We start from the raw sequence: 125,399 nt of genomic DNA, 5'->3' as shown, positions 1-125,399 counted from the left end.
CAAGCCGACACCGATCCCCGAGCAGGCATCGCTCCCGAAGCAGACGTCGATCCCGCAGTAGACACGACACACGCTGCCACCAGCGCCCCAAGAAAGAAGAGCCCCCCGAACAACCGCAGGCCCGCGAACAGCCGTCCACCATTATCGGAAAAATCAATATCATCACGGGCGGGCGGGCGGCAAGAGGGCCGACAACAGCTGGTCGGCGGGCGTATGCAGAGCGGGTGTTTTCCATGGAAATGCCTTCCAAAAAGGCCCGGACGGATCCGCCCCATGAAGATCAGGTCATTACTTTCTCCCACGAAGACCTCGACGGACTACAAGTCCCGCATGACGATGCACTGGTCGTCAGGCTAGTCGTCGCCAACTTCGACATAGGAAAGATTCTGGTTGACACGGGAAGCTCCGTCAACGTGTTACACCTCGGAACTTTTGAAGAAATGAAACTGGGCAAAGAGAGGCTGGGACCCGCAGAGTATTCCATCTACGGGTTCTCCGGGGCGTCGGTACGGGTCAATGGCAAAATCGACTTACCCGTGACCTTTGGGACGTACCCCCTCCAAAAGACCATCTTGACCACCTTCATGGTTGTAGACATACCTTTCACCTACAGCGTCATCATAGGGCGCCCCGCTCTGAGAGACTTGGGAGTGGTAGTCTCCACCCCCCACCTCAAGATGAAATTCCCCACTCAAACCGGAGTAGGGGAAGTTAGGGGGCAGCAGATGATAGCCCGCCAATGCTACGCGGTAAGCCTAAGAGGAACCAATGCCCCGGCAGAAAAGTTCACGATTGATAGTGAAGACCCCCGGCAGCGGGCCCGAACGATCAGAGGAGAGCCCGCCGAGGAGCTAAACTCCATCCCCATAGCCCAAGACCAGCCGGAGAGACAAGTCCAGATCAGTTCCCTGCTGAAAGGCACCTTGCGAGACCAAATGATCGACTTCCTCAAAGCCAATAAAGACGTGTTTGCATGGTTCGCTAAGGACATGCCCGGGATACCCAAGGAGTCGGCCGTTCACAGGTTAAACGTGAATCTAACCCTCAAACCTGTCCGACAGAAAAAGAGGAATTTCACGGTAGAACGCCAAACTCACATAAAAGCCGAAGTGGAGAAACTGCTACAAGCCGGATTTATCAGAGAGATCCGGTACCCCAGGTGGCTGTCAAATGTGGTCATGGTCAAAAAAGCCAGTGGGGGCTGGCGGGCTTGTATAGACTTCACAGACCTAAACCGGGCTTGCCTGAAGGACCCCTACCCCCTCCCGCGCATAGACCAGCTCATCGACCCCACATCCGGGCACAAGCTCCTCACCTTCTTAGATGCCTTCTCGGGTTACAATCAGGTGAAAATGCACGAACCATACATCCCGAAAACAGCGTTCATTACCGACCAGGGCGTCTATTGTTACACCGTTATGCCCTTCGGGTTAAAAAATGCGGGCGCCACCTACCAGCAGCTCGTAAACGAGCTATTCCGGGCACAGATCGGAAGGAACGTGGAAGTGTATGTTGACGACATGCTGATAAAAAGCTTGGAAGCCTCCAAACACATCTCCGACCTTCAGGAAACCTTTGACACCCTGCGACGGGCCCGGATGAAGCTGAACCTCGCAAAATGCGCCTTCGGGCTGACTTCCGAGAAGTTCTTACGGTTCATGGTTAGCCAGAGAGGCATCGAGGCCATCACCGCCCTCGGCCGTTTCATGCCCAAGTCGGCGGAGAAATGTCAGCCCTTCTTCAAACAGCTGAAAAACATACGAGAATTCGAATGGACCCCGGCCTGCCAAGAAGCCTTCGACGCCTTGAAACAGTACCTCCAGACACTGCCTGTACTCGCCAAACCTGAGCCGGGAGAAGAACTATTTCTGTATCTGGCCATCAGCCCTACAGCGGTAAGTGCGGTATTGGCCAAACAAAGCAACAAGAAGGAATACTCGGTGTACTATGTGAGCAAGACTCTCCACGGTGCGTAGGTCCTGTACTTAAACATAGAGAAATTCGCCCTCGTAGTCGTCAGCGCTGCCCCTACTTCCAGGCCCACCCCATAGTGCTTCTGACTGACCAGCCCCTGAGGAGAATTCTCCAAAAAAAGGAGACCTCGGGCAGGATGGTGAGCTGGGCCATCGAGTTGGGAGAGTTCGACATATAGGTCCGACCGAGGCCGGCCATTAAATCCCAGGCCCTCGTTGACTTTATAGTGGAGTCTACAGCCCCTGCCACGGAACCAGCAATAATGGAAAATGACAGGGGCCCCACTGAACAGACGGCTCGCAAAGACATGAGGCCAGGCTCGGCGGAATAGAGCGGAGAGATTCATTGGACCCTGCACGTTGATGGCTCAGCAGGTAAAACGGGACACGGGGCGGGAGTGGTCCTCCATGGCCCCGAAGGATTCACACTAGAATACGCTCTCCGGCTAGATTTCAAAGCCTCCAACAACGAGGCTGAATACGAGGCCTTACTAGCGGGGCTAAGCCTAGCCACAGAGCTCGGCGCAGGAAAGTTAAAAGTCTACAGCAATTCCCAGCTCGTCGTCAGTCAAGTAATCCGGACATACGAGGCCAAAAGCCTCAGAATGAAGAGATACCTCCAGAAGGTAAAAGAAAAGCTGCAGAGAATTGGGGAAGTTGAGATCCGCCAGGTACCGCGAGACATGAACAACCGAGCAGATGCATTGTCAAAAATGGCCTCCGAAGAAACCCATGACTTCGGCACCGTACTCACGGAGATACTGTCCCACCCCAGCATCGATGAGGTACAAGTCTTGGAAATTCTGCCGGGACCAAACTGGATGGATCCCATCATGCGATACATGAAAGACGGGATACTACCCGAAGACAAGCTGGAAGCCCGACGCCTAACCGCAAGAGCTACCCACTACGTGGTCCACGGACCCAGGCTGTACAAACGGTCATACACCTGGCCGTACCTCCGATGCCTGGTACCCTCCGAATCGGAGTACGCACTACGGGAAGTACACGAAGGAATCTGGAGAGACCACGGAGGCAGCAGGATCCTAGCTCAGAAAATCGTAAGGCACGGTTACTTTTGGCCTACGATCCTCAGGGACGCCAAGGAATTCGTCAAAAAGTGCAGCCCGTGCCAGAGGTACGCAACCACCCCCCATCAACCGGCCACCCCATACACTGCGATGGCAGGCCCCTGCCCTTTGCCATGTGGGGTATGGACCTGCTCGGGCCATTCCCAAAAGCCCCCGGGGGGCACACGATGTTGTACGTCGCCATCGACTACTTCACCAAGTGGGTCGAAGTTAAAGCCGTAGCAAAGCCCAATTCAAAAGCGACGGAGTAGTTTTTTTATCATGACGTGGTCTGCCGCTTCGGCATTCCAAGAACACTCGTAACAGACAACGGGCCCCAGTTCGCAAGCGCTGAATTCGGCAAATTCTGCGATAACCTAAGCATAGAACACCGTTTCGCCTCCGTAGCACACCCGCAGGCCAACGGGCAGGTGGAGGTAACTAACAGGATCTTGCTCCAGAGCCTCAAGAAACGACTAGGAGAAGCTGGAAAGAACTGGGTGGAGGCACTCCCTAGCGTCCTCTGGGCCTACCGAACGACGCCGCGGACCTCAACCGGGGAGTCCCCTTTTAGTTTGACTTTCAGGGCTGAAGCAGTCATTCCGTTGCAAATCGGCCTCTCCAGCTTCCGCACGGAGAACTATGACAAGCAAGGAAATTTCGAGCTCCTCCGGAACACTCTCGATCTCGTGCTCGAGAAAAGAGAGCAAGCCCTCCTCCGAACCGCCTCCTACCAGCAAAGGGTGGCACGATACTACAATGCCCGAGTAAAAAAATGCACAGTAAAGCCTGGAGACTTGGTATTACGACGGGCGGAGGTATCCGACCCCCGCAACACCGGGAAGCTCGCACCTAAATAGGAAGGACCCTACAGGATCGTTCGTGCTCTCCGCCCCGGGGCCTACCAGCTAGAGCGCCTCGACGGGACCCCAGTCCCTCGAAGTTGGAACATGGACAACCTCCGAGAATTTTACCAGTAAAAAGATAGGGTAAGGTCCGTGTTTTTGTTTTTAAAATATGACGAGTTTTTGTTTTTGTGGTTTCTAGAAGCAAAGCTGTGTTTTCCCCTCTACAAATCAATGGAATAGCGTTTCTACCTGAGCCATGTGCATCTCCACTTTCCGGCCCATGATAAATAAGGGGTCCGAAAAAAGACAGGGAGTGAGACAGAGGTAGCATCGGGGCCGACCCCCCCGAAAATACCCTAAAACGCTCCCCATGGAAAAAAAGACAGGGAGTGAGACAGAGGTAGCATCGGGGCCGATCCCCCCGAAAATACCCTAAAACACTCCCCATGAAAAAAAGACCTCCCCTTTAAGGGCAGGCAGGACCCATTAACCCCGAACTGATCACTCGAGGGGAAGATAGTCATTCCACAAACAAGACGCCCCACGGGGTGCACTAGAAATATTCTCGCCGATCAAATTGAAATTCAATACCAAAAGGCTCGAATAGCCCGAAGCACATTGTATATAAAAAAAATAAAAAAATAAAAAAAATAAAAAAATAAAAAAAATAAAAAAAAAAGAGAAGAAGAAAAGAAAGAGAGTTCGAGAAGTTATTACAGACCAAGCGTGGAACCATAAAGAAAACATAAAATCCAAAGGACATCCGGGCATCACTGAGCCCCCTCAGAAGTCTCAGTGACTACAGGAACTTCCAAGGCAGCCACCTGATCCTCGACCGCCTCCGGTGTTTCCACTGGTGCCGGCAAAATATCCTCCGGAACGCCTTCCTCGGCCTCGTGCACCAACTTCTGAAGAGGGAATGAAGCATCGACCTCGCGAACACGCCGCCGGCATTCAACGAAAGCGTCTATCTCAATATCCACACGGAACGCGGCCGCGGCCTTAAGAAACTCCTCGGAATCACGCCATTCCTTCCGCGCCTTCGCCAGCTCCTCGGCGTGCGTTCGTCGAGCCACCACCAATCTATCCTCCGCACGGCTCCTCCCATCACGGTTGTTCGAAGGTCCACCCGAAGTTCAGCAACAGTATCATCAAGCGCCAATTTTTCCGCTTGGGCCTTCTCTAAGTCCTCGCTCAGCTTTCGGACTCGCTCCTCGAAAGCACCTATCTCAGACTCATCCTCAACCAGGTATTGCACCATCTTCCTAGCGTAACTTTGAGCCTACAAGAAGCAAACCGTTAGGAAATTTCCACTTGCGGTCTCAAAGGCAACAAAAATGGAAAAGCACAAGCAGGGAAGCCGGCCACCCGGTACTTACGCAGGACATCGACTAAAAATACCGAGCCCCTAGGGCCCTACGGTCGAAGCCTTCTAACTCAGCCTCATCGCCAGGAAGGGCGGTTGTGACCCCTAGCTCCACCCCGACCCAGGGATTCGCAAGGACGCCATCCTCGACGCCAATCTTCCAGTCAGGTTTAAACAGCTCTCCCCGCGTCCGAAAGCACTGCGAAGAAAGCTCCATCCGCTCCAGAAGCAGGTTGGTCATAACCGACCCTTCCAGCCGACTCGGCACATCCTCCGTAAAGGTAGGAGGACGCGCCGCAAGGCCAACTTTCCCCTGATTAGTGCCAGAAGGGGCGACCCTCTTGGGGGAAGGCTCCAGCTCCCGAGGAGGAGACCCGGCCGTACCCTTTTCTCCGACCGATCGACCAGAGGAGCTAGATGGCGCGGATACGGTAAGCCTAGCTTGCGACCGGTCCAACCTGGCCGCGGCCATAAAACCTGAGGGAATCTTCTTACGGCTCACCAAACCCTTCGTCGCCGCCGCTGTCCCCTTTCCCCTGCCAGCATCACCGGAAGAAGACATATCTGCTGCCAAAAACAGAAGAACAACAACCACTCAAAGCAAAGAAAAACAACAACTCAAAAAAAAAAAAAACAATATATATATATATATATATATATATATATATATATATATATATATATAAGCTCAAGGCGCATATGGACAAACCCAGGGAAAAAGGCTCACCGCGGTGACTGACGGAACTCTCCCCCGTTTCCTCGCCCGTACAGCCTTCGTCGCCGCCGCTGTCCCCTTTCCCCTGCCAGCATCACCGGAAGAAGACATACCTGCTGCCAAAAACAGAAGAACAACAACCACTCAGAGCAAAGAAAAACAACAACTCAAAAAAAAAAAAAAAAAAAAAAAAAAAAAATATATATATATATATATATATATATATATATATATATATATATATATATATATATATATATATATATATAAGCTCAAGGCGCATATGGACAAACCCAGGGAAAAAGGCTCACCAAGGTGACTGGCGGAACTCTCCCCCGTTTCCTCGCCCGTACAGCGAGCCCTCCTCTCCATAGCTCCCAGCAAACCGAGCCTCTTCAAACCCCTCTCCCATCTAAACTCGGAAACATCGATAGCCTCCCCAGAGGCGAGCTTCCCCAAGTCAAACCTACTACAATCAGACTCGTCGGGGAGGGACTTCATTCGCCACTCAATGGAGCGCCTCCAAGAACGAGGAAAGCCCCAACCAGCGTCCGACGGAGGAATAATGAACACATACTCCTCCTTCCACTTCTTAATGGAAGAAGGCAAGTTCGCCGCAATTTTCACTTGAGGACGCTGGGTCAGATACAACCAGCTGTCCTCCCCCTTCACCAACGGGCTAAGGGCAACACAACCCCGGAGCAGATGGAGGGTAGGCAGAATCTTATGAAGACCCACCTTGGCCACAAAGGCCAAGAGAGTACGCCAACTAGGAGGCGACAGCTGGGAGGGGGCCACCGGGTAAAACTCGAGGGCCTCTACTATAATGCCCAAGAGCGGAAACCTAATCCCCGCCCGAAAAGCCTCCACGTAGAAAGTTACCTCTTCCTCCGTGATGCCCTCACACACCCCCTCCGCAGAGGAAGGAACCCTTATCCCATAATCATCGGGAATGTGAAACTCCCTCCTAATCTTCTCCGCCGCCCCCTCTTCCAAAGTACTCCTATAACACGCCACCCGACCAGGACGGATAACGGCACCAGACCGAATGTCCCTAATCTCCGCCTCACGAGCGGAAGAGACTCGAGCAAGAGATTCCAAGGGAGCGGCACCCAACGACGATCCAGAAGCCCCGGAGCTATCCTCCGACTCCCTGAGCAGCTGTACATCTCGAGAGTCGCCGCCCCCGCCCTTTACCAACCGCCTCATTTTCCTTGGCGGAGCCCTCTCCACTACTTCTACTTACTCGGAAGACAGACTCTGAGAACCGGTTGCGACAAACATCGTAAAATAATGAAATGTCGGACGAAACAAAAAGCACAGAACTCACCAGGGCAGACAAACGAGGAAAAACCAGACGGAAGTTGGTGAAGAGCAACACGTAGAAAAATCGCTGCAGAAGAAAGCCCGCTTCACCCGAGGAAGACGAAGAAATAAGACAAAGAATAAAATCCCCAAAAAGGCTTTAAAAAGAGCTAGGGTTTCAACACGCGTCGCTTGATCTCACTTTCCCTCTAATCCGATGGGACGCGCACACGTGGCGCCGATTGGGAAAATTCGAGGGAACCGCCAAAAATCGAAGCGCCATGCCCCTGACTGGAAAGATGCTGCTACCCCTACCGCTAAGTAACTTCCCTAGCAAGCCATCCCTATATCCTCCCCACCTAACGAGAAGGAAGGGTCTGGGCAGCGAAAACCAAGCAAAGGGCCCGGCATGCAATTCCACACGATGGAAAATACCACGTACAGCAGGAAAAGGCTCGGGACCCAAGCAAAGGGCCCGGCATGCAATTCCACAAGATGGAAAATACTGCATACAGCGGGCAAAGGCTCGGGACCCATCACAAGGGCCCGGCATTCAGTTCCACAAGATGGAAAACACCACGTACAGTAGGAAAAGGCTCGGGACCCATCACAAGGGCCCGGCATACAATACCACCAGAAGAAAAAATACCAAGCACAGCAAAGAGGGCTCGGGTCGCATAGCAAAGGCCCGGTCTTACTTCTACCGCTCCGCTCAAAATATTTCGGCTACTATGCAAAGGGAAAGGAAGCATAAAGTACAAGTCGTAAATACTAAAAAAGGAGAGCCATTCATAACTATTTCCTTCTGGCCCACGGGCCTACAAAAAAAGGGGGGAGGAGGGTGAAGACAAAAAAAATAAGGGCACGCTAGCCCGGGTCCTCAGGGCCTCCAATAAAGAAAAATAATAATAAAAAAGAAGAAAAAAGGGAAAGAGCCCCTCCAAAGTCCCCCTCAACCCACTCGCTCCAGCTTACAGCGGCTAGCCACTGAAAGAATTTTCCGCGTCAGAGAGCTCCTTATCACTATGCTCCTCCTCCGAAGAGCTCCCCCAACGTGGATCCTCAGCAAATCGGGTCTGGTCATTTAACCACCTCGCCCGATTCCTCAACAAATCATTATCCGCAGCTATCTCTCGATCCATGTCGATCATCCGGCTACAGACCTCCATTTACCTACGATGGACATGAGAGAAGAACGAGCGGTGGCGATGAACAAAAGCTTCATGGGACTCCCTCTCGTAAAGGCGAGGAGGATGAGAGCGCGAGGGAAGCCCTTGAGGCGGGTTCCTCTCAGGAATCGTTTGCTGAAGGCCCCAACCCGTCAGGGTTTGTCTCGGGACTACTGGGAGGACTCCCCTCGATAGCAACTCCCCCCTCGCCACTTATAGAGAGACCCTGGAAAGACGACGACATCTCTGACGAGCCCAAATAAAGGCCAAAAGAAAGCGAAGAAGGAAAGAGGAACAAGAAGGCAATCTGCATAAAAAGCGGAAGAACTCACCCCTTATAAACCCTATGGGAGACCCTTGGGTAGGAAAACGAAGCAACCTGCCCAACGCATGCCCGTTTCCTATTGAATGACTAGCCGGCACCACGTTATGGCACCACAATTCCTCGGGAAGGAACCGCCGGACGAACCAGCACGTCCTCTCGTACCCCAAAGCTCCCATAAAGGCCTTCGTTACGATATTCCTTAACCAGGTAAAACAAGCCTGCTCCCTTGGACCATTCAATGGACCAAAGGTAGTGTTGTGATGAGACATAAAAATGACGCTGGTCTCAGATCTCGCCACGTGTCGCCCATGCACCCATACAGCCTAACCTTCTTAAAGAAAGGCGATGGGAAACGGTAAGACCGTACGAATTCGACACGTGTCACTTCCTCGCCGCCCAAACCTCATCATCACAAATCACTCCCAACTCCTCCCCACTGAATGAAAGGGAAGGGTCCGGAGGTAGGAAACCAAGCAGAGAGGTCCGACCTCAATCCCACTAGAGGAAAAACACGCGCCCCGGCCCGGAGCCCCGACACGAGACCACGACGCACAAACACAACAAGCGAAGGAAACTAAACGCGCTAGGAAAAGGCTCGGAATCCCGCACAGGTTCGAACAAAACGTCACAATTCCTCACAACAAAGATAATTTATGCCAAACAGATGGAAAAAGCAACACAAAGAGACATGGCACAAACTCATAAAGATCGTCCATTCACATCCTCCTGGCCCACAGGCCTACAAAAAGGAAGGAAAATAAGAAACAAACCACAAGGCACCCAGGCCCCAAAATCCCCGATAGGAAAGGGGAAGAAAAAAACACACGGAAAAACAGCAAGGGCCAGAAACTAATCGGAAGAAGACCCCTCCCCCGAAGGGTTCCCCTCCTCCTCCCAGGAGCTCTCCAACAGGGGGTCCACCTCATATTCATGCAGCTGCTCATTAAGGGAGTAAACCTTTTTCTGCAAAACCTCGTTCTCCTGCTTCAAGTCCTCGATCTCCTTAACCATCTTTGAAACACGGCCACGCAGTTCCGTCCCCTGGTGATAGGCTCGGGAGAAAAAAGACCACTCCCTGGCGACACGGGACCAAGACGACTTGTCCTCCCTAGGCAAGGAGGAAAGGCGAAGAGGGGGAAAGCCCGAAGAAGGGCGCGAATCCCTCCTAGCCCTCTTCCGACGAGCTGCAAGGTCCTCCTCCGAATTGGAAGACAAGTCAGGGTCACTCGACGATTCCTGGGAAAGACAGGCCTTGCCCCTGACTCGCGAAGGGGAATCAGACATGTTGTTGAAAAAGGCACGGAGAAACACCTACCTCAGAAGAAAAAGAGGGGGAGAGAGGCCACAACAGAGCGCCGGGGTGATCTTCCTTTTTCAAACTCAAGGAAGAAAACCTCGCATCTCAAAACAAGGTGACCCACATAATGACGCTACCACTTTCCGAGGATGGCCACCGAATAAAGTGGCACGCCTCCTCGTACTCCGGAGCTCCCATAAATGCACTCACCATGACGTCGCTCGACCAAAACGTTACTCCCTTGGCCCATTCAATGGACCAAAGGAGTAACGGGGTGTTATGATGGGACATAAATACGGCGCTACTCTCAGATCTTGCCACGTGTCATCCATGCACCAATAAAGCCTAACCATCATGAAGAAAGGCGTGGGAAACGGCAAGACCATACGATCATGACATGTGTCGCTCTCTCGCCGTCCAGGCCTCATCATCACAAGTTATGGAAGGAATTATCTGGCAAAGCCACACGCCCCAGCGGACCAGGAGAACGGCCCAATCCTGGAAAAGAAGGTTTTCTCTCCATAATGATGAAAAAGGTCCGTGCACGTCCCTTTAAAAGGGAGGGAAGGGAAGAAGAGAGAAAGGTTTTTAGAGGGGAAAGACTTCCCCTTTTCTCAGCTCCCGCATAACAACCGGAAAAAGAGGAGAGGCAACAACAGAGGAGACTAGGAACTTAATCCTACTCTCCCTGTTAGTCCCCTCCGACCCACTCATCCGCACACCCAGAAACGAACCCGCGCCTTGGTCCTGGTAACCCTGATCAAACCCCCTCATCTTCTCGCTGTCCTTTATATTGATTGGTCGAAGGATCTGACTTGGGTGTCGAAGTGGTCGTCCGGGACCCACCTCGGACCCCCTGACCCCCTTTGTTTGTGATTGCAGACCCCGCGGAGGCCATCTACCGACCGCGCGATCGCAGACCCGGATCCAGACGCCATCAGAAAGTCTTCATGGTCAAACTTCTAAAATAGAAAGTTTTTAAGTTGGCTCCTTTTAGTGGGCGATATCAAACAGGATCACTTGGAATCCCCTAGAAATGCCCAAAATGTCCTCAACACATAAAATTTCCAAAACAAGTAAAACCCCCGAGAAATTCTAAATTTGGCAGGTTTCCTAAAATTAATGAAATTACTCATGATTTATCAGACACAACCCGGGGGTCAAATGAGACACATTGGAAATGACCAAAATACCCTTGTGATGCAAAAATTGTTGAACATAGGGAAAACCCTGAGATATTTCAAAAATAGCAGGTTTTCTTACTTGATTGGAAACCTGAATTCTCTTCTTTCATAGATTAATGGAACCCCCTAGAAACATTCGGGATATCGAATCAACATTAAAACACATAGAATAGGGTGAAATTTACCCTAAAATGCAAGAATGCCTAACCTAATGCAGATGACTGATACTGACCAAACAAACATTTCGCTTTTTAAAGCGTAGCAAAATGGGGGTGTCTACAATTTATAGCCCACCAATGTTTTGATAATTACACAAATTGAGCCTGTCTTTTTCCAATTTTCACACAATAAATTCTCGATTTTGGGCGCCCTACTGTTTTGATATCTAACAAATCCAGCTCGTCTTTTCTTATGCCAAAAGCTGCTGATTTTTAGACACTACCATATTTTGATAACCGCACAAGCTCTACTTGTCTTTTCTTATTAAGTACAATTATCAAAAGTATGATATTGTCGATATCTCTCCCTAGAGCAATTTAACATAAAATGTACGCAAATAACAGACACATAACTCACCCGAATATGAATTTTAAACAAATGGGATAAAGAATCCTCAAAAGGGATAGTCAGGTACAAGCCTTAGTTGGGGGTGTGTGTGTGCGTAGTTTAAAGTATGACTAGAGAACTCATATGTATTATTGTATTACAGCTTTGGTTGGGAACCATTCCCAGACCTAGGAGATTCTTCAATCTTTCATATCACAGATAGACAAGGCAGGTGATGGTACTCTATTTTAGTGCTTTAAATAATTATTGATTTTAAATGTGTATGATAAGAATTATTTAGCAAGCATGAGATTATTATTATATTGTTGAACTGTAGAATTATTAAATAATAGTTATTTCTTATGTAACGTTTGGTTTCATACCTGCTATGTTGGTATTACTATAAATTGAAGAATTGAAGCATATAAATTGTTTAAACTGGTATATGAATAACGATTGGTAAATAACACCAATACATTGGCAAGAAAATTAAATGCTTGAGCATGAGGGGATATGGTGGTTTGGGCGGAGGAGGAGTTGTCAAGGAATCATAGAATTCCAAGCCGGCCTTGGATTTTAGCGCACCCCCTTAGCGGTAAATGTATCATCTTAGACCATGATGTCGAGAGGCGGAGCGGCCAGTAGGCGCATCATAAAAAGTCCCCCATGCCTACTATCTTTGACAGGGGTAGTGGAACGAATCTGTGGGTGACGTAACAGGTGATTTGGGAGCCTGAATACCTTGGGAAAGCTATCTCATGTTACACATCTCATATTTAAAGAATTCTCAATTTTCATTACACATTCATAACTTAATTAGAGTTATAATTGTTTGGCAATGACCTATTAGTGTAGTTACGATTATTTTGTTATACATAGTTTCTCTTTTTAATTATTTAGTTGTCATATTCTTGCAGATATCGTTATTAATCTATGCTCACTAATGGTTCAATTATGCACTTTAATTTAGTAATTGTTTTTTGTACTTTTCTAGAATACCAAATGACTCTGCATAGTTCTATGAACTAACACAAAAAATCCACTATACAGGTTTCGCCAGGGGCGATGCTAGAAATTTTGCACAAGGGGGGCAAATATTATAGTAATTTTTTTCTCCAAACAAATGAAAGCAATATTATAGTTTCCAAAAAAAAACCTTAATATATTCCATCACCAACATACATTGAGGTAAACAAAAATGACATCTTACAATTTTAGAGTGCAAAACCTAATAACATGACCTATAAGAAAATTTTATAGGCTTCCTCGACGTGGTCTCATTTTTTGGAAATGACACATGATTGTCTCATCATCGATGTTACCAAAAATATCCTTCTCAATAGGGCTGCAACTCGGGTCGGGCGGGTCGGGTTTTGGAGAACCCAACCTTACCCGAGAAATATCTCGGCTTAGGTCGGGTCGGGTTTTTTTTTTCAGAAAACCCACGATTCCCAAACCCGGCCCTACCCATGATAAATCTCGGGTCGGGTCGGGTTTTTTCACGTTGACGCAATTTTTTAAAGAAAATTCTTGTTTGGCAAGGCAACTCAACTCATAGAAGCAGAAATTACACTCACATTACACTTGAATCAAACAATGATGTAATTACACTCACATTACACTTGAATCAAACAATGTTGTAATCAAACAATGTTGTAATTACAATCAAACAATGCTGAATCAAACACTTGAATCAACTCAACTCATAGAAGCAAAAATTACACTCACATACAATAACAGTGGGTGCGTGGGTTTTCACTTTTAACTTTTAACTAACAATAGAAAAAAATGTACATACTATAACTTATGTAACTCGGGTCGGGTCGGGTCGGGCCCCTTCAAACCCGGCTCGACCCGAGATTCATGCGGGCTTTTGAATGGTCAACCCGGCTGGACCCGAAACCCATGAAACCTGAACCCAACCCAGGCTATTTTCGGGTTGGGTTGATGCAGGTCGGGTAAAACCCGGCTCGAGTTGCAGCCCTACTTCTCAACATATGGAATCAAGCAATCAACCATAAATTGATCCGACATTCTATTGCGTAATCGATTCTTCAAGATCTTCATGGCAGAAAAGGCCCTCTCAACGGTTGCAGTTGCGACTGGTAAAATTAGTATCAATGTGATGAGCTTGTAAACAAGTGGATACAAGGCATGCTTTCCCTTTTCAACCATTTTTTCAGCAACATCTCTAATTCCTTTCAAATTCACAAAGTGAGTATTGGACCTCATATCAAGAATATATGTTTCAAGTTGGTTGTCTAATTCTTTTGTAGAATACTGAACTTCTGAAAATTCTTTTAGATAAAACTTAGAGAGTCGAATCAACTTCTCTTTATCAAATGCATAAAATGAATCACTTGGATTTAAACATGCCACACATAAAAGCAACTTTGTATTTGCTTCACTGAAACGACTATTGAGCTCTTGAAGTTGCAAGTCTATAACTTGAAAAAACAACTCAACTTGAAAATGGTGCAAGACCGTTCTTTTCTCTACATGCCGTCGCACTCTTCCGGGAACAACATAAGTATCAACCAAGCTAGGGACTTCTATGTCATGTTTGGCACAAAATGAAGAAATGTCATCTAACTAAGAATTCCATCCATTGTCTCGCATCAATTATAGCCGTTGTTTTGATATTCTCACCAATGTCATGGCATTCACAATAACTTGATCCTTCCTTTGCAATGCTTGCAACAATTCATTTGTAATTCCCAATAAACTTATCATCAAATGAAGGGAAAATGCGAATTCAAAAGTTTGCAATGATTTCAAGAGATTATGTGCTTCATGCCTTTGATCTGAACTTAACTTCATATCCTTGACAATAAGATCAAGCACATCAAGAATAGAGGAAAACATATATTCCAAACTAACCAGTGTTCTATAGTGTGAGCTCCAACGTGTATCCCCCCCCCCCCCACGTTTGAGTGTGGTATTTTGATTAAGTCCTTGTCCATTTGAAAGCTCACCATTTTCAAGTGTTTCCTTAATTTTGGCAAGTTGAATCTCCTGAAGAATATCATGGCGCTTACAAGAACCCCTAACCACATTTACTACATTTGTAACTAAAAAAAAGAGATCGGAGATGTTCATATTTTTCTTTGCAACACCAACTAATGCCAACTGTAATTGATGAGCAAAACAATGAATATAATAAGCATATTCATTCTCCTTCAAGATTAGTGCTTTAAGACCAGTAAACTCCTCTTGCATGTTACTTGCCCCATCATATCCTTGACCACGAAGTCTCGATATGCTCAATTTATGCTTGGCCAATAATGCTTCAATTTCTTCCTTAAGGGATGTGGCAGTGGTGTTGGGAACGTGAGTAATACCAAACGCTCAACTACATGCCCAAGTTTATCTACATAACGTATAACTACGGTCATTTGCTCCTTGTTAGAAACATCACAAGCTTCATCAACCAAAATAGCAAACAATGAATCCCCAAGATCTTTAATGATTGAGTTAGTGGTTCCAATTGCACAGGCACTCACTATATCCTTTTGGATATCTGAAGTCACTAGTTTGAGATTCCCAGAACACTTCTCTACACAAACCCTCTTTATATCTTCATTAATCATGGTCATGAACTTCTGTAAGCCCAAGGGTTCCCATGGGTTTAATCATCCACCTTACCTTCTTGTTTTGATGCTAGCAAACCTAAATTGATTAGTCTTTATGGACTAATGTGTTGCTTGTAGTGTTGTGCCTTAGACAGGAACTTGACATGTCATATCGCCATTACACAACTCAACACAATACATGGCTTGCGGATCAAGATGCAAAGGAACCAAAGAGCTTGCACCTACATTGAAGATATCAACCTTGTAAGATGGTCGAACCAAGAGCTCAAGTCAAAGATCCCACAAGCATGCCTAGCAAGTGCCAGTAGGAGCTTGGAGTTGAACAAGCATTGGTGACGACACATCATGGACCATTCAATATGCTCAAGGAATGGAGGATGTCACAAGAGCCGAAGAAAGCCAAAGAGTTCACTCGCAAGTAGAAGTTGTCCAAGAAAGTGTGGAGGAACCAAGCAATCCAAGAAGACTCAAGGTTTTATCTTTTGATATTGTATTTGGAGTCCTCTTGTTATTTGTATATGCATTTTCAAAAAAGTTTTCAAAATGGTTTTCGTAACAACTTTAACATCTTTGAAAACCATCTATACACTCCCCAAAATGTATTTGAAAACCTTAGACAAAAGCCCAAAGACTATGGCCCAAAGTCCCTAAGATTTTAACTTTAAATGACTTTCAAACAGGGCCGGTTGACCGAGGTTTCCCGGACGACTGCGACAAGGAGGCCGGAAATCCAGCACTTGCCGAAACATAGCGGGCCGGTCGACAGGGGCTTCCCGGGCGACCGCGAATATGTTTCTGTTGAATAAAAAACAATCCAACATGGTCGGGCCGTTCGACCGCCATAGAGCCAAGCGACCGCGGATAGGGATTTGGACAAAAATAAAAATGTCCAGGTTGCTCTCGCCGAACGACCGCCATGACCCGGTCGACTACGCCGGTTTGAAATTAAAAAGAGAGCGCCCGATAGGGCGGGCGACCGCGATGCCATGATCGACTACGCCGGTCTGAAAAACTAGCCGTTGGGGCCTGCACTGCTTGACTTTTTCGACCCCATTTTTTTTACGGTTTTGCCCCCAAACGGTCATATCTTTCCATGGGCTATTTAAACCCTATCCTATACCAACTAAGCAACATTTTGGCACTTCATTTTCAAATCCTTTGAGCCAAAACTTGAAAATCTAAGGTTCCTTAGTTTTCCTCTTCTATGCTTTGATTTGTATATTTACATTTATCAAGAGGATCTCCATAGGATTTATCTTTGCTATCTTTTGAAGAGTTTATGTGAGCTATTATATTTGTAATCCGCCTATTAAGAGGCTTTGAGAGTTTTTCTATTTTGTTCTTCATTTGTGTTTGAGAGGGTCTTCGATTCGGCTCGTTAAGAAAGGCGAATCAAGATTGTGAGGGTTCTACGCTTCGGCCCATTAGAAAGGAGAAGCTTGAGTGTTGCAAGAGGATCTTAAGCTTTGTCCCGGTAAGAAAGGAAAAGCTCGTCATTGTAAGAGGGTCTTACGCTTCGGCCCGATAAGAAAGGAGAAGCTCGACATTGTAAGAGGGTTGCTTGATCCGGCCAGATAAGAAAGGAGGATCACATAGTGGAGTACCCAAGGAGCCAAACTTGGAAGAGTGGAGTAGGTCTTGTTGATAGACCGAACCACTATAAATCTTGGTATCTTCCTTGTGATGTGTTTCCTCTTCTCCTTCTCTTGCACTTCTGGTGATTGGTAAATTCTAACCCTTTTGTGTATTTATGTTTTAATGTATTTATATTTTAATTGAACAAGAGTTAGTAAATGCATGATAAAGTAATGTCTAAACCCTAGCCTTCATTATTATGATTATTTGAACAAGGGTTAGACTAATAATTGCTCAATTAGTAATTCAACTTTAATAATCCACCTAATTAAGCCTAAAAAATTTTATTAGCCAATTCACCTCCCCTCTTGGGTTACCACACTTGTATTTCAACTTCAAATGCTGACGAAAGTTTCCTTGGTTAAGCGAGTCACAAGATTCATCATGCCCGCGAAAAGGTAAACCTTGTTCTAAAAGGAATCGAGCATTCAAAACTGAAGCATGCAAGCGAATTCGATAGTCATTTCGTTGTTGCTCTGTTTGCTTATTTACCAACGATTCAATATGTTACTCTTGATTCCTAAAAGCTTCACATTTACTCGAAGCTTGATTATGAGCACTATTAGGACCCCCTATATGTTTTTCAAATCTTTCTACTTTCTTCCAATTAGATAACCCCTCAACAACAAAAGCATCACAACTTCCCACATGCTCCTTACTATCCGATTTAAAAAGATAGCAACACAAACAATAAGCCGCGTGTTTTGCAATGCTATACTTCAACCAAGTAGGATAATCATCAAACCACTTTGGATTAAACCGCCTATTCTCTTTTCCTTGCATAATTTGAGGAAAATCATAATTACGTGGTTGAATTGGACCCATTCCTAAGTATATCATTCGAACTTTTGCCCTATCATTAGGATGATAATCAGTTATTGGCCTTTGTAATCGGGGATCAGCAGGAGGATTTGTAGGATCAAGTTTCAATCGAATTCTTTTAGAATTTTCTCGTTCTTTGGTGGGGACACTTGAAGTTGTAGGAGGGGTTATCGACTTTAATGACGGTACTCTCGAAAAATATTTTTCCATACCTAAAAAAACAAACAAGAAAGACAAAAAACTTTTATCACTTTATCAAAAAAATATTTAATTATCAATCACTATATCAATGTAAAAGAATGCTAAAAAAATTATTCAATAACTATTGATTCAATAACAATTAGTAATGACTTACCCTAAATAAAAAGCTTCCACAGATCAGAACCCAATAGATTGAAAACCCAACAAAAAAAAATACAAAACCTAACCATAGTATGAGATCCGAACACTAAACATAGAAATCACATCTTGAATGCCATCCTAAACAAGCCATCGTAATAATATAGCCTCAAATCACACCCCAACAAAAAAAAACCCAAAATCAGAATTTACTATGAACAAAAAGAACCCAAAACCCTAACTAAATAATATAAAAGGCATGAAATCTGATTTAAAACTACATAGAAGATGAAATCACAGCCACAGAAAGCAATATATCGATTAAAAACTAAAAAATGATGAACCAAAAACCCCAAATCAGAAATTCAGAACCCTACCATGAAATCAGTTGCAAAAAAATCAAAAAATGAGAGCATATAGTCATATAAATGAAACCCAAAACCAAAAACCCTCAAATCAGACCCTGAGAGATGATATTCCATGGTTCATCTTCCACCAGAACTAGAAGACCAGAATAGCAGAAATGTCTGATGTGAATAAAAAAACGGCAAAAAGTGAAAAATGAGAGAGAGAGAGAGAGAGAGAGAGAGAGAGAGGGAGGGGGGGGGGGGACGGAGGGAGGGAGAGTACATGGCTGCAAATTTTGCCAGAAATATGAAGCCGCCGAAGCTAAAGTTTTTTTTCACCTTGGAGAGGGGTTTTTTTTTTTGTCGCGTGGAGGAGTCACGTGAACTCGTGAAGAGGTTTCCCGAGAAAAGAAAATAAAGGGGCTAAGTGTAAAAAAATATATTAAAAAATAAAAGTATTTTTTTCCCAAAAAAATAAGGGGGGCAATTGTCCCCCTTACCTTTCACGTGCCATCGCCCCTGATTAGGATGATAATCAATTATTGGCCTTCGTAATCCGGGATCAGCAGGAGGATTTGTAGGATTAAGTTCCAATCGAATTCTTTTAGAATTTTCTCGTTTTTTGGTGGGGACTTGAAGTTGTAGGAGGGGTTATCGACTTTAATGACGGTACTCTCGAAAAATATTTTTCCATACCTAAAAAAATAAACAAGAAAGATAAAGAACTTTTATCACTGTATCACAAAAATATTTAATTATCAATCACTATATCAATGTAAAAGAATGCTAAAAAAATTATTCAATAACTATTGATTCAATAACAATTAGTAATGGTTTACCCTAAATAAAAGCTTCCACATATCAGAACCCAATAGATTGAAAACCCAACAAAAAAAAAACTACAAAACTTAACCATAATATGAGATCCGAATACTAAACATAGAAATCACATCTTGAATACCACCCTAAACAAGCCATCGTAATAATATAGCCTCAAATCACACCCCAACAAAAAAAAAACCCAAAATCAGAAATTTACTATGAACAAAAAGAACCCAAAACCCTTACTAAATAATATAAAAAGTATGAAATTTGATTTAAAACTACATAGAAAATGAAATCACAGCCACAGAAAGCAATATATGGATGAAAAACTAAAAAATGATGAACCAAAAACCCCCAAATCAGAAATTTAGAACCCTACCATGAAATCAGTTCCAAAAAAATAAAAAAATGAGAGCTTATAGTCATATAGATGAAACCCGAAACCAAAAACCCCCAAATCAGACCCAAAGAGATGATATTTCATGGTTCATCTTCCACCAGAACTAGAAGACCAGAATAGCAGAAATGTCTGCTTTGAACAAAAAAATGGCAAAAAATGAAAAATGAGAGAGAGAGAGAGTACCTGGCTGCATTTTTTGCCGGAAATATGAAGCCGCCGACGAGCAGATGCTGAGAAACAAAGCTAGGGGTTTTTTCACCTTGGAGAGGGGTTTTTTTTGTCACGTGGAGGAGTCGTGTGAACTCGTGAAGAGGTTTCCCGAGAAAAGAAAATAAAGGGGGTAAGTGTAAAAAAATATTAAAAAATAAAAGTATTTTTTTCCCAAAAAAATAAGCGGGGCAATTGTCCCCCTTACCTTTCACCATCACCCCTGGATTTCGTAACCTTGGATGATAACGAGATGAACACAAATGAGGGCGATTAGATAGATGCGAGAGCAGTGAAATAAGACAGTGTAATGACGGATGTCGTCATTTATTTACCTTAATTTCATTTATGTTTGGTTCCAAGATTTATTTAAGTCATTAGAAGTTTTTAAATTATCCCAATTTGAAGGGATTGAACTTTCATGTGGTGACATTTTATTTAGATGGTTGTATGTTAGTTAAATTAGTTAACATGGATATTAATCGTTCTTTTAATGGTTTTAAAAAAAAATTCTTGGTAAATTTACATGTTTTTATCTTCTCTTTGTGGTAACAGCCCGATACGGTTTTTGTGTCGTTACATCCCTTATTGTTTTGCAATGTAGAAATATATAATTTATTGATTTTCCCGCCTCAATACATAAGGCGCAAGGATCAATTATAATTATCTTCGTCTTTCTAAGGAAGTCCACCGTTTGAATCGTCCCTCGAACCGCCACCCATAAGGTACATGCCTTTCATTCTTTTGTGAATAGGCTGAGATTAAAAAACATGTGTTTTAGTGAGACTGATCCTAGCCTTTCACAAAGAGAATGAAAGGCCACCCATCTGAAGGTACATGCCTTTCATTCTTTTGTGAAAAGGCTGAGATTAAAAAACATGTTTTTTAGTGAGACTGATCCCAGCCTTTCACAAAGAGAATGAAAGGCTAATTTCTCAGCTACGCGCTTAGTCATGAATTGATGGAGGTGAAACAGCATTGTTGACATTTTAAGTTTAAAAGTTGAGGTTGTTTCACCTTCCAATAGTGGCACTTTTACTTGGATAAAATATGTGTAAAATTGAAGCTGAGTTTCCATGTTCATAGATATGGGCATTTTCAGTGTAGTTTTTGTGGGTTTTTTTTTTTCTTTCATTTTTAGTCTTAAGAGGTATCCAGCTAGTTGAGTCGCATTTTATAAACTATCTTCTTCCATAAACATCTCCATCGTTCATTCGTTCCCCATATTGGACAAGTGAAACAACCTCTTAAAAGTTTATTTCGAAATTATATTGAGAAGTGTGGTCTTCGTAGTGGGATCAAGTGTATTAAGTCGTTTGCTCATTTTTAAAAAACCATTTTATGTAGGGAAGGATACAAGAAGTTTCCTTCACTACCACAGCAGAAAATCCTAAATTGATTCATGTTTCTTCTCTACAAACTTCTTTTTTCTTCTAATTTCTATTTCGATTTTCTCCTCAGACAAGGCAATAAGGCATGCATATTGTCTTAAAGATAGTGGGATTTAAGAGAGCAGAAGGCATTTCGCAGGCAGGCTATTGCATAAGAGAGCAGCCATGTAAGCTCACTTTTCAACAGATTTTGTCTTATTAATGAGGTGGCTGCTCTCTCATGCAATACCTGCCTGCGAAATGCCTTCTGCGATGGTCCCTAGCACATCCCAAGTTTTAAATGTCTAAGGGAGAACTTATATGGTGCCCGACCGTGAAAACATAAAGGGTACCCTCCCCCCTTGATTTCCGATCCAGCAAAAGCTGCCATTTTTAACTTTTTGCTGGATCGGAAATTGTGAGAGGGGAGGGGGGGGGGGGGGGGGGTGAGATTTCCCCTTTAAATTGTGGAAATAACAAAAATTTACCTCAAGACTATTTTTTTTCCTAGGCTCCGTTGACGTAAAATTGGGCATAATTTTTTTTATTTTTAGAACATAAAATGAATTTTACGCCCATTTTTAAGTCGAAAGAAACGGAGCTTAAACAAATGTTTTCCCTGCAATCCAAATGCTAAAGCCTTCTTCCTAATAGACTTTAAACTTTTACCCATCCTGACACCAAACCTATGTCAAATTTATCAAAGTATGATGATTTATTGCAACTATTCTCCACATGAACATTGTCACTTTACTAGCACCTGAAAAACAATTTTACTCTTCAGAAATCAACTTAAATGTTCGGAATAAGGAATAAAACACATATCGGTCATCATAAATGGCAATTTTCCCAGGGAAAAAAATTGGGGTAAGTCTGACATCAATTGAATATCTTGTATTGACACAAGGTTCTATGACATTTGTAAAACAATAAATCATCGGAAGATACATGCATAGGGTCTGTTTTCTCAAGCATTTTGCTTATATAGACATGGTCATCACATGGTTGGTCCACAGATGAGTGAATGTGGTCAAGCCTTGATAAAGTGTCATCTTGTTATCAGCAAACAAGATCTCAGAAACAATATTTTGGATCTCAGAGTGTTGTCCTTCTAAATAAGGATACATTAGAAGTAATGTATAACATAGAACAGGAAAAAAGACAAGATGTTTTGTCCTCCCAGCAGTATCAAGTGTGTTTCAACATAGAAATGCACTTTAGAAAAGGGTCTCTGTTACAAAGCAATTGAATACCTTCAAAAAGTCACAAGAGACACATGGTTATCAGGATGAGAGCATATTTTTTCCATTTTCTGGTAACACTGAATATAATTTGTACAGCGCAGATTAAAGACCACAGCTCAAATCATTGACTCACTCGAGTCTACTCGGTTTTTACCTTTGGCCAAGTTCTTGTCCGAGCCAAGTTTTTAAACACTTTTTATAGTTTAAATGTCTATCTAAGGTAATTGGTATGGGTAAAATCTGAGGGTGTATGGACAAGTGTCTAGAGTGTCTAGTATCATTCCCTAAACACTTTCCAACAGAAGGTGACAAACGGTGGCCCCGGTGAGACAATTACAAAGGTTGCTTATCTTGTATCTGACACAAATTTATAAATAAGAAAAAATCAGATCTTTAATGGAAAAAAGGAAAAAGAGAGCATTTTAAAGAAAGATTAAAAAAAAAGCAAGCAGAGCCATTATATAAGGATAAAAAATGTGCCCCTCAATTCATAAAAAAATGACTCATGCATGACTTCGATGTTTTTGCTAGTGTGTGTGTGGTGTGCCTGTAGAAAGTCGTACCAACAATAACAGTAAATGAGTTTCCTTATACCATTCAAAAACAAAACCCAAAAAAAAAAAAACCAATAACAGTTAATGAGTAACATTTCATACCTGGATTCTGTAAGCATCAAAGGATCTTTCACTGCTCTTCCATTTTGGCTATTTGGAGATGTCCATTACCTTTGGTCCCTAAATAGAGAAATCAATGTTTGTTACCCAATTTGAGCTTCCCCATTCACTAGGCTAACCTCATCTTTAGATGCAACGCCTGTAACTGCATTACTGCCACTTTTCTTCTGCCTATCTTTGTTAATATACGGCCCATCTTTAGGAGAGCTACCTAATCTCTTGATAACCTTCTCTTTTGGTAGAGTTTTCTCAGGTGTACTATCTTTGTCAGATGTTACTTCCTTATGGGAGCCTGTGACTTTTCTTGGGGCACCCTTATCCTGGGGTTGACCCATCTGCTGTCCTGCGAGTTCTGCCTTTGGCACGCCTGCTACTTTTTCTGGTGCATCCTTCTCGATGGCATTTTGGGGTGGTACATTTTCCTTTGTTGTGCTATTCGTCCACTGCTTGCCACTGCTTTTCTCTTGGGTTGCATCCGGAAGTAGTGTTTTGTGGCTTAGGCGCAATTGACCTTTTTCATTTATCTGGAGCACATGGAAGTAATCAAACATAATGTTTTCTTCCGTAAATTCTAGAAGCTCTATGAAAGGCTACATATCAATTTACCAATAGGAAAATAAGAAAGGAGCGGTGTAGGAGAGTCCATCAAGGAGATATTTAGTCAAGATGGAACCATTCAGAACCTCATCCATTCATTTGTTCACTTTACTTGGCAGCTGCCACCAGTTGGTTGTAATGAAATGATTTTCAATGCAGCATTCTTCCATGCTGGTGAACGGCTGGTTTTGTATGTATCTTATAAATGATCTTGGTGAACTTATTTTGTTCATCTCAGCTCCTACCGGTGGCCAGTAAAATGCTCTACCATAGGCGATAGACAGCCGTCATGGCTCATCATTTGTATCTTAAGAATATATTAAGAGATTATTTTTTGAATGGCATGTATAAAGAGGAATTTATATGTTCGGTGATTTACAGAGCACATTGAACATGCTGCTAGAAAAGGAATAATCAAAATTGGAAATTATTCATCGTATTTTAGGACTGTAAACACTTATTACAGAAGTTTGACGATTGGCAACCAGCCAATTGTTTGACAAAGCAAGATTTCGGAGTGACTTCTTAATGTGTTTGGATCTGACATTAAGTTTCCTCTAGATAGAGAAGCCAGTAGTCTCCTTGGTTTTGGTGTCTGGCATGCTTAGTGCTTTGTGATGTTTTTGTTCACCAAAACTAAAATGAGCTTGGAGTTGTTTTAAAAAAAAAAAAACTAAAATGAACTTGGACTAGAAATTAAGAGTCCAGCCTAACCGTTAACTTGGCAGACTTTGGAGATAGAGCAGAAAGTTTTTTAGCATTGGCTGAATTACTCTTGTTATAAATTCAATTTTCAGGTTGAAGTGCATTGCTATGACATGCAAGAAAAGGAAATAGACATTTTATGTTGACCGTTAACTATTGAAAGGTTAGACCAAAATGTTATCTTATGAGAACACAATTATCTTCACCATTTCCTGGGCTCAGGTAAAACAGCAAAAGCCATCAAGGATACAATGATGAAGATTGATTGTTTATGAATTCCCCCATTATAACTTTTTCAAGATCCATTTCTTTTGGAGTTACAGCATTGAAAATTTTCGCTAAAAGCTATGGCTCATTCTATAGAGGTTTATATCATTTCACCAATCACCACTAAAATATGAAAAACACAGTTCTAAAATTTCAGGTATCGATTTCACATGAAAATTGCAAGGCTATTGATGTTGGCACTACCATGTTTTAATAATTGCAAAAACTCAGCTCATCTTTTAATTGGCTTCTAAGAGCTTTTTTGGGAACTGTAATAACCTTTGACATCTGTTTTTAAAAAGAAAGACAGGCTTCTGAGAGCTTTTTGGGAACTGAAATAACCTTTGACAGCTGTTTAAAAAAGAAAAACCGAGCTGCGTTTGTGCAATTATTAACAATGGTAGTGCCAACATCAGTAGGCAATTGCAAATGCAAACAAAAAGATAAGAAGTCACTAACCTCGATAAGTTTGACATCTAAGCGGTCTCCAACTTTAAAAGCCTGTAAACGAGGCAAATGAGCAAATCACTAATAGAAAGATATTGTCATAGTCCAAAAACTCATTCATTGACTTGAAGTTGGAACTCAGTTTGGATCGGTCCATCGTACTGAGTCCAAACTCCAATTCTTTTTATGGGACTCAGATGACTGAAATTGAAAACTGTGACCAATTTAGACCAATTTCTGAGTCAAGCCTGAGCTTTTGAACAATGTTTTGATGATTTTCGTAAGGATAACATAGAACTTGATCAGACTAGATGGACAAATCATGTACACTTACATCCTCAGCCTTCGCCAACCAATTTGAACTCAGCTCACTAATATGACAGAGCCCCTGTAGAGGATAAAGCTTGTGATACACTGACAACTTAAGAGATGGTCCATTGAGATAAAAGAATCTAACTGATGATAAAATAAAACAATTTTATTTGCCGACATACATGGTCAGGTATTGCCACCCTCAAAAAAGGCAATTCCACCATGCCAATTTGTCCTATATGTAAAAAAATTACGAACATATAAATAAGACAGATCAACATGGGTGGAAGAGCTAATTTAAGGCTGAGTCCCCTATATCAAATACACAATGGAATGCTTCAATAAACACACCAAATGAGAAGCTTTGTTTCCAGTGATTTTCCGTTTCTGAATCTCACATGAAATTGATTTAAACATAAAAAGCACTTCTTTAGTTATTAAGAAAAATATAATCTTCATGATAATAAGTGACGAAATTTTGGACCCTAAACAAAGTTTCTTTTTCTCTTTGGTAGCTAAGCTGGATTTTGAGTCCACAACCTCATGGTAGTGACATGAAGAACCTTCCAACTGAGATATGGGCTTAAAGCTCTTAAAACCAAATGATCAACCAGAAAGCTATGCCTTTCGTTCATGAAAAGCATAGATTTGTTGTAATTAGGAATGTTGGGAAGAAGCAGATACCTCACGTCCATGTGCGATCTCAACAAAAACTCCATAAGGGGCAATGGATTTGATTTCACAATTCCTGAGTATCACACCAGAGAGTCAGATATATTATTATGCTATAACTTGAACATTCTACAAGTACATTAAAAACCAGATAGTTAACTTGAACACATAAACTGATGAATGCGTCAAATCAGAATGAATGCTTAGTAGTTTTGGCCCAGGTAAGACTTTGTCATAACGAACGTGGAAAACATTACTTTTAGTAACAATTGATGTTATTAGGATATTCCAGGCAGAGATTTTTGCTGGTATATTAATAAATGGGCCATGATTAGTTATTTAATATCATCAGTTCTTTTTGTAGGTCAATTGTCTCATGACTTGGAACTTGTGCCCTTTAAACCTATTTATCAGAAAAATTAAATAGAAAACTATTTCAAATAAGGATACTAGATTATCATTGGAAAACATAAAAGAAGTACAACCATTTAAGTTCAGAAAAAGAAAAAATTATATTGTGCGACTGTTTTTCATTTTCTTTTCCAAGCGATAAGACGTAAAGGAGGTAGCTGAAATTAAGTAATACAATGATATGCTGGTGGAAAGTATGGAAACTCTAGACAACTTATGTGGGATAGGAAAAGTTGAGTAGCTGAGATTAAGGATGTGTTCTAAATAAATTAACTTTATTAGAATGCACTGTAGCCAAGAAGCATCAAACCTGTAAATATCACCCACGGTTGGAACCATCGTCAGAGTGGTAATTAAGGCTTTTGACTTCTCCAAGCTTGGTAAGTCCCTCGCAGTAATTTTAACCTGTGAAACCACAATCCCATAAAGTAGCAATAATAGAGTGAGAAGATAGGCAAAGTTGAAGTAGACTGTCCTAGTCTATGCCAACCGATTGTGACTTGTGAGTCTGAAACCAATTATTGGACTTAAATTTAAGTCTAATTTTGAGGCCAATAATTGGTTTTGGACTCACAATCGGTTGGCATAATCCCAAATGAACAGGGCCTTACTATGCCATCATCTTGTGTATCGATTGCTTCCACTCCAGACTCTTCGATGATACTTTTCACCTTTTTTCCACCAGAACCAATTATCATGTTCACTTTCTCTGGTTTGACCTGCAAAAGCAGAATGTTGTTGTGTTCAAGCACATAGGACAAGGAAAATTTCTGTATTCTGAGTTTGAACCCATAAAGGGAAAAAAAGCCGGAAAATATACCTTCATAACATGAATTAGAGGGGCATACATGGAAAGCGTCTTTGATGGTGGAGGTGAGCACTTCAACATTTCGGCTGAAGTAAAGGCTAAAGTTAATCGACCTTAGAAAAAGATTAATCGACCTTAGAAAAAGATTAAACACGAAAAATACACTTTTACCAGTAGGTGAAACCAGACTGACAGTAAAGCCTAGTCTTTCTAAACTATGTGAACAGTGCTTTAAGTAGTAAACAGACACCATGCATATACTTTAGAAATATATTTCTGAACTATGTGTACAGTGCTTTAAGTAGTAAACAGAAACCATGCATATACTTTAGAGATAATTTATTTATTCGACCTTATGCATAAAAGCATTTTTTTTTCTTGTTAACACCTATAAATACATCCTAATAAGATATGGTCAAATATGGTCTCAATCTGCGTTCCCCAGTACTATTATATAACACCCAACAGACACCATGCATATACTTTAGAGATGATTTATTTATTTGAGCTTATGCATAAAAGTAATTTTTATTTTTATTTTTTTTCCTGTTAGCACCTAGAGGGCGAGCCTTGGCGCAACGGTAAGGTTGCTCCATTGTGACCTGCTGGTCACGGGTTCGAGTCACAGAAACAGCCTCTCTGCAAAGCAGGGGTAAGGCTGCGTACATCTAGCCCTCCCCAGACCCCACAATGGCGGGAGCCTCGTGCACTGGGCCGCCCTTTTCCTGTTAGCACCTATAAATACCTGCTAATAAGATATAGTCAAATATGGTCTCAACACATGTTGCCCGGTAATATTAAATAACGCCTAATCATCACTAACCATCAATCTCCTATACATTGGTTACTGAGGAAAATTAATGCAATATAAGAAAAGATACTTCAAATTACCAAGAATTTGTTTTCGTCCATCTCTAGCTTGTAGAAGTGCCTGTTCCATAACAGGTAAAGTGATTCCTCCCACCTGTCATAAGAACAAGTGCACCAATAGTAATTTAAAGTCGTCACCCTGCATCAATTAACAAGAACCAAAATACAAAAAACAATAAACCATCAACCCAACTAATCAATTATCTTAGAGTTCACTAGGAATAATGTATGTAGTGACAAGTGCAGTATTTGTTTGAAGTATATTGACCTTTATGTCCATTTGAAATGCAGTGATACCATTTTCATTACCAGCAACCTGCAATATTAAAAATAACTTGTTACAATGTTTATCGTTTTCAAAGCTCTTTTAATGTATATCAAGTGGCCTGAGGACAAATTTAATGCATCAATTAATGATCTTAATTGGAAAGAACAGAACCATTGCAAGGTCAGACCTTAAAATCCATATCTCCGGAAGCATCCTCGGACCCGCTAATGTCAGAGAGAATAAGTGGGGTCCCATCTCCCCCAAATTCTTTTGTGTCCAAAACCATACCCATTGCTATGCCAGCAATAGAGGACTTCACAGGAACACCAGCATCAAGCAGTGCTAAGCAACCCCCACAAACAGATGCCATACTGCCAATTGAGTCATACAAATTAAGTTGTTAAAACACCAACTCTACAAAGAAGTGTGTGATAGATTTATACTGGAGAAAGCAACATAAAAGATAATGTTTGCAAATCTTTGCAATGAATATGATAAAAAAATGCTCCAGTTAGAAATACATTCAAGAAATAAAATCAGTGAAAAGGTTTCACCTTGACGAGCCATTGCTTTCAGTGATTGTACTCTCAACACGTATAGTGTAAGGAAAATCCTCTTCAGAAGGTAAAATAGGCTCGAGTGCTCTTTCTGCAAGCATTCCATGGCCAATCTCCCTTCTAGAGGGTGCTCCCATGCGCCCAACTTCCCCAACACATGATGGTGGAAAGGAGTACTGAACAATTGAACCAAAAGAGTATCCTGTCCATTTAGCTTCCTTTTGAAAGTCTCCATGCATAGAATTTAAATATCCAACTTGCAAAAAACCTCAAAGAGATCTATAACTAACAGTAATTCTTTTGACACCACTTCAAGTACTAAGAATCTTCAAATTGGAATGCTCTGAAAAAGCAAAGAGTTACAGCATATGGGTAGCAAATTATGATGGCAGATCTTTATATGAAATTCACTGGGCAGGAAAGGGGCAAGGAATTAAATAGATTAAGTTGTTATCCTACAACTTCAGCTGGAATTGGGAGACTGCTCTAATTCTAATAAATGACAGTAGCAGGCCAGAAAGTCCACACATATTCCTTCCCTATTAGAGTAGATGAAAGTTCTTATCCAAGAATAAATCTACTAGAAGAAATGATATAATAAAAGAACACTTCAACCTGGATTGAGGTTAGGTTATCCAACCTGGATTGAGGTTAGGGTATCCTAAAATGATTATTTGTAAATAGTGGATTATACTAGTTTCAATAATGATATAATTAATGGCTTCCAAAGAGGCCTTCATGTACCATTTACAAATAAGATCAAACTAAAATAATCTTATGATCTTATTTGTTATGAGTTAGCTGACACTTCAAATTTATTGCTGACACACCTGTCCTACTGTGTACGACACGACACGCGTGTCCACCCGTGTCGACTCTCATCGGCCACCCCAATGGGACCAGTAAAGGCCCAAATCACCTCCCCTGCGGTCATTATGCAAGACACCACCAACACCGGTAGGACCAGGGTTCCCCATGCTGGAACTATCAAAATTTAGCTAAAAGAAGCAAGGCAGAGGGGCCTCCCACTCTTGCACAACGATTTATATTCACAAATTTTGTTAAAATGTGGAAGGACAAGAACACTTTTACATCAGAATACAAAGGGACACCCATAAATACCATCCATTAGTTAGTTAGGTAGGTAGAGATAAAACACTTCTACTTCCTTTGCATTTTGTTCCAAAATCTGGGACTAATTCTCTTCACTCACCTACTTCTGCAATCTTTGTGCATTTCCCATTCTACTGTTGAGCCAGATCTGAGGAAGGATCGTATTTGGAAAAGTCTCAGATTCAGGCTAACTGTAGAGAACAGCTTCTGATCGTACCTCTTGATTCCTATCTTTGATTGTATAGTGTCCTCAATCCTCATTCGAGTGGGGAAAACATATATGCCACGTCTAATGTTGTCATAAAATTAATAATTTGTAAATCTATTGAACATTAATTACCAACCATTTCTTTCTTTCTTTTAAATTGACAAGTATATATATAAATATTGATGAATCATACAAGATAAACATGAAGAAGGGACCAGGAGTCCCCGATGATTACATCGTATGTCGGCTAAGGAGAGAGCTCCAAAGCCCAAAAGATAATGAAAACTATCCAGAAAGAGCTATTTCCCTTTACATTCCCCAACATACCCAAAAAAGACCAACTTCCAACCGAACGCTTGCGATCTTCATCGAAGATCTTGAATCAGCACCCATAAAGATTCCAACAAACTTTGCGATCCTCCTCAAGGATCTTGAATAGAACGCCTTCAACAGAACTTCCAAACAACTTGTGAGATCTTCCTCGAAGATCTTGAAGACAAACCTTCCTAACCAGAGTCTCAAAGAGCTTGAAAACAACTCCTCCGAAGATTAATGATCTCCCTCCACTTTTTGTAATCTTCCTCAAAGATTTTGAAGAAAACCTAGTACAGGGTTAAAACAGAAACCCTCAACATATTCCATCGACAACTCGTGTCAAGGAATTACAAAAAGATTATGATCAATCCTATCCCCAAAAAACTGTACAAATCTAACCCAAAAACGTAATAAAGATTGTCCCCAAAAAAGCCACCCATAAAAGCCAATGGGACCAGTAAAGGCCCAAATCACCTCCCCTGCGGTCATTATGCAAGACACCACCAACACCGGTAGGACCAGGGTTCCCCATGCTGGAACTATCAAAATTTAGCTAAAAGAAGCAAGGCAGAGGGGCCTCCCACTCTTGCACAACGATTTATATTCACAAATTTTGTTAAAATGTGGAAGGACAAGAACACTTTTACATCAGAATACAAAGGGACACCCATAAATACCATCCATTAGTTAGTTAGGTAGGTAGAGATAAAACACTTCTACTTCCTTTGCATTTTGTTCCAAAATCTGGGACTAATTCTCTTCACTCACCTACTTCTGCAATCTTTGTGCATTTCCCATTCTACTGTTGAGCCAGATCTGAGGAAGGATCGTATTTGGAAAAGTCTCAGATTCAGGCTAACTGTAGAGAACAGCTTCTGATCGTACCTCTTGATTCCTATCTTTGATTGTATAGTGTCCTCAATCCTCATTCGAGTGGGGAAAACATATATGCCACGTCTAATGTTGTCATAAAATTAATAATTTGTAAATCTATTGAACATTAATTACCAACCATTTCTTTCTTTCTTTTAAATTGACAAGTATATATATAAATATTGATGAATCATACAAGATAAACATGAAGAAGGGACCAGGAGTCCCCGATGATTACATCGTATGTCGGCTAAGGAGAGAGCTCCAAAGCCCAAAAGATAATGAAAACTATCCAGAAAGAGCTATTTCCCTTTACATTCCCCAACATACCCAAAAAAGACCAACTTCCAACCGAACGCTTGCGATCTTCATCGAAGATCTTGAATCAGCACCCATAAAGATTCCAACAAACTTTGCGATCCTCCTCAAGGATCTTGAATAGAACGCCTTCAACAGAACTTCCAAACAACTTGTGAGATCTTCTTCGAAGATCTTGAAGACAAACCTTCCTAACCAGAGTCTCAAAGAGCTTGAAAACAACTCCTCCGAAGATTAATGATCTCCCTCCACTTTTTGTAATCTTCCTCAAAGATTTTGAAGAAAACCTAGTACAGGGTTAAAACAGAAACCCTCAACATATTCCATCGACAACTCGTGTCAAGGAATTACAAAAAGATTATGATCAATCCTATCCCCAAAAAACTGTACAAATCTAACCCAAAAACGTAATAAAGATTGTCCCCAAAAAAGCCACCCATAAAAGCCAATGGGACCAGTAAAGGCCCAAATCACCTCCCCTGCGGTCATTATGCAAGACACCACCAACACCGGTAGGACCAGGGTTCCCCATGCTGGAACTATCAAAATTTAGCTAAAAGAAGCAAGGCAGAGGGGCCTCCCACTCTTGCACAACGATTTATATTCACAAATTTTGTTAAAATGTGGAAGGACAAGAACACTTTTACATCAGAATACAAAGGGACACCCATAAATACCATCCATTAGTTAGTTAGGTAGGTAGAGATAAAACACTTCTACTTCCTTTGCATTTTGTTCCAAAATCTGGGACTAATTCTCTTCACTCACCTACTTCTGCAATCTTTGTGCATTTCCTATTCTACTGTTGAGCCAGATCTGAGGAAGGATCGTATTTGGAAAAGTCTCAGATTCAGGCTAACTGTAGAGAACAGCTTCTGATCGTACCTCTTGATTCCTATCTTTGATTGTATAGTGTCCTCAATCCTCATTCGAGTGGGGAAAACATATATGCCATGTCTAATGTTGTCATAAAATTAATAATTTGTAAATCTATTGAACATTAATTACCAACCATTTCTTTCTTTCTTTTAAATTGACAAGTATATATATAAATATTGATGAATCATACAAGATAAACATGAAGAAGGGACCAGGAGTCCCCGATGATTACATCGTATGTCGGCTAAGGAGAGAGCTCCAAAGCCCAAAAGATAATGAAAACTATCCAGAAAGAGCTATTTCCCTTTACATTCCCCAACATACCCAAAAAAGACCAACTTCCAACCGAACGCTTGCGATCTTCATCGAAGATCTTGAATCAGCACCCATAAAGATTCCAACAAACTTTGCGATCCTCCTCAAGGATCTTGAATAGAACGCCTTCAACAGAACTTCCAAACAACTTGTGAGATCTTCCTCGAAGATCTTGAAGACAAACCTTCCTAACCAGAGTCTCAAAGAGCTTGAAAACAACTCTTCCGAAGATTAATGATCTCCCTCCACTTTGTGTAATCTTCCTCAAGATTTTGAAGAAAACCTAGTACAGGGTTAAAACAGAAACCCTCAACATATTCCATCGACAACTCTTGTGTCAAGGAATTAAAAAAAGATTATGATCAATCCTATCCCCAAAAAACTGTACAAATCTAACCCAAAAACGTAATAAAGATTGTCCCCAAAAAAGCCACCCAGAAACTCCACGAGAGCTAACCCCTTTACTGCCTGAGAGATTTAAGCTCTCTACTGCCTTTCCCTGGGGTTTTTCCCTTCTTTTTTTCTCCCGCATCCTGCTTCTCAATCTCACGGAACATTTTTTTTGTCCCTTCAACATTCTCCGCGTACCCTATTCCCAGATGGTCCCCCATTTTCATCATTTAATCAAACTCACCAAAATAGTCCTTCTCTTCTTCTTCTGTAACTTCCTTCTCTTCCTCTCCTGAATCCTCCTCTTCCGTTTTTGACACCACCTTCCCTTCCCCCTCTAAACATCCTTCTCTTCTTCTGTTGAAACCTGTTCAGCCCTATCAATACAGGATTTAATTTTCCCACTGAGTTCTGCTTCCAACGAGTCTCTTGACATTTTAGACTCCTCATCAGGGAAAACTGTATCCTTCTCCGTCTCCTTTTTCGCCGAAGCGGCCTCCAGACGAGCCTTTCTTTCTTCCAGCTCTTTTTCCTGACGTTGTTGAACGTATGGCAACTTGTATTGAGGTATGCAAACTTCTTTGACAGACCATTTTCCCGTCAATTAGAAAAACTCTTACTCATTCTCCATTGCTTCCTTTTTGAATTTTTTCCATTGAACTTTCATGTATTCTATCGTGATCTCGCTTTTTGTCGGAGATCCCTCACATGATCTCTTCTTCTCCTCCCCTCCTTTTTTGGGTGTTGAATCATCTTCCCTTACAGCCTTCCCCTTACTTTGTCATCCACTCTTTCCTCATCTTCGGAGGACGACAAGTCTCCAAGTTTCTCGTAACTTTCTACCATATTTAGCATATCTGAGACAAATTGCTTCTTTCTTTGCTCATTCTGTTTGAACAATGGCCTTCTCGTTTCTTCTTAAAGGTTACAGAACCGCCTTTTCTGGCTTCTTGGAGAGAGGAATTGTAATGATGACGCTTGGTCTTATCGAAACCGTGTATTAGAGAGCCTTTTCCAACACGAAAGCTTTTCAAATTCCAATCTAAATTTACACCTTTACAAGCCAAGTGTCGCTTTTCAATTGCTTTCTTGTTCGGTTTCCCAAAATTTGAATTTCTCGAGGCTATACCCGGTCTAAGTACCCTGATGTTCTGATTTTGGCGTAGGTCTTTTCGAAAAGTAATCTTCTTTTAGATTTTTATATGAGTTCTTGCCGTCTTGTCAAAGCGAAGATTATTTTCGTGATTTAGCCCCCCTTCAGTTTGTGGGGGCATTAATTGTGTCTTGTTTGATAGCCTCAAAGTTCACAGTCCTTGGTCTTAGAGAGACGGCTAGGGAAGTCTCAGCTACCATCTGCCTAGAAGAAAATTTGAATTTCGAGTTCAACGGCTCTTTCTGACCCTCCTGTAATTGCCAAATTTTACCTTTTTTGCCCTCCTCGACCATTCTCGCTTCCGGCACCAACGGGAAAAAACCCATGATGTTTTTCCCATTTTGGCTAGCCAATTGGGACGAAACTTCCTCATTTTCAGCTTCAGGCATACATTTAACTTGGACTAAATAAACTCTGTTATCCACTTTTAAATTAATGAATGGTGTCACAGACTTCCAATATTGAGTTAAGACCTTTACCGGGGCAAAGGCCACGCAGTAGTCACAATTCCCTGATAGTTGGACTTGAAGCACTTGTCCAAAAAGTTTTCCCAAGGCTTCTACTGTCAATAATGACCATGCATGGAGAGGAATATCATAAAATCTTAGACACACCGTTTTTGCCCCAGAATGAATGACCGGGTTCAAGGAATGCAAGGAGGCCATGTAGTGACCTTGAGCATCTCCCCTTTTTTCTGAGAATCCATAGGGCTTGCTGCTCTGAGTCAAACCTGAATAGAATTACCAACCATTTCATGCCACGTGTTTCTTTCATTGTTATGTCTGGTGCAGTGGTTATCCTGTCCAGTATATTCTATGTTTCGAACTCTTGTATTAAATCATTTTTTGACAGAAAGGGCTACAATCCCATTGATAAAACTGATGACTTTTATTCATTTAGGCTGTAAAGCTTTCTTTAACTCAGAAGTGTTACTTTTGCCATCTTTGTCTTGTACCAAACCTTGAAAATGCTAGTGTGTGCATCATTAACCATATGCACAGCTATTGCAAGTAGAACTTTTGCACCATGTTTATGCCTGGAAACAAGTCCATGCAATTGGGGATAAAAAGCAGTTAAGAACAATGAAAAGTACTTAAAATGATAATACAAAGGAATCAAACCAATAAAGTTTAAAAGCACCTAAGAAATAAGATGCTATTCAAAAAAAAAAAAAAAAAAAACCTATGAAATAAGATGTCAACAGGAGGTCATCACAGTGTTAAGCGCATATTCGTAGTTGCAGAAATAATAAAAATTATCTAATTGGTATTAGCTGAAAAATACATTCCTCGAACAATCTTTTATAGATTATCTGAAAAGTGCACTCCTTGAACATTCTTCTTTTATAAATAAGTACGTTCTCAAACTCACAATTCAAGATTATGATAAGCACCTGAAGATAAAATCTCTTCAATTCCTCATCATCCACAAGGTTGTCTATCCTTTGTGCCATTTGTCTATCTCCAAGAGTAACTACAGCAAGCGACTGCAAAATATGAACAGAACACCATCATATAACTTGATCTATGCAAATGCTATTATTGAATAACATTAATTTGACAATCAATTGTCAACTAATAAGAATAGTGGCTAACTGATGCACTATTAGCTTACAAAACACTTTAAAACACCAATTACACAAGCTACTATAATGGAAATCTGTCAAATAAATGTAGATGCATAAGATCTAGGCAGTGTTCCTCCTTTGAAGAATTCAATAATGGCCCTAACATGATCTTCATTGATAATCTCCCAGCAATGTCTGATGAAGCCATCAAATCAAACAGACCAAGTAGTTGAGTCCTTAGCATGGCCAAAAACAGCCTTCTTCACTTCATCCTCGTTCGGAATACTCACAAGCCATCTTGTCGTCATCCTCATCTACCTCAATCGGAATAACATCCAATAAATCGTCATCATCATAAACTCCCTCTTCCGTCCATATGTATATATGGTAATCACACACTACCTCCTGAATAAATTCCGGATTTTCCTCCCACTTGCCAGTGTGCAATTTGGGGGTTTTGGTTGGGTGCGCGTGTGTGTGTGTGTGGGGGGGGGGGGGGGGCGCAGGTGGGGCTGCCCTTTCAAGTTTGGTGTTTTTTTTTTTGTGAGTTCGCTTTCAATTCCTGGGATTTTCTTTTTTAGAAATTGTTTTGGACCTTCAACTAAAATGGTGGGGACCACCCACTTAAATGAAAACCATTTAACTTAAGTGAGCCTTTATTATGTCGTGGAGACTATCATTTAACATTAGTTTATGCTAGTCACTTAAGGGGTTTTGTAGGGCTGAGATTAGATTAGTCTAAATGGCGTAGACTGTTTTAGGATTGCTTGAGTATGTAACAGGGAATTATGTTGGTCACTGATCAGTTTTTTTACCTAATTTAAATTCCTGAAGGAGGTTTCTCTTCCCAAAAAGCTGTACAAACAGCAACAGCACCTTGGTTCCCTTCATTCTCACTTATGCTCTTGATTTTCTTGGCTTTCAGCTCTTTACAATTTGTGGATCAGATTTGTTCTTATGCTTGCATTAGCATGGATTTTGTAGCTATTCCATGGGCTCAATGAGGTATAGACTCGATCCTTATTAATATTAAGCAATTTCCTAATATATACCATTTAGTTTCCTGCAAGAAGATGGCAAATGTTTCACATATAGCTAACCTCTATTTCAGGGAGGTGGTGAAGTCACATGAGTTACCGATAACAATCAAGTCAAATTGGGAGACAAAGTTTCTCAATCACTTTTAGAAAAACTGTGGAGAAGGATGAGCAAATTACTACAATATAATAGTTCACCATTATTAGATGGGCAGTCGAACTAAGGTGGTGAATTGTAGTTTTTGTAATCTTCTTAAAAGCATGATTGGCAACTGAAAGGGACAACGAGGTTTACCACTGCCTCATGCAAAGCCCCTAAATAACTCTTCGGGCAACAGGTCTACATTGAAGCGTCTTTTCAAGGTAGCCTGTGGAGGAATCCAAATGGCATTCCTGACTTTGTGTTGTGTAGCCTATGGAGGAAGCCAAACAACATTCCTGACTTTGTGTTGTTGTTGCTATTGGGAAGATCAATGATGTTGCAGAAAAGACGGTGACACGCATTAAAGAGATTCATTAGTAGGTGCATAAGAAGCTAGTATAGAGGAACTCTGAGTACAAGAAACATGTTGATATGCATTAGTGTTGCAACATTCTAAGCCACCCCCAACACACACACATCGAAAATGTTTTTTATTAGATCTCAAACATAAACTATAGAATCATAATAGTGCCACCAAAACGTGATAAAAATAAAAATAAATCCCATAACAGCCTTACACAACAAAAACATAATAAAAAGATTAACAACATCCATGAACATGTTTAGACACTTAGAGGAAACTTCACCATACCTGGGTTTCCCCACGTGTGAAAAGTGCACTTCCATGTGCTCTTGGAAGTAATCCACATTGTGAATTGATTAAACGTAACTCAGACGGGGTCCGTCCATCACTTCTTTTTTCACCCTGTGAAAGGCATACTCATGAATTGAGTGAACAGTCTTCCAATTGTTATCGCAAGGCATATGCAATAAATCATTATAGCCTGGTAACATGACCAGATGGAAAAACTTTATACTGTAATTTACATATGGATGATTCCTCCTAAAACATATGTTCTTACCATAAATTGAGTTTGAAAATACTCAGTAGTCTTGCAATGAAAATCAGTTGGAACATACAGGACACATCAGAAATCAGCAAGTGAAATTCAAAATGATTCTGATTATATACTAGCGACAATTAGGCATAAAAGATAATTGATTCAAAATATTGTATAATACATTTCCAAAAGAAGCGGAACTTTTCATCAATCCAGCAATCTTGGGATCCATACTATTCTAGAGAAGTGTCTGAATGAGTGCATCCTCGTGACTCCACTTACTATACGACTTGTCATCAATAGGAAGAAGATCCCGTGTAATGTAATCAGATTTGCCCTTGGCCCTGAGAAAAGTTTCAATGGCCCTATGCCACGGGGGGTAATTAGATCGATCAAGCTATGTCATCTGGACCATAGGGACTTCAATCGAAGAGGAACTAGAGGATACAAGAGAAGGAGACGCAGCCATGAGACCACTAACAACGCACAATCAAATCACAACCAACAAAGATGAAAAGAAAACACCCAGCAACGACAATGAAGAAGATCACAAGGGCCAGATGAACGCGGCCCAACACACCATCACGCGGCTCCAGAACACAAAAGGAAGCCGAGGATATAAACAACCACCTGTGACAACGAAAAACTCAACAACATTGGTACAGAACCACAAGTTAGAAAGAGGGAAGGAGAGTTTAGATCATCCAAACAAGAACGGAAGCAAGAGGGAAAACCCAAAGAAGGATTTTCGGGTTACGGGAGGGAAGGGTTTTTGGGTTACAGGAGGGAAGGGTTTGGCGGCAATGGGTTTAGGGTTAGAGGGTAGGGCAGAAATGGGTTTCGGGTTAGGAGGGTGGACCGGCAATGAAAAGGGTGTGGCAGCTACTGTAACGGGAGATGGGGGTGGCGGCAAAATGGGGTGGGGTTGTACGGTTAGGTGGTGGTTTTTTTTTTTTTGGGCGGGGGGGGCGAATGAGAAAAAGGAAGGAAAGAGTGGAGCGACAATGTTTGGGAGGGAAAGAGGGGTAGCGGCAATGGTGGTGCAGAGAGACGAGAGGTGGGCGGCTAGAATAGGGTTAGGATTAGATTAAAAAAAAGAGGTGGGAGAGAGAAAATGTTATTGTGGGACTTCATAATCAGAACCTAGGCTCTGATAACATGTTCATTATGGCAAAACCTCCATGGAAGAAGAGAAGAAGAAGAAGTGAGGGAGAAAGTGAAAGAGCTTGTTTCACTCCCTCTCATAATATGTATTATGTACTAAAGATCCTAGGGTTACATGTGAGAAGACAAGAATACCCCTAATCAGGTACTCTGATTACGCAACTCATTCAACAGAGTTTAATCCACCCCAAAAGTAAGCCTCTTTATTTGGAAAAAAAATTAGTTAGCTATTAAAATTCCCAATTTATTACATGCTATAACCATATTATTTTGTAAAAGAATTCGACAGTTAGAATGGATTAAAATATATTTTAGGAATCACAAATCCTTTTCATGAGGTTAGCCGGATTCGACACTCAAGTACCTGTGTCGGATCGTGACAGTTGTATCCGTACCCATGCAACACAGATTTTAATATGGTATAGATATTGCAGTAGCTAAACAACCTATACAAAGTAGATGATTTTCTTATGAACCTAGTGTGGGCCTAAAGTTTGGTTGCACTAAATTACAGAATGAAACATGTGCCACAGATTTGAAGTAGTAATGAGGTGCAAAAGAAGTAATCAATAGTGAAACATAGATGATAATAACACAAAAAAGCATATGCTCATCATAAGAAAAACAATACAAAGAAGTTATAAATATCACACCCAAACAATGTTTCTATGCACCATGGTAAAGGCCTACCTCCACAATACGTCTTCTCAGGAATTTGGACGTTACTTCCTTAAAAACTAGCTTCACGTCCACTTCAGTAAATAACTACATTAAGACAAAAAAAAGACATTTGATGTATGTCGATATTAAATAAGACAGTAAATAACTACATTAGCCATTAGAGGATTAATTAAAATTGCAAATTTTGTGCTTATTTTCCTACGAATTAGAGGCTTTTGAAACGTTCAAATATCCTCTTATGAAGCTTCCTCCAACTTGCTATGACTTTCTATTTTACAAGTACAGCATCATTAAGTCATGACTCATGAAAGTTGGGTAGCATCGACGATGATAAAGCTTGGCGAGGCTAGTCTCAGGTTTCCGTTGGCTTAGAAGATTCCGAGCATGGTTGACCTAGTAAAATTAATTTCTTTTCCCACAAGATGAAATAGTAAAAAGCCTTTGGAAAAGCTATTCCACAAGTTAACTTGTAAAGTTATTAAAACAAGCACAATAGATCAGAGAGCAATGGGCCTCACCAATGGAATGGGTTTCCTTGAGACCGGCTTTATATGAACATCACCTTCATCCACTTCACCATCTACAACCTCTACTTCATCTTCATCCTCATCCTCATATATCTCCAGTGTTGTTTCGGTTCTCCCTGCAGGTTCTTCCTTAGTGACATACCCATTTTCAGTAAGAATGGTCAAGAGTTTCTCTTCTAGTGCAGAAAGAGCCTTCCGTCTTGGAATTTTGTTCTTTATTTGTAACGCCTTCACCAACTCATCACCGGCAATATCCTGTGACAGGAATAACAGATATTCTGTTACCCTCAGTCATGAGAGACTAGACAAAATAAAACACAAACCTAATTGTTATTGCTGAACTATAAATAGAAATCAAGCGCAGATATACATGTAACAGTAGTAATGAAAGAGATACTCTTCAACTCACATGACACCAACTCTTTTATTCAGAAAATGTATTTGAGATAAAGAATGAAAAAACAGATTTGAAAAAATGATTACAAAGAGAAATGGGGAAACAAGAAATGGTTTAAAGAAACTCCTTAACCAGTACTTTATCCCAAGTAACTATAATAAATAATAATTTCCCATAACATATACCTGTCGGAACCATTTCAAAAAAAAAACATATACCTGTCGGAAGCTGTAACAATTTAAAGATGAAAAAGTACAACAATTGTATTAGTTAATGTCATTCTCTTAGAAACAGGCTGTAATTGATCTGATCTCAGGCTTAAAATCCTATTACATAGTATTCAAATCTTATGATTTGCATGTTGTAATATTACCACATTCAAATCCATAAATTAAATCCATTGTACACAAATCCAACAAGTTTTTTAACGAGGCAACATGAGCAAGTCAATGATTGAAGCAGTCAACTTTTCATTAATTTGGACAGGGAGTCAATGGCAAACTCGACTCACTCCTTAAGAGAATAGAAAGGCTGAAGACTCGTGCAGAATTCTTACATCATCCAAGATGTTATGTCAGCAATTCACAAGTATTAGGGGCTCATATTGAAGAATATAATACCAACTTTATTTTAAAAGATTCAGAAACCTCAACAAGCAATGTGAGCTCCAGAATAAGCATAAGAGATGCCATCAACAAAGATAAGACTAGCATGTAACAATGACACCAAGACAATTATAACTCAGAAATAACATAATGAAGCAATTGATAAATGTAAGAGAAAGAGCATGAGCGATCCATAGAAAGGAATGACATAAACCATACTTCAACATGCCTATATAGCTCTGGAGGAGGCAATTTAATTGCTTCAAGCATTTTTGGCTTTCCACACTTCTTGACCAACGCTTCCACCTCAATGCATATTGCTCGTACTGCAACCTGAGGTGGAACAGAAAAAACCTTACAAAGATAAACACACCCAACAGGCAATGGGACAGATAAATCAACATTATCACAATTTTCAAGCCACCATATGCCAAAATCAATATCTCACAAAACAAGCTACATCGAAACAGTCTTATATGTATCGTATGACCCTATTCTGCTCGTATATCTTATATAATATCATTATATCATAATAACGACGAGGGATAGCATCAATAGATTCCAGCAGCAAGGAGCAAACATCAGCTCACATATCGCATGCAGTATTATGACGCACAAAAGAAAGCTAAATCAGAAGTGTACTCACCAAAATTGTTAACTACGACAAATTAGTTTTTTTCTTGAGAAAATAAACTTCTACTAGATGTACAATTCTTTTATCAGCTAGAACACATGCAAATTTTCATACAACAGCATGTAGATAAGGAAGGTTGCACTTATAACAGATTTTCTACACTAGAACAATGGCATACTTTCTTATCATTCTAAAAAAACAATGGCATACTTCCACATCACAGTGAAGGAATGCTCTCGGGGAAAATTTCCTTAACCTTTCTTGATATTAAATTTTTTTTTCCTTATTCAAACACAATGTAGCAAAAGAAATGTTGCATGGTTTCGGAGAGTGCGGAGGAAGAAAACAATGAGCAGTTGGAAGAATTTGAGGAGTTGAAGAAGATGGGAAGTTGTTTGGGATTGGTTGTGAGGAGAGTGTGGACGAGACAAAGAGGATGTTCTTGGATATTGAGAGGTGTGATGCTATGAAAGGGAAGAAAGGGAAGACTCCTAGTAAAGGAGGTAGGGAGCTTAAATCCCTGTTAAGTTAATTCGAAGGTTTTGATGGCTGTACATACAGTTTTTTGGGAGCTTTGATGGACTGCCTCTTTGGATGTGTTTGGGAAGGTGCTTTCTTTGATTTTCTACCATGTGATGGTGTAAATGGAAAGGTTGAAGGGATGCTTAGTTTTTATTCTTGAGTGGGCTTAAGGGTCATTGGTCCTTCGCTGCTCGAGTTCTTTTGTCCCCTGGTTGGTCAACCTTTTGTTGTGTTGTTTGGTGGGGGTTGTATATATGAGGATGGATGAAGATAAGGTGTTGGAAGACTCGTCTGGTTGAGAGTCTTGGTTTCAATGTTTGTTATGAGTGGTAGTATTTTGCACTTTCGGGAGTAGGGTGGAAGGCTACTTTGGGGTTTATGGGGTTTATCTGTTGATGTTTTTATCTTTTTGGGCCATTGGAGAATTCTCCTATGATATTTTATGATATAATGTTATGTGACGGGACAACTTGTCCAAATCACTTTGTACAGCTTATCCAATATGAATATATATATGTGTGTGTGTGTGTGTGTGTGTGTGTGTGTGAGTGAGTGAGTGAGTGAGTGTGTGTCATTTTCCAAAAAAAAAAAAAAAACAGAATAAACGTCTTTGGAACACCAACATCAACAAAGAAAATTGATATGGGTATTGGGTGTAAAATCAACCGGGACCTTGCAATCACCCCACGCCACAAGGGAATATAAAGGAAACCTGCCAGTTACCGTTGTCCATTAAAAATTACCAGATTAGCCTTATCTATCACTCAAAACAATGAATATATTGAATAATATATATCTATCCCTATTTCCTTGCCTTCTCTCATTGATGGCAGTTAAGATTTTCATTTTTTGATTTAGGATCTAGAGATTTGAGCACGGTATAGGATTAAGGCTTTTCCTTCTTTGGTTTAGGATTTTTTCGTCTCCATGTTTTTGTTTCAGGGTCAAGCCATATCCTTCTCATTTTGTGAAGGAGACACAAAGGGGAGTCTAAAAGTGAGAGAGAGAGAGAGAGAGAGAGAGAGAGAGAGAGAGAGAGAGAGATGGTGGTGAGTGGTTGTGGGCCTTGTGGCTAAGAGCAGTGCCAAGTGGAAGTGGGGGTGCTTATGGAAAATGGGGGTAGCAGGCAATGGAAGAAAGAGACAGTGTAAGGAGGCAGTGAAGGGGTTTTTTTTTTTTTTTGGGTTGTGTGTGTGCCGCAGGCGGGGGATGGTGGGGATGACGTAGCAAGTGAAATGAGGGGTGGTGTAGGTGGTGGATCAAACCATATGGAGCAGATCCCCCTATTTGAAATGCACCTGAGAGAACCGGTAACCGGCCTTCCCAGGCAACATTGAAAGCCGGAAATAGGTGAATTATCCACTCGGTATAAAATTCAAGCCATCTTCTGCAGGGTGAAAAATGGCATGCCTACTCATACAGCTTACTTAGATGGGAAAGGAACTGTAATGCAAATATCATGACTCATGACAAACAGCAACTGACAACTCCAAGGTAGATCCAGCTGGGCATCAGCTGTAGCGCTTGGTTGGTTAAAAACAGGAACCTCTAAATTTAGTCATTCCCATCACTAAGAAAATAACCCAACAAACATCACCATTAGAGGTGAGCATCTTGCAGGGTCTCTTGAGGGAACTAAAGGCATAATTAACAACGCAAATCTCATTAGGAATAGGTAAATGTCAAATGCTACTGATATTCGCGCTGCCATGTTTTGACAGTCGGACCTACACCTCGTTTTACATGTATTAACAAGCTTCTGAGAGCTTTTTGGGAGTTGTAATAGCCTTCGGCCGCTGGTTAAAAGATGTAAAACAAAACAAGTTCATCCCATTATCAAAATATGGTTGTGCAGATATCAGTCCCCATTTTAAAATGTTAAATTATTATTTCAAGCACAGTTACGCATAAGAATAGCTTAAGCAATTTAGCAGTCCCAACCATTAGAAACATCATATTAGCAGAATACAACTTAGTTTGACGCCAAGCCATCTGCTCGATGTGTTAAGAGTTGGAAAGATCATGCACAGGCCAAACACTGAAATGCAATCTAGGTAGATAAAGCACCAAAATGAAGTAAAGAACAAAAAAAAACTACATCAAGTAGTTTGAGGCTTCGTTAAAAAAATGACCAGTACATAAAACATAGTTAAATAAAGAAACTTCCAAAAATGTAATAATAGACACAGTTCAAACCGATAAAAGTACAACCCATTACAGTTCCAGTTTTACATTCTGAAGAGTCAGACTCCCCATAAAAAACCAGGAAAATTTGACTCGTGAGGAACAGCAGCCTGGCCTCTCTTCAAAAAGAGCAGTTTAATCCCAACTCGAATGGTCACCTGAAAAGTGGGCATAGAAACCGATTCTAGAATCCACCACGAAGTTTACATAGAAACAGGAATTGCGGCAATCCTGGCAATCCTACAGTTCCAGTTTTACATTCTGAAGAGTTAGACCCCCATAAAAAATAAGGAAAGTTTGACTGGTGAGGAACAGCAGCCTGGCATTTCTCTGAGTGGGGCTCGAAAATGTGGAATGTTGAGGTAATATGACTTCCATATAACCCAACAGCAGAATAATTGGCAATGAAATTGAGAGTAACTCCATTGAAACAATAACTGGGGACCCAGTGTCAACCTATAACTTCTGGTAAGCTTACGGCAAAGAGCACGTACGAATTGTGACAACATAACATTGACAATATAATGGAATGGAGAAGCCAACCCTAGAGTTTTATTGCATGTGTGCCCCTCTAACACCAAGCATAACTTCAATATCCAGTTGGGCCAACATCAATGACACCCCTAAGCTGAAATATTTTTACAGGAAACATGTGGTGGGGGAAACATATAGGTAAAAATACACTTTGATGAAACACAATTTAAACAGAAATCCAAGAAAAGCATATCAGGACGCCAGGGGAAACTAAAGCATCCAGAAAACAAATCCGACATTTCAGAAGTACAGTATCACAGAACCTATTCAAATCAACTTTGATTAGAACACAAAATACAAGATAACAATGTGTTAGGTCAAGGGTTAAAACTCCATCCTACCTATAAAAAATCAACTGTTTGAAAGAGCAAATTACAATAGCTGACCATATTTACGCAATATTGCAACAAAAATTCAACTGGGAAACGCATACCTGCCCAACCTCCACAGCTTGCTTCAACTTCTCTTCTGTGAGAAAATTGCAGTATCCCTGGAAAGGAAAACATTACCATCATAGTGAAGTAACTTGGACACCATAACAGTTATTGCAGTCCAAATTCAACACCTAACAGAAAATTCAGTAATGATCATTTCATTTAAGTGGTGAGATGGAATAGGACCTCAACATGAAGAGCCTCACATTCTAAATGGAAGGATACAGGGGAAAAATTTGTGTGTCTAGGTAATCATTGGTAATAAATTTGCATACAAGATAATTCAAGCACCTTCGTTGTCCTGTCCTACCAAACAAAAGCGGTCATTATTTTGAAACATACTGGACCTTAATTGAACCCCCTGCTTCTCCTTGAGCTGTCGCATGGATCAAAAGTGGTCAGCAGTGTTAAAGTATAAAAGATAAATAACGCCTTTCTCCAACAGCTTAAGCTTTTGGAGAAGTTGGTAAGTTAGCATGGTATCAGAGCCAAAGGTCTCGAGTTCAAACCTCCCGGATAGCAAAAATCCACATGCGATGGTCGGCCCAAAGTGGGACCACATGTGCCACGTGTTTGCCAAGTAGGCCACACGTGCAGGGGAGTGTTAAAGTATAAAAGATAAATAACGCCTTTCTCCAACAGCTTAAGCTTTTGGAGAAGTTGGTAAGGTAACAAACAGTAATCATCAGTTTATGGGGCTTTGCGGAACAATATCAGATATAATGGAACCAATATTGTGGACCTAGCAGGTCCTTGCAGAGATGCCATGGCCATCGACATAGAGGTTTGTGCTGTTTGGTCACAATGATAGATACATCCATGGTTCTTTCTCAAACATGTAGGCCATATTTTGCAATTTGATGAAGCAATTGTGCTGTTTGGTCACAATGATAGATACATCCATGGTTATTTCTCAAACATGTAGGCCATATTTTGCAATTTGATGAGGCAATCGATCAATTATGCTCTCAATAAGGAGGAAATAATATTACAGGTGAATCGTCAATGATGGGACGCCCTAAGAAGCTAGATGTGTATTGATTTTGAGAATAAATAGGGGAGTAGGGGAGCAACAGAGAGATGTTTTTCAAATAAAATGGCGAACTGGAAGCGTTCATATACACTTGTTGAATGTCATTCAGTGTTCATATACTTTTGTTGAATGTCATGCTTAGTCACACATATCTAGAGATAAGATAATAAACTATATTAAAAAAGCATGGTTCACAGTTTGAACATATTATTATAAAGAAAACACAATCAGAGCTGAGTTCAAAATCATGATATCAAAATTGCGGTCTGCTCCTACTATTCTATCTTTGGCTTTCAATACTAAGTTTCTTCCATGGAAGACTATTATAAAGCAACTTGAACCTAATGATCTAAAGAATAATTACTAAGTTTCATCCATGGTTATTTCTCAAACATGTAGGCCATATTTTGCAATTTGATGAGGCAATCGATCAATTATGCTCTCAATAAGGAGGAAATAATATTACAGGTGAATCGTCAATGATGGGACGCCCTAAGATGCTAGATGTGTATTGATTTTGAGAATAAATAGGGGAGTAGGGGAGCAACAGAGAGATGTTTTTCAAATAAAATGGCGAACTGGAAGCGTTCATATACACTTGTTGAATGTCATTCAGTGTTCATATACTTTTGTTGAATGTCATGCTTAGTCACACATATCTAGAGATAAGATAATAAACTATATTAAAAAAGCATGGTTCACAGTTTGAACATATTATTATAAAGAAAACACAATCAGAGCTGAGTTCAAAATCATGATATCAAAATTGCGGTCTGCTCCTACTATTCTATCTTTGGCTTTCAATACTAAGTTTCTTCCATGGAAGACTATTATAAAGCAACTTGAACCTAATGATCTAAAGAATAATTACCAGAGCATCGTTACTACAATAGATGATATTGTTGCAAATCAAACTGTTGTCAAAATTAAAAATTCTCCTTGTTCCAATAATGGAGGAGTCGAAGTTCTATCCAAGTGAATGGTATCGAGTCACAAACAACTTGTACGTGTACGTATATACCCACAACGAATATAATGGCACAAACAAAACTAGGTCACTTTCTCATTGTTACTAGATCTAGGGGTGAAACTCAGGTCGGGCTCAACCTGGAGAAAAAAAAAGTCGGGTCGGGTTGGGTTGAGTTCGGGTCGGGTTCAGGTTCAGGTTCAGTATTCCCAACCCAGGTTGAGTTCGGGTCGGGTTCGGGTTGAGGGCTTGGGCAACCCGACCCGAGTGAGCCCACAACGAATATAACAGCACAAACAAAACTGGGTCACTTTCTCAATGTTACTAGATCTAGGGGTGCAACTCTGGTCGGGCTCAACCTAGAGAAAAAAAAAAGTCGGGTCGGGTAGGGTTGGGTTGAGTTGGGGTCGGGTTCGGGTACTGGTTCAGGTTGAGTATTCCCAACCCGGGTTGAGTTCGGGTTGGGTTCGGGTTGAGGGCTTGGGCAACCCGACCCGAGTGAAACCCAACATTTTTATCAATTTTTTCTTTTTGTAAGCTTTAAAACTCGGATTGGGTCGGGTCGAACTCAGGTCGGGTTCGGGTTGGAAAAAGGCTCCTCAAGTCAAGTTCGGGTTGGCCTCAACCCGACCCGACCCATGTTGCACCCCTAACGAGATCTACTTCTGGAAATGAATGAAACAAAGATCTAATGGAAGAAGCTGTTTGGATAGCAACTTACATAATCATATCGACGCCTACATGTGTCTTTTAAGGTATATATGTGGTCCGATTTCTAAAACATGATGTTCCTTTGTTTCCTTCATATACTGGGAGTATTGGATTATTGATGTTTCTTTCAAGACATTGGACCAAAAAAAGATTAAACTACGACGTAGATCCATTAAAATGCGCACTTCTTGGCTATCCCAGCTTTAAAAATGGGTAGAGATGTTAATATCCCATTTTTTAACACGGTAAAACTTATAAAAGATTAAAAAGGAAGTACATAAAAAGTTTAAATAAAGAGGGGGAAAATACCAATATAACACAAAACAAACCAATGGGCCAAAACTCCACTTCAGCCTTATACCTCCAAAATACATTATAAACAAACAAACAACGAAACTTTACAAGATGATTTGCCTTCAAAATCAATTCACTATGAATATGAGGCGAAAAAGGATATCTATAAAATGAGCAATGATAGATGCAAGGGCCCTCTTTATGCAGGGGCTAAAGAAGGGCACTTGAATAGATCCACGTCATCAAGTGCAACCGAATTCAGTTTCTCAACTGACTTTAAAAATGACGTGGATCTATTCAAGGGCCCTTCTCCGGCCGTTGCATAAAGATAGCCCTTGCATCTATCATTCCTCCTATAAAATACAACATGAAATTAACCCTACCCCACGCCCCACGCCCACCAATAATGTGGTGCATAACTCAAACTATAATATGTCACATAAAATGAGAATTTCACAACTTCTGAATGCCAAAAATATTAATAGAAATCTCAACAGGGGGCATCGAGGTAATGGTCATATAAACTAATTAGCTTCTAGTAAAATTCCTTCCATAAAAGGATTGCAATGCAAAACTTATGGCTTCGGAGGTAGTTCAACCAAGCAAATAGAAGAGTGTGGAATGTTGATGGACATAGGAAGCTCACTTTATGATTCCATTTAAAAACATCCATTTGGATCAAAGGTCCAAATAAGCTCTCTTCTGACTCCCAAAAAGAGGAACAAAATTTTCTCAAGATAGTCAAATTGGACCATGGTTTTAAACTTCGGTTTCGGTACCAATTTTGGCCTTGGCTGAAACCGAAATTTCAGGGGAAATCCCGAAATTTCAGCCAAAATCCGATACACCAAAAAAGCAATATTTTAATATTTACCAAATTTGGGTAATTTCAGCCGAAATTTCGGAAAAATAATAATTTTCTTTTTAAATTGAATTTCTTGAAATTTCCGAAATTTGGTGAGTCCAAAATATCGGATTTCGAAAATTTTCGGTTTCAATCCCAACCGGCCGAAATTTAAAACCACTCAACCCCTTTATTGATCCAAGGTTTTAAATTTTTGGAATCAGATTTCGTTTCGGCCGCCACAAAAATGGAAATTTTTTGGTTTCAGTTGGAAATTTCGGCGGAAAACTTGCAAAATCACGGAAATGTGAGAAAACATGTGCACATGATAGAATGTAAGAATAAAACTTCAGAAAATGCTAGATTAAGCACAAATACAGACTTAGAAACCATCACATGAACAAAACAACCATCCATAATGGTCTAACAACATCAAACACTTAGTCCTTAGTGACACGGGTTGTCGCTCATGCAATTCATATAAATAGTTATACTTAATAGATACAGCATATTTCATGTTGTAAGCCCAATGGTTTTTACCTTGGCATTCCCATCTTGTTTTGATGATTCCAATACACAAGTGATCATTTATTACTAATGTGTTTGTTTGTCTAAGTTGTAGATCTTGATAAAGTAAGATCAAGGATGCTTGGATTGAAGGCCAAGAAGCCCACATTGGACCACTAATTGGAAGGCCAAAGTCATCAAGCAAGAAGTCATGAAGACTTGAAGACATGAAGAAATTAATATTGAAGACCATTTTTTAATGTAATTGATCCAAACCTAGATTAGGTTTTTAGAGGCATAATTAAGGTAATCTCACACACCCTAAATAAACAAGTGATTGTATTTGTGGAGTTCCAACACCTTGGAACCCTCATAGCAATCCCATCTTGGTTGAGAACTGGAAGCCCATAAACAGAATTGAAAATCTGCTCTGCATAGGCTTCTCGGAACTCCGAGAGTTTTTCTCGGAACTCCGAGAATTATTCTCGGAACTCCGAGAAATGGTCCAGTAGACTTTTTCCAATTTCTGTGTGGCTTCTCGGAACTCCGAGATTTTTTCTCGGAACTCCGAGAATTATTCTCGGAACTCCGAGAACACTCCAACGGTCTGAAAAAGAGCCGTTTGGAATTTTGCTGGAATTACCGTAATGCCACTGAACGGTCATATTTTGTTTTTCCTATAAATATGGGTGCTCTAAACATACAAACCATCAATCCTAACACTCTTAAACTTCATTTGAATACCCAAGAGTGAATCAAGCTTCAATTGTGCCTCTCATCACCAACTCTAGGATTTGGATCATAGGCTCTCAATTGTACATCTTTTGTAACCCTTGTGAAGGGATTTTTTAGTTCTTTCTTTCATCTTTCAAGATTTGTATTCGGGCGAGTATTCGGAGAAGCGGAGCCCTTTTTTTTTCTCCGTGGTGAGGATTGCCACCAAGGTTAAAGCAATTGTAATTGGCACCGATCTTCGCCAAGGTTAAGAAGATCAAATAGTGAAGCCATCAACGGGTTTGGTTGGTGGAGTGGAGTAGGCCTCGGGTTTGAGGACCGAACCACTTTAAATCTCGGGTGCACTCTTTCTATCTCTTTGCTCTTTCATTTGCATTGCACCATTAGATTTAACTTGTATGCTTAAAATATTGTTTTTGATCCCTTAATCGGTTTAAGTTTTTCAAATTGGTAAATTCTAGTTTTCTTAAACAACCGCATTCTCCCTCCTCATAGTTGCCATTTCTATTATAACTTGGGACCCCCTATATCGGATTTTCACATGTGCAATTCAATCAACCATAATTATGTAACACATATTGATATATTACACCACTAATATAGAGCTATATATTCTGCAAGAATATTAGGTTGTCCATAAGGTTTTACAACTCTTGTGATAGCAATGTTAAGTCTCCGGTTCACAGAACGAAACCCTTTTTGTACATTGATCCGTAATTCTTCGATTCCTCGCGTTTGACCCTTTATTAACAAATTTGGGAATCCAATATAGATTATGACCTGGATCAGGTCGATTTTTTTTTTATCTCTATATGTGCAATTCTTTCTGAACCAGATCTCATATTTTTTTGTACATAATTCTTGATACAATCCCGTATTTTTTCATCTTCCTGGAGACCCCTGGAATAACTTTTGGGTTGTGCGAACCAAAGGGAACGATGACTTTGGTTTGCACCAAGTCGGAAACCAAGTGGATTTATTTTTTTTCCCATATCATATTTATCCCGATCTCTTTCTCTCTCTCTATATATATATATATATATCTATTTATCTCTATTCCAATTCGAAAACCGAAGGAGGTAGAAGTTTATCTCTCTCTCTCTCTCTCTTTCTCTAGGTACCTCTCTATTATAGTATCCTTAAATACACCTTTATTCTCTAAAAGAAAATCTTAATCTCACGATTTGGTTTCGGTATGTGTTTCAACGGAGATGGAAACAGAAACAATTCGATCGTTTCGTGTCAGTTTCAGAGGAAATTTAAAACCCTGTATAGATCTAGATAAAATTCACTCCAATAGCAAAAATATAAATGCATGCTTAAGACAAGAGAGACCAAGGTAATCAAACACTAGAGCCTTGTAATTAAAAGCCCACTGAATAATTTAGGAAGCACTACATGATGTGACTATTAACTATTTGAAGAGACTGGGCCAAATCCTGATTTGGACCATTAAGCTTAGAGAAGGTCATTCTCTGAGAACATAAAACGAACTCTTAATTCACCAAGAATTGTTAAAAGATTTTTTTATCTCTCCTCACATATAGAGGCAACATTAATTAGCTGACTGATGAAGTTAAAGAATTCTCGGCTAAATCATTTTATGCCAAGTTTAGCAGCTAGGCTAGCTTAACTAATTTTCCTACTACTTAGGATTATAGGCCACCTAGACCGGCTGCTTTCCATTGGTTGGTCCTCAATGACAAAATTCTTATCAACACTCATGGTTTCAGGTTTATATTTCAGTGTGCATTCCGATTGTGACGGAAATGGAAACATGTCAGTTACAGGTGAAATTTACGGTCGAAATCCTGCAAAAAAAAAAAAAAAACATATGGAAACATATGCAAATGACGAACATTCAAGATGAAACTTCAGGAAGTGCTAGAATAAACAAAAATAACACCAAATATCCATCCAATAAGGAAAAAAACTACTCATAATGGTTTAACAACAACAAATACCTAGTGACATGCATTGTCACGCACGTCAAATAATTCAATACGTACCACATTTCACATGTAATTCATATAAATATTTATGCATAATAAATACACCACATTTTACATGCAATTCATATAAACATAATTATGTAACACATAATGCTATAATATACCACTAATACACTTAACGATGTTGGTTTCCATATACGCTTCAGATTTGGTGTGCATTTCGGTGGGGATGAAAATGGACACATTCTTGTCGTTTGGTGTAAGTTTCAGTGCGGATTTAAAACCATGTTGAAAACCAACTTAATAAAGTAATAATTATCTTATTGCTTTCATTCTATACGGTCATTTGGCGCATAATCCTACTCATTTATTTCTTCATTGTCCCAGGTCAATTCAGATTTAGAGTTTTTTTTAATGAATTTTAAATATTTAACATAATTTTAATAATTTTAATAGCTTAAAAGCAGTAGCATTACCTTTTGACGATTATATTCCCTCCCGACAGTTTCTGGATCATTTGGGATGAACAGGATTTCAAAGTCTTCCCCCAACTCCAAATAGGCTTTAAATACAGTATTGATTCCATTGTAAGTGAAGTTTCTAAGCGGACAGCTAGGTTGAATTTTTTCTTTGGAATTCTCCTCTGCTCTCATTCCTAATTGGTTTGCGTCTGCAAGGGGTTTGTGGAGTCTGTTAGACCAGCTGGTGTCTTAGAACGGCCAAGAGAGGGATGATTAAATCTTAATTTTGGTGGTAGTAGCGATGTTTTACTTGATTCTGGCGACCAAAGGAAGATTTGTTTAGGTAGCATCATTTTTCCACCACCGAAGTCGTCCACCTTTCATATGCTAGTCCCGTGTTGTGGCTAATGCTCAAGCTATCGATGTGAAGATAAGATTACTTCTATACCCAGGGGCATCCAGAGTCAGAATTGGAAACTTTGCTTAGGTTCATGCTACGCTTCCCAATGATGTTTAGGGAAATAGAAATTGGTCAATGCGTTTAAAAAGTATCATTTCTCGTTCAGTACTGAGGGAAATACATCAGCCGATCGTATGGTAAATTATGGTGATATTTTCTCTGAGGAAGTAATTTCTTTACCTGTAGTTTTTGTCTTTGTGAGCATTGGCTAGAGGATTGGCATTTTGGTTGTTCCTATTCTGTTCTTTTCGGTGTTATATTTCTTTACCTATTCAAGATAATAACAATAATAATTAACAAAAAAACAAAAAATGGTAAAGAGGAATATACATAATTTACAATGCAGGGAATTAGCCCACTAAGATGCTGAAGAGAGATCTTGGTACGTGGGGACAACGGCATAGCTTGGAATCTAAATTTTAGAAGAAACTATTTCGATTGGGAATTGGACCGGCTATCACAGATTTTAGAGATTCTGGATTTGCAATACTTTAGCTGGGATTGATAAGAGGGTTTGGATCTGGTGCACTTCTAAGGATTTTAGTATCAAGTCCTCCTACATCAGCTCTCTCCTTGCTTGGGATCTCTGCAGGCGGCCAAAGTGTGGACCATACCGGCACCTCCCAGGGTTTGTGCATTCGGATGGACGGCAGTTCTTGATAAGATTCTCACTGTGAACCATCTGAGGAATCTTCATATGCTGATCATTGACCACTGCGTTCTTTGCTTAGAGGCTGGTGAGACTGTGGAACATCTTTTATTGCATTGCAAGACAGCTCATTATGTGTTGAGTCGGATCCTTCCTTCAGAGTTTCGGTGTTCCCTGCTAAGTTGGCGGATCTCATGTTTTCTTGGTCTTTCCTACGTTGGAAGAAAAGAGGCAAGATCCTCTGGAATATTTCTTTGTTGGCAATTATTTGGTCATTGTGGAAGGATAGAAATGAGAGAGTATTCAAGGGGGTAAGTAAGAGCCCGCACCATATATCCACTTTGTTTATTGCTTTGTCTATATCTTAGGCTAGATCTCTTCCCAAGTTCAAGTTCATCTTGGTGCATGATCTTTTGTACGGTTGGTGGGAGGTTTGCTCTAGTGGCGATCGAAATAACCTAGGTGGTCCTCAATGGTGCCCTCCTCCCCTTGGCTTCCTTAAAATTAACTTTGACGGATCTAGCATTGGGAAGATTGGAGGCCTTCTTAGAAATGAGGCGGGGAATACGATTTGGGCATTCACTAGCCCGACTGGTTCTGTGAACTCTAATGAGGCTGAAGTTGGAGCGGTGATTCAGGCTCTTAGATATCTTGAGCCTCACAACCTATCGAAGGTAATAATGGAGGGAGACTCACTCAATGTAATCAGGTGGTTAAAGGGTAGTGGGACTTACCCATGGAGGTTTGCTTGTTGGATGAACGAGATTAGAGACCGTATTGATAAGTTGGAGGTATCTTTTCAGCATGTTAAAAGGTCCGCTAATGCAGAAGTGGATAGGCTTGCTATGGATGGAGTTGTAAGGCATGAGCTCGTGCTTTTCAATTTCTTACCCCCTTGAGTTCTTTGTTTTGCTAGATTTGTACATTTCTCCTTCACTCTCTTGGCGCCGACTGTCTCGGACAGCCTTGTATCTTTTTCTCTATTTATTAATGATATTTTACCATTAAAAAAAATAGCCCACTAACAACATGGAAGAAGTAGAAAAAATTTAATCATAATGACAAAATTGTCAATACATGAAAGATTTACGGTTTAGGATTTTTAAGCATCCATGTGAAATGTGAGGAAGTCTACATCAATACAAGCCTAAAGGTTTTCAAAAAGAAAGGCAATACACTTGTAACCATTCATCACATTAATGTCTTTGGCATATTTAAAAAATGAAACTTATGTCAGAATCGATAGAACTTCAATACATAAGAGAGCAATCAAGTACAAACCTCTATCATCAATATGCCACTATCAGTCCCAGCAAGCAGCAAGTCCAACTCTGAGTCCTTCATCTCTTTAGTAGTAGGGTTGACAATGAACTTATCATCAACCAGCCCAATCCGGACTCCGGCAATTACTTTGGAGCTCGGCAATTCAGAAAGAGCCCTGCATTATTTAACAAAGGTCTAGCTAAAGCTGAGATACCATATACTTACAAAATTGAGATATGTTGGAGAAACCAAGCTCACAGAGAAGGTAAATAACAGTTTATTACACTTACACTGCTATTCCAGCTGCCGTGACCGCCAAAGAATCAGGGGAATGCAAACCATCATAGCTCAAAACCTAATCTTCCACAGACATGACAGGTAAATGGTCGTTCAGATTATATCATGTGCCCTTGACAATGGGGGATTTTAATGAAAGCATGTAAAGTTTCGTAATTAGATAAGATATGCAGCTGCCAGTACAGGCAAACAAAGACAGATTATAAAAAATGATATAGAAATATGATGCATTAACGAAGGATACCTATATACATAATTATTTGATGTATATAAGTCATATGGAAATGCTTTTGTAAACAAGTGTAAATACAACACATTTATGTTTATATAATTTAATAAGATGTTACTTTTATACCCCCTAGTGATTGTACGTACAATAAAAAAAGGGGCATTGTTGTAATTGACAAAAGAGACTATTGTAACACAATGCAATACAAGTCATGGGAATGACTTTGATTCCCACTTTCCCCAATTCGTGTATGTGGATTAACACTCTTCCTTGCTCTCTTCATGACTTGGTGATCAAGCAAAAATTTTTTTTTTAAATGGTAGTGATCAAGCAATTATTGTCATGGTATCAGAGTAAGGGAGATCAAACATTTGAACTTCGGTGGTTTCCAAAGGATCCAAGCAAGAATCCCCCACGCCCTTCCTCCCTCCCTCCCTCTGTCTCAATTTTTTTCTTTCTTTTATCCTATACCCATTCGTGAACCATATCTTTTTTGCCCATCACTAAAAACCATAGATCTAAAACCGTACACCTTAGGTCTAAAACCCAAAACACTAGATCTTAGTCCCAATGCCCTAGATTTAACACCCTACATCTTATCTCCAAAACTCAAAACACTAGGGGAGTGTTTGGATCTAGGGATTCTTTTTTCTTGAAAAAACTTACGAAAAAATGGGAAATTCAATGTTTGGTAAACGACTTTAATGTAAATTTTGAAATGCTGGGATAAAACTTTCTGCCAAAAAAAAGTTAAAAAAAAAAAACCCTCTAAGACTTGTAATTACCATTACCATTGTGAGCTGTCTGCAGCCTCCTTATCTTAGCTTCCTATTTAAGGAAGGAAATGGGTACTACAAATATTTGGGTTAAGGCTTTGCATCTCTCTCCTCCTATCCTTTCTCAAAACCCCAACCTCTTCTTCCGTTTTTCTCAAAACCCATATCCCGAAACCCCCCACAAAAATCAAAACCTCCGTCAAATCCTTCTGGCACTCTCCAAAAACCCCATCTTCCCCTCTTCAAACCAATCAAAACCCAAACCCTCCAAAACACCTTTAACACCTCTCGTCTCCCATCCATTTGGACCAAAGAAAACTAGTGTTAAGACACACACCACCGCTTTTTTGCCCTCGATATTTTTGTCCCAACCAAGGCTATTTGTTGCTTGAGTCTATTTTATTTCATGGTCGATGCTAGGATGAGCAATCAATGATCAGTTTCCATTAAATGGTCAAGGGAAAGCCTATTCTCTATCTTGAGTTTTTAGTTAGGCTGATTAATACAGTTTCTCTGTATCCACCTTGAAGTGATGTTTCTCATATCCACCTTGAAGGCAACCAATTGGTACATCGGTTGACTATGTATGGAGCATCTTGGACAAGTTAATTGGTCGGGCATGAGATGCCCATTTTGGAGTTTGGTCATCGTCTTGTTTTGCCTTTTTCTTTTTTCTTTTTTCTTTTTTCTTTTTTTTTTTTTTTTTTTTTTGCATATTCTCCTAGGCGATGTTTCTCTTAAAGCTTACCTGTTCACAAAAAAATACATGAAATTTGACTGATTAAGCTATGGATAAATGGGATAACTACATTCATAAGCACATGAGACTCCATCTGTTAACAAGAGTGTTGTCTATGAGGTCAAGCAACTTGAACCCAACAACATAGCAGTCTTTTCTTATTAAAGAAGACAAAACACAGTGCAATTAAATTAAAGAAGCTATGTGAAAAAAAAATTAAAGAAGACAACTGAAGAAGAAAAAACATGGTGCAATTAAATTAGGGAAACGATAAATGCGCCCCTTTTCATCATTTGGGACACCCAGCAGCATTGTATCAATGACTGCAGAGGGGCTGATGTACTTCACGTTAGAAGGATACAGATTTGAATGCCATATACACTGCAAATGGGTATCCCATGTGATGAAAAGGGGCGCATTTATCATTTACCTTAAATTAAAGAAGCTATGTGCAAAAAAATTGACTTTAGTATAAAACAATAGATATCTACCCACTTAAGTGCCGACCCCAACTAGTTTGGGACAAAGGCCTTGTTGAGTTGAGTTGAGTTGAGTTGATATCTACGCACTTAAGTAGGGGTGCAAGTTTGGCCCTATCAGCCCTGACCCGCCTTGAGCCCGAATAGGGTCTAGGCTGGATTTTCCAACCCTGAGGACGGGTCAGGGTTCATATTTTAGGCCTTGACTCAGGGTCGGGTCGGGTTCAGGGTTAATACCTCGGGTCAGCCCGACCCGGCCCGACCCGGCCCGACCCTAAGTTTTCTATTATAGAATTGAACCATCTGTGCATGTTTCTTTTGCCAATGTTTTCTATTATCTTGGATTGATGTTTCTTTAGATTATTATTATTAATTGTCTCTGCTGCCCGTCATGTTGTTGAATTCATATTGTCTTATTTTGTTCCCTTTCTCTGTTTATTGATCATTTTGTTCTTTATGATATGTGGTTGCTTTATTTTTGCACTCTTAACAGGTATTTGCACTAGGGTCAATCAGAGCCAGTCGGGCCCGGCCCGGCCAAATCAAGGCCAATTAGGGCAGGCCAGGGCCGTGCTGAGCCCTGTAGGGCAGGCAATGGGTTGAGGTTTTTCGGCCCTGACTCAGGGTCAGGGCTGAGATAATGGGATCCAGGGTTGGGCTAGGGTTTTGAAAAACCCGACCCAACCTAACCCTGTTGCAGCCCTACACTTAAGTGTAAAGACCACTCTTTCGATCTCCCTTATTGATCTTTATAAAAATCAAATTTTTGGCCTATAGATTTTAAATTAATGGACAAGATCATCAATCCAACTTGGATCGATATCGGATCTTGAAATTGGACCTTTATTTCCCCTTGATTATCTTAAGATCGGATGATCTATGGATCAAGGGTCCTTATTTCAAGTAATTAAAACTTTAAAATGATAAATAACTTTCCTTGAAAATCAATCTTCACGAAAAATAATAAGGTTTGGGGAAATAGATGGAATAGTGGAAATTGGGAGTAACCCACGTTTTCCCCATAAAGGGAAAAACGTGCGCACGTTTCCCCAAGTTGGGTGGGCCCACCTATACAACTTGAATATTTTAAAAAGATCTCCCAAAAATCTTAAAGAATATGTGAAGAACATATTAAAGGGTAATATATACATAAAAAGGAAAGAAAAATATGTAAGTCAAATAGATAAACATAGAAAGAGATAAAATACGATATTTAGTTAACTAAAAAGGGGGGAGAATTACAATATCTCCTTCTTATTGAAAATCGTGCGCACAACTCACTCCCTTGAGTTGTGTGCAACATCCTAAGTGGGCCCCACTTCCATATTTTGAAAATCAAAAACTTAAGTGAGTTAGCTATGTTATGGGTTTTCTAATTAGCAATAAATGAAGGAGTGACACCTAAGACATGGAGTAATTAAAGAAACAAATCAAATAAAACAAAAAAATAGTAAAAAGCCCACGTTATTCCCTTTTGTGGAAAAACATGCACACAAACCTCTCCCCTCTCCCATGCGTGGAGAAAAAAAAAGAGAAAAAAAAACGAGAGAGGGAAAAACAGACAGAAAAAGAGAAAGGAAGAGAAGAGAAGAAAGAGAGTGATCTAACCTCTCCAACTTCGATCCACTCCAACTAAGTGCCCTATTTTCATAACATAAGGATTTCTACGAATTGTAAAATAAAGGATCCTAGTACCCCATGATCAAGATCTAGAACTTTAGGGTTTTCTTTCATTAAGTATACTCGTAAATCTAGAAATTTTGGGTTTGGTTTATACGAGTGAGTATTGTGTAAACGAATCTGGAATTTTTAGGTTAACATCTAGGTTAACATATATATCCAAACCATTCATTTGCAAGGCCTTATCATAGATAGGGGGTGTACCAAAAATCAGCTCCATAGGATCATCCTAACCCCTCCATTTGTGGAGGACAAAAATGGGGCAGATTTGTGTCTGTCCATTTTTGTCCTCCACAAATGGAGGGGTTAGGATGATCCTATGGAGCTGATTTTTCGTACACCCCCCATCTATGTAAGGGACTTTCAAATGAATGCTTTGGATCATCCTAACAAAGTAGGCCCCCATGTGATTGGGCAAGCTAGCTCACCATAAGTTTGGTGAGCTTAAGCTCACCAACAGTTTCCTCTATATATATATATATATGATATTAGTATTAAATCTGAAATTCTTTTGGATCAACTTTTATACATATAAATATTGGTATTAAATCTGAAATTTTAAGTACAAATTTAATTTACATAGGTATATATTTTGATAAGATCTACTAAATGTAAATACATACATACATATATATATATATATATATATATATATATATATATAAATCTAAAATTTCGGACTAACTTTTATATCTATAAGAATTAGAATTAAATCTGGAATTTAATGTCAGTTGAATATATAGGTAGATATATTTTGATCTTTATGGAGAAAACAAAATTTAAACCTACTAAACATATATATATATATATATATATATATATATCTGTGTGTGTGTGTGTGTGTGTGTGTGTGTGTGTAAGGGTGTGGGGAGGGGAGGCGTGGGTGTGTATGTAAATCTGAAATTTTAGATCAACTTTTATGCGTAAAAATATTGGTATTAAATCTGAAATTTCAGTACCAATTGAATTTATATAAGTATATCTATTTTGATAAGGTTATGTAAATCTGAAATTTTTGGACTAAGTTTTGTATATATAAGAATTGGTATTAAATCTGAAATTTAATGTCAGTCGGTTTTATAAGATGATATATTTGATTTTTTTTGTTGGAAAAAGATTTGATCTACTAAGTATATACACATATATGTATGTAAATCTAGAATTTTCCGGACCTGTAGGAAATTTTGTATTTTAAATATGAAAATTTTAAGTGTCAACAAAACATACGTATAAAGGTATTTAATTAAAAACCAGAATTTTGGATCGATTAAATATACACGTATGAAAGTAAATTCAGACTTTTCTGGACTAGTTATATACGTATAAATGGGGTTTCCAAATCTGAAATTTTAGAGGGCAAATTGAATAAAAAAATAAAAAAATCCGACCCACTCGTGATACTTCTCTTTTTTTTTACAGATGAAAAACATGTTAATTCGTAACTTCTATACATATGCTAACAAATAAAAATAATTAGTAAGGAAAGGATAAATGGCAAATCCGAACCACCTAGGATAGAAATGGTAAACTTGTGTGAATCTAGCATAATTGTATGTTGGCCTCGCTTTCAGGTTGATCGCCTCCTCTACTCTTGTTTAGAAACCTTGTGGTTTCTCTCATCACGCGGACTTGTTAAGACAAGTGACAGTTGGACTATTCTTGTACATCTCTCAATATAGGTTTGTTAATGTTAGATTGATTTTCATATTTATATTCTTATTATTTCATTTAGTTGTTCTAGTTAAATTGACATGATAACTCCGTTGATTTCGATTTCAAATTCTATATAGATATGCATGTCGTAGTTCAAAAGAAAAAAAAATTGGATTTCTTTAAACTTTTCATGGACATATAGATGGGGGCATAGGGGAGGCCGTTGTGTCGTCCTTGGACCAAAAAGGTCAAAAGTCAACACGATCAGAGTGCCCAACCTTGTGTTGATAATCTTTCCGAAGGGAAATAATCCCTAAGGTGGTTTGACATGATGTCTGTCATCCGTAATCAAAAGACCAAAACCGCCACTACCTTTAGACGGGGCTACTGAATAAGCTGTGAGGCAGGGTACCTGGACCGAAATAAGTGAAAGAAAAAGAAAATGGGGGAGATGAGCGCGAGGTGTAGCCGTCGCATGTCATCTACATATTTCATACACCAAAAGTTTATATTCTTTTAACTATTGTCGCTTATTATTTACATTATTCTTCAGGTCTTTATATGTTTCTTGAGAGCATATTCATCGTATGATCACTCTACATTACCTCTCTCTAGTATTGTTTGATTTACTTGAATTAAGTCACTGGAGGATCTTGCTTACGTTGATTTACACCACAGGAAATGAATATGTGGATGATGCTGCCTTTGCTGATGAGGAGACCTAGAAGGAAAAAGGGAGGGGTGCGCGTAGTGGGGATTGGAGTTCATGAGTTCCGATGACTTGTTTTGTCATCGTTTAATTTCAAGTTTATGGATTATTTTATTTCAGGAGTTATGTTTTACCTTTCAGACTGGTTGACTTATTTGGGTTTTATTTGGAATAAGAATTGTGGTTGTGGTAGGTTTAAAAATGTTATTGTTTAGGTTATCTTCTATTTATTTTTTTTTAAATTCATGATGATTTTCCAGTTGTTACTTTTGCTTGTAGTGGCTCGATTGTTTCGGGTCGTTACATTAAGTATCGAATGTGAAACACAAAGACAATAAAAATCCACGGGAAAAACATGATGCCGTACCCAAGATAGTATTTGGGTTTCATGGTAGAAACCCTTCGGCATTGTTGGACGCAAGGGCCTATCTATCAATCTGCAAATAAGAACCTGCATGGCACAAATAAGTAAGTCTGTCTAAAACATGAATATAATGAGCTTTCCATAAATAAATAAAAAAAATTTGAAAATGATAGTCAATTTCCATATATTTAAATACTAACTAGTTTACAACAAAAGAACATATATGACATCATGTTATTAGTTTCAAGCATTACTATTCCAGTATAACAAGTTTATTACAGTGTGACCTATCTTGTAGAAGCCTTCACTATATTTTAGAAATATTAAGCACTGAACAGATGAAAATATGGACAAATTATATGGTCACCACGCATGTATTTCCACGTAGAAAAAAAAATACATTTGGGGCCTACCTATTTGGATTATCTAAACCATTCATTTGTTGGCTCCCGTTGTAGATATGCTATTCCCCAAAAATCTTCTTCATATGATGATCCTAGCCCTCGGATATATTTGGGCTAAAATGGATGGCTCAAAAGTTCAAAAAACGAATCGTTTATAGAAACCTCCAAAACTCGAAGGGTTAGGTTCAACCAATGGAAAAGCTTTTTGGAGCAAGGCCTATTTATGGCAAGGGCAAACAAATGAATGACTTACATCATCCTTATAGGAGGGGCCGCTATACTTTTTACTGCGCATGCATTTCTGTGGAAATATACACAGGGCCACAACATAATTTCTCTATAAGTGAAAGTAACAATATAAACCAATAAGGTGATTGTATTACATCAGGCTAGACAAATTACCGAGTACTCGACATGAGGAATAGTCAAGGAATCACAACAAACAAGTGCAGGAATATAATCCCGAGCATCACAAATTCAATCTGATGATAAGCATAAAAATATAGATATTTCCAAAGCAACGAGGTGCCTCACGACGACTTTCTTTTTTTCCAAAAGATAGTAGACAAAACACACTACAGAAGGGGGAGAGAGTGTCTCACAGCTAAAACAGTCCTATGAACTCCCTACCTATTTGGATTATAGAAAAACATTTATTTGTTGGCTCCCATTGTAGATATGTTGTCCCCCAAAAATCATATGGTGATCCTAACCCTCTGACGTATTGGGCTGAAATGAATGGTTCGAAAAGTTCAAAAAACCGTTCATAGAAACCTCCAAAACTTGAAGGGTTTAGGGTCAACCAATGGAGAAGCTTTTTAGAGCACGGCCTATTTACGGCAAGGACAAACAAATGAATGACTTACATCATCCATATAGGAGGGGCCCGCTATACACTTTAATGCGCATGTATTTCGGTGGAAATATACACAGGGCCACCATTTAATTTCTCTGAGTGAAAGTTACAATATAAACCTATAAGGTGATTGTATTACATCAGGATAGACAAATTACCAAGTACTCGACATGAGGAATAATCAAGGGATCACAAGAAACAAGTACAGGAATAGGCAATAAGTTGATGTAATATAATCCCGAGCATCACAAATTCAATCTGATGATAAGCATAAATATATATATATATATATATATATATATATATATATATATATATATATATATATATATATATATATCCAAAGCAATGAGGTGCCTCACGACAACTTTCTTTTTTTCAAAACAATAATAGAACCTTATTAGAAAAACCACAAGAGACAAAACACACTACAGAAGGGGGAGAGAATGTGTCTCACAGCTAACACGGCTCTATGAAGTCCCTCCTTGGCCGAGGAGTCAGCCACCTCAGTGGCCACTTTAAACAAATGAAAAAAAAAAATTGCCTCCCTAAAAGAAATCCAAGATCATGCACAAAGCCCTAATAATTTCGTTCCGTTAAGATGGAATTCCCAAAAAAAATTGTTCCAAAAAGGAAAATAGAACAAAAACATAAACGAAACTTTCTACATACATTTCCTAAAATTTTGGTCCATTATTGGAAATTTCACCCAAATAAGGTTATTCTGTCCATAATCACACCGATATTCTAAAACATTTTCAAGTTTTTATGTTTGCAATATTTTTTTGTTTATTTCCAATTCTGACACTTCTTATTGACCATTTTAAAATTGTTTTAAGGATATTTGATGTCTTTTACCCTTCACAAACAAGTGAGTGGGCCCAAATACACTAAAACCCTAAAATTTTCATACATTTGAAATTCACATTCTTTCCTAAAACCATACATAAGCCTTGAAGACGAAGATTTCTCACCATTTTCTCCTGCAACCTCCCTCAGCTTCCGTCGGTTTCTACACATATAGGCAACCTCTTTGCCTCCAACAAAGTTGCGACTCGAAAGCAGTACCGTATTTTAGGGTTTGTTTTCCCAATTTTAGAGTTTTTTTAATGGTCTGCCCAATTTTAGAGTTATCATCCCTTTTCATTAAATCTCAGGCAAAATGAGTTTGGGGCCTAGATCGGATGACCCGGCATCGACATGCGTTAAATTGATGCCAAGCTAACAAAAAACATTCGCATTTTTTACGATAAGGTTATGGAGATATTACTCAATGGAAATAACAATTAACGGGTGTTGGGGGCTCGGTAATGACTTGTAAGAAGGTTAGTATAGAAGTCAAATGAAAATAGGGAAGCCTTTGGAAGAGCATAAAGAAAAAAGTCTAGAAAAATGTAGTATTGCATAAAGAGAAGTCCAGAAAAGCTCAATTTTGATGGCTGTAGTATGGGGAACCCTGGGCTAGCTGTCATAGGCGGTGTCAAGAGATTCAAATGGAGAGCTTCTTTGGGCCTTTTCAGGACCTATTGGGATCCCAGATGCTACCAAGGCGGAGGTTTATGGTCGTCTACCAGGGAATAAAGTTTTTGGATAGAGATTGTATGGATAAGGTGATTGTCAAGGCGATTCCATGACTGTTGTCCGCTGGCTTAATGGATTGATTGTCCCACCTTGGAGATTCGCGCGGTACTTTTACTGAAATTCGGGTAGAAGGATCATCAATCATATTTAAACATGTCAAAAGGTCCACTAACAATTGGCAAACAGACTGGCTAGGGTTAGTGTGGGGAAGAAGGGATTGGAGATGTTTGATTTCCTCCCACCTTGACTCTTGTTTTATGATAGATTGTATCTCTCTATTTCCTTCTTATATTCTATTTTGTACTTTTGGGCTGAACTCGGTTTTCCCTCCTCTTTGAATGAAATTGCAACCAATGTTTTGAAAATCGGAATCGAATCATAAATCATAGTGGGGGTGAATTGTATCGGATCGTAGATCGTATCATTTTTCATCTAAATTCATTTTTTCAAATAGAAACTACCATTATTAGCCATTCAATATCGCAATACAAATTGTTTGATAACTAACTTGACACATACTAATCATCTATTTCTCATCCAAAACCATGCATATTGGATAATAATCTAAAAAATAAAAAAAAGATACAAGATCATATCAATTCTCAAAGTCTCAAACATCAAATGACAAATATAAATTATAAGAATCGAGACGTCGGTGTTGTCCTCGTTATAGTCATCTCCGACCTCGATGTAAGTAATGCCCTCAAGCACATGCATTGTACTTGACTAGTTCGATTCGTTCGAACTCCTATTCATTTGTCTTCTTCCTTCTAATGAGAGGGATTTCAAAGGCTGTAATGTAAAAGGAAATGAGGTCTTTCAAAAGAAGGTCCTATTTTCTTTTATACGAAACTTAATTTCGATAAATCGCATGAAACGTATGAATCATACGATTTACGGTCGAATCATAAGATTCAATCAAAAATCATAGGATTCGTACAAATTAAAGTATAGAAGAAGAACAACCCTTATGCACCAATGAGATGGCTTAACAACTGTTGGGAGCTCCTGATTGTTCTCAAAAGAATGCCAATATTTTTTTCAAACCTTTTTGTTATTCGACTTCGTTATGTCTACATTATTAGATCATTTGATCTTAACATGATTGTTTATGACTTCACAAGTGATGAATGGATTTGGGAGCTGAAGCGACTGGCATAAGCCAGGAGGTGGTTGGGAGAAAAGGGGAAAGATCACCGGTCAAATTGAGTTTTGTATGCACCAGTGATTAGAAAGCTTCTTAGAGAAAAATGCATCTGGTGTAGTCCAGTATACTATGCATCTGGTGTAGTCCAGTATACTTTTGCTTGCTTGCTCAAAACGTTGAATGTTCCAAGGATGGTATAATAGTGGCCGCCGGGATAGCCCCCTGGCGGTTTTAAGTTTTGGTAGAACATCGGGTAAGATTATTTGTAGTTGCGGAACCAATCTTGAGCGTTTGGCCGGGGCCTCCCTAGAAGCTGTAGAGGGTGGGTATTCTGCCCAGGCCTTTCAATCGCTTGGATTATTTAATACTTGTTGTCGAAGGTCACTGATCTTGCTAGGTCAAGGAACTAGCCCTCTTGGAGTCCATTGGCTTTCTCCCAGATCACACTCCACATCCCTGGAGAGTCTAGAGGACAGGATTGCTTCTTTGAGGAGATTTGAAGTTGGAGCTAGGAAAATCCCTGGTAGACGAACTCTACAACCTAAAAATCCTACCCCCTTGAAGCAAAATGGTATCACCTAAAGGTATTTGTATTGTGGCTATAAAAGCTTCGCTAAGCGAATCTCTTGTAGGAGGTGCTCTGGACCAAAACTGCAGCGGCAGTGATCTGGATTCCAAAGATTTGGAAATCCCAGCGTCTGGAGAATAAAGATGATCTTCCGGTGATAACAGTACCATTGAATCTGGTGGAGGATCACAAGAGGATTCCTAATTGTTGTCTTGCTGGTACCTTAAAGAACAGTGCAAGCCTATTAGAGGAGGTTTGGAGCTGGGCTAAGCGTTGTTGGGCCCTTCCACAGCTTAAGAAACTGTTCTCCATTAACTCATCGGCCATTTTGTTCTGCTTTGAATCTAAATCCCAAGCTGCATCAATCTTGAAGGGTGGAGATACCCTGGGTGAGTATCTTGTTAGAGTTGGTACCCTAAAACCCAGTATATTTCGCATGTTAATCAATAAAAGTTTCTTTTCATGACAAATTATTGGTACTAAAAGTTAAATATGTGTGATATATTACTTATCATTGACACTTATTTGTCCTTAAGTAGCAAAGTAGGAAACCCATGCTCATGGATTCACAGATCCTAGGGAGCAAGGAGATATGGGATTCTGGTTCTTTGCAGACCTTAGTAGTTCCTAGTTGGGGTTGAGGTTGGACATCTCTTCCTGTACACAACTAGCATCTATCTTGCCTACATGCACGAGATGTAGAGTGACTTATCTCAATCACTTGCGTAGTGGACCCTAAGCAAGATAGAATAGGTACGACAATGAGATTGCGTACTGAACAGGATCACATTAGAATGGCTTGTGGACAGGAAACAGTTGAGCTATTCTACCAGACAGGACCCTTTACATGTCCTTTGACCTGAGGGGTCATATTGGTCTGTTGGCGAGTCTCTCATTTTTTGTCTATCTAACCGTGATTCTCTTGGAGTCACCAAAGGGTAGTATTGGAGTGTTGGACAAACCTTCGAGGGCAATAGTGATACCCGACATAGAATTCTCCACCTATTTAATAGGATAACATTTACGGTTTTGGTCAGAGCAGTAGGCCTAAAAAAATACCTGGCCAGGTGGATTTGATAAAGTGTTTATCAAAAGAATTTCATAAAAATAAGTTTTGAAATGGTTTTAGGAAATGCATTTGCGGGCCGACACTACTTGACTCAAAGGTATACCATGAGTGAGCCCAGGGGGTAGTTAATGTCCACTCCCCATAGGACTCAACTCGGTGGATGTGGACTTGGAGAAAGGACTTGCACATTTGATGTGATTACGGGCATGATGATTTGACTGTTATCTTCAGGGTTACGTCTCGATGGAGGCAACTGATTCAATGCGATTGCAGGATTAGCTACGGAGCAATAATCGCAGTGGGGCCCACTTGTGGGTTCTGCAGGATCTACCGTTAAATCCCTGCTACGATCCCACTCACTACTCGATTGACCTATTATAATCTATTAAATAAAGGTACTGCATTTATTGGTTCGCACACACGAATTATTTTTGTGGCATTTGATGCAAAGAGAAAATTTTACATAGATCTAATGGTGCATACACACCATGGGACGCAATGAGAATATCAATTTAGTTAAATGTTAACTAAAGGGTATTTTGGGAATTATAGAAAAATATGGATGGAGCTTTCATCCCATTGGATGAGAGGAAATATGTTTATTTAATTAAAAAATTAAATAAGCAATTGTAAGTTTAGCTTATAGACTCGTTTTACTAAAACAATCATAACTTACTCACCACTTGGCCAAGATTAATGTGTAAGTACTCGTTTCGAAGAACTTTGAAAGATCTACAACTTTGTATTTTATGATTTTTTCTAATTCGGTCATTTACTTGTCCAAAAATAAAGTCGAAATTTGAATTACAGCATTATAGCGGGAAAATAGAAAAAGGAAAGAGTGTAGGAGATATTTAGGGATTTTTTTTATCCAATAAAGCAACCCACGTTTTCTACTTGCAAAAATGCCCAATTTAGAGTTTTCTAAATGTCCAAGAATTTCTAAAAACATTCCCCTGATTGTTTGATTTCTATTTTTAAAAAAGCAAACTAGCTTGTTTCCAAATTGGAAGCTCCCAATTTTGACTAGTTTCCTTGCTGTTGGAGAATTCTCTAGAAACTTTGGATTGTATCAAAGGCAATTCAAATCTCTATAAATACAAAACAAATGAATAGAGTTTTCTACAGCGCTTTTATAATCCATGTGCTGGAAATTAAAAGAGACACACAAGAAAATTCGTCCCATTTGTTCTCTCTCTTTATTCATCAACTAGTTTTGGGTTTCTTGAACTCAAAGGCATTCATCCAACTAATCTCCATTGTTCTAAACAATAATTCCCATATTATAATCTGATCTTAATCAGATTATAAGTTAAACAAAGAGTTGTTTACAAGATCCTTTGTGCAACAAAAGAAATCCATCGATTCAATTTGCGGTTTCGTGTCGATTAGATCGTCAGCGAATTTTCGAGTAGATCAAGTGGACGAGTTCTTCTCTACAGCAACTTAAAGGTATTTATATTTGAGTTTATTAAATCACAATAAAATCAATTAGTCCCTAGGGATCCTGGGTTAGAGCAAAAAAAATTTTATACATGGTTTATTCTTCCGCTACGTGTAGCGATTTTGCTCGGGGTCTTTTCAACCTTTCTAACATACCTTTTATCTCTTCATCCCTGGCATCCTGCTTTTAATGCTGGAGCCAGGGCTACAAGACTTAGATTCTATGATATCCCTCTCCATGCCTGGTTTGTTTCTACTGTGGAGGCCCTGGGTCAACAATTTGGTCAAGTCCTGGAAGTTCAGCTTTCAGGTAACCATGACCACTGTTTAGCTTTTGCCTCTGCAAAGGTCCTAACATCGCAGTGCAAGTCCTTGCCCCCCTTTATCAATGTCATGGTAGATTCATGCACCTATCTCGTGGGAGTGAAGGTGGTAGACAAGGAGTATATAATTACTAAAGACTGCTCAACAGTGGGAGAACTTAGGGCCAAAGAAAATTGTCTCTCGCCTGAGGGGACTGTATGTCCTGATGCTGGTGAAAAGTCACTGAAGGAAAACATTTCCCAGGAAAAAGGAGGAATTCCTAAGGAATCTCTCAAGGGCAAAACGGTCAAGGGAAGGGAGCCATTAGAAGGGCCCTCAAAGTTTTTCGAATTCGAAAAGTTGTCTTGGGGAGCTCTGAGCAAAAAGATATCCTTGCGTGGAAAGAAGGGTTGGTGTGTGTTAAAGTATAAAAGATAAATAACGCCTTTCCCCAACAGCTTAAGCTTTTGGAGAAGTTGGTAAGTTAGCATGGTATCAGAGCCAAAGGTTTCAAGTTCAAACCTCCCGGATTGCAAAAATCCACATGTGATGGTCGGCCCAAAGTGGGACCACATGTGCCACGTGTTTGCTAAGTGGGCCACACGTGCAGGGGAGAGTTAAAGTATAAAAGAAAAATAACGCCTTCCTCCAACAGCTTGAGCTTTTGGAGAAGTTGGTAAGTTAACAGTGTGGAAAATGGGCAAATCAAGCATTGAAGGCTGAGGCGCTCGGTTTTAAGGGGAAGCCTATTCCAAAAATTTCGCTGACAACATCGATTCACAGTCGGAGGAAGTCAGAAGGACTCTCAACTTAAAAAATCTACTTAATAATGGGAGCAAAAAGAATAAAGGAAAGCTGAGGAAACCAAAAATTTTGAGGGTACAAAACCGAGGAAATAGCTGTAATCTTCCTTGGAAGAGTAAGCATCCTTGTGATGGAAAGAGAGGTCCCTCGCATCGAGTCTCGCGGCTTGAGGCAAACGTTCTGGCCACAAGAGGTGGTCTCTCCTTCTTTAAAAGAAAGCTCTAAGGTCTTTTCTGTAAAGAGGAGAGTATGAAGAAAAGACCTGCATATGAAATATACACCCCTAAGGAAGGCTGTGATATCGCACTTAGTCTCGCCATGTCTGAGGAAGGAGGGTGCTCAAGTTCGGAATGGAAGGGTGAGCAAGACTTTCCGTCTGTAGAATGGGATCTAAAACTGCTAAAGGAATTGGAATATGATGAGCAAATGGCCTCGGAAGAGTTCCCCACGCCGAGAGAAATCTCAATGGGATTCTAGAAAAGACAATGGAAGCAATTTAAAAGGGACGCAAGTGATAATGCAGAGGAGTTTCTCAGGATCAGGGGGGAAATTGCAAAGGAATTATTTTTTCCTCTCTATAAGCTTCCTCATTTCAAGGAAGCTTTGGCTGAGGAAAGGCGGGTTCACCATCTCCGCTGGGAAGAGGAGAAAGCGGCAGAGATAAAAAGGTTGGTGCAGTTGGTGGTAGGTCTGGATAAGGGCTCTATGAATTCTCGAGATTTGATGGATCTGGAAAATAGTTGTTTGATCGGAGAGCTTCTGGGTAAGGAAGAAGAAAACAAAGGTAAATGCAAAGTGGTGGAAGATTTTTTAGGGGTAGCTATGGAAGAAGGGATTGTTTCTTAAGAGCTTCATGATTTGATGTCAATAGGAGATGTATTTGGGGTAGGGTATGGCGATGGCAATGGGGCCAAGAATTTGTTTGTTGTGTTGGCGGAAAGAGACTTAAAGGAAAAAAGGGAGAAAGAGAGGGAAAAAGAAAAATGGAAGCGGGAGGCCTTGCCTCCTGAAAATTAGAGGGTAGTCTTTTCTGGTGCAATTTGTTGTCGTGTAGGTTTTGGTGTTTGACCTTTCCTTTGTGATCTGTCTCCTTTCTTAGTTGCTGCTTTAGTAGTTTATGTCCTTCCTTCGCGGTGAATTGGGTTTCAAAAGCTTTTTGGGTTCTTAGGAATCATCCTAGAGATTGGGTGTCTTCTTGGAGAGCTGGGCACTGGTAGAGTGCAATCACTTTGGTTATTGTGGCTTTTTTAGGGTTCTCTTAGGCGTTTTTTCATCTTTTTGTTGCTTGCTCTTTAGAGCGTGGGCTTTTGGCGGTTAGATTCAGCATGGTATGCAATTAGGAGAAGTTTAAAGCTACATCCAAGTATGCTTGAGGAACTTCGTTCTTCGCTGCTTAGGGAATTTTTCCCCAGATTCTTTCTCCCATGTCTGAGTTCGTAAAATAGAAAGGCGTGTAAAAGTCTTGACCTAGTTGCCTGATTAATTTCAGGTCACTTTTATCCTTTTCTCCGCCTTGTTGAAGTAGTATGGGTTGTTGGTTATCTTAGTTTAAATCGATGGGCTGGATTCAGTTATTTCTCGGTCAGATGTGGTCTGAAAGGATGTATGCAGTAAATTGAAGCTTTGAATCTAAATGAGATTATTATATCCAACTGTTCGGTGGGCGGAAGAATTTGTTGATCTCTTGCGGAGAGAAGCATCTTTGGGTCTTAAGGAATTATTAGGGCTTCTGACTGGTTGGATTTTGTTGGAAGAAGGATCATTGCAAACTTAAAGAAGATAATTCTTTCTTGTAGTTCTTTTTTGACCACCCCCTTGGTTTATCCTGTTTTCTCATGTCTTGTAATTGCAAGTTGGGATGTAATTGTTCGATATGAATACAATTGTCATTTTTCAAAAAAAAAAGTACAAAAGAAAAAATAACTCCTCCAACAGCTTAAGCTTTTGGAGTAACTGGTTGTTTCGCATGGTATCAGAGCAGAGGTCTTGAGTTCAAACCTCCTTGATGTCAAAAATCTACATGCAATGGTCAACCCAAAACTGGGGCCACATGTTGCACGTGTAGGCCAACCCAAAGACAGAGGGGCCACACGTGAGGGGGAGTGTTAAGTATAAAGAATAAATAACGCCTTCTCCAACAGCTTAAGCATTTGGAGTAACTGGTTGTTTCACAAGATTCAATCATGGGATTCAAATCGTTATGCATAAGATTTGATTTGAATCATACGATCGAAACATAAATCGTAAAATTTTCAAAACAATGATTGCACCATTCAAAAAAAAAAAAGGAATTCCATTTGGTACACCAATGGAATAAGGGGAAGTTGAGGACGACGATGATGATGTTGACCAGCATTTAGATCAGGCTAAATAATAGGAAAAGAAAAGAAAAGAAGCTAAAAGACTGTTGGGCTGGAAAGAGAAAAAGGGTATTTGGGGTTTAGACAACTTTTCACTCTACGAACAACCACCAAAGCTCAGTCAAGAATAATAAGTACTTTGGCTACAAAGGAAATGATTTATCGGGATGACATGGTAGTTAGCATCATATGTTAATATGACATGGATCTTTCAATGCTGTTGATTCACCATGTTCAGTCGATGTGGGACTATTCATTTTTCACTTTTTGCCGTAAAAGGTGCCCGACCGGTACGAGTGGCCGGACGCATGGACGCGTGTCGGTCCGGTCCTCGTGCGGTCTGGGTGTTTTTTAAATGAGCCCAGGGCTCGGGTTTGCGGTCTGGATGTTTTTTAAATGAGCTCAGGGCTTGGGTTTGCGATGGGATCAAGGCCCAAGTTTGTGTTGAGCTCGGGGCTCGGGTTTGTGGTTGGCCTAGGGCTTGGGTGTTTTGCAAAAGTGTTAGTCCTTGAAAATAGGCGTGGTTGATTCATCGACGGGGTCCTTAGACTGTGAATTTTGAAATATAGAGTTTTTGTCTCGAATCAGGTATAAAAGTTTTTGTCTACAAGCGTATAGAAGGCGTATAAAAGGCATTACTCCTACGGACAGGGGAATTCATCAATCGTTCTACAAGTTTTTGTCTCACCATCGCGGGTTCTCATCATCTAAGCGAATAAATATGGGGGTGTCTACAGAATGACAAATGCAATGATTTTTTTTAAAGGTATGCAACAAAACTTTACATGGTGGATGTCTATTAACGGAACAGGGTTAAGTTCTTGAACCCTTATCATAGCGCGCGTTATCACCTCCAAGAATATGGCGCCCGACAGCAACAGCCAAAGAATACCAGATAAGTCTTCAATCACCGTCATTCAATGTTGAGAAATGCATTTGAGAGGATATTTGCTATCTTCAAATCTCGATTCACAATATTTAAGATTCAACCGTCATACCCTTACAAAATCGTCATACCCTTACAAAACACATGCAAAGTTAGTAATGGCATGTGCCGTTTGGCACAACTACTTGACGAGGGAATGCAGTAGGGATGATGAGTTCACACCTGATGTCTAAGTGGTAGAGACACCTTAAAATGTTCTAGAGTTAGAGGAATCATTGCAAACTCGAGCGAAGAAACTTAAGTTAGCTATTTCAATGCAAGATATGATGGCCCTGGATATGTGGAAAGATTCAGTCGGTCACACGACTGGTCCTTAATTGACCCAGTCCCCCGAGGTCTTTTAAGTCTTTGTTCACATTTTTGTTATTTGGTTAAAGACTTTTTATTTACATTTCAAATGACTTTGTTCACATTTCTATGTATTTTTTTTCTTTTACTAAACATAATTGCTTGGGGTTTTTGAATGACGACTCAATCATTACTTGATCCCACTAATAAATAATGAGGATCAACTGATGTTAATCTTAGTTAATTGAATATTAGGCCCAAGTTGGATGTTCTATATGTCGAAAAAATGCCAGTTGAATGAAATGTAAGTAGAAATATATGGACCCATTTTAGTGGGACCCAAAAATTTAGACCCACAATTGGGCCACAAACTCTCCCTACGGTAATGGTGAAAAATTAGAATCCAAAACTTTTTAAGACTTTACAGTCCTCATTTCTCCACGACATCACTTTGAAATCCCTAATAAAGTCTCTGTTTGAGGAGTACCACACATTCCCAGAGTGACCCACAATCCGCTGGAATTCTCAAGAGTGACCCACAGTCCAAAAATTCCACAGGATTTTAAAATCCCGCGCGACGAACCCCTATAAGGTCCAAAACATGGTTTTAAATTTCCCCGAAATTTCCCTGAAACGACCGAAATGTTTCAAAACATTTCCCTCCCCACTGAAAAACAAAATCTACATGATTTCCTTCCACGTCATTATTTCCCCAAAAGTTCAACCAAATTTTGACCGAAATTCTCGAAATTCGACCAAAATTCCTGAAATTCGACAGAAATGGTCGGAACGACAAAAAAATGGAAAGATGTTATTATTTACAATTCACTTCATTTCATTATAGTAGAGAATGATATTTGATAGGAAACATCATTGACCTCCACTTCAAGGTAATAGTATCTTATGCATGAGATGTCTGATCGGCATGGGACCAATAATACCTCATAACTAAATGTTGTATTGACATAGAATTGGGGTCCTTAGAGGGGAGACTGGTCATTGGACTTTCTTATACTTCATTACATTGTACTTCTTGATTAACTTTAACGCCTGTCACTAGGTGTTCGATGTAATTAAGCCATTATCGATGACTGTCTTGCTTATGTGATACTTTCTAAGTACGTATTTGTGCTTATTCTAGCATTTCACAAGGTTTCATCTTAAAATTTCATCATTTGCATATGTTTTCGTACATTTCCGGGATTTTACAAGATTTCCAATGAAATTTCCACCGAAACAGAAATGTTTCCATTTCTGTGCTAACCGAAACCGAAATTTAAAACATTGGTTCAAAAGGGGAGTCAAATCCAATGAAATAGAGGTTATTGGGTGCTAGAGGCATCCTATCTTCCATGGTAGAAAAGAAGAGAAGAGAAGAGAAGAGAATATGAGAAGTGATAGAGAGTTGTGTCTCCCCTTCCCACACGAAAATATTATATATATATATATATATATATATATATATATATATATATATGTGTGTGTGTGTGTGTGTGCGTGTGTGAGTAGTTACATAGAAAAGGCAGAAATACCCCCCACATAAGTGGAATGTAATACTACCACTCTCAACACTCCCCCTCAAGCTGGAGTGTATATATCATACATTCCCAGCTTGTTACATCAGTCATTCAACCTTGCTCTGCTTAGAGGTTTGGTAAACATATCTGCTATCTGATCATTTGACCTAATGAACACAATGCAGATCTCCCTTTTTTTAATCCTCCAACGGATAAAGTGACAGTCAACCTCTATGTGTTTTATCCTCATGGAAGACCGGATTCAAGGCTATATGAATGGCTAACTTGTCAAAATGAAGAGAAGAAGGTGATGAGTAACGCAACCCAATCTCTGACATAAATGACCTCAACCATATCAATTCGCATCATGTATAGGCCATGGCTCTATACTCTTCCTCTGCACTCGACCTAGATACAACATCTTGCTTCTTTCTCTTCCAAGATACCATATTTCCTCCAAAGAAAGTACAATAACCAGTAGTAGACCTCCTATCTACAGGCGATCCGGCCCAACCTGCATCTGAATACCCCTGAACTCTCATATGACTATGTTTTCTAAAGAACAATCCTTCACCAGAAGCTTTCTTCAACTATCTCACTATCTGGGTGACTGCTGACCAGTGAGGTGTCTGTGGTGTACTCATGAGCTGACTAACTGCAAAGGAAATGTCTGGACATGTCAAAGTGAGGTAGATCAGTTTTCCAACTAGGTCTGTATCTGCCTGGATCCTCTAGTAACTCCCCTGATCAGGAGAAAGCTTGACGTTTGGATCCATAGGTATCTCAATTGACTTCACTCCCAGAAGACATGTCTCTTCCAATAAATCCAGTGCATACTTCATTTGTGACAAAGATAGTCCCTCACATGAATATGTTACCCCTATCCATAGAAAGTACCTGGCGTCCAAGGTCTTTGGTACAAAACTCTTTCTGGAGGAAATCCTTCAGCCTTTATATACTTACATTGTCACTCCTTGTGATGATGATGTCATCTACGCGAACAACCAGAAAGATCCGAACAATCTTTAGATTGAGAACAGAATACTGAATGGTCAACAGCACACTATTTCATACCAAATCATACCACTGCCTCACTGAATCTCCGGAACCAAGCACGAGGAGACTGCTTAAGGCCATACAAGGCCTTACTCAACCTACAAACAACATGCTTCATCTCCTCCTGAGCAACATACCCATGAGGTTGCTCCATGTAAACCTCTTCCTGCAGAGCACCATACAAGAAGGCATTTTTGACATCCAGCTGGTAAAGTGGCCACGACATGTTTGCTGCAAGAGAGATCAAAACTTTGATGGAAGGAATTTTAGCCACAGGGGAGAACGTGTCCATGTAATCAATACTAAATGTCCATGCGTACCCCTTGGCAACCAAACGTGCCTTCAGTCTTTAAACTGTCCCATGTGGTAGGTATTTGAGTGTAAACACCCACTTACATCCCACAGCCTTAGCCCCAGGAGGAAGAGTAACAACCTGCCAAGTACGATTAGACTACAGAGCAATGGGAGAATGGGGGAAAGAAAGGAAAACTCAAAGATGGTGGGGTTGAGTGGTGCGGCTATGTTCGGGTTGAGAAAAAATCAAAAACAGGGATGGTGGAGAGGAGCAGCAGTGGAGATGTGGGAGAAAAATACAACTTGAGTGATGCGGCTAAGTTTAGGGTGAGAGTTGATGAGAAAACTAAAAAGAAAAAGAAAAATAAGAGAAAGAGAGGAAGGGTGAGTGTTTTTCTTCAACCTTGAATCCTCTAACCTTTAGCTCCAATACCATCTTAGAGTCATCCTATCTTCCATGATAAAAAAGAAGAGAAGAGAAGAGAAGATGAGAAGTGTGTGTGTGTGTGTGTGTGTGTGTGTGTGTGTCTGTGTGTCTGTGTGAGTGAGAGAGAGAGAGAGAGAGTTGTGTCTCCCCCTCCCACACGAAAATATTATATATATAGAGGGCGAGGTTTCTGAGCTCTAGCTCAGCCTGAGATAGAGCTCTATAAATACACCTTCGCAATGTTGTTTGACTCATCCAACCCATACATTCCATAGAACCTAACATAGATAGGGTGTTCCTAAGAAACCATCTCCATACTATCATCCTAACCATTCAATCTATGGAAGCCCATTTCCCAACCATCCATTTTAAACCTCCACAAATCAACAGTTACCATGATCCTATGGAGATGATTCCTCAAGGACACCCTACCTATGTAAGGTTTTATGGAATGAATGGGTTGGATGAGTCAAACAACTATGGGAGATGGTGTTTCTAAGCTCTAGCTCGGGCTCGGGCTGAGCTCGAGCTCATAAACCTTTTCCTAATATATATATATATATATAGTAGAAGTGAAAATCATAGAATTTTTTAAATTTCTTCCAAAATTCTAATAGAATTACACATCATTTTTTTTGCTTTTGTTAACGAAGGCCCCCATTAAAGCCCCATATTTTCAATCCTACCCCCTTCACAATATCTATTTTACCCTTTTTTATGAATTTTTTATTAAACATTTTATCCACAAAGTCAACATGGTGGCGTTTTTTCTTTGCAAAATTACGGATTGGATGTATATGTTACATAATACTACGGATTTTTGTGAACATATTACATAATACTACGGATTCAAGACACCATTCAAAATATTGACGAATTCCAGGCACCTAAGAGGAACAACATATTATGGAAACCTCTATAGATTGGAGGGCTAGGATCAACCAATGGAAGTGATTTTACGGGCACAACCTATTTTTGTTGTGTTCCATCACTTGGACGGTTTGGATCAACCTATGATGTGGTCCGTACAGTTATTTGTCGGCTTTTTTACTAGTATATATATACAGAGAGTTAAGTGAAGCTACACATAAGTGTAGCTAACTTAGCTACACCAACGGCTTAAAATACAGTGGGCCCACATTGTTTGGGTGATCCAAACCATTCATTTGATAGACCCTCACATTGATAGGGTGTGCCCAAAAAATCAGCTCCATAGGATCATCCCCACCCTTCAAACTGTGGAGGCAAAAATGGACAGATTTGTGACGGTTTTTACGCGTCCATTTTTGCCTCCACAAATCGTAGGGTTGGGATGATCCTATAGAGCTGATTTTTTGGGCACACCCTATCTATATGAGGGCCCATCAAATGAATGGTTTGCATCACCCAAACAATGTGGGGCCCACTGTATTTTAAGCCGTTGGTGTAGCTAAGTTAGCTACACGTATGTGTAGCTACACTTTTCTCATATATATATATATATATATATATATATATATATATATATATATATATACATATGAGGAAAGTGTCTCTAGTCTCTCCCCTAGATAAGCTTATCTACTCCTCCCTTTAAAAAACACAGTGGGCCCACACTGTTTGGATGATCCAAAGCATTCATTTGATAGGTCCTAACATAGATAGGGTCAAGGTTTTAAATCTCGGTTTCGGTTTCGGTCATCACCGAAACCGAAACGTTTCGGTTTCGGAACGAAATTTCGGACGAAATCTTGTAAAAATTTCACCGAAATTTCGGTGAAATTTTGGAAATTTCCGAAACGTTTCACCGAAATTTCCGAAATTTCACCGAAATTTTGTACTTCACCGAAACGTTTCACCGAAATTTCCGAAACGTTTCACCGAAATTTCCGAAACTTCACCGAAATTTCCGAAATTTCACCGAAATTTTACCGAAACGAAACGTTTCGGCCGAAATTTCCGAAACGTTTCGGCGAAGTTTGGTACTTTTCCGACTCACAGTGAATTTCGTTTCGGTTTCCACCGAAACCGAAATATTTCGGCCGAAACGAAACGTTTCGGCCGAAATTTAAAACCATGGATAGGGTGTGCCCAAAAACTCAGCACCAAAGGGTCATCCTAGAACTTTGTTTTGTGGTGCCTTGTGGTACCCAGAATGGACACATATAAACGTCCACGTTTATATGCGTCCATTCTGGACACATTGTGCCCAACAAAATGAAGTTCTAGGATGACCCTTTGGTGCTGATTTTTTGGGCACACCCTATCTATGTTAGGACCTATCAAATGAATGCTTTGGATCATCCAAACAGCGTGGGCCCACTGTGTTTTTTTAAAGGGAGGAGTAGATAAGCTTATCTAGGGGAGAGACTAGAGACACTTTCCTCTATATATATATATATATATATAGAGAGAGAGAGAGAGAGAGGAAAAGGATTGTAAGCTCGAGCGTACCAACCTAATGGTACGCTCGAGTGCCCAATCACATGGGTCCCACATTTTTTTGTGGTGATCCAAAGCATTCATTTGCAAGGCCCTGTCATTGATAGGGTGTGTACCAAAAATCAGCTCCATTGAATCATCCTAACCCCTCCAAAGGGGAGGGCAAAAATGGGCAGATTTGTAGACAAACAGTGTCTGTCCATTTTGACCTCCACAAATGGATGGGTTAGGATGATCCTATGGAGCTGATTTTGGGTACACACCCCATCTATATAAGGGCCTTTCAAATGAATGCTTTGGATCATCCTAAAAACGTGGGCCCACATGTGATTGGGCACTCGAGCATACCATAAGGTTGGTACACTCGAGCGTACAATCCTTTTCCTCATATATATATATATATATATATATATATATATATATATATATATATATATATATATATATGAGAATAGAGTTCCTAGGGTGTCACCTCATATAGCTTATATGGGGTGGCGCTTAAAAACATAAGGGGCCCACTTTGTTTGGGGTAATCCAAACCACTCATTTGAAAGGCCCTTAGATGGATATGGTGCCTACAAAAAATCAGGTCCATAGGATCATCCTAACCCTTCCATTTATGGAGGTAAAATATTGGCATATTTATGGAGGTTTATACCCATCCATTTCAACCTCCACAAATGGAAGGGTTAGGATGATCTTATGAAGTTGATTTTTTGGGCACACCCTATCTATGTGAGGGCCTATCAAATGAATGCTTTGGATCATCCATACAAAGTGGGCCCCTTATGTTTTTAAGCGCCACCTCATATAAGCTATATGAGGTGACACCTTAGGAACTCTATTCTCTCTCTCTCTCTCTCTCTCTCTCTCTCTCTCTCTCTCTCTCTCTATATATATATATATATATATATATATATATATAATTTTATTTTTATTTTTATTTTTTTGAAAGATGACAATTTCATTGATATTAGAAAAGCATTGGGGACCAGGAGTCTCGTCTTGCGATACAAAATATCAATAGACTAGACCGGGTATGCCCAGAACCAGTTGGGGTAAAGCTACAGCACAAATTTACAACCAATACACTTTTTCCTGCATTATACTACTCCAAAGATACCTATCTATTTAAAAATCTACATCAGTTTCCATCATCCACATCCATTCTCCTAAATCACAGCTCTACATGAAAGTCAATCCTATGATTAGGTTGCAAAAGCACTACCAAAAACTCATTAGGAGAACGACCATGGTCACTCAAACCATAATTGAGAGCAACCTTCTATCCCAAAAAACAATCCTATTCGTTGAACCATCGGACCCCACAAACAGTTTCATAAAACTCTAGAACCTCTTTACACAAAGACCACAAAGGGACGAATTAGATGGAAGATTTCTTTAATTCCAAAATTAGACTTACCATCTCAGAGACAACTACTTCCTCATCCATACTCAAGGTTGAGAATCCCACATCCGATAGGGTTTGCTCTTCTGAAGCTTTCTTTCTCATTATCATCATTTCTAACATCTGAATTCCCCTCTTCTTGCCCTCCTCCCAGCGAAGGCGCCCCGAGGTCAGTTCCTCCTCTAATAAACTGATGAAGAGAGGATGCTCATGCAAAGGGGAGTGTGATTCTTCTTTGGTCCACTTACCAGTCAACCAAAAGAGTGCTTCCGACGACTTGGAAGCTTCTTCTTTTAATAACTTCCACTGCTGTTTTGAAAAATCCCTGGAGGCTTCCTTTGGAGTAGGCGAGTGATTGGATGCAAGTTCCTCTGAGTATACCATTCTTTCCAGGACTCTAAGGAAGGTCTCCATCTCAAATAAGTCCACTTGCATTTTTCTCTTTTTGCCAGTGCGAGAGCAAGAAGAAGATACCGAAACGCCCCGACTCTCCATATAAATCCCAGACCCAAAGGAAACAGAGAAAGAGTGCCAAAGAACAACATATCGCTTCCAAGGATCCGAAAGGAAGGCTAATAATCCAATATTGAAAAACTCCCTTCATCATGAAACGGCATTGAATGCGCCGAAGTAGCGCGTCCAATTTCTTCATTAATTCATTCATCAGCCCCAATGCCAATGAGGGGTTATACATTACCATAACCACCAAAACCCATAAAAAGTAAGAGGACTTTCCAACTTCCCACGCCAGGAAGTGGCTCTATGTTACCCGGTCTATTATTCTTCAAACCTATCCTTTAATATTTTAACATAACTTGGGATCTTTTCTTGATAGCCACGAAAGAGGATGCCAGAAATCATCATTCCAATTGTCCGAAAGAAAGAAAGACAACCCAAAAGTCTTACTCTTATGCCGAGAGTGCCACGTATGAGGGCTCACCCTTTTCAAAGTACGGAACATGATTTCCAGATTCCTTATTCAACCTGGATAGAGGTAGATTGCCCCGCAAGTTATTAGGCTGGAACAGACCATTGCCCTGATCTGGCAACCCTGGATTGAAGCTCAGATGTCTTTTCAGCCCAGACTTGGGAAGCGAGTCTTGCAAATTTCCAAAATTTGCCATTGAAAATTTGAAATTTGAATCCTGCCGAGGGGGATTCAGAAAGCCAGTCGGTCGCCTGGCTAGAACCTTCAGGGAACGCACCGACGACCGGTTTCCCGGTGGGGCCGTCCACGAAGAGTCTCTCTGACCGCCTTCGGGGACCAAAAGAGAGCCTTCAGGTCCCTGGACAAATACTCCAACTAAGTGACAATGATTGGAGATCCATAACTTCACAAATGGAGGAAATTTCCAGCGAGTAGCAGATATTTTGGCTGAGACAAAACACATATAGTGATTGTGAACTCCTTCCATTTGAACTTCCATCACCTGCCCAAAAAGATTTCCCAAAGCTTCAACCGTCGAGGAGGCCCACACATGTAAAGGAATACCGTAAAAATTAACCCACAGTGTCTCAGAACCTTGAATGTAATCTGGGGACCAATGGGACAGGGACAATAGTGGGATTCCCCAGTTTTCGATTCCCAGACCCAGAATCCTAGAGGCCACTTCTTCAGAGTCAAAAACAAAGAGAACCTCATCATTGGACAGCAAACACGGGTAAGCAAGGGAGGGAAAATTACACGATTTTTTAGCCCACTCCCAAAGATCCTGAAGAGATCCAGACAAATCATTCCTTCTACCCACCAAACATGCCTTTAGGGAATCCATTCTTGTTTCTACCTCCTTACCAGAAATAGAGATCGACGGAGGACCATCATCCACCAATGAGGAGGAAATTACCCCGGAGTCATCCATGGATCAGATTCCTGATCTGTCAGGTCTCCAGCTCTTGATGTGGTGGGAGGTAGATATGGAGGCTTAGGAGGCTTTTGATTTCGATCCAGGTGGCAACAACGACATTTACTCCGTCGTTTAAAGTTAGAATAATTACATGACGAGCAAGACCAATCCCCCTGCCTCCACCCCTGATCAAGCTTTCTATTTCCATCCTGAGCCAAAGCCATCGGTCGGTAAATTGAGGGTGATGAACTCTTCTTCCTCTGAAAACACCATCGACACCTAGTCCCCCATTTGAAATTGTAATAAGCACATGACGGGCAGAAGCAGTCCCCTTGTCTCTGATTTTTTGGTTCCACCTCTTCGGATTTCTTGCCTCTTCTCTCTCCCATCTCCCGCTTCTCTCTCCCCATCCTTCGTAAAGAGTAGAATTTTATTAAGGCTAGTTTCTTTTTAACTTTCCAAGTTGTCAAAATCAGTGATGGTGGAGAGGAGCAGCAATGGACATGTGGGAGAAAAATACAACTTGAGTGGTGCGGCTAAGGTTAGGGTGAGAATTGATGAGAAAACTAAAAAGAAAAAGAAAAATAAGAGAAAGAGAGGTAGGGTGAGTGTTTTTCTTCAACCTTGAATCCTCTAACCTTTAGCTCCAATACCATGTTAGAGGTATCCTATCTTCCATGATAAAAAAGAAGAGAAGAGAAGAGAAGATGAGAAGTGTGTGTGTGTGTGTGTGTGTGTGTGTGTGTGTGTGAGAGAGAGAGAGAGAGAGAGTTTTGTCTCCCCCTCCCACACGAAGATATTATATAGAGAGAGGGCGAGGTTTCTGAGCTCTAGCTCAGCCTAAGCTAGAGCTCTATAAATACACCTTCGCAATGTTGTTTGACTCATCCAACCCATACATTCCATAGAGCCTAACATAGATAGGGCGTTCCTAAGAAACCATCTCCATACTATCATCCTAACCATTCAATATATGGAAGCCCATTTTCCAGCCATCCATTTTAAACCTCCAACAGTTACCATGATCCTATGGAGAAGATTCCTCAAGGACACCCTACCTATATAAGGTTCTATGGAATGAATGGATTGGATGAGTTAAACAACTATGGGAGATGGTGTTTCTAAGCTCTAGCTCAGGCTGACCTCGAGCTCAGAAACCTTTTCCTAATATATATATATATATAGAGGAAACTGTTGGTGCACTTAAGCTCACCAACCTTATGGTGCGCTTAAGCGCCCAATCACATGGGTCCCACATTTTCTGTGGTGATCCAAACCATTCATTTGCAAGGTCCTTACATAGATGGGGGGTGTACCAAAAATCAGCTCCATAGAATCATCCTAACCCATCCATTTTTGGAGAATCATCCTAACCCATCCACAAATCTGCCCAGTTTTGTCCTCCACAAATGGAGGGGTTAGGATGATCCTATGGAGCTGATTTTTGGTACACCCCCTATCTACGATAGGACCTTGCAAATGAATGGTTTGGATCACCACAGAAAATGTGGGACCGATGTGATTGGGCGCTTAAGCGCACCATAAGGTTGGTGAGCTTAAGCGCACCAACAGTTCCCTCATATATATATATATATATATATATATATATATATATATATATATTTGTGTGTGTGTGTGTGATTAGGGTTACATAGAAAAGACAGAAATACCGCCCACATAAGTGGGTATGTAATACGACCACTCTCAACATTACGTTTATTTGGCTTATGAAAAGTTAGAATATTCTCTTCATTTGCATGAAACTACAACGTGAGGGCTTGGGTTGAGCCCAGGGTTTAATTTCAAAAAAATTCCCCTTATGTGGTTCATTTTTTCCTTCTTTCTTATCTTGATTAGAGCTTATTTATTTCCAAGAAACTATTTGTTGTTTAATTTCACTTTATGCACTACATCTGTCCATTGACATGTTTCAGTGTTGTATCATGCTTTATTAGTCTTGTGATTGGACTTTTCAGTCTGCGGTAGTCTGGATCTATTCCAATAGTGACATTGGAGTGATTAAGTGTGTAAAACCCTTCCAAGGACTACATCATAGGCTTACAGAACATGGACCAAGAAAAACCTTTGATTTCAATACATCATACCACCAAGAAAAGCATCGGCAGCTTGAAGGATAGTTCAGAGAAAAACATCGGCATCTTGAAGGATAATTCAACCTTTGATTTCAATGCACATATGAGCAAAACACAAACAAATTCAAAAGTAAAGTATATGGTTGAGTAAAATGAATAAAATTCATAAGATAATGCAAGAGTAATTAAATGGGTATGCTAGGACCAATTGTATATTTGTCTTAAAGATGAACTTCATGAGAGAACTCAAAGAAAGGGTTTCATCATATAAATGCAGAAAATTATTGGTGCTCGTATGTCCAACATTGTAAAAATATTATATAAATGGTTGAAACATATTGCTCCCTGTATGTATGATATTATATCAGAGTTCAAAAGCTTCCTACCCAGCATATACCTTATTCTGTACTTTGTCTAAAATTGTTAGCCTAATGGCTCTCACCTTGGCAATCTTCTATGTTTTGATGATTCCAAACACAAGTTGATTTGTGTTGTTAACTCTAATGTGTTTGATGTTTTAGTGCATGTTTTGGAAATACAATCAATCAAACTCTAAGTCAGGTTAAATGGCATGAATAATGGATAGAAACTATCATAAAGATCAAGATGAGAAGCCAAAATAAAGATGAAGGCTTGGAACATTCATGAAGAGCTTGAGGAGCCAAAAGAATCAAAAAGATGATCCATGGTAACAGTGAAGACTTGAAGAGATGAAGTCAATGAAGATATCTAGTGTTTTTCAAGTCTTAGAATGTAAAAGTTCAATCATTAGCTTAAGATCTATTAGAGGCATCAAGGAGGCATTAATAAGGTCCCAAAGAATATAAAAGGACAAGGGAAGAACACATGGACCCAAAACCCAAGTGCCAAAGTGAGCCCATATATGAAAAGCATCAATTTGGCACTTGCATGAATAACCATTGGACAAAATCCTATCATAATCGGTTCAAAACATTTTCAAATATTTTTGAAAATATTTTTAACAGATAGATCTCCTTCTTCTAATATCCATCGAGCACAAGAACGTCGAAATCCGATAAGAAACGAAGGAGATATGAATTTTACAAGTTAGCCGTTGAAATCTAGAACCCAGTTATGGAACTCCGTGGGATCCCAAGGAGCTCCGAGCTCGAAATTCCATGGGATATCACGGAATTCCGTTGAGGCTTCTGGTCCAAAATAAAAAGGGGGTAAAGACTAGCTTGGTACTCCGTCGATAGCCTCCGTACTAGCCGTTGGGAGCCCTATAACGGCTAGTTTTGGTCTTTCTTGCTTATATAAAGGTCTCTAACCTTCTTAAACATCATTCTAACACTCCCTAAGCCTCATGTGAATATATAATGAATTAAAGAACATCCTTGAGCCTCTCTTGATTCAAAGACAATGATTGGATTAGGAGCTTTCATTGTAGATATTCTACATCAAGATTGTAACCCTTTGAAAGGGATTTTCTCGTTTCTTTCTTTCTTGAATCAACATTGTAATTGGGCGAGTGTACGGAGAAGTGGAGCCCTCTCTCCGTGATGGAGTTCGCCACCAAGGTTAAAGCGTTAGGATTATAAACGGCACGATCTTCCCCAAAATTAAAAAGGTCAAATAGTGAAACCATCAACCTATTTTGTTGGTGGAGTGGAGTAGGCCTCGTGGGTTTGAGAACCGAACCACTTTAAATCTTTGGTGCACTTCTTCTAACTCTCTTCATATTTCTTGCACTTATATTTGTCTTTCTTACTTTAATTTGTTAATTGATCTTCTAACTTCAATTTGGGCTAAAATTGGTTCGTTGTTTTGAAAAGGGTAAAAGTTTTAGAGACAACCAATCCCCCCCCCCCCCTCTCGGGTTGCCACCGTTATACTTGGGCCTAACATTGCATTTTCACTTGATATCAGAGCTTTGGCTCTTAGAAGAGATTTTTTAAAACTTTGGTAACGTTTTTAAAATCTAACAAGGGAAAGATATTTTTTGGCAAACCCTATGGATTTTCATGTAGGCCACTCTATCGCTATCCCTCCATCTTTTGATGGAAGCAATTATAAGCTATGGAAAACCCGTATGTGGATCTTCCTAGGATCTTTGGATGTTGAGATTTTAGAAGTGGTTAAAAATGGTTTTTCATTTTCTAAAAAGTGGGGGAAAATGATTTGAAATTGCAAGACTTAAATGTTAAATCTATAATTGAAATTTGTTGTTCTTTAGCTCCTCATGTGTTTGAGAAAATTTCAAAATGTAAGAATGCAAATGAAATTTGGATTGCTCTTAAGAATATCTATAAAAATCATGTTTGTCATTTAGCATTAGTAAATGAAAGTGCATCTCATACACATGATAAGATTGAGGTTCTTTGCAAAAATTTGAGGTCTTTACAAATTGAAAAGGATCTCAAAACTTTTATTTCCAATTTGCTAAAAGAGATAGATTCTTTGAAAATGGAAATTGATGATTTCTCGCTCAAAAATGATGCTTTGAATCAAATGAACAAAGACTTGATTAGTGTTAACTATGACTTGATTCAAATATGCAAATCAATTGAGAAAAAAAATGAGAAATTGTTTTTTGAAAACCAAAATTTACAAGAGAAGAAAAGTTTTGAAAATCCTAAATTTTCTTGTAACATAGCATGTCCCTCTACTTGTTGTACAAAATGCCATTTTTGTGGTAGATTATGACATTTTAAAAGTAATTGTGTTGTTAGATTTTTACCGAAGACTAAGATGATTTGGATTGAAAAGAGTACTTTAGGTAAATCTAAACCTATTGGAACAGTTGGTTTGGGGTCGAAAAGCCCCAAAGTAGGTTATCTATACCTTTGCATTAGATTAGGGGCTTGCGCTTTCAATTGAACATATTTATAATTTTGGTAATTTGTGCCCAAGGTTCTTGTTTAAATTGATGTATCTCATACCTTGGCAATGTATGTTTTGATGATTGTCCCCATACATTCTTTTTTATCTTCAAATAAGGAGAGATTTGATTTAGGGGGAGCTTGTATGTGCTTTACTTATAAAACCCATTTTGTTTATTACCCCCCCTTGTTTTGCATTTTTATATTTAATAAGGGGGAGTTTAGATTTGATATATGCCTTGACTAAGGGGGAGTTTATCTTGCATATTTTTATTCCCTTATGTTCAACTCCCATCCCTTCTTTTTGTTGATGACAAAGGGGGAGAAGTTTTGGAATTATGTGCTTATAAGTGGAAATCATCTTGTGTGTTGTCATCATCAAAAGGAGGGAGATTGTTAGCCCAATGGCTCTCACCTTGGCAATCTTCTATGTTTTGATGATTCCAAACACAAGTTGATTTGTGTTGTTAACTCTAATGTGTTTGATGTTTTAGTGCATGTTTTGGAAATCCAATCAGTAAAAGTCAAAGTCAAAGTCAAGGGAAATGGAATGGATCATGGATAGAAACTATCATAAAGATCAAGATGAGAAGCCAAAATAAATATGAAGGCTTGGAACATTCATGAAGAGCTTGTGGAGCCAAAAGATGATCCATGATAACAGTAAAGACTTGAAGAGATGAAGTCATTGAAGATATCTAGTGTTTGTCAAGTCTTAGAATGTAAAAGTCCAATCATTAGCTTAGGATCTATTAAAGGCATCAAGGAGGCATTAATAAGGTCACAAAGAATATAAAAGGATAAGGGAAGAACACATGGACCCAAAGCCCAAGTGCCAAAGTGAGCCCATATATGAAAAGCATCAATTTGGCACTTGCATGAATGACCATTGGACAAAATCCTATCATAATAAGTTTAAAACATTTTTAAATATTTTTAACAGATAGATCTCCTTCTTCTAATATCCGTAAAGCACAAGAACGTCGAAATCCGATAAGAAACGAAGGAGATATGGGTTTTACAAGTTAGCCGTTGAAATCTGGAACCCAGTTACGGAACTCTGTGAGATCCCACAGAGCTCCAAGGTCGGAATTCCGTAGGATATCACGGAATTCCGTGGAGGCTTCTCGTCCAAAAAAAAAGGTGTAACGGCTAGCTCGGAACTCCATCGGTAGCCTCTGTACTAGCCGTTGGGAGCCCTATAACTGCTAGTTTTGGTCTCCCTTGTCTATATAAAGGTCTCTAACCTTCTTAAACATCATTCTAACACACCCTAAGCCTCATTTAAAAACATATTGAGTTAAAGAACATCCTTAAGCCTCTCTTGATTCAAAGACAAAGATTGGATTAGGAGCTTTCATTGTACATATTCTACATCAAGATTGTAACCCTTTGAAAGGGATTTTCTTGTTTCTTTCTTTCTTGAATCATCATTGTAATTGGACGAGTGTCCGGAGAAGCGGAGCTCTCTCTCCGTGGTGGAGTTCACCACCAAGGTTAAAGCATTCGGATTGTAAACGGCACGATGTTCGCCAAGTTAAGAAGGTCAAATAGCGAAGCCATCAACCTATTTTGTTGGTGGAGTGGAGTAGGCCTCGTAGGTTTGAGGACCGAACCACTTCAAATCTTTGGTGCACTTCTTCTAACTCTCTTTATATTTCTTGCACTTAGATTTATCTTTCTTGCTTTAATTTGTTAATTGATCATCTAACTTCAATTTGGGCTAAAATTGGTTCGTTGTTTTGAAATGGGTAAATGTTTTAGAGACACCCAATTCATACCCCCTCCTCTCTCTCGGGTTGCCACCATCATACTTGGGCCTAACATTGCATTTTCAAAAACATCAAAGTGAAAAGGAAACTGACTAATAGTTGATTTAGTATCAAGTTTGGGAGCCTCCTAAAAGATCAACCAAGTTTGAGAGCTCCTCCTTTAGGCCTCCTCGAGTTGAATTTTGATGGTTTGAGTCTAGGGAACCCTGGTCCTACCGGGATTGGCGGCGTCCTTAGAAATGATATTGGGGAAGTGATTTGGGCCTTTGCAAGGCCAACTGGAGTAGCGGATGCCTCCGAAGGAGAAGTTCGGGTTGTTCACCAAGGGGTAAAGCTATTGATCGAAACCAAATGGATAAAGTCGTGGTTGAAGGAGACTCCCTAAATGTTATTCGATAGCTAAGTGGCTCTCAAAATCACCCGTGGAGGTTTGATAGTTTCTTTGACGAGATGTTTGATAGATTTGGACCTTCCTCGATAGCGTTCCATCATATTCGGTGATCTGCCAACTCAGTGGTGGGCAATTTAGCTAGAGAAGGAGTTTCTAAAGAAGCCTTGGCTTTGTTTGATATCTTGCCGCCTTGACTTTCACTTTGTAATTACTCTTTTACTTTGACCATCTCAGTCTTTTCATTATAATATTTGGCTACCATTCAAAGGAAAAATAGCTGATTTATTATCAGAACACGCTCTTCTTTAGCCATACCAAATGCAAACTTGGAAAAATAACACTAAAAAATCTGTTTTTCCTCCGAAACAGAAACAGAAGGAATAGAATATACATTCTCACACCATTCCAAAAAAAAAAAAAAAAAAGAATATGCATTCTCATGATTCATCAAAACACTTATGAGAAATGGTGTGGATATACAAAAAAAACTGTGTCGTGAATATGAGCTAAGATGTAAATTTACAAAGGTAATTCCTCACACCTCATGATCTTTAGCCCTCCCTTCTCGTTTGAAAAAACCGCCACTGAAATGATGTAATGCCAAAAGCAGTGTAAAAATCATCATACAGGATCTTGCTATAAAATCAAAGTGTCAAGAAAATCATACCTAGTCCGACCAGCAGCAGAAAAACGCTCTTGATAATTTACGAAGAGAGGGAAAAAATCAGCTGGCTCACTTGGAACATCAGCCAGACAAACAGATGTGTAGAGAATCTACCAAAAAAGCATAAAAAGGTAATTAGGTAGGGAATAAATATCAAGGAGTGAGTGAATTTAACTCTGATAATAAAATATAAATATGCTAACTACTAAATGGAGAGAAGTTACAGGATAACATCAGTATACATAATAAAAACTCTAATAAGAAAGTAGTTCCCTCTTTTTCTTTTATTTTTTTCTTTGAACATATGACATCTCAATGAACAGAAAAGTGTAGAATAAAGACAATAAACCAATTGCTTTGAATGAAATCGGAATGTATGGTTGTCCTCACATGGGCCAGGTAGTGATAATTAGCCACATATGATAAAAGGATAAGGAGAGAGACCATTATGTAATATTCTCTGATTAATTGGATTATGAGATCAGCCTTGATTGAAAAAATATTACATGGAATATAGTCTTTTAGGGCACTATCTTGCACCTAGAGGCACAGTACGAATTTTGAAGGATCACATGTTTCCCGGTCAAGAAGACTCCATCTCCTAGCTCTAACCTCTTAGGTTTCTCTATAAACATAGGAGAGAGGGCCTATAGCTCCGATAATGCAACCAACCACTAATTAATGGAGAGAATTGAAGAGAATATGATAGGAGGGAAGTTTGAGGTTCCCTAATTTGGAAGTTCCCAAGGCAAGACACCCAATTACCATCAAGCTTAAGGTATGTAATTTATTTTAGAATGTTCATTTTAGTTTTATAGATGATTATGAAGATCCATATTGTGAAAGATCTAGAGGTACGCATTCATCTAGGCCATGCACAAATTCCCATCAAAGAAGAGAATGGAATTCTAACGAGGAGTCTAAACTCTAAACTCTAATTTATCATTCATCAAAATAACTCAATACAAGTGATATATATATATATATATATATATATATATATAGCAGAAGAGAAAAGGAGAGAATTATTTGAATTTCTCCCAAAATTCTATGAGAATTACACATCACTTTTTTTGACTTTTTTTAACAAAGGCACCCATTCAACCCACATATTTTCAATCATACCCCCTCCTTTATGCTTTTTAACAAACGCACCCATTAAAGCCACATAATTTCAATCCTACCCCCCTCCTTTATGCTTTTTTAATTATGGAAACCTCTATAGGTTGGAGGGCTAGGATCAGCCTATGGAAATGATTTTACGGGCACAACCTATTGATGTTGTGTTCCATCACATGAACGGTTTGGATCAACCTATAATGTGGTCCGTACAGTTCTTTGTCGGCCCATGCGGCGCACAGGGTTCTTTACTAGTGTGTGTGTGTGTGTGTGTGTGTGTGTGTGTGTGTGTGTGAGATTGTGATAATGAGTAAAATACCCCTATTCATAGACTTCGACCACCTCTAACAAAGGCTTCAACATGTAATAAGAAAAAAAATACAAAGGAACTCGATGACCCAAGGTACATGATCCCCATATATATATAACACTTAAACCTATTATTATTAAGTAATCCGCATCTAAGTTTGCCTTTTGTCCACATTCAATGCCAAAACCCACAACCACAAAAAGTACAAGATCTGACGATTTATTGGGTCAGAAGCATCGCATCTAAGGCTGATCCACGGAATGAAGCTACAGGAATCTCTTCCAAGGTTTTAAATATCCAAATCAAGCCGGATTACAGCCAATGTCCAAACCAATAGATATCAGTCGTATCGCCAATACACAGTATGACACCTCAATTTTTCCTTTTCATTCACAATTTCCAAAAGAAACCCAAACTGTGGGAATCCACCAGAGAGTAAACTGAAATTTTATTCTCCTAATTCTTGGATTAATTATCTTTCAATGTGTTACGAAAAAACAAGAGGTATTACATATTAGCTTTTTTCCTGATCATGTGTGCTATATGGATAACTCAAAATGGAGTCCACAAGCAACATAGGAGTGTCAAATTTTGACTTATTTTTTATAAAACTCAACGTGTGATTTGCAAGCAGAACCACGTGTATCAATGTGCATCATGTGGCTAATTACCCACAGTGGATGTGTGACCTGAGTCTGTATAACTGATACTCACAAGCTTAATTGGAAAAGCATGTGGATAAACCCATAAAAAAATATATAGAGAGAGAGGGGAAATTCATTGTTTACAGATATTTAGGTATGCTTTTAAGAACCCTGATAGTGTAACTTGTACAAGTAATAAAATGCACAATATGCTTAGTGAGATCAGCAAATGCAAAAAACTCATAGCTCCTTATGGACCCTGCGTATCATATTCCCTTTTACATACCAAGAGATGCAAGCATGATCCCATTTAATATACTCAGGTAAAAATCCATATTAGAGGTAGTGAAAAGAGATTGTGGGGTTCAAAGACTTGGCGGATTGGTTTTCTGAGAGGTAAACCAGGTTTTATAAAGGCTGGTTTTATCCTGTTTACATAGTTCAGAAAATTCCTGGAACCAAACATTCCAATATTAAAGATTCTTTCAATAAGGAATATAGTTGAAAAAATTATCACAATTTCAATTAAAAAAATCATGTCAATTAAAAAACCATTTCAAAAGAAATAAATCATTCAAAACTAATAAAAATAAATAAAAATCATCAACATTTTCATTTAAAAAACTTTAGGAAGTTCATTTAAAAAAGAAAATTGTACATCTAGGGCAATCTATGTCAAGTTTCCCTTCATGCTGAATCTCCTTATAAATTAAGGGAAATGTTATCAGCAAAACCTTATATTGATATTTGCACAAACCCACCTGTGTTTTCTTTAATAGGCTCATGAGAGTTTTTTGGAAAATGTAATAACCTTTTGACAGCTTTTTAAACACTAAAAGACAAGATCGGTTAGCAAAGATATCAAAATAGGGCTGTGCTGATATCGTTTCCCTAAATTAATTTTTCATTTGTCAGACTAAACAAGGAACCGTCACACAAGTTTATTCTCATATTATGAGTTCAATGGGGGCAATTAATTATAGAACATGAATACTGTAAGCTTACAAGAAATGAACAATAAAAAATGTGAATTCTTTGGCAGTTACTGAGTAATGATTTAATTAAATTGAAGTAAGAGGCAAAAAATTCTGTATAATTTAATCAAAGGAAAGAAATAAAACAAAGAAAAATTGAAGGTGTTCAACCACTTGCTTACACAACTAAAACAACTAAATGCTATGTTTTACAAAGTGGCTAGAAACCATGTGTGTAATTCAGTGCAGACAATTCCACATGGAAGCGCCCCTTGTTAAGAAGAAGTTTCCAATGAATCAAAATTCTGAGAAAAAGTTGAGCATGAAAATAAATTTCTTACTAAAAGAATCAATAATACATGTCACACATCCATTTCTCACATAGGAATCCAAGGCACAAAAAGTACACAAACTTACAGTTTCCCCATCAGTTACAGTAACAGCACCACTAGCCTGTCTTCCAATAAGACCCGTTTCGACTAATATCTGCATCAATGAATGAAGGGAATAAATTTTAACCCCAAAACATGCAATCAGACAAGAGCAATACTAATAACTGAGGTCCGGGAAAAAGACACCTTCCCAGGTTCTCCTGAAACAACAGAAAAGAAAAGAACAGAAGTCCTCCGGTGATAAATAAGGGCATCCAGTGAATTGGATTTCAGGGAGATACTTAAAAAATCCGCCAGATCCTAAGCTAAGTTCGTTTTGCTAATTCTTACAAATAAATGGATGACCCAACTTCTGTGGGAGTCCCTGGTCAAGGGCTTGACCCTACTGGTTCCAACTCCAAACTCATTTGATTAGGATGTTAAGCACAGCACGCATTGCATCCATAATGAGGAATATTTACGGAACTTGATTCAATCAGGAAATGGCTTATTGGTAAATTTATGTAAAACAAGGCCGATTTCAGCTATTTGTCTGACTAGAGCATTGAAGTTCAGGTAAAAAAAATGCCCACAATTCATTTCTAGGGAAAGGTTTCTTCCAGTTGTATGGCCTAAGGAGAAAGTACATTCCATTGGAAGGCAATGGAAAATTGGTCGAAAATCACTCACATTGGAAGAAATAGCATCGAGGTCGAATAATATAAGAGCAAGATTTCAAAAAAAAAGATAGTTGGCATTCTCTGCCTACACATCCCATGCTGGACGGACACATCTCCAAGCTATACCTCTAAATGGAGGTTATCATCTTGTGGTTATCTTATGTTAGACCCAGATATCGCCTATCTTAGTAGACCTAAAGAACTGCAATCAGTTAGCTCCCTCTAGGTTATCGTCCCAAGCCTTGTTGATTTGTTTTTCTTTTTTTCCCCCAGAAATGAAATCTTTGAATCAAGAGAAGGTATAGAGGAGGTAATAATCGGCTGTTTCTTTTCTTCTTCTTTCTTTGAATGGCAATAATTGGCTATTTCTCCTCCATGTTACGTGCAAATCAAGAGTGGCATCCCTAGATTTATGAAGATATCCCATGTCTCTTTACCCTGAAGAAAGATTTAAAATTTCGGTCTCGGTTGCCATGAAAACGGAAACATTTCGGTTTCGGTTGGAAATTTCGGTGGAAGTGTTGTAAAATCATGGAAACATATGTCAATGATAGAATTTTAAGATGAAACTTCGGGAAATGATAGAATCAACACAAAATACACACTCAGAAACCATCACATGAACAAGAAAACCATCCATAATGATTTGACAACATCAAACACCTACTGAGTGCATGTCTGATTATTCAATACATACCACATTTCACATGTAATTTATATAGATTTGTATACATAATACATATATTACATTCCACATGCAATTCATATAAAGATAAATATGTAACACATACTAATATAGTATATCCGTTTGGGACAAAGGCTTAGTTGAGTTGAGTTGAGTATACTAATATACTATATCACTAATACACGTACGATATTGATTTTAGTATGTTTCAAGTTTCGGTTTCGGTTTTGGTGAGGAGGGAAACGGAAACATTTCAATCATTTCGCATCGGTTTCGGTAGAAGTTTAAAACCATGCCCTGGAGAATGATAATTTGGAGGAAGTTTGCCTCGTCCATTTTGCTCTAAACAAGGATACAGTCCCTGCGGCAAATGGTTTCTCTACAGCCTTCTTCCAAGAGTTTTGAGAGGTTATTGGGGAGAATTCTTCTATCATGATTAAATGATCAGGGCCCTCAACGTCTACATAATTGCTTTGAATCTTGAAGTGTGAAACAAGTCAAACACCTAGGAACCTAGGCGGCTAGGCCCATCAGTTTGGTAGGGTTGTGTATAAAATTATCTCTAAAGTCTTGTTTTATCTGTATGAAGTGATGCCTAAACTTACTGCCCCAAACAAAGCGGCTTAGTGGAGGACCACGAAGATTATAGGCAGTATTATTTCAGCTACTAAGGTCAGTGACTACGTCAAATGCTTAAGACCCAAGCGCTTCACTTATAGACCTTTGTACTTTTAAGATTGAGGATCTTTTGATGGAAGGGGAGATTCAAGAAATGTGATATTATGGGCATCAAATCATTCACTAGGTCCATGGACATCGGCGATCTTGATCTTGGAGATATTGGACCTTCAAAAGGATATCTCAGATTATCATCACTGAAGCATGGTTTTAAATTTCGGCTAAAACATTTTGTTTTGGCCAAAATATTTCGATTTCTGCTGCTACCGAAGCGAAATCCACTTGGATTCGAAAAAAATACAAGATTTCGTCTGAAATTTCGGAATTTTGTCAGAAATCTCGAGATTTCATTCATGTTCCGGTTGAAATATGCGAAACGTGCAACTTTTCAAATAAGAAACAAAGACATTTCGACAAAAACCCTAAAAAAAATCAACTCCACTGCAGAAAAGAGAAAAACTACAATATTCCTTTAATATATTCTAAAAAGACAAAAAAAAAAAAAAACCATTTCGACTGTGATTTTGTACCAAAATGTTTTTGTGAATTTACAAGATTTCTACCAAAATTTCATACCAAAACCGAAATTTAATACCTTGCACTCAAGCATACTAAGATTGATAAACAATAAGGTAGATGGCTTGGGTAAAAGATAACCGGAGAGAATTGAGCTACTTTTAGGCAATTAGATCCCATTGTAGCTAGAAATAGAGAAGGATTCCCAAAAAACAGAGGGAACCATAGAACACATACTCATCGCATAATATATAAATTCAAAGATCGAAAGGTAGAACGAGTGGGAATAGGAGGTGAAACTCCCCTCGGGTGAGGTCAATAGAAGTTCTGACTTTTCAACAAAATCCAAAGCTTTGATTTTCATCCACCCATCCAAGGTGGACCACATGACCACCAGGAAGTGATTCAAGCTATTCGTGCAGCCTATGGCACAAAACATCAGGCCTCTATGAAGTAATTTAACCTACTTTTTTATGATTTAAAACTACCATGCTTAACTTTACAGTTTGATCAACCGACCCATAAGGTTTATGTTGTTGGGATTTAAAGTTTTGAACTGAGATTTCCCAAGTTAATGTGCATTCCAGCACGAGGCAGAGGTAGAAGATTCTCGGATGAAAATTTGTTGTAAATTTGACAAATTGAATGTGGCCAAAATGCAAAATGACAAATAGGATAACTCGATAACTCAAATGGGGAAGAGAAAATAGAAAAAACTTTGGAACACAATTACTGTAAAAAAGGTGGGCGGATTCAAACGATAAACTTCCTTCGAAAACGTGGAATGTGGTTGGTTGATCATTGCCCGTTGTGCGTGGTGGATGGGGAATCCGTAGAGTATTTGTTCATTCATTGCAGACTTGCTAGAGTAATATGGAGTTATATTCTATCTAGATTCGGCATTTGTTGGGTTTTCCCCTCACAGTCCCTAAGTTGGTTCTTTGCTAGGAGGCGGTGACATGGAGAAGGAAGGGTAAGATGCTTTGGAGATTATGCCTTCTTGCTACTTGGTGGCTTATTTGGAATTAGAGAAATTCTAGAATATTTGATGGGTCTGCCAAAATGCCGTATTATTTACATATCAAAGTGATAGCATTGACTATTACTTGGGTAAGATGCCTGCCTCTTTTCCGATTTGTATTGGCTTTTGATCTATAGGAGGGTTGGCACGAGGTTTGCTTCAGTAGGGAGATCCGGCCAAGGATTGTCCAAAGTTGGGAGGCCCCGCCTGACAATCTGGTCAGGCTTAACTTTGATGGTTCTAGTTTGGGTAATCCGGGTCCAGCTGGTATTGGGGGGACATTAAACAGCTGGGTAGAGATATTCTTGACACGGTTATTGTGGAGGGTGATTCTAAGAACGTGGTGAGATGGTTGACTGGCTCGGTGGTCCCACCATGGAGATTTGCATCGTTCTTTGATGAGATTACCGATCTCGTTTCTAGATTGTCTATAATATTCAGACATGTTAGGAGGTCTGCTAATAGTGAAGTGGATTCATTAGCCAGGGCTGGTGTAGGGAGACTTGGTTTGGTGTGTTTTGACTTTTTGCCACCTTAAATTTGTAGTTCTTGTTGTAAAGCTCTTATATCTTTTGTACTTTTGGTGGACCATCTCGGTCATCCTTTATTGAATGAACCTTATTACCATCTCAAAAAAAAAAAAGCAATTACTATAAAAAACTCCTAGGAAGCATAATTTGAAACAACTGAGTAAGAAATAACATTCCTCGAAATATCCAAAAACAAAAAGTTATTGAAGTATAAGGGCACATTTGGCTGCCAGGAATTGTTTTTCATAATAAATCAGGCGTCTCCAAGTGGAGATCAGGGTGAAATCGCTAATAATCAGGAAACACAATCCCAGAAACTATCGTCTCCTATGATGAGAAGTTGCTAAAATTCCAGATCGACTTTTTTCTGGAATTTTAGCAATTTCTCATCACCGGAGACACTAGTTTCCAGGATTGTGTTTCCTGATTTTTAGCAATTTCACTCATCCCCACTCGGAGACACCCAATTTATCCTGAAAAACAATTCCTGGCAGCCAAACATGCCATAAATGATTAAATGACACCAACTCTACGATCTTAAACTTCCGGAATTTTAGCAACTTCTCATCACCGGAGACACTAGTTTCCGGGATTGTATTTCCTAATTTTTAGCGATTTCACCCTCATCTCCGACGCCCAATTTATCATGAAAAACAATTCCTGTCAGCAAAACATACCCTAAATGATTAAATAATACCAACTCTACTATCTTAAGCTTATGGAGTAATTGGTTGTTTCACATGGTATCACAGCGATTGCCTCATGCCATGTCCTGGGTTCAAAACCCAACAACTCCTTAAAATTAAAAATCCACGTCTACGGCCAACCCAAGAAAAAAGAGGGGCCACGCGTGAGGGAAAGTGTTGAAGTATAAATGACTAAATAACAACTCTAACAGCTTAAGCTTTTGGAGTAAGTGATTGTTTCGCAAAAGAATACCCAAAAAAATGAAATGAAAAAAAAAAAAAAAACACACACACACAACAAAGAGGAAAATTCCAATTTGCAAAAGAAAAGAAAGAAAGAAATGAGAAACTCCTTCAAAAACATCTAGATATCAACCATATGAATCAAACAGTGCAAAAATATACAAAACTCACGTGTCTATCACCAACAGGGATCTTGACAGAGTAAGGCTGAGGCACATAATGCATTCCCTCAAAAGAAGCGCTGGTTTCAGAAGCTCGAATTCCGTGTCTGTTTATCTTCCTGGCCGATAACGAAGAAAATGAAGAGAAGGGAGGTTTCCTGCAATGTAGAAAGTTAGGGCAGAATGAGAAGAAGAGTTTTCGCGAGCGAAGAGGTTGGAAAAATGTAGGGGGTTTAGGTCTGCCATGAAAATTAGGGTTTGAAAACATCTTGCTTTTCTGTTTGAGAGAGAGAGTAAAAAAATCTCTGCAACTCTATCCGTTTCTCGCTTAATGAGTAGAAAAGAGTTTAATCTAAAATGCGCGGCGAGAAGGGCAACAAAGAGTGAAATGACCAAAATACCCATAGCAGTACATGAGGCGGCTTACACGCTTTACATGATGAGTAGCTAATGGATGATCTTGTTCGGTTAAATGCGGACCGTTGATCAGCTTTTTGAGCAATTACTGAATGGATATGATCATCCCGTTGCTGTGATTTTTTTCAATGGCCAATCCAAGAAGCAGGTACAAAAGTTTCATGGAAATTTGTTTGGTGTTGATATTCGCACCATCACATTTTTTATAATTGCACTAATTCTCCTTTTCTTTTATTGCTTATCAGGCTGTCAAATGTCTATTAAAATTCCCAAAAAGCTCACAGAAGGCGGTTAAACCAAAAAAGACAGGGTGAGTTAGTGCAATTATCAGGTCTGTTTGGTTGCCAGTAAAATTTAAAACCTGGGAAGTTTTTAGTAAAATTTTCATCCCATCCCATGTTTGGTTGCCTTTTAGCACTAGAATTTTTTTAATCCCACTCTTGTAATAATTGCTTATGAGTATGACATGAACTTCTTGTCCCCTCTTTTTCTTTTCTAGGGAATGATGTCATCTCTCTTTCTCTCTCTTCCCTCTCTCTCCTCCCTTCCCATATTTGGTAATGACACCCCTAAATTTTGGCGGGAATTTTAGGAATTGTAGGAAAAAAAAAAACCTAGCAAATCCCGTTGACTTCACTGTTGGGATTAAAAAGCTCCTAGGATAAAAAATTTAATGGCAACCAAACGGAGCAAATAACTTGAAAATACCTTAGGTCAGGTTTAGACATCATGGATCTCAGGTCAAGTCACTTTTCATGTTGAACAACCCGACGAAATCTCAAGTTGGTTCGGATTTCGAGGGGGTTAACTCAGACCAGGGAAAGCCTTACTGATCCAATGAAATTTGTCTCATTGTCTGATTTTGCCATATGAGTTCTTGAAGTTCGAGTGAGAAAAAAACCCTAATTCTTTTTTCGTTTTTTTTTCTTTTGTGTGTGTTTGGAGTCAAAGTCAAGCTACCAATCACATGAAAAAACATGGCAAGAGCCCCACAGATACCAGTAGCAGCAAGGCTGCCTCGCAGCCCCCGATCGAGATGAAGACCCTTGATTGGCCAGCAGTCCGGAGCCATCGACCACTCTGCCTCGCGGAGCCAAGAACGAGGATATCTTAGCCAAAAGGACAGGCCTCGGAGACAAGAACCACATTAAAGAGCCGCCACGTGGCAAGATGGTGACCTTGCCCTAGAGGAGAGTCATCGGCCAACCGAATCCCAAGAACTCACGACCGAGTACAGCAACAGAGGAGGATACAAAGCCAAAGTCGGCCAGGGGCTTCGGGTCCCCGGCCGAGTAGCAACCCTCGATAGTCGTGTGGCGTCCTTGTTAGCCGAACAAATGATCTGGACACAGTAGAAGAGGCTGTGAAAACCATAAAAACAAAAAACTCTCATCATTCAATGTCCTAAAAACCCTAGATTACTAGATTATCAATTATTGCATAAATAAAATACAAGAGAATAAGAAAACATAGCCAAGTTGCTTATCCGAACTGATAACCTCTACTTGATCTACTCCTCGCTCTGCTTCTGATCTTCTCAAGATCGAATGGCCCAAAAGTTGAATTGATGGCTTCCTTTGATTCCCACAAACAATGGATGATTGGTGAAGAGAATAACACTTATTCATCTCTTTTCTAGATCTAATCTAGAAGTATGGACCAAAGAATGCTTGGTTGCTTGTGATAAAAGAAAAGAGAAAGAGAGTTCTTATGAAAAATAATCGGAAAAAAAGTAACTTGGACGTCCAAGATACAATCAGGGTTGGGTTAAAACGTTTTCGCATATTTATTTTATATGGGATGGGAAACCAAGAGTTCCCATCCATATAAATTCCAATTTTCTACTTTAGAAAATCCTTTTTCAATAATTATGTCTCTCTTTTCTATTATCCGCATGACCCACCCAATATGATTCAATCTTTAAAAAAAAAGCAATCAATCACAGCACACTTAATCCACTAGCCAATAGGATTAAAGTTTTTAAAGCAACAATAGATCACATTACACATAACCCCATTGGCCAATATGATTTAAGCTTTAAATCAACCAATCAGATTATATATAATCCATGGCCAATTGTGGACCCCGATCCCGAGGAAGGCGAGGGAAGATATGAGATCCTCGTCAATCCTCTAAGATCTCCACACGTGAAGGAGAGCCCTACCAAAGAACTCTAGAAAGAGTGCCCCTCACAGCATGAGTGGCGATGTAAATGAGATACCTCTTGATTCGGGGATGAGCCCGGAACCAAGACGTACCTAAAATAACTCATAATCGCCATTTGTGGAATACGGCAACCGAACCAAAAATCTGCTATGTGCAATAGATAAACCAGAGATAATTGGGTCCGTGCCTGGTGACGAAAGACGAAGGTCTGAAGAGCACCCCATCCGCCCATATGCAAGCACTCGGTCTCTTATGCCATTTATTTAATAACTTTGAAGAATTTTTGCGTTGTTTAATAATTTGAACATGTTTATTTTAAAATGTTTGCCTGGACGTGAGAGGGGATCAAGACAACGTAGTTCGAAAACAGAGTCTCTTAACATTTTAAATGTTTTTTATGTTTTTAATTTCTGTTATTTTTAAATTTTCATGTTTTCAAGTATTTTTTTTGTTTTGAAATATTTCAATGTTTTTGTTCTTTAAAGTTTTCCAATGTTTTTGAATTTTTAAAGTGTTTTCACCATTTTAGCCAAAATGAACCCATATGTCTGCACCCCGTAATCCACAGCATGAAAGAGTGTTAGTGCTAAGGGTTGAATCCTAATAGCTAAAAAGGAAACTCCTATCTAAAGACAAACTCACAGAAGGAATGAACATATTCCTAAACATATATAAGGGCAGAATAGACTCAGAAGATTTGCAAAGGTTAGACAGAATCCTATGCTTTGCAAGGGTTGGACAGAATCCCATTACTTGACGAAAGGTTGGACAAAATCCTCACTACCTATGATAATGGGACAAACTCCTGAAAGACCGACTCTTATGCTAATGGACTGACTCCTAAACTGGTGACTCTAAGAGGGATGCTATTGAGACAAAGCATGTCTTCTAGAAGAAGAAGAAGAAGAAATAAATGGTTGTTTGTGAGACTGGGTAAGTCTCCTAAAAGAGATGACAACAATGACCAATGAGACAAAGCATGTCTCATATAGGGAAAACAACTAACTCTAATGAGACACTAAATGTCTCCTATGGAGGGCTCCAAGCAACTTTATCATTGCCCTTGCAATGATAAAATAGGGGTTAGGCAACTAAAAGACTGAGTTAGTCTTTTAACTTGAAGGGGTGCTCTAATGATGGGACTAATCAAGTCCCCTATACATGACTTGCTAGTGAGACCATGCATGTATCCTAAAATGGAATAACTTTTCTACTGAGATATAGCTTGTCTCCTAAAATGGTGGGCTCTAGATAACTCTTTCATTGCCCTTACAATGAATGTGGACTTCTAATGTACAAGGTTACATGACTTAAAAAAGACTGGGCAAGTCTTATAAATAAAAGAGGGGAGTGCTACTTGGACCGAGCAAGTCCCCTAAGGATAGGCTTGGGCTAGCGCTTTCATCGTCCTTACAATGAATAGGGCTTGCTAATGTTCAAGGGTATCTATAAGGCCAAATACTTTCTTCTAAAGAAGAGGAAAGAAGACAGAGGGTACTACCATGATCTGGTATGTCCCTCTAAAGATGGGCTTGGGCTAACGCCTTCATCGCCCTAGTAACAAATGGGGTTCCAAAAATGAAGTGACATATTTTGCCCCCCCCTTTCACTCCCTGGACAACCCTTTTAACGTATAAATTAATATAATATATATATATATATATATATTTAAATATATTAAATTCTTAACGAGCCTTAACGAGCCGAGCTGAGCCGAACCTGGCCTAAATTGGGCTCGGCTCGTTAAGCTTAACGAGCCTGGTGAGCCGGCTCGGCTCGGCTCGTTAAGGATTCGAGCCGAGCTCGAGCCAAAATTGACACCCTTAACCGACTCGATAAAATCTTGTTTTTAAAATATTCGTGCAAGGGACTTTGGGCTTTGGGTATTGGTCGTTGGGCTTTAAACATGTGTTTTCAAATATATTAATGCACTTAGAAAAATAGTTTTAAAGATGATTTGAAAACATCAAAACATGCAAACATTAAAAGCCAAGAGTACTCCTATGCATTGTAAACATATGAACCTTGAGTCTTCTTGATCTTCAATCTTCTTGGGTGCTTACATGAGCTTCTCCTTGTCATGAGATAGTCTTCAAACATGTTCTTGCACCTGTGGTTCCCTTGATTCTCTAATACAACATACGGATTGAAGGATAACCACCAATACTAGCTCTTGTTCTTCTTGCTCCAAGTGTTGATATTAATGAAACCTGTCTTAATCACAACATTAGAGTAGCCATTAGCAAACTACCATCAATTTGGGTTTATTGATCATCAAAACAATAGAGGGATGTACCCTTGGGCTTGCATCAATTAACGAGGACTTTTATTAAAAACAAACACACACTAAACACATTTTTTTTACTGTTAAACTTGGATTTTATCAAAGCAGATACAAATCAATCACCTAAATGTGTTGATGAACAAAGACTTTATCAAAGCAAATCATACTCTTTAAATTCATTTGCTTGTATCGATGTGATGGCGTCTGAATCCGGGTCTGCGATCGCGCGGTCGGTAGAGGGCCTCCGCGGGGTCTGCAATCACAAACAAAGGGGGTCATGGGGTCCGGGGTGGGTCCCGGACGACCACTTCGACACCCAAGTCAGATCCTTCGACCAATCAATATAAAGGACAGCGAGAAGAGAAAGGGGTTTGATCAGGGTTACTAGGACCAGGACGTGGGTTCTTTTCTAGGTGGGGGTGAGTGGATCGGAGGGGACTGGCAGGGAGGGTGGGATAAAGTCCCTAATCTCCTCTGTCGTTGCCTCGCCTCTATTTCTGGTTGCTTTTTGTGGAACTGAGGATGGGGGTAACCTTTTGGAGGATCGGCCGCCTCTTTCTTCTTTTCTTCCTCCCCTTTTAAAGGGAGGCGGGCGGACCTTTTCATCATTATGGAAGGAGAACTATCTTTTGTGAGATTGGGCCGTTTCCCTGCTTCGCCGGCGCGCGTGCTTTTCTGGTTGCTCTCCTTCCATATTGTGATGATGAGGGTTGGATGGCGGGGAAACGACACGTGTTGGGACGTATGGTCTTGCCATTTTCCCACACCTTCCTTCATGATGATCTGCTTTATCTGTGCATGGGCGACACGTGGCGACATCTGGGGGCGACGCCGTATTTGTACCCTTTCATAACTCCCCCTTACTCCTTTGGTCCATTGAATGGGCGAAGGGAGTAACGTTTTGTTCGAGCGAAGTCATGATGAGGATATTTACGAGGGCTCCGGGGTACGAGGAGGCCTGCCGTTCTATCCGGCGGCTGTCCCCGGGAAGCGGCAGCATCGTTAGGGAGGTCGGCTTGTTTCGAGGTGCCTGGTTACCTTTTTCGAGCTTTAAGAGAAGGAAATTATCCTGGCGATTTGTTGTGGCTTTCTGCTCCTCCTTTTTTTGTAGCAGGAGTTCTTTCGTGCTTTCCTTAGCAAAATGTCCGGTTCCCCTTCGCGTGACAAGGGCAAGACCTACCTTCCTCAGGAATCGTCGAGCGACCCCGACTTGTCCTCTGATCTGGGGGAGGACCTTGTGGCTAGCCGGAAGAAGGCTAGGAGGAACTTGGGCCCTTCTTCGGGCTCCCCCCCCCCTTCGCCTTTCCTCTTTGCCTATGGGGGATAAGTCGTCTCGGTCCCGCGTCGCCAAAGAGTGGTCTTTTTTCTCGCGGGCCTATCACCAGGGGATGGAGTTGCGCGATCGTGTTTCGAAGATGGGTAAGGAGATCGAGGACCTGAAGCGGGAGAACGAGGCTTTGCAGAAGAAAGTTCTCTTTCTCACTGAGCAGTTGTTTGAATATGAGGTGGACCCTCTGCTGGAGAGCTCCTGGGAGGAAGCGGGGAACTCTTCGGGGGAGGAGTACTCTTCGGATTAGTTCCCGGCCTTTCCTGTTTACGGATTTATCTTTCTGCCCCTTTCCTATGGGGGGGATTTTGGGGGCCTGCGTGCCTTTGCTTTTGTTTCTTGATTTCTCTTTTGTAGGCCGGTGGGGCCAGGAGGGTGTGAATGGGCAATCTTTATGAATTTGCGTCGTGCCTCTTTGCGTTGCTTTTCTCTTCTCTTTTTTTTTGTTTGACATAAATCGTTTTGATTGTGAGGACTTGCGACGTTCTGAACCTGCAAGGGATTCGGAGCTTTTTCCCGGTTCTTTTGATCTTCTTCCCCTGTTGAGCTCGCTCGCCATGGCCTCGCGCCGTGGTCACGTGCCTGGGCGCGGGTTTTTCCTTGGTGGGGCTGATGTTTTAGCCGTATGGGTGCATGGGCGACACACGGCAAGAGCTGAGGGCGGCGCCGTTTTTATGTCCCCTCATTTAAGACTACCTTTGGTCCCGTGGCTGTTCCAAGGGAGCAGGCCTGTTTACTAGGTCAAGGAATATCGTGATGATTATGAGGGCTTTGGAATGCGGGACGGCGTGCTGGTTCCTTCCCGACGAATAGCGGTGATGTTATGTGGCAATTGACACGCATGGGGTTTATAAGGGGCAAGTTCTTCTGCTTTGTACGCAGATTACTCTTTCGTCTCTTTTCCCATTTTTGCTTTCTTCTGGCCTTTCGTCAGGCTCGTCGGAGATGTCATCGTCGTTCCGGGGCCTCTCTATAAATGGCGGGGGAGAGTCGCTACCGAGGGGAGCCCTCCCCGTGGTCCCGTGACTGCCCCCAATGGGTTGGGGCCCCGGCAGATGATTCCTGGGAGGGACCCACCTCCAGGGTTTCCCCCACGCTTTTATCCTCCTCCCCCCTCTGAGAGGGAGTCTCACGAAGCTTTTGTTCACCGCAACCGTTCCTTCTTTTCCTACGTTCATCATAGGGAAATGGAGGTCTTCAGCCGGATGATCGACATGGATCGGGAGATTGCGGCCTTGCGTGCGGAGAACGATTTGCTGAGGAACCGGGTGAGGTGGTTGAATGACTAGAGGGCGACGGGCCTAGCAGATCCGGACTCGAAGAGCTCTTCAGAGGGGGAGCGTACTGAGGGGGAGCTTTCCGACATGGAGAACTCTTTCAGTGACCAGTCGCTTTAGGTTGGAGAGGGTGGAAATGTGGGGGACACTTGGAGGGGTTCCTTCCTTGTCCTCCCCTTCTTTCCTTGTTTTTTGGGGTCTTCGAGACCTGGGCCTGCTTGCGCCCTATCTTCTTTTGTCTTTGCTTGCCTTCCCCTTTTTGTAGGCCTGCGGGCCAAAGGAGAAATGGTTATGAATGGCTTCTCTTTGCATTTCGGGCTTGTATTTTGTACTTTCCTTTTATCTGCGCCGTGGCTGAGCCATTTGGGTTCTTCCATTGGGCGGATTTGTATGACGGGCCCTTGTGGTGGGTACCGAGCCTTTTTGCATGTGCTTGGGCTTTTTCCTATCTGGCGGGTTTGTCTGCCGGGCCCTGCGAAGGGTCCCGAGCCTTTTTGCGTGCACTTGGGTTTTTCCCATCTGGTGGGGATGTATGCCGGACCCTTGTGACGGGATCCGAGCCATTTCCTTATGAACGTGGTTTTTTCCATCTTGTGGAGATGTATGCCGAACCCTTGTGACGGGTTCCGAGCCTTTTCTTTATGGAAGTGGTTTTTTCCATCTTGTGGAGATGTATGCCGGACCCTTGTGACGGGTTCCGAGCCTTTTGCCATCGAACGTGGTTTTTGGATGGCTTGCTGGGGAAGTTACTTCGTGGGTAGGGGTAGAGACGTCCTTTCCGTATGGCGCTTCGACTTATGGCGGTTCCCTTGGGTTTCCCAATCGGCGCCATGTGTTCGTGTCCCATCGGATTTAGAAAGGGCGGGAGTTGAAACGACACGTGTCTAAACCCTAGCCCTTTTAAAGCCTTTTTGGGGATTTCATTCTTTACTTTATTGTTTCGTCTTCCTCGGGTGAACGGGTTTTCCTCCGCGGCGGTTTTTTCACGCGTTGCTTATTCACCAAACTTCTTCCGGTGAGTTCCGTGTCTTTTATTTCATCCGCGATTTGATAGTTTACGATGTCTGTTGCGACTGTACCTCAGAGCCCTTCTTCTGGGTCGGTGGAGGTGGTGGAGAGGGTTCTGCCAAGAAAAAGGAGGCGGTTATCTTTAGAGGGTGGGGGCGTCGTCTCTGAGGATGTACAACAGCCCACGGAGTTGAGAGATAGCTCCGGGGCCTCTGGGTCATCGGTGGGGGCCGCTCCCTCGGAGTCTCTGGCTCGTGAGGCGGAGGCTGGGGATATTCGGTCTGGTGCCGTTATTTGCCCCGGTCGGGTGGCGTGTTTCAGGAACACTTTGGGAGAAGGGGCGGCTGAGAAAATTAGGAGGGAGTTCCACATTCCCGATGACTATGGGATTAGGGTTCCTTCCTTTGTAGAGAGCGTTTGTGGGGGTACTACTGAGGAAGAGGTAGCTTCCTACGTTGAGGCTTTTCGGGCGGGGGTTAAGTTCCCACTGTTGGGCATTATAGTAGAGGCCCTTGAGTTTTACCGGGTGGCTCCCTCCCAACTGGCGCCTAACAGTTTGCGTACTCTCTTGGCCTTTGTGGCTAAGGCGGGCCTTCGCAGGGTTGAACCTACCCTTCCGCTGCTCCGGACCTGTGTTGCCCTTAGCCCGTTGGTGAAGGGGGAGGACAACTGGTTATATCTGACCCAGCGTCCTCAGGTGAAAATGGCGGCGAACTTGCCTTCCTCCATCAAAAGGTGGAAGGAGGAGTATGTGTTCATCACCCCTCCGGCGGACGCTGGCTGGGGCTTTCCTCGCTCTTGGAGGCGCTCCGTTGAGTGGCGAAGGAAGTCCCTCCCCGACGAGTCTGACTATAGCAAGTTTGACTTGGGGAAGCTCGCCTCCAGGGAGGCCATCGATGTTTCTGAGTTTAAATGGGAGAGGAGTCTGAAAAGGCTTGGCTTGATGGGAGCTGGGGAGAAGAGGGCCCGTTGTGCGGGCGAGGGAATGGGGGAGAGCTCCGCCAGTCCTCGTGGTGAGCCCCTCCCCTCTTTCTCTCTCTATTTCTCCTAAAAAAATTTTTTTTTTTTTTTTTGTTGCCTTCCCTTGTTCTGAGCAGTTGTTGTTCTCCCGTTTTTTTTTTTGGCAGGAGGTATGTCTTCTTCTGGTGACGGTGGGAAGGGAAAAGGGGTAGCGGTGGCGACGAAGGGTCTAACGAGTCAGACGAAGATCCCTTCTGATTTCATGGCCGCGGACAGACTGGGCCGGTCTCAGGCGAGACTCGCGGCATCCGTGCCTTCTAGCCCCCCTGTTCGAGCGGTCGGAGAAAAAGGGGCGGCTGGGCTTTCTCCTTTGGAGTCGGAGCCGTCCGCCAAGAGGGCTGCCTCTTCTGGCGCTCGACAGGGGGACGCCATTCGTGTGGCGCACCCTCCTGTCTTTGCGGAGGATGTGCCAAGTCGACTGGAGGGTGCGGCTATGACCAAACTTCTTTTGGAACGAGTGGTGCTTCCTCCGCAGAGCTTCCAGGTGCGAGGAGAGCTGTTTAAGCCTGACTGGAGGATCGGCGTCGAGGATAGCATTCTTGCGAATCCCCGGGTCGGGGTGGAGCTCGGGGTGACGACCGCCCTTCCTGGCGACGAGGCTGAGTTGGAGGGCTATGATCGCAGGGCCCTTGGGGCTCAGTATTTTCAATCGACATCTTGCGTAAGTGCCGGGCAGCCGGTTTTCTGTTCGCACGTTTCTCTTTTGGGTACGTTGGAAATTTTCTGATAGGTTGCTTTTGCAGTCCCAGAGCTACGCCAGGAAGATGGTGCAGTGCCTGCTCGAGGATGAGGCTGAGATAAGTGCCTTTGCGGAGCGAAACCGGCGGCTAAGTGAGGATTTGGACAGAGCCCGGGCGGAGAGAACGACCTTTGATGATACTGTCGCTCTGCTTCGGGAAGACCTCCGGAAAACCATGGAGGGGAGAAGTCGTGCGTCAGACAAATTGGCGGTGTCTCAGCGAACGCACGCCCGGGAGCTGGCGAAGGCGCGGGAGGAGTGGCGTGGTTCAGAGGAGTTCCTTAAGGCTGCGGCTGCGTTCAATGTGGATGTTGAGATTGATGCTTTTGCCGAATGCCGGCGGCGTGTCCACGAGGTTGATCCTTCCTTTCCCCTGGACAAACTGATGCACGAGGCTGAGGTCGATCCTCCGTCGGTATCGGCAGAAGCACCGGAGTTGGCTGATGAGGAGGTGGCTGCTCTGGTGGATCCTGTAGTTAGCGAGACTTCTGAGCGGGCTTAGTGATGCCAGGATGTCTTTTGGGTCTTATAATTTACTTTGCTTGTGGGTCTCTAATAACTTTTGAATTATCCTTCTTCTTCTCTTTTCTGCTTTCTTCTTTTACCTTTATATACACGGTGCGCTCCGGGTTATTCGAGTTTTTTGAATTTAATCTGGTCGTCGAGAATGTTCCTGGTGCACCCCGAGGGGTGTCTTTTTGTGGAAGGACTATCTTCCCCTTGAGTGATCAGTTCGGGGTTAATGGGTCCCGCCTGCCTTTTTAGGGGGAGATCTTTTCTTCATGGGAAGCGTTTTAGGGTATTCTCGGGGGGATCGGCCCCGATGCTACCTCTGTCTCGCTCCCTGTCTTCTTTCGGGTCCCTCGCTTATCATGGGCTGGAAAGTGGAGATACGTATGTTTTTAAGTAGAAACGCTATTCCTTTGATTTGTTTAAGGAGAAAGATACATCTTTGCTTCTAAAGACACAAAAAAAAGAAACAAACAAACATTCGTCATGCTTTTAAAGGAAAACACTGAGCTTACCCTGTTCTTTTACTGGTAAAATTTTCGGAGGTTGTCCATGCTCCAACTTCGAGGGACTGGGGTCCCGTCGACACGTTCTAGTTGGTAGGCCCCGGGGCGGAGTGCTCGAACGATCCTGTATTAGGTACGAGTTTTCTGGTGTTGCGGGGGTCGGATACGGCCGTACGCCGTAGTACGAGGTCTCCGGGTTTTACCGAGCGCTTCCTTACCCGGGCGTTGTAGTATCGCGCCACCTTTTGCTGGTAGGAGGCGGTTCGGAGAAGGGCTTGTTCTCTTTTTTCGAGCACGAGATTGAGGGTGTTCCGGAGGAGCTCGGAATTTCCTTGTTCGTCATAATTCGCGGTGCAGAAACTGGGGAGGCCAATTTCCAAAGAAATGACCGCTTCGGCCCCGAAGGTCAAACTAAAAGGGGATTCTCTGGTCGCGGTCCGCGGCGTCATTCGATAGGTCCATAGGACGCTAGGCAGCGCTTCTACCAGTCTTTCCCAGCTTCTCCTAGTCGCTTCTTGAGGCTCTGAAGCAAGATCCTGTTAGTTACCTCTACCTGCCCATTGGCCTGTGGGTGTGCTATGGAGGCGAAACGGTGTTCGATGCTTAGGTTTTTGCGGAATTTGCCAAATTCGGCGCTTGCGAACTGGGGACCGTTGTCCGTTACGAGTGTCTTTGGGATGCCGAAGCGGCAAACTACGTCGTGGTAGAAGAACTTCTCTGTTGCTTTCGAATTGGGTTTTGCCACGGCTTTAACCTCGACCCATTTGGTGAAGTAGTCGATAGCGACGTACAACATGGTATGCCCCCCGGGGGCTTTCGGGAAGGGTCCGAGTAAGTCCATGCCCCACATGGCGAAAGGCAGGGGTCCTGCTATAGCGGTATATGGTGTGGCCGGTTGGTGGGGGGTAGTCGCGTACCTTTGGCATGGGCTGCATTTTTTGACGAACTCCTTGGCGTCCCTGAGGATTGTAGGCCAGAAGTAGCCGTGCCTTACGATTTTCTGAGCCAGGGTTCTTCCGCCCCCGTGGTCTCCACAGATCCCTTCATGTACTTCTCGCAGGGCGTAGTCTGATTCGGAGGGCACCAGGCACCGGAGGTACGGCCATGTGTATGACCGTTTGTAGAGCCTGGGCCCGTGGACCACGTAGTGGGCAGCTCTTGCAGTTAGGCGTCGGGCTTCTAGCTTGTCTGCGGGTAGTATACCGTCTTTCAGGTATCATATGATGGGGTCCATCCAGTTTGGTCCAGGTGGGATTTCCAAGACTTGCACTTCGTCGATGGGTGGGGCAGAATTTCTTTGAGCACGGTACCGAAGTCATGGGTCTCTTCGGCGGCCATCCTTGATAATGCGTCTGCTCGGTTGTTCATGTCCCGAGGTACTTGGAGGATCTCTACCCCTCCCATTCCCTGCAGCTTTTCTTTTACCTTCTGGAGGTATTTCTTCATTCTGGGGCCCTTGGCTTCGTATATGCCGTTCACTTGGTTGACGATGAGCTGGGAATCACTATGGACTTTTAACTTTCCTGCGCCGAGCTCCGTGGCTAGACTTAGTCCTGCCAGCAAGGCTTCGTATTCAGCCTCGTTGTTGGAAGCTTTGAAATCTAACCTGATGGCGTTTTCCAGTGTGAATCCTTCTGGGCCGTGGAGGACCACCCCCGCCCCGTGCCCTTTTGGGCCTGCTGAGCCGTCAACGTGCAGGGTCCAATGAACCTCGTCGCTTTGTTCCGCCACGTTTTTGCTAGCCGCCTCTTTGGGGGGGCCGTCGCCATTTTCCGTTGTTGCTGTTTCCTCGGCCAGGGCCGTGGATTCCACTATAAAGTCAACGAGGGCCTGGGATTTAATGGCTGGTCTCGGGTGGACTTGTATGTCAAACTCTCCCAACTCGACGGCCCAGCTGACCATCCTACCCGAGGTTTCTGGCTTCTGGAGAATTTTCCTCAGGGGTTGGTCGGTGAGGAGCACAATGGGGTGGGCCTGGAAGTAGGGGCGGAGCTTTCGAGCTGCGCTGACAACTGCGAGGGCGAATTTCTCTATGTTCAGGTACCGGATTTCTGCACCGTGGAGAGTCTTGCTCACGTAGTACACCGGGTGTTCCTTTTTGTCGCTTTGTTTGGCCAACACCGCACTCATTACCGTGGGGCTGACGGCCAGGTATAAAAATAGCTCTTCCCCCGGCTCGGGTTTGGCGAGTACGGGCGGTGTCTGAAGGTATTGCTTCAAGGAGTTGAAGGCCTCTTGGCAGGCCAGGGTCCATTCGAACTCCCGTATGTTTTTTAATTGTTTGAAGAAAGGTTTGCATCTTTCTGCTGATTTGGGCATGAATCGGCCGAGAGCCGTGATTCGTCCTACAAGCCTCTGTACTTCTACCGCTGTTGCCGGGGGTTCCATATCTAGGATGGCTTGGATCTTTTCGGGGTTGGCCTCGATCCCTCTCTGGCTGACCATGAAACCCAAGAATTTTCCGGAAGTTACCCCGAAGGCACATTTCGCGGGGTTGAGCTTCATTCGGGCTCGTCGTAGGGTGCTGAAAGTTTCCTGAAGGTCGGAGATGTGGTTGGAGGCTTCCGGACTTTTCACCAGCATATCGTCGACATACACCTCTACGTTTCTTCCGATTTGTGCTTGGAACAGCTTATTTACGAGTCGCTGGTAGGTGGCGCCCGCGTTTTTCAGACCGAAGGGCATAACAGTATAGCAGTAGACGCCCTGGTCGGTGATGAACGCCATTTTCGGGATGTCTGGCTCGTGCATTTTGACCTGATTGTAGCCTGAGAACGCATCCAAGAAGGTTAGAAGTTCGTGTCCGGATGTGGCGTCGATGAGTTGGTCTATGCGCGGCAGGGGGTAGGGGTCCTTTGGGCAGGCCCTGTTTAGGTCTGTGAAGTCTATACAGGCCCGCCAACCTCCGCTAGCTTTCTTGACCATGACGACGTTCGACAGCCACTCGGGGTACCGGATTTCTCTGATGAAACCGGCTTGTAGTAGTTTTTCCACTTCAGCCTTTATGTGAGTTTGACGCTCTATTGCGAAGTTCCTTTTTTTTTCTGTCGGACGGGTTTAAGGGCTGGGTTCACATTTAACTTGTGAACGGCCAGTTCCTTCGGTATCCCGGGCATGTCCTTAGCAGACCATGCGAACATGTCTTGGTTTGTTCTGAGGAAGTCGATCATTTGGTCTCGCAGGGGGCCTTTTAGCAGGGAGCTGATCCGGACTTGTCTCTCCGGCTGATCTTTGGCTAGGGGGATGGAGTCTAGCTCCTCGGCGGGCTCTCCTTTGACTGTGCGGGCCCGCTGGCGAGGATCTTCGCTATCGATCATGAAAGTTTTGGCCGGGGCGTTGGTTCCTCTCAGGCTTGCGGCGTAGCACTGGCGTGCTATCATCTGCTGTCCCCGGACCTCCCCTACCCCGGTCGGAGTGGAGAATTTCATCTTGAGGTGGGGGGTGGAGACTACTGCTCCCAAATCTCTTAGAGCAGGGCGTCCAATGATGGCGCTGTAAGTGAATGGTATATCTACGACCAGGAAGGTGGTCAGGATGGTTTTTTGGAGGGGGTATGCCCCGAAAGTTACGGGTAAGTCGATCTTGCCGTCGACCCATACGGACGCGCCGGAGAAACCGTAGATAGAGTATTCCGCAGGTCCCAGCCTTTCTCTGCCCAGTTTCATTTCTTCGAAAGTCTCGAGGTGTAGCACGTTGACGGAACTTCCTGTGTCTACTAGGATTTTTCCTATATCGAAGTTGGTGACGACCAGTCTGATGACCAGTGCGTCGTCGTGCGGGACTTGCAGTCCGTCGAGGTCTTCGTTGGAAAAAAGTGATGATCTGGTCTTGGAGGGGTGGATCTGTTCGGGCCTTTTTGGAAGGCATATCCATGGAGAATATTCGTTCCGCGTATGCCCGCCGGCCGGCGGTTGTCGGCCCTCCCGCTGCTGGCCCGCCTGTGATGATATTGATTTTTCCGATAATGGTGGGTGGCTGTTCGCGGGTCTGCGGTTGTTCGGGGGGCTCCTCTTTCTAAGGGCGCTGGTGGCGGCGTGCGTCGTGTCTGCTTTGGGATCGTCGTCTGCTCCTTGAGCGATGCCTGCTAGGGGATCGACGTCGGCTTGTGGATCGGCGACGGTTGTTGGACCGGCGTCCATTGGGTGACCGATGCCTACCCCTGGGCTCGTTGGAGGGACGCTGGACCTCGCACGAGCTTTCGTCAGGGCTCCTGAGGTATTGGTTTAGGTGCCCTTCTTCGGCCAACTTTTCCAGTTGGAGGCGGAGGTGGAAGCAATGGTCAGTTTCGTGGCCGTGGTCCCCGTGGAATTCGCAGAATTTTCGGGCGGACCTCTTCTTTGGGTCTGTGGCCATTCTCTTGGGGGGGTCAGGAGACCCTGATCCCTGATGGCCAGTAGAACGTGGGAGAGGGGGAACTTTAGCGGGGCGATTCCCAGTCTCTCGAAGACGGGGACGGGGTTTCTGCCCGCCTGCCTCTCGTCGGCACGTGGCCTTATGGGCCTTCGGCCGTCGTTTTTTCTTTCGTCGGGGCCGGGCTGATTCTGCTCTCGAGCGCAGGCTACTTCTGCTCGCACGAATTTATCAGCCTTGGATTCAAGTTCCTGTAGGTCCCGTGGTGGCTTGACGGTGAGGTACAGCTTGAGATTCGGATCGGTGGTGGCATGCTTTAGTGTGGCGACCGCGATTTGGACGTCCATGTTAGAAAGTTGGGCTAATTCGGCGTTGAATTTCAACATGAAGTCCCTCAGGGTCTCGTTTCTTCCTTGCCGGAGGGCTAAGAGGGCATCTGCTGGATCATGGCGGAGGCGGTTGTTGGCAAATCGTGCGCTGAACTTCCTTCCGAATTCGTGGAAGGATGCGATGGAGTCGAGCTCCAATCTCATGTACCAGTCCTTGGCGGTTTTCCTTAGTAGGGACGCGAAGGCTCTGCACATGAATCCGTCCGACGCGCCCCGGAGCGTCATTACCCTTTTGAAGGTTTGGAGGAACTCGAGGGGGTCTGTGCTTCCATCGTACAGACCAAAGCGGGAGAGATCCGTGCCTGCTTCTGCTGGGGTTTTTAAGACCTCCGAGGTTAATGGGGATGTCGTCTCCCTTTCCCATTCATCGAGGATGCCGTAGGCATAGGGCTTTTTCATTTCTAGCTTTACCTCCCGGATCTGTCTCTGTAGGTCAGCTATCGGATCCACGCCGGGCGGTGGTGCTGAGGTGGCCACTTCTTCCACCCGAGCCAGGGGCGGTTCCTGGAGGCGGGTAGCTTGGACAGGGGGAGCGCAGCTGTTTGCAGCCTGCCTCCCGCTGTCTCGTTGGTGTCCCCTAGTTGCAGGGGGCAGAGGGCTATTTGCTGATGGGGACGGGGTCCGGGGAGTCGGTGTTCGCTTTCGCCGAGGATGGTGTTCCCCTGGTTGTTCCTCGTTGCCTTCGTCACAGGCCTCTGTCAGGTCCTGTGTTATTGGGGGCCTGTCCGAGGCCGGAGGAGGCAACCGTTGGAGTAGTTCTCGGCGAAGTTCGTTGAACATCTCCATGGTGGGGACCATCTGTGGCGTGCTAGAAGAGGGCTGGGGTTGGCCCGAGGGCGGTGAGTTGGGTTCGTGGGAGGTTGAGGTGCTGGTTCACGCGCGTTGAACCTGGCTTCGGGTCATTACCCCTATTTCTTGCTGTTGGGTGTGGTTTCTCATTGCCATAAGGCGTTCAGTACTCGACGAGGGTCCCACGGATGGCGCCAATATGATGGCGTTTGAATCCGGGTCTGCGATCGCACGGTCGGTAGAGGGCCTCCGCGGGGTCTGCAATCACAAACAAAGGGGGCCAGGGGGTCCGGGGTGGGTCCCGGACGACCACTTCGACACCCAAGTCAGATCCTTCGACCAATCAATATAAAGGACAGCGAGAAGAGGAAGGGGTTTGATCAGGGTTACCAGGACCAGGACGCGGGTTCTTTTCTGGGTGGGGGTGAGTGGATCGGAGGGGACTGGCAGGGAGGGTGGGATCAAGTCCCTAATCTCCTCTGTCGTTGCCTCGCCTCTATTTCTGGTTGCTTTTTGTGGAATTGAGGATGGGGGTAACCTTTTGGAGGATTGGCCGCCTCTTTCTTCTTTTCTTCCTCCCCTTTTAAAGGGAGGCGGGCAGACCTTTTCATCATTATAGAAGGAGAACTATCTTTTGTGAGATTGGGCCGTTTCCCTGCTTCGCCGGCGCGCATGCTTTTCTGGTTGCTTTCCTTCCATATTGTGATGATGAGGGTTGGATGGCGGGGAAACGACACGTGTTGGGACCGTATGGTCTTGCCATTTTCCCACACCTTCCTTCATGATGATCTGCTTTATCTGTGCATGGGCGACACGTGGCGACATCTGGGGGCGACGCAGTATTTGTACCCTATCACGATGAATAAGAATTTTTGTCGACAATTAGACCAAAAATCGCTTGGCTAATTATCCGGATTATTTCATTGTGTATTGATGAATAGATTTTTTTCTCGACAATTAGACAAAAAATCGCTTGGCTAATTGTTAGGATTGCTTTATTGCTTATTGATTGGATGAGGATTTTTCTCTCGATAATTAGACAAAAAATCGTTCTGCTAATTGTTATGATTGTTTTATTGTTTGTTGATGAATAAGGATTTTTCTCGACAATTAAACAAAAAATCGCCCGGCTAATTGTCAGGATTATTTCATTGGGTTTATTAATTATGGGCGATAGCTATACAGACCATTGCTGCAAATCCATCTATACTAGCTATCCGAGTAATCCTAACTCCTCTCTTTCAAGGTAGCAGATCACCCTAGATTTATATGGTCCCGTGGAAAGGCTCCATATAAATCCGTACTGATATACATGACTCCTAATTCATTAGGTAGCAGTACATTCCGAAATGATAATTAGACAAGCCAAAATTTGGCATTTCATTGTCTAATTACCTGGACGATGATTAGACAGGTCACTACTTGACATTTCACTGTCTATCATCTCGGGCGAAGGAAGAAAATACCAGACTCCAAAACACGGAGCTAACTTTCACTTGTAATTTCTTACTTCTTTCTTCTTTTTCCTTTAAAACCTTCTCAAATGATTGAAGAAAAATACCAGATTCCAAAACTTAGAACTATTGGTAATTTCTTACCCTATTAAAACCTTTTCAAATGATTGAAGAAAAATACTGGACTCCGAAACTCGGAGCCATTGCCAACTTCTTACTCTATTAGAAACATTTTCAAATGATTGAAGAAATATGTCAGACTCTAAAAATCGGACCTATTGTCAATTTCTTTCTCTATTAAAATCTTTTTAAATGATTGAAGAAAAAATGCCAGACTAAAAAAATCGGAGTTATTGGCAATTTCTTACTCTATTAAAATATTTTCAAATGGTTGAAGAAAATGCCAGACTCAAAAAATCAGAGTTATTGGCAATTTCTTATTCTATTAAAACCTTTTCAAATGGTTGAAGAAAAACACAAGACTCCAAAACACGGACTATAGCAATTTCTTTCTTTATTAAAACTTTTTAAAATGGTTGAAAAATTTGTCAACTTCGATTGATTTCACTGATGGATTAGTCATCTCTTGCCGAGAGTAACTGGGGAATGCATGATCTTTGCCAAAGACCAGACTCAAGAAACTTGACATGGTTTTCGAGTATTGACTCTTTCAAACAGGTGAAAAGCATTCTGCTGATATTTGAAGATTGCATGAGTGAATTCTAAACTCCACTGAGGATTGGATTTTCTGAAACTTTAACTCTGACAGAAACAATTTAACCGAGGAGTTTGATTCAAAGAAGTGTGTTCAAGCTTCTCTTATCTCTATTTGATGAGAATAGCCATCTCAATTATCATTGTTTGATCGACATCTTTTATGACTTGATAGACCAAGTCATAAAAGATGCCCCTAGTATGAGTTTACTTCCGTGACAAGTTTCATTGGAGATCAAAACAGAAAAAGGTTGAACAAAAAAGCTTTCATTTATGAACACTTGGGATTATAAGGTTTTGACATGTACAGGAAATTGGTTCAGCTCAGGGTATTCCTTCCATCTCTGCTGACTGCTGATGTTTTGAACGGGCTTGAGAGCCTGCTATTTTTTGAACTCTAGTTTGCCTTACATTGTCCATAGGAGGCACTTCTTGCTTTTGATACCTGTCACCCCGGATTTGGGAGGGATACTAACTAAACATTACTTTGAAACTTGACCTCGACTCGACAAAGAAAATACTTTGACAAGCAAAGAACAAGGACTTTAACAAACACATGACTTGGACTCTAAGAGATACTGATTCTGCTTTTTAGCCTGATAAACATTTTAAGATGGTAAAAGCCTACCACTCTTAGAATCTTTTGAATACCATGTTTAAAGGTGTTTCATTCCTCTCTTTCGTATTTCTGCCATGGTTACTATCCCTTTGGATTGCTTAGTTTCAACCATCTTAGCTTAAAGAGTGCCAAAAGAAGTTTTGTTGATGCTTACTCAGACTCTGGAGTAATGCTAATGAAGAAATGAAAGTACAACTGGCTTTCAAAAGTTTTGTCCTTTTTTGAAGTGACTGCTATCACTAAATCGCCTTTTTAGGTTTTCGATTCGGCGGACCGTATGCCTTATCTTTTGCCTTGACTGCCTGCCTTTACAGGTTTTCCATTCAGCAGACTCTGCATCCTACTTTTTGCCTAAGCCGCCCTTTCGGCTTTTCAGCTTAGCAGTGAATGGCCTTATCTTTTGCTTGGACCGCCCTTTTGGGTTTTTCAATCTTGCGGGTCTAAGACGACATCATTTTTCTTTCTTTCTATTTCTCTATAAACCTGGGCCTAAACACACCATAAGGACTTTTAGGTGGGCTTAGGTTAAAAAAAAATTGAACTTTGCTAAGTTTGCCTATTTGGACCGAATCTGGACCCTTCAGACTGCCTACATATCTCCAAAGAAATAAGAATCAAGTCCGCATAGTTCGCCCACTTGGAGTTTAAAAGATTGTTGTTTTTTTTTCAAAAAGATCGACCGAACCTGAATTGATCAGGCTGCCTACGTACCCTATAGAAAGGGATCATGTCATAATGTAGTTCAAACTTCTTACTTTTTTAAAAAAAAATGCCCTAGTGTGGGTTTAACAAAGAAAAAGTTTTTTTTTGCTCAAAGAGTTTGCAAACGATTTTTAACATTTAGGGTTGTTGGTTTTGAAGCTTAAATTGTCCAAGGATAGCCCCCTGGTGTGCTTAAGCATAATACTTCTTTAACTGATCCAGGTTTGTAGGTTTAATTAATTTTTCTCCATTTTCATCGAAGAGTCTTACGGCTTTTCCCGGCAGACTAGTTTAGTCTAAACTTCCCTCTGTAATCAAATACCGGTGCCATGTAAGACTTCAAGATAAGATCTCCTGGCTTCAAGTCTCGGACATAGACTTTCTTGTTAAAGGCTCTTTCAATCCGTCTCTGATATCCCTGAACATGGTAGAGAGCTCTTAGTCTCTTCTCATTTATCATCTGCAATTCCTGATATCGGGCCTTTGCCCATTATGACTCTGGTAAGTTAGCCTCCATTAATACCCTTAAGGATGGGATTCTCAGCTTAATAAGGATGACTACTTCCATTCCATAAACTAAAGAGTACGGAGTTACACCTGTAGAGGATCTGATCGATGTCCTATAAGCCCATAAGGCATACGGGAGTTTGTGTTGGAAATATCAGAGGGGGGTGAAAACATCACAAAAAAGGGGAAGAGGGGAAATTTTTTCATGCCTTAAGCTTTACACCCTATTTATAAGTTTAGGGGGTATTTGCTGGTCATTTCGACCCATTTTGGCATGCCTTAAGCCTTACCCCCCATCGAAAGTGGGCATCACCTGAATGACATCATATTTCATAAGGTGCGAAAGTTCGTCTTCTAGTTTGTCTCAAAAAATGTGATTTTTCGTCTTTTATCGGTGAGTTTTGAATGTCCGTAACTCCTCCGATTGAATTCCGAATCACACAAGGTTAGATCCATTGGATTCCTCGTTCAGGGGAGTTTCCAATGAACCTAATATCGCGTGCTTTCGGGAAAACGAAGTGTCCTTTCGGTAAAAATGAAAGTTTCTAACCCAAAGTTAACTTACCGATTGGAGTGCCGTGTGAAAACAGATTTACAGGTTTATGCTGTAATAGGCGGGTGCTGTGTAAAAATAGGCGTTCGCTTGCTGAAAATGCAGGTGTTGTGTAAAAACAGGCTTTCTGGTTGTAAAAACAGCTTTCAGAAATCGTTTCTTTAGTAAATACCCTAAAGAGAGATTGAGAGAAACCGAACTAGTGCTCTGGGACTCGTCATAAGGTTCTTCCTCACGACACCTATCATTAGTACCATATTGACAAAATTGGGTGTCTACACAGCCTTGATGGGACACAAATACGGCGTCGTTCTCAGATATCGCCACGTGTCGCCCATGCACAAGGAGAACCTACCCATCATGAAGAAAGACGTTGGAAAATGATAAAGACCATGCAAACATGACACGCGTCATCGTTCAGGCCTCATCATCACAAACTATAGAAGGAGATGGCCGGCGAAGCCACGCGCCGGCAAGGCAGGGGACGGCCCAATCCTGCAAAGGAAGGCTTTCTCTCTATAATGATGAAAGGGGCAGCACGCCTCCCTTTAAAAGGGAGGGAAATGAAGAAGAGAAGGGATCCACATTTTTTTAGAAAGGACTTCCCCCATTCTCAGCTTCACAGAAAAGCAACCGGAAAAAGAGGCGAGGCAACAACAGAGGAGACTAGGAACGCAGTCCTACTCTCCCTTCTAGTCCCCTCCGACCTACTCATTCACACACCCAGAAAGGAGCCTACGCGTTGGCCCTGGTAACCCTGATCAAAACTGCTTTCCCTTCTCGCTGTCCTTTATATTGATTGGTCGAAGGATCTGACTTGGGTGTCGAAGTGGTCGTCCGGGACCCACTCCGAACCCCCCTGACCCCCTTTGTTTGTGATTGCAGACCCTGCGGAGGCCCTCTACCGACCGCGCGATCACCGACCCGGATTCAGACGCCATCATATTGGCGCCATCCGTGGGACTCGTCGAGTACTGAACGCCTTATGGCGATGATAAACCACACCCAACAACAAGAAACAAGGGTAATAACCAGGAGTCAGGCTCAGCACGCGCAAACCAACAGCTCAAGCTCCCGAGAGCCCAACTCACCACTCTCGGGCCGACACGAGCCCTCCTCTAGCACACCGCAAATGGTCCCCACCATGGAGATGTTCAACTAACTCCGCCGAGAACTACTCCAACGCTTGCCCCCTCCGGCCCAGGAGAGGCCCCTGACGACGCAGGACCAGACAGAAGCCTATGACGAAGGCAACGAGGAACAGCCAGGGGAGCGTCATCCCCGACCGAAGCGAGCACCGACTCGCCGGACGTCGTCCCCATCAGCGAATAGCCTTTGTCCCCCGCGGCTAGGGGACGCCAGCGAGACAGCGGGAAGCAGGCTACGCTAAGGCGCACTCCCCCTGTCCAAACTGCCTGCCTCCAAGAACCGCCCCTGGCTCGGGTGGAAGAAGTAGCAACCTCAGCGCAACCATCCAGCGTGGATCCCATAGCCGACCTGCAGAGGCAGATTCGAGAGGTAAAACTGGAAATGAAGAAGCCCTACGCCCATGGCATCCTTGACGAATGGGAAAGAGAAACGGCATCCCCATTCACCTCGGAAGTCTTAAAAACCCCTGCAGAAGCAGGCATAGACCTCTCCCGTTTTGGTCTGTACGACGGAAGCACTGACCCCCTCGAGTTCCTCCAAACCTTCAAAAGGGTAACGACGCTCCGAGGCGCGTCGGACGGATTAATGTGCAGAGCCTTCGCCTCCCTGTTAAGAAAGACCGCTAACGACTGGTACATGAGATTGGAGCCCGACTCCATCGCATCCTTCCACGAATTCGGGAGGAAGTTCAGCGCAAGATTCGCCAACAACCGCCTCCGCCATGATCCAGCGGACGCCCTCTTAGCCCTCCGGCAAGGAAGAAACGAGACCCTAAGAGACTTCATGTTAAAATTCAACGCCGAATTGGCCCAACTCTCTAACATGGACGTCCAAATAGCGGTCGTCACACTAAAGCATGCCACCACCGATCCGAATCTAAAGTTGCATCTCACCCTCAAGCCGCCACGGGACCTACAGGAACTTGAATCCAAGGCTGACAAGTTCGTACGGGCAGAAGAAGCCTGCGCCCGAGAGCGGAACCAGCCCGGCCCCGATGAAAGAAAAAACAACGACAGCCGAAGGATCCTGAGGCCGAGGGCCGAGGAGAAACAGGCAAGCCAGAACCCCATCCCCGTCTTCGAAAGACTGGGAAGCGCCCCGCTAAAGGTTCCCCTCTCCCATGTCCTACTAGCCATTAGAGATCAAGGTCTCCTTACCCCCCCCCAAAACGAATGGCCACAGACCCAAAGAAGCGGTCCGCCAAAAAGTTCTGCGAATTCCACGGGGATCACGGCCACGAAACTGACCATTGCTTCCACCTCCGCCTCCAGCTGGAAAAGCTGGCCGAGGAGGGCCACCTGAACCAATATCTCAGGAGCCCTGGCGAAAGTTCGCGCGAGGTCCAGCATCCACCCGACGAGCCCGGAAGCAGGCGTCGGTCACCCGATAGGCGCCGGTCCAACGGCCGCCGCCGATCCACTAGCCGGCACCGATCCCCGAGCAGGCATGGCGCACACCGCCATCAGCGCCCCCGGAAAGACGAGCCTCCCGAACAACCATAGGCCCGCTAACAGCCGCCTACCATCATAGGAAAAATCAATATCATCGCGGGAGGACCAGCAGTGGGAGGGCCGACAACAGCCAGTCGACGGGCCTATGCAGAGCGGGTGTTCTCCATGGATATGCCCTCCAAAAAGGCCCGAACGGATCCGCCCCGACAAGACCAGATCATTACTTTTTCCAACGAAGACCTCGACGGGCTACAGGTCCCGCACGACGACGCACTGGTCGTCAGACTAGTCGTCGCCAACTTCGACATAGGAAAAATTTTTGTCGACACAGGAAGCTCCGTCAACGTATTGCACCTCAGAACTTTTGAAGAGATGAAACTACGCAAAGAGGGGCTGGGACCCGCAGAGTATTCCATCTACGGGTTCTCTGGTGCGTCCGTACGGGTCGACGGCAAGATCGACTTACCCGTGACCTTTGGGACGTACCCCCTCCAAAAAACCATTCTGACCACCTTCATGTTCGTAGAGATACCATTCACTTACAGTGCCATCATTGGGTGCCCCGCTCTAAGAGATTTGGGGGCAGTGGTCTCCACCCCCACCTCAAGATGAAATTCCCCACTCCAACCGGAGTAGGGGAGGTCCGGGGACAGCAGATGATAGCACGCCAGTGCTACGCAGCGAGCCTAAGAGGAACCAATGCTCCTGCCGAAAACTTCACAATCGGTAGTGAAGACCCCCGGCAGCGGTCCCGCACAATCAGAGGAAAACCCGCCGAGGAGCTAGACTCCATCCCAATAGCCGAAGATCAGCTGGAGAGACAAGTCCGGATAAGTTCCCTACTGAAAGGCCCCCTGCGAGACCAGATGATCACCTTCCTCAGAGCAAACAAAGACATGTTCGCATGGTCCGCCAAGGACATGCCAGGGATACCCAAGGAGTTGGCCGTTCACAAGTTAAACGTGAACCCAGCCCTTAAACCCATCCGGCAAAAAAAGAGGAACTTCGCGGTAGAACGTCAAGCTCACATAAAGGCCGAAGTAGAGAAGCTGCTACAAGCCGGGTTCATTAGAGAAATCTGATACCCTGAGTGGCTGTCTAACGTCGTCATGGTAAAAAAAGCTAATGGAGGCTGGCGGGCCTGTATAGACTTCACAGACCTAAACCGGGCCTGTCCGAAGGACCCCTACCCCCTCCTGCACATAGACCAACTCATCGACGCCACATCCGGACACGAACTCCTCACCTTCTTGGATGCATTCTCGGATTACAATCAGGTGAAAATGCACGAGCTCGACATCCCAAAAGCAGCGTTCATTACCGATCAGGGCGTCTACTGTTACACCGTTATGCCCTTCGGGTTAAAAAATGCGGGCGCCACCTACCAGCGGCTCGTAAATAAGCTATTCCGCGCGCAAATCGGAAGAAACGTAGAAGTGTATCTAGACGACAGGCTGGTAAAAAGTCTGGAAGCCTCCAAGCACATC

The 125,399-nt window shown here is 41.5% G+C and overlaps 2 protein-coding genes across 5 annotated transcripts; both read right to left on the bottom strand.

The window, feature by feature from the left end:
* Positions 1-13,781: 13,781 nt before the first annotated feature.
* LOC143888621 (uncharacterized) lies at positions 13,782-15,388 on the bottom strand. The gene is made up of 3 exons (XM_077393060.1): positions 15,140-15,388; positions 14,448-14,927; positions 13,782-14,390 (listed from the first exon to the last, which is right to left on the bottom strand). Exons 1-3 carry the CDS (start codon positions 15,386-15,388, stop codon positions 13,782-13,784), a joined length of 1,338 nt encoding a protein of 445 aa, XP_077249175.1.
* Positions 15,389-22,164: 6,776 nt separating this feature from the next.
* RIF10 (polyribonucleotide nucleotidyltransferase) lies at positions 22,165-100,325 on the bottom strand. 4 transcript variants are annotated; one of them, XR_013254345.1, is made up of 25 exons: positions 99,992-100,325; positions 94,828-94,896; positions 91,367-91,473; positions 91,241-91,283; positions 62,868-62,951; positions 56,229-56,293; positions 55,957-56,113; positions 46,062-46,118; positions 41,974-42,087; positions 40,744-41,007; positions 40,235-40,309; positions 38,131-38,244; positions 36,126-36,218; positions 29,166-29,344; positions 28,799-28,982; positions 28,612-28,659; positions 28,365-28,437; positions 27,486-27,559; positions 27,277-27,384; positions 26,976-27,070; positions 26,267-26,330; positions 25,605-25,658; positions 25,283-25,324; positions 23,237-23,778; positions 22,165-22,589 (listed from the first exon to the last, which is right to left on the bottom strand). XR_013254345.1 is itself a non-coding variant. In XM_077391856.1 (24 exons), the coding sequence occupies exons 1-24, from the start codon at positions 100,247-100,249 to the stop codon at positions 23,338-23,340; spliced, it is 2,862 nt and encodes a 953-aa protein (XP_077247971.1). In that variant the 5' UTR covers positions 100,250-100,325; the 3' UTR covers positions 23,038-23,337. The 4 variants fall into 4 exon arrangements, 1 of the variants encoding a protein (XP_077247971.1); XR_013254344.1 differs by lacking the exon at positions 22,165-22,589 and adding an exon at positions 22,597-22,937; XR_013254346.1 differs by lacking the exon at positions 22,165-22,589 and adding an exon at positions 23,014-23,127.
* Positions 100,326-125,399: the final 25,074 nt, after the last annotated feature.

This window comes from Tasmannia lanceolata, unplaced genomic scaffold (assembly GCF_043159265.1).
Source record: "Tasmannia lanceolata isolate RefF3 unplaced genomic scaffold, GAP_Taslan_0.1 ptg000012l, whole genome shotgun sequence".
NCBI classification, from domain to species: domain Eukaryota; kingdom Viridiplantae; phylum Streptophyta; class Magnoliopsida; order Canellales; family Winteraceae; genus Tasmannia; species Tasmannia lanceolata.
The sequence above is the reverse complement of the archived record's forward strand: the minus strand, read 5'-3'. Positions and strand labels throughout refer to the sequence as shown.

Excerpts from the sequence above, each read along its gene's own strand:
- LOC143888621 (XM_077393060.1), bottom strand. The coding sequence starts at position 15,388 with ATGATTAATGAAGATATAAAGAGGGTTTGTGTAGAGAAGTGTTCTGGG. Across the intron at positions 14,928-15,139 it reads GGCATGTAGTTGAGCGTTTG|TTGGCATTAGTTGGTGTTGC; the intron begins GTATTACTCACG and ends CATCAATTACAG. Across the intron at positions 14,391-14,447 it reads TTGTGAATGCCATGACATTG|TTAGATGACATTTCTTCATT; the intron begins GTGAGAATATCA and ends TGGAATTCTTAG.
- RIF10 (XM_077391856.1), bottom strand. The coding sequence starts at position 100,249 with ATGTTTTCAAACCCTAATTTTCATGGCAGACCTAAACCCCCTACATTT. Across the intron at positions 46,119-55,956 it reads GTGGCATATTGATGATAGAG|GGATACTGCAATTTTCTCAC; the intron begins GTTTGTACTTGA and ends TTTCCTTTCCAG. Across the intron at positions 25,659-26,266 it reads AGATCGCACATGGACGTGAG|GGGCTCTGTCATATTAGTGA; the intron begins GTATCTGCTTCT and ends TATCCTCTACAG.